This window comes from Arvicola amphibius, chromosome 7 (genome assembly GCF_903992535.2).
Source record: "Arvicola amphibius chromosome 7, mArvAmp1.2, whole genome shotgun sequence".
NCBI classification, from domain to species: Eukaryota; Metazoa; Chordata; class Mammalia; order Rodentia; family Cricetidae; genus Arvicola; species Arvicola amphibius.
The window spans coordinates 11167939-11296478 of record NC_052053.1 but is presented as its reverse complement, the minus strand read 5'-3'; the positions used below and the strand labels follow the sequence as shown (position 1 = coordinate 11296478).

Genomic DNA, 128540 nt, shown 5'->3' with positions numbered 1-128540 from the left:
CTTTTCTCATGATTTTTGCTGTTTTGATTTGATTTTTAAAAATCCATAATTAACATCTATTAACATTTTTGGATTCCACTAGAAGCGCCGTGATACGCGGGTAAAGGGAAAACAACAACAAAGAAAGACAAGCAAATAAGACTAACGTTAGGTCAGAGCGCGCGCGGCTAGGGTGGTTGTGAGGTGTAATTACTCTCTGAGCACAGCAACGCCAGACCGACTGGTTTTTCTCCTTTAATGGGCTAAGCTGGTCGAAATTGTGGACAACAGTCGTTAAACGTGAATAAAGCCGTTTAATTATTACATTCGGTGAGCATTTAGGGTACTAGACGGGACCACTGAAGGTGCTTCACACTGGCTAGTCCATCATTGCTGGTGGCGGGGGTGGGGGTTATGCTGTGAAAACCTTCATGTCAAAAGACTTACACCACCCCAACCCCCGGTGATCATTACCCTTTAGCACCAGACCATTTCCTTCCAGCCATCTTGTTTTTGTTTTTGATTTTAACACGGTCTTATTAGTAGCCCACACTCCTGATTCGCCTGTCTCTACCTCCTAAATGGCTAAAATCACAAGGGTGCCTATCATGCTAGGTCTGCCATTAGACAGTTTGATCATTCTTGTATGTAAACAGTGCACGTGGGTGGGTGTGGGCACGCACATGTCACAATGTATGTATGTATGTGTGTAGAAGCCAGCTTTCAGGACACCGTTCTGGGTGTCTCCTAGTTGCCAGGCTCTCTAGGTAAGTTCCTTTTATCCTCTGTTTGGATGAGACGGGTCTCCATAGGTTCATAATTTAAATACTTAGTCCCCAGTTGGTTTAGATGTTGGTGAAGGCCTGAGAGGTGTGGCCTTGACGGAGGAGGTGTGTTACTGGGGTTAGGTGCCAAGGTTTCAAAAGCCCGTGCCATTCCCAGTCTGTGGCTCACGGTTGTTGTTTTAACATATAAGCTCTTGAAGCCGGGCGGCGGTGGCGCACGCCTTTAATCCCTGCGCTTAGGAGGGAGAGGCAGGTGGATCTCTGAGTTCAAGGCCAGCCTGGTCTACAGGAGCTAGTTCCAGGACAGGCTCCAAAGCTACACAAAGAAACCAAACAAACAAAAACAACAAAATTTTAACATATAAGTTCTCAGCTACTGCTTCAGAAACGTACTTGCCTGACTGCTGCCATGCTCCCTGTTACAATGGACTCACCCTCTGAAACTGTGGGCAAGCCTCCAATTAAATGCTCTCTTTTATAAGTTGCCTTAGTCGTGGTGTCTCTTCACAGCAATGGAAAAGGAACCAAGACACCCTCTCAACCATCTCACCACCCTAATATCACTTTTAAGGTGGCTGTTTTAGAGACAATATCACCCACCCAATGAGTCAGCACACGGGGGCTGTGTGCAGCGTGGGCAGTGGCTATGACACAGAGTGAGGTTATCATGGCGGTTTGGTTTCATGTTATTTTAGATATCTTCTAGATCGGAATGTTGTTTTAAAGATGCAAGGCAAGGGCAAAACCCAAAGGACAGTGACTCTGAAACCCGACTGTGTGATGCCCTTGAAGCTTGCCCCTTGAGTTCTGAGTCCCAGGTGACTCCTGTCATCTGCATTTGACAAGCTCTTCAGTGCTCCTGGGGCAGGGAGGGCTTCTGATCTAGCACCGTGAAAGCTGCAGAGCTAGGCCAGGGCGGTGAGGCCAACCATGTGAGCATGACCCAACATGGCTCAACCCAGCTTCATAGTGCTCTGTCGTCCTCAGGATGCCTTGTTTCAGAGCAGTGGCGGACCCTGCTTAGTTCTGGGGTTACAGGCTTGCTCCATAAACTCCCTGAGGCATCGGTATGTGTAATACAGACCCTTACTTCTTCAGCTGCTCTGACCATTAATGTTCTGATTATTGAAACAGTACTCTGTCAGTAATATTTGCCAGATAAGTTAGGACAATTACAATAAAAAGTGCCACGAAACAGTATGACTGGAAAAGGTTGTAGCACTGCAATGACCCCTCCTCCCTTGTAGTATTGGGGACTGAACTTAGGGTTTGGTATATATAGCGAAGCAAGCTCTCTACTGCTGAGCCACATCTCAGGCCTTTTATGAATATTTTTTTTAAAAAGTTTAAGACAGGGTGCTGCTAAATTACCCAGGCAGGCCTTGCTTCAGCCTCCCACACAGCAGGGCTCAGCGCAACACCTGGCCTGGGTCCCTTTTACTCAGTACAAGTGCTGTGAGATTTGCCAGAATACAACTGTAAACCCAGCACTTCGAGAGGAGGGTCATGAGTTCCAGGTCAGTGTGGGCTACCTAACTAGTCCTAGTCTCAAATATGCCAGCCAACCAACAGAACACCAGGAAACCCGATTGACTTGCAACCTCTCTATGTTGTTAGCTCTGTGCAAAATGGGGACAAGTTTCTTCCCCCTGCCTGGGTTCAGTGAGGTAATGTATGGGGAAAGCCTTTGAAACCGATGGCATCGTCTCAATCTTTTCAGACATGAGCCTGTCTTTTTGCTGTAACCTTGCTTTCCCTCTGAATGTGTGTGGGGTTGTATGATTGAAGCGGAGTCTGTTCTAAACTTTTATGGAAAGTGATTCCTATTATTTGGTATTTGACTGAGCCATTTCGTTTTCTAACTCCAAGGAGAACAGAAGATAAATTCGGCGCCACAAATGTGCCCCACAAGTACTGGATAGTCAAAACGAAGAGAGGTACACAAGAGAAGTTAACTCTTCACATTACACTTTGACTCGACCATGGAGAGTTCCAGAAATCTGAGACCACTGAAGGAAACAATAGCTACATTTTAGCAGCGTCTCTGAGGCCACTTTGAAATGGTTCGGTCTCTGCCAGCTGGAAGCTGAAGGCACAGGTGTAAATGTTCCTCTTAAAACCTCAAGGCACGCGTCATAGCCACTTGTGAGAGTTAAGAATGGAAGAGGGGCTAGAAGTTAGATCACATAGAGGAACAGCCGCCAGGCAAGCACATTAGCCCTGCCTGCATTCCCAGTACCCAGGCCAGTCTGGGCTATGTATCAATACCTGGAGGGGGAGGAAGGAGGAGGAGAAAGAGGATGAGGATGGGGAGGAGGGTGATGATGATGGAGGAGGAGGAGACAAAGGTAGAGGAGGTAGCAGTGTGTCCCAGGTGTCACCTATCTTTATGGAATAGCAGGATTTTTGCATTTGAATCCGGAATCCACAAGAAGCAACTGTCTTGAGGCAAATTTGGGCTATGATTTCTCTCTCCTTTAAAAAAAAAAAGAAAAAAATTTTTTTTGTTGATCCTGTTTGTGTGTGTGGGGGGGGTGTATGGGTGTGGGGGGTGGGTGGATGTTCAGTTGGGCCTATGAGTGCCATTGCAGAGGTCAGGGTTGGAGGTTGGGTGTCTTCCTTTATCGCTTTTTATCTTATAGTTTTGAGACAGGTTCTCTTCTTGAACCAGAAGCTCGCTAGTTCAGCTAGCTAGTAGACCAACAAGCTCTCAGGATTCACCTGTCTCTGGGGTTACAGGCCTGCACAGCTGTTTATGTGGATGCTGGGGATTTGAACTCAGGTCCTCATGCTGGTACAAGTGCTTTGAATCACTGAGATGTGTCTCCTGGCCTGGATTTTTCTATGTGTAAAGAGTCAAAGACTAGCAATAATACATACAATAACAATATGCAAAGAACCTAGTTCAAGCTTACAGCACATAGTAGATGATAAGTAGTGTGATAACACGGAAAATTAGCACAACATGCAAGTATTATTACGTAGGTAAATAAACTAGGCAGAGTTTTGGTGGTATATCATTGCCTTTACTACAGTGCTCAGTGTTCCCTGCTTCCTGACCTCATTTGGAGACTTCTCAGGCCTTTGTTCCAAGAGTAAACCATTAAGGAGCAAGCATAAGAGAAAACAGCATAAGAGAAAACAGCCCTTTCGTGAACACAGCCAACCAAACAGCCCTGTGCTGATGGTGAAGAATGTTCCACACCAGCGGTTGAGTGGGGTAGTGCCTACTGGCTGAAGTTTTGTTGGCTGTTCACTTGATACTAAGACCGATACAAGACTGTAGAATACTCGCCTTCTTACTCCCAAGGTCTAAGGAATCATTCTTTACCAGTGTGGGAGGATGTGAACGAGCGGGGAGGCACATAAAAAAGCTTCTTGAAGCTCTTGGGTCTTCCCATAGGGCCTGCTGCTGCTTGGTTCTGGGTCTGTCAGAAGCTGACACCATCTTGTTGCATGACTTCTAACTTACTTAGGAAAGACTGTAAACAGGAAGTGGGGGAGGAGCTCCTGGCTTAAGCACACTGACATCTATGATGTCTATTCCAGGTGTACAGCAGGCTCTAGGCTCAAAATTTAGGCCAGCGTTCCTCAACCTGTGGGTCAAGACCCCTTTAGAAGTCAAATGACCCTTTCTCAGGGGTCACATTCAAATATCTTACATATCAGATCTCTACAGTATGATTCATAACAGTAGCAAAATTACAGTCATGAAGTTACAGTGAAAATAACTTTATGGTTGGGGGATCATCACAACACGAGGAACTGTATTGAAAGGTCACAGCATTAGGAAGGCTGAGAACCATTGCTTTAAGCTAAGAACATCCAGGTTGTTTGCCAGACACCTCACAGGTCAAATGTACTTCCCTAGAGAAGTCACGTTGTGGGGCTTTTGATCCCAAATCGGTGTGGGAAGCTCAGAAAGCAAATTACCTGTGTTTCTGGGGGTAAGGAGGGGACAAACCGCTGCTGTCTCCCATCTGCCAGCCTCCTCATCACTCTGGGAAACTGGTAACTTAGGAAAGTCATTAGGACATTCTCTTTGGCTGAGTTCTGCACCAGAAGCTAAGGGGAACGATAACTCAGTGACTGACCTGGGTCTCACCAGGCTCAAAACCTAAAATACCTATAAAACGTAGATATCAAAGTCCTGGCCAGGCTTGGTGATGCACACCTTTAATCCCAGGCAGGAGCAGGTGGATCTCTGTGAGCATGAGGCGGGGCTGGAGGACATAGTGAGGTTCTCAAAACAAACAACAGTGAGAACCCAAACATTAAAACCTTCCTTAGTTAGTGGACTCCTCTTGCCGTACGTGTGTATGTGGGGTCCTCAAAGCTTGAGTTTAGTTAGCTGTGAGAAAAAACGCACCTGTGCACTAACAGAAGTGATATTTTAAGAGAAAGGGCTCTGTGTTGTGATGCTGAGGGGTAGGACATTTCTAAACACTCACCAGCAAAAGAACCACAGCCATATGTTAAATATAAGTCCCTAGCTAGACATGGAGTAGTAGGTGTTCCAAGTGGGGCAGAGCAAGGCTGCGAGGATGATGGGAAAGGGTTACTGTACGTGAACGGGTAACATTATAAATCCAGAAAGCCAGAATTTACTTTTCAAATGAATCGAAACAACCCTTGTCCACACCAATTGGCCATCAAAAATCTTACTAAATGCTTTCTTTTTTCCTCCCAGTTTTCCCATAGGTTAAAAATTAAAGAGAAAATTGATGTAATTTACCCATTGAAATGACAGGAACAAAGGAACCAAATACATGACTTAATGGGGCGGGTCAATGGGCCTTGAAGTGTTTACTATTGTAGAAGCCCCCTGCTGGCTGGGTGAAGTCACGCCATCCATGGTGGCCTCCTCCCTGGCACTCTGAGGTCACTCCACTAATAGGCGTGGTGGGCCGCTCTTTTGTTGAACTAGTACACACCAAGTGTTCACCGAAGCAACTTCAGTTTAACACGTGATGTCAGTTTTGAAATGGGTTTTAATTCTAACCTTTCTGGAATTAAATTTCATCAGACTTCTTGGTGTGGCGGATTCTTTCCCTGCTATAGGTGACGTTTGCTGCAGGACCAGCAAATGATCTAGAATTGACTGTTACTGCGCAACAAGTGCCTGTTGTGTTGACTGATGTTTGTGTCTGCATTGTTGTCAACATTGTACAGTGGAGGAACACAGAGTTTAAATGACCCACCTGAGGGCTCACAGGGCATACGGTTGAGTCAGGATCCAATTGTGCATGTGCACGTGCCTTGTGCGTGGGTGCGTGCGTGTGCACGTTTGCGCGTGCGTGTAAGCATGCTGACCTCTTCATCGGCTTTCCTTGGCAACAAATGTGAGGCTATGGACCAGTGTAAGGGCAGGGAAGATTTTCATCACCCCACGGTGTGTCTGTGTGTCCGCAGCATGCCATCTAATGGACATTAAATTGCCCATCGGAGAGGTGACCGAATGACGTCTGAGTGGGAACGCCACATGGCCCAGTGAGGCAGCCTCAGTGGCTACCTGCTGTGCCATGGAAGCCTGTCGTCACTTTCCACTGTGACGTATCCCACTGGAGGAGACACTGAGTTTTATGGCTGCCCTAATCTAGAAGGTTCTTTCTGGCTCTGACTTTCTGTGACTTCAGATTGAACCCAACGGACTGTTAACACGATAGTGATGGTTGATATTGTCTGCAGAACCCGGATCACCTAGGAGACAAGCCTCAGGGAATGACTGTCAAGTTTCTAGAGTCTTTTAATTAATGTGTGTGTGTGAGGTGCACCCTAGCTGTGGGCACCGCTATTCCATGGTCTCGGGTTCCCAGCCTGAATAGAAAGGAGCGAGCCAGCTGGGCACCAGTACTGATTCTCTCCCCTTCCGGATTGCAGAGGCACCGTGACCAGCCTGCAGTCATGCTTCCCCTGACGTGATGACCCATAGCCTCAAACTGTGAGTCCAGAGCGTGTGCTCCCGGTGGGAGTTACTTCTCTGCTAGTGTTGGTTTCGTCTACAGTCTCGGCAGTAAATCCTCCTCTGGCTGATGGCAGTCCAGTAACTTCGGGTCGCCGCGGAAGTGCTTGCTGCCTACTCCACACTGCCAGTGGAGACCTCGTTGCTCTGGTAAGTCCGTGCTGAGTGCTTCACTTCGTCTGACACACGTTAATAGACAGTTCCTCACTTTGTTCCTATAGCACGGAGTTAGAGCAACGACTTCAAAAAAAGATGAGGCCGGGTCTTCCCATGTGTTCAACTGCTGGGCTGTGCTGAGAAGCCTGCACGCAAGGCACACGTGCATGGCAGATAATTCAGGAAGCTCTCCGGTTCCTAAGCTCCCGTGGCGTTCCCAGATCTGTTTGTGTCCATGTTAGCCTGTGTCTCCCTCTTCAACGGCTTCCAGTACCCATGTTACAGGCTGACGACAATGCAGTCTCGGGAAAAACAAACACGACGGGATCTTGAGGTGTGAGTAATGAGTGTTTACTTACTGAAGAGGATCTTTCTTGAGTTTGTCTCCACCACAGTATAAAGCAGGAGGCAGACATTCACCTTTTTGTTTATATTTACACAGGTAAGAAAGCCACAAATTGACACCGTATCATTCTGCGTTTTATTTATTGTCTGGCTAACTTACAAAGATGCAGGTGTCTAGGGTAGAGTCTACCCTACCCAATTACCCTGCAGACACAGAGACTCAAGTGTGTCTGTTTACACAGTGCACTGGTATGAAAAATTCCTTTATAGCCCCTGCCCATAAACAGGGAAAATTAATTTCATACCCAAAATTTGAGGATACTTTAATAACCACCCTGTTTCTGCTATTACAACAACAAAATTGCTATTACAAGTTAAAATATAAAGGCCTAATAGTTTTTACAAATATGCAAATAACCCACTACTTAGACATAAAAAGTCGATTCCTTTCAGATCACAGAGTAAGGCACCATTGGGTTAAATGTTTTCTCAGCTCTCAGTAAATAAAATGCATAGTGCAGGAGACACTGAACACTGAATTTTAATACTGCAATATATTTCCATTTAAAATGATTTACGAATGTTAAAATACTGTATCGCATCTTGAATACACATAACTTGAAATATTATGGAAAAAACATATACGTAAGCTTTGATTTTAGGGAAGAAAATAGTCATGTTTTATGATCTGCCACAGGTTAGGCTAAGCACAGAACTTCTCCAGAGTTCTAAAGAAGGATGGAGGTGTATTACTGAAACAATCTTTGAAAAATACATTCTAAAACTTCATTATGAATGGCAACTTTGAGCTGTGACCCTACTTCTAATTTAGAAATGTACCCGAAAAACTGAGACATACTAGGACCTGCCCGATTTTCACTACCCCTTAAAAAAATTCAGACCCATGTTTTCCTGCCAAGCAGCGCAAGGAAGGAGCGATTCTATTTTTAGCAGAGTGGGTCACTTAGAGTCTATCAAAAAGATGTTTAGTGTAGTGAACATCAGCTCAAAGAATTTGAAATACATTATGAAACTGTTAGAAATAAAAAATGTCAAGCTTGTTATTTCTTCATTCTCATGGAATACAGACAAATGGCAGAGGAGGGGGGAGACTCTAAAGTACTAACTAGTTCAGGGCTTTGGAAGGAAAGTTACAAAAATACAATATATTCAAACCAGTCACTTCATAATTTATTAGACATTTCATCTATCAGAACTTCTAAGTTCTGCTTCCACATAAATGAAACAATTATTCTATAAATAGGAATGTCTTTCCACTTTTTCTTTGGATTGATTTCTTTCTTTTTTGTTAGCATCTCCCAGCAACATGTGAGCAATAATACACTGGACCCGAAATCCAAAGTTCAGGTAGATGCACACATGTGGTGTGCGCTTTAACAGACAATGGTAATATTAAACATAACTATATAAAACATCAAAATGGAAATCTTTTCCAACTCTATAGCTAGATTTAAAAGTCCCAGTAAAATCTTGTAAACACATTATATATACATAAAAAAGGCAAGTCTGGTCCTTTCTGTGGTCCTGTAGTGGAACTTAATTGCATAGATCCAGAACAAGGGATGCTCCCAAGACACTCAAAACCAGTCCTTTCCAGTTACTACTGGTAAGATCCTTAATCCACTTGACCCTTGTGGGTTTTGTAGAGCTATACCCATCATCTCAAATCTGTCCTCTTCTCCCATAATTCTGGTTTTATACCTCCTCTGCCTTCCTGGCCTTTCTTGCTTGGCCCTGAGGAAGGAATTTGCTCTGAGGTGGAGGACTAAAGGCCACAAGGAGATCTGCAAGACAATGGACCATCTGACCAGTGAGCACAGTAGCCGGCTGGTCCTGAGCTGGGAAACGCCCACCAACTTTCAGTTTCTTTGCTTTATTCCATGCGACTGTAAACTGTACTAGATCAACTTCTGATAGAGATACTCTGAAGAATACCTGTACATACATATTAAGGAAAAAGGCAAAATAAGGGACCAAAATTCAAGGTCTCAACTGTCTGCCAAACACGGTACTGAGTTCTGACTCTGTCTTGAGGCATCTCTTGAATTGCTAAATCTCACTTTGCCTTTTTAGACAGGAGGGTTCTGTACTCACTCCTCTCTTCCAGATCCAGACGGTCTGACAGTATGGTGTATAGGCACATGTGGCTACTGGATACCCGAAACCTGGTGATGTGTTTGTCCTAAGTACAGAACAATCGCTGGAGTGTCAAGGCTTAGTACCAAAAATGTTAATATCTCATTAATAATTTCTATACAGGTCGAGGTGATATTTCAGATGCACAGAGTTAAGTAAAATGGGATTCTTTTCACCTGTTTCTTTTTACCTTTATAAAACATGGCTGCTGGTCATTTTAAGATTGGGTATGGGGCTCACAGTATGTTTCTGTTGGACAGCTCTGCCCTGGAGCCTACCTCAGACGGCCAAAGATTGGATATCCTGCAACCACAGGGCTTTATTTACGTGAGGCCTGCTCAGCAACTTGCTAGGGCGGGCGGTCTGTGGTTCAAGGAAACAGACTGAAGGCCGCGTGAGCGAGAAAGGCATGGACAAAACCATCTCTCAGGGAATTTAACAACTACAGCCTGTAGCAAACAAGCGGTGAACGTCTGACTCTGTGGGGCTGACAGCTAGGATACCATTCATCTCTGCCTACTTGCAACAAAAGCTTATCGATCCCAGCAGCCAGTCGCGGCAGGATGCAGCTGACGCAAGCAATAGCTCAAGAATATATATACAACACAAACAGCTAGGTGCTCCTTTCCTGGTCCCCTCCCCCCCCCCCAACCAAACACACATAACCCCACCTCAGCTTCTGTTCTCCCCACCTTCCATCTCTGAGAGGGACAAAGGAAGGGGAGGGGTGTGCATTCAAACAGCAACAACACAAGCAGCTTTGGAGCTTGGGTAGAGAAGAGCAGGCAGAGATCACCTCGGGATGGGAGGAAGGGGTGGGGCGCCCCTTTCTCTTCGGTTGGATCCACCTTGATAAAAACAAAAACAAAAACAAAAACAGATGAAATATACTTTTGGTTAGAAGCTTGTGTTTACCGTGGAGACTCCGAGACGGTTGTAAATGGGTGTGGTGACTGAGTACCTCCTCACAGTGATGTGAGAATAGATGTGTTTCTTTTCATCATGTAGTGTGTATGGATTAAAGATTTAGAAAATACAGATGAACAAAAAGTTCACACCTGCTTGTTCCCCAGGTCAACATTATGTGTGTTTTTTTCCATTTAGACACAGTTGCCTTTTTTTTCCCTCAGAAACAGGATCCTAACTTAGGATCCTAGAATGTTTTTCAAAGCTAATACTCATGAAAATATAATTATTGCTGGTACACTGAACTGTATTGTATAGACTGTCCTATAGGTCAGTCTCTGGGGGGGTAGGCTAATGGATTTAGGATAGTTGTAGCTCACTGTGGCTTCTTACATTTCCATAAAGATCAGTGGTGTTGAGCAGTTTTTCATATTGCTTACCAGCCATTCACATATCTTCTTTAAAAATATCTACTGAAGTGTTGAATCTATTTTTAACTTTTAAAGAATATTTTACACTTATTTATTGTATATATAGGGGGTATGAGTGTTCCACACCATGTTCAGAGGACAACTTATGGGAGTTCTCTCCTCCCACCACATGGCTCCCAGGGATTGAGGTCAGGCTTGCAGCGCAAGGGCCTTTACCCAGTAAGCAGTCTCGCCAGCCCAGTTTGGTTTGAGTCCTTATAAATTCTGCATATGAATCTCTCGTGAGATATGATTACCAAATATTTCCTGTGTTTCCCTTTTCGCTGGATTACTGTGTCCGTTTTAAAGCCAAGAAAGTCCACTTGTGGGTCATCATTGCACGGGGACCAGGTTTAAAATCCACTCATGTGCAAAAATGTTCATTCACCTCCCATGCATATCGGAGGATCTAACAGGCACGGTGCATGGAGCTAGATGCTCCAGGGCTTTGGGCAGGTCTACCAGAGGGACATGTCATTTGTGCATGTCTGCCTGGACCCTGGACCCTGTACCCAGGGACTTTAGGATAGAGCATGTGCAAGGAACACACGGCAGTCCATTCTTGCCTCTTCCTTTTGCTATTCCAACTAATTTTTTTAGGTTTATTTATTTATTATGTATACAGTATTCTGCCCTTATGTGTGCTTGCAGGCCAGAAGAGGGCACCAGATCTCATTAGAGATGGTTGTGAGCCACCATGTGGTTGTTGGGAATCAAACTCAGGACCTCTGGAAGAGCAGTCAGTGATCTTAACCTCTGAGCCATCTCTCCAGCCCCCTAAATCTTTTCTTGAGAAATCATCTGCACAAAGACTTATCTGGATGTAAGTCAGCCATCAGTCATGCCACCTGTCACATGATACACCACAAGTGGCCAGTGAGATAAGAGGGGGCCCTGTACGAGGCCGCAACAAGGGACCATTCAGAGTGTGCCCTGACTTTGTCTGAGAGGCTGAGGCAGCTGGAGGAGCAGAATAAAACGTGTTATCTGCTAGAATTTTTTCATTAGATAATTTGCTATTAAAAATTGTTGTAAATGGAGCCAGGCATGGTGGCTTTAATCCCAGCACTCGGGAGGCAGGGGCAGGCAGATCTCTGTGAGTTCGAGGCCAGCCTGGTCTACAGAGTGAGTTCCAGAACAGCCAGGGTTGTTACACAGATAAACCCTGTCTCAAAAAACAAACAAAAAATTTGTTTTAAGTACATTCTATTAATATTGAATGCAAATCTGTAAAATTGGGGGTGGCAATAAAATTACCAATTTAAAAACTATTTTAGATGCCTACTGTCTTTCAGGGTCTGTGTCACTCAAGAAATCTGTAATGAGGTGCAGGCCATTGTTCTGCTCAAATCTCACACTGGAGTCACAGAGAAAGGAGGACGGGGAAGGGATATGTTCAGCTCTAACACTGAAATATAGAGAGCATGGGACAGTGGCTCTGTTACTGATTTAAATTCTACTCAGGTTGCTTATGAGAAATGGGGGAAGTACAGAATTTAAACAAACAACTCCTTCAGTGAAGTCATTATAGTTCCCTTAACTATGCCCTGTTGATGAACACAAACCCACACTCACACACACTCATTCACAAAACAGCCAAAGGCATCTGTCCCACGTGAAGGCATATTTTTATCCGAAGCTTCAACCACCAACACGATAGCTTCCTTATACTTATAACTCTGGGCATGCGCTGCCTACAAATGCAGTATTCCAACTAAATGGAATTTCTAGGATTAGAGTTTTTTTTTCCTTTCAAGTAACAATATTTTGTTTATTTCTGGCATTTGTTCTTGGGAAATTCCCAATATTTCCTAACTCTTTGAACTCTGAGGCACAAACCAAATGTTCGATTTGTTTCATTTATCCACACTAAAAGCTGCTGGCAGGGCCCTGCACTGTAACCAAGGCCCTGGCTCCTCCTTTGACCCGGCACTGCAGTTTTTGGTTCCTCCTGAAGTCAGCGGCTCTGCTTCCAATCAGCCTTACTTTCTGCTGATATTAAGCTGCTCAAAGGCTGGGGTCTCACCGACCAACATCTACGGGGGAGCTGTGTGCTGAGAGAGGCATAGCGGGCTCTGAAAATCTAGGAGGGGCTCTGGGTACCTATGGGTGGCGTGTTCTCCGCTGACTTAGGCCTCTGTGAGCTTCAACCTCATCAGAGCTACTTCTGCATAGCTCATGTTAATTTTTGTTTCGTCCTGTGTGGGTACTGTTGTGCAATTCCAACGTGTCTACTTTACCTTTTTGCTTTCAAAAAAAGAAAAGGATGATGCATTATGGCAGACATAGTGAGCCATGGGAAACAATTCAAATGTGCAATTCTGGCAAATTCCTGTATGCAGACTTAACGGACTCCCGTGGAATAAAATCCATGTGATAACATAGGGGCGTGTTTACTCAGCAGTGTTATGTGAAAACCGACCACGAAAAATGGTCTATAGTCATTACAACTGTGTAAAAGGTCAGAATTAGATGGATAACAACAGGGAAAAAGAAAATATCTATTCTGTGAGATTATAGATAGTCAACATCTTCATATGCTATCCCACAAAACATTTAAAAGATCAAGGCAGTATTTTAATTTATATGACATTTCTAGAAGAAACAGAAGATGAATTGTCCTTTGCTGTTCTCAGGAGGTCAAAATGGGGGCGATTACCCAAAGAAGCAAAAGAATACAACTCAACACTGATACAGCAGAGGTGTTCTGAGATGGTAATGTCACTTCAGAGTCATTTCTCATTCTGGGTGTATCTGAGAGGCTACCAGAGTGCAGACAGCTCCAAACGGGGCTTTCTGTGCCACCCCAGGCAAGAGACCCAGCACTCCCGCACGACTCAGGCAGAAGCCAGGCTCTCACAGCCTGAGCCTGCACAAGGCCCTAGCAGAGATACTTACTCCGGCTTTCATTTCTGGCCAGTTTGCTGGGGTACGTCTTGGTTGTTGGTACATACGGCTCTGGAGGTGGCAAATCAGAAATCGGATGGAAGTAGAATCTGCTTTCCCACTCATCTGGGGGAGAAACAAACAATCTCAGCGTAAAACACCTGCTAGGAAGACTCGGGGAAGGAAGACAAGGAGACAGACTGCTCAGAAAGCAGCTCCAGTTTCATGCCTGGAGCACACAGAGAAGCGGACAGTGTGACCAGGGTGCCCCGCTCCCTCGCTGATCCTGGCCTGCAAAGCAAGGGAAAATGATTCGAACCGCAGAGATTGCGAATGCAGGTATCTCTCAGGAGCTGGGGCTAAGACCCAGGGCATTTTCTTCCCACCACCGGATCCAGAAATAACTGGTACATTTTAAAAGAAAGTTCCATCTTATTTTTATTTTATGTGTATGGGTGTTTTGGCTGCATGCATGTCTGTGTATCGTGCCTAGTGCCTGCGAGGGCGAGAGGGCATTGGGTCACCTAGAACTGGAGTTTCACATGGTTTTGAGTCACCTGTGGGGTCTGGAAATCAAACCCAGGTCCTCTGGAAGAACAACTTGAGTCTAACTAGTAACACAGCCGAGGGAAGCAACCTAATAACCGTGGGCCACTCTTCCTTACAGCCAACTGTTTAGAAAAGTGGGGCATAGGATGGTAATTTACAAACAAGAAAGAAACATTACAAAATCTCCAGGTGAATTACATTGGCATCTCTGATAAGTGAGCCACACTGAAACTCACACAAAGAACAAACTAGAAAACAAATGAGCTGTCTTTTTGGAAAGTGAAACAGAAAGACTCTCTCTCAACAGGTCACAGGGAGGCCCACTGCGCTAGCTAGCGGGAACCAGGTGCAGGTCACAGGGAGGCTCACTGTGCTAGCTAGCGGGAACCAGGTATCAGCTGGGTGCAGTGTGGATACCAACGTTAAAACAAGAAAATCACTTCAAAGAAGCAAACACCACACACCTTCACAAGATGAGTCTTGGAAGCCATTCCGAACTGATGTTGCCGGTGGGGGTGGGGGCGGTGCCCCAGCACCAGGCCTGTCAGGAGGGAGAGGAGGCCTGGGCCCGCTTCTGGGACTGTCCACTCCACTCCTGGATGGCAACTGAGGGGTGGCAGGCAGGGCCCGAGGGGCGCTTCCATTTCTGCTTACCGGAGGTGGCGGTGGGAGGGGGCCTGGAGCAGAAGACGAGACATTTACTGAAGCACGGTCTTATATCCACATTGTACGGCTTCAAGTTAACCACTGAGGCGGAAGAAAACCGGTGAGACGGAAAAGAGGTAATAATCTGTTTATATCGATAACTGTACCGTTTAAGAAGCATTTATCCTTTTAAAGGGGGCTTTGAACTAAGCACTGTGACACCATAAAAAGGATTTTTAAAAAGGAGTAAGATTGTTATAAAATTAGTTGAGGTCTTTAGAAGAACTAAGTTTTTTTAAAATAAAAAAATTATTCGTATGTGTGTATGCGCCATGGCACACCTATGGAGATCAGAGGGCATCCAAAGCTTTGCTTTTGACTTAAGCATTTTTTGGGACATGAGGCCCCCAGTCTTGCCATACCTGATCTGCCTGGTGGATCCCTCACTGGAGGAGGGGGCCTCTCGTTGGGTGGGGGAGGGAGAGGCCCGGAGCGTCCAGGTGAAGGCAAGGGAGGCGCAGAGGATGAAAGGGACAGGTTCCGCTGTGGCAGCCTCGGGATCTCATCGTTGGAAGACGGAGGCAAGGGAGGAGGGCCGGGCCGGCTGGGCGGTGGCGGAGGAGGTGGTGCCTGTGACCCGGACCCAGGCCGCGGGGTGGAAGGCACTGGAGGTTTGCTGATCTGTGAGGGAGGAGGTGGGACTACTTCTCTGTGGATGGAGGGCCTGTTGCCCACAGGAGGAGGTGGTGGAGGAGGCTTGTCATCCAAGGCTCGGCCTGGGGTGGGGGGCAGAGGGGGCCTGGAGAACGGAGAGGAAGAGCTCGAGGGGTTCTGGCGTACAGAGCCGGCTCCAAAAGCACCTCGGTTTCCGGGAAAGGGGGGCCTGGGGGCTCCTGGCCCTGTCGGGGATCCCCGGTTGTGCAGATTTGACTGAATGGGTCTTGGTGTATTTGGTACCGGAGGGGGAAGGCTATCGGGTTTGGAGCCCACGTCAGGCCTCATGGGAGGCATTCGGTTCCTGGGCGGCTCTGGGGGACCACTCCTGTGGCCTGGTGGGGGTGTGGGGAACCGCCCCGGGCCACCTGGGGGCGAAAAGGGCTTGGCAGATGTGGCTCTTCCTCCTGGTGGCAAAATTGGTGGTCGGCTTCCCCCAGAATCTAAAGGACAAGAAAACAGATACCAGGTCGAAAAGTGAGGAGCCCTAAATAAGCCAGAGGGCGAGGATGCGTGTGGCCCCTTTCCCACAGAGCTACTGATGATCAGTAACCTACTAGCTATAGAAACAAACTATTTGATGTTTGAGGGGGTCTCCTGGAGGCAGAGACATATAGCTCTGCTTATCTTCCAGGTACAGGCTTTACAGCCGGCCTCACCAAAGGATGCATTAAAGCATCTGCTGTGGGAGTTCCAAGGTCTCTATGAGAGCACGGGAACAAGAAGGCATGGATAACAGATTTGTGCTCATGTTGTCATGGACCCCCAACTGCCTTCTTTATTGCCCTGGGCTTGTACTTCTCAGATTTGAAAAATAATTCAGCCATCTTAGGTGAGTGAATGTAGTTACTCCCAAGTAAGTCTCTCTGTGTGAGGATTTACCTAGTCCCTGTATGCTTTATCTGTGTATCACATTTACAGTGAGTGCCCTTGGAGGCCAGAAGAGGGTGTTAGATCCTCTGGAGTTGGAGTTGTCCTGCTATGCAGGTGCTGAGACACAAACCCAGGTTCTCTGGAAGAGCAGCCAGTGCTCTTAACCCCTGAGCTGTCTCTCCAGCCCCCTCCCCCGCACCAAGGTAGCTCTTGAAAAAAAAAAAAAAACTGTTACCAAGGAAACATCTTTCACTTCAAGTGTGAATTAATTAATTAATGGACAAACATCTATTGTACACCCATTTTTTCTAGATGTTAGAAATAGCTGGGTAAGCAAAACAAAAAGTTCTCTCCTGTATTTTATAATTTTATGGGGACACAAAGGATACGCTGGAAAAAAGGGATTTTCTAACAGTTATTAGCACCAACAAGAATCTGACAAATCAAGAGTTCCCAAAGAGGCCAGGCCTGATGGGGCTGAAGACAGTGCTGGGCTCCTCTTGGGCAGAGATCTAACAGGAAGTGGTCAGCTTTGGGAAGCTGTGGCAGAGCACAATTGAGGTAGGGAGCTAGTAGGGACAGAGGCTCTGACATGGACAGAAGCTTCAGACTCCAAACAGAAGCCTGGGTGCCACGGCAGAGGGGGACTGAACCCACAGGAAATGGAGCCCAACTGGCCAGGTTCCTAAGAGCCTTGTGGTCAGAAGGAGCGAGATTTTTATCCCTACACAAGAAGCACTTAGATAGCTTTATTCAGCGGAGTAACAGGCACCTGAGGTAATTTCTAATTTTGATTTTAGCATTGTAAAAATGTATTTCTCTTGACTAGGTGGCATGATCCTGTGTTACCAGCTTACACTGTGTCTGCCAGATTCACACGGACGCTGTCGCCACACCTATCTGAAAACAGCGGCAGGTTTCCCGGCGCTGACGTCAACGCCTTCTTCATTCTATTTTCTTCCTTTGGTTTAATTTCTTTACCTTTGTTAAAGAACCAAGTGTATGCATCTGACAGCTGCCTAACATCCTTCTGTGTGTTTTAGGAAAATGATCTTACATCTGAACACAAGACTGGCAAGACAGGACCCATAGCCAGCCACCCCCGAGGACCAGCGACTTCAAACTTCAGATGAATGTGAGAAGTTCACACTGTTGGGTGAGATTACCTTCAAACTGGGCGTATAAGGCTCATTTGCAACTGAAGTGAATTCTGTGATGGGCTTGGTTATAGCTTGGCTTCCTCAAGCTAGGCCATCACATGCATGTCAATACTGCGATATCTGAGAATGCTCAGATACTGATGTGTTAAGAATGCGATGTTTCAGGATTTCAGATAAGGGACGCCTTATCTGTCCTCAGAGCACTGGCTTGTAACACCCCATGTCTGCCATGAAAACACCTGCTGCTACTTAGTGGGGCCTGTGGTTATATTTTCGAGGATATTCTCCTTGGTGTGTTTGAAGATGTGTTTGTTATTCCAGACAGCCTGATAGGCTATCTGATAGAGAAAGCTGCACTCCCAGGTTCCTGGTCCCACCCCCCACTTTCCCTTCTCCCGTCTCCCGGCTCCAGCTCACCCTTTAGAAAAGCACAGAGGATGGGCTACCCTGGGGATTCTGTCCAAATATTTCACAACAGGACTGCCTGGTCCTGACTGATGGAGGGGAGAAGCCGGGCAGAGTCCCACATAAAACAGGGTGACATCTTAAACAATATAATTTTTTTAAAGGGCAGAGCCTCAGGCAGGTCTTCCAAGCCTCCGAACTGCCATATCGCCCCTGGTTCTGAGCATCAGAGAAAGAATTCTAGATACCATTATCCCTGTTGGCGGTGGACCTCAGCTTCGGCATTCCAGCCTGGAATAGTCCTCCCAGTCCGGGGGGTCCACCCCCTCCAAAATTTCCACCGCCACCACCGCCGCCTCCTCCACCACCACTGCCACCTCCACCGCCTCCACCATAGCCACCGCCACCGCTGGCACCGCCTCCTTTTGGTTCTGCAGAAGAAGAAAATACACATGAGAAAACGCAGGGGTATCTAGCAGTCCTAGCTTCAGGACAGCCTAGCACAGCGAGGAAGCAGCAGACTGACGCCGGTAGCCGAGGGATGGCTTCTTACTCAGCTAAGGGATCTTCAGGGGCTGCCTTACCCCCAGAACAGAAGGGATTGCGTCCAGAGGTAGAAGAAACAGAGCTGGTGGTGAGGCTCATTGGGTATCATATTAGTTAGTATCTACTTGCTTTACAGCCCAACATTTAGCAAGTAAAATAATCTTCAACGAGACTCTTAAGGGAAGAGGAGGGGGAAGCTAAACAAAAGAAAACACATCGTGATACACACTGTGTAATCTTGTGCTTGGAGGCCAAGGCAAGAGAAATTGAGTTCTAGGCCGGATTAGTTTATATAGTGAGGACCAGGCTAGCCTGGGCTACACAGACTGTCTTAAAACAAACAAACAAAACGGGAATATAAAACAAAACAGCAGAAACAATAGGATGATAAGAAATCAAATGGGAGAATACAAGAAAAGTCACTAAACAAAGAGAAAACACAAAATAGCTAATGTTTCCTTGGAATGTCCATTACTGCCATGTATTTTTCTCAGCATTTTTTTTCATCTTTATGTTTTCCTTAAAAATTATCAACTCTGGGACAGTGAGGTGGGTCTGTGGGAAATGGTACATGGTACCCAAGCCTGACAGTCTGAGTTCAATCCTTGGGACCCACATGGTGAAAGGAGAACATGACCTGAGTTTGATCCACCCATGTCAGGACAAGACAGGAGACGACAGAGCTGTCCTCTCTGACTTCCATAGGAGCGCTGCATCACCTGCCTGCCTGTGCACACACTCCACAGACACACACACACACATGTACACACTACACAGCCACACATGCACACAACCTCACAGCCACACACACACACACACACACACACACACACACAAAATCTCACCAAAAATACGTTTATAAAAGTGAAAATTGCCAGGTAATAGTGGCATACGCCTTTAATCCCAGCATTTGAGAGGCAGAGGCAGGTGGATCTTAGTGAGTTCAAGGCCAGTCTGGTCTACAAAGCAAGTTCCAGGACAGCCAGAACTATTACACAGAGAAACCCTGTCTCGAAAAATAAAAAAAAATAAAACATAATTAAAAAAAGAGAAAAGTAGGAAAAAAGGAAAGGGCTGCATGGTATTTCAGAACATGAATGCACTATTTGTCTAACTACCTATTTAACCAATGGCCTTCAGGCTGATTTAAGCATTTCTTTTTTTTTTTTTTTTTTTTTTTTTTTTTTGGTTTTTTTCGAGACAGGGTTTCCCTGTAGTTTCTAGAGCCTGTCCTGGAACTAGCTCTTGTAGACCAGGCTGGCCTCGAACTCAGAGATCCGCCTGCCTCTGCCTCCCGAGTTAAGCATTTCTTTTAATATAGAGCCCAAGTGTAAGCTTCAACAATTTAAAATTCTTTGCAAACTAATAAGATTTTGTTTTATTTTGTATTTATTTGCAAAAAAACAGTGAAAGACTTTTGAAATAGGAAACAAGCAAACAGGAAGAAGAAGAGGAGGAGGAGGAGGCGACCTGTCCACCCTGTCCGGCTTCCGGGTTGTTTCCTACACCACAGAGTCATAACTAGAGCAGTGCTGATTAGATTGGTCTACAGAAACACGAATCGCCGCACTGGGCTGACTGCAGCTGCTCACCCACTCAGGCCGCAAGCTCCCTCATTCATTGTGCCTGCACGCATGGCACTCTGCAGCTCCTTTGAGCTGATGACAGACGGTTAATTAATGAGCTAAATAAAAAATTCTGGCACATTCATTTTATATCTCTGAGAGACATATGCTTTTTTTTTTCTTTTTTTTTTTTTTTTTTTGGTTTTTCAAGACAGGGTTTCTCTGCAGCTTTTTTAGAGCCTGTCCTGGACCTAGCACTTGTAGACCAGGCTGGCCTCGAACTCACAGAGATCCGCCTGCCTCTGCCTCCCGAGTGCTGGGATTAAAGGCGTGCGCCACCACCGCCCGGCTTGACATATGCTTTTTAAAAATTCAATTTTTTAGTAACTTATGTATGTATGTGTGTGTTTGAGGTTAACTACCACCAAGTGCCCTATTTCCCCCACCTGTACCTTGTCTGGCAGAAGCATCACACGGCTGAGACCTATACATTCCTTCGCAGTAACCCACACATAGGCAATATTTACATTTTACACTTGGAAACAAAGCAAAATTTGCTATTTATTTATGTCTTTAGATTGGTGGGGTTGCAATTGTGTGAGTGTGTGTGTGTGTGTGTGTTGAGACAGAGTCTCACCGTGTAGCTGTTCTGAACTTGCTAACGTAAACTGCTGGATCTCACAAACATCCACCTGCCTCTGCCTTTTGAGTGGTGGGATCAAGGCATGCACCGTCACGCTGGGCTAAAGGTTTGCAGTTTGTATGATATAGATGGGTTACACAGGCTTCTTAGTCGAGTTCCTCCAAAGACGTACAGTGCACACGCACACGTGTGCACATATGCCTAAAAATTTTAAAAAGGGCATTTTCCTATTATTTCCTACTTAGTTATTATGGGCACCAAGAAATTTCATTTGATTTAGCTACTCTGCTATATATTTTAATTAAAAATTACAAAAAAATGGATGACCTTCATTTTCTAGTAGACACAGTCTTCAAATAATAACGGTCTCCCCCTTTCTAAGAGCTGCGTCCCTTCTTTCTGTTTTACGTAAATAATTACTTTGATGGCTGAACCTCCTAAACAATGTGGATTATCAATGTTGCTATGGTAACCATGCTCTGATTTTAATGAGACCACCCCTGGTCTGAAGCTAAATATTAACTATTAGGTTTCCAGAGGTTTTTTTTTGTTGTTGTTTGTTTTAAATATTTACTGACTAAAAGGTTCCTTCTAGATTGGGTTTAAAGACTTAGAATATAGAATCTTCTCTAATACCTATTTAGCATTTACTGAGTTGATTATATGGTTTTTATTATTTGATATGAAGAACAGATTTTAAATCTAGTACCAAAAAATGGGATTATCTTTGGTCTTGATGAATTATTCTTACTAGTTTTTTTTCTTTTCTTTCTTTCTTTCTTTTTTTTTTTTTTTTTTTGCTTAGTGTTTTCTTATTCATGGTAAGTGGTGCGTGCCAGTTTTTTATTTCTGGAACTCCTGTGTCGACCGTTTGGGTGGCTGTCCTGTGCCTGATAGAACATTCACATGGTCTCTGACCTCTCCCCAGGAGAAGCCTCCCGTTGTACCCTGGTGGAGGGCTAAGAATGTCATACAGGGTTAGCAGGTAACTCAGTGGGAGAGTGCTTACCTAACATGCTCTTGGCTATGACTTCCATCCCCACGACAAAATGAAAACAGGGAAAGGAAACAGAGTATTCACAAGAATATCTGGAGACATTGCCACAGAGCCTCTGGGAAACAGGATCACTGCGGGAAACCACCAGCCTGCAGACTTCTGGTGTGGGCAGGTCTTTGCTACATGTTGCTATCAGCATGACAACAGTTTCACCGCACCTACTAGAGAGCTCCCTGTGGCTTCCCACTAGGGAACGACTCTCGCAGAATTTGAGTTAGCCGTTTCTCACTCATAAAAACCACTTGATTCCATAATTTCTTCAGAGAGAAAATAATCTTAGGCAGTTTAAATCTATTTCATTGTTTATGCAGGCTTCCTGAGTAAAGTTTGGTAAATTCACGCTTTCTTAGGAAATTCCTTTCTTCAGGATTTTAGAATGAGCTGAGCAGCATGAAGCACACCTGCAATCCCGGCACTCACAGACGAACTATCTGGAGCTAGCTCAGCATGTGACTTCATTACCCTAGCCTTACCTTTAGAAAATGCTTCAAGTCTCTTTATTGACTTTCTGAGACTTTATTCATTCATGTGCTTTTCTAAGTTAGTCATTAGCTCTCCATCTTTCCTCTGCTAAAGGCATAATCCAATAATGAACTGGCAAGGACTACTTTACCTAGCAGGCTAAACCCAATGACAGCAACAATTTCTAGAGTGTTTGTTTTAGAATGAAGTTTAAAATTTTACTAACTTTAACTACCAATACCATAACATTGTCCTTGCCATTCAAGTATTATTCATTGCTGAATAATACGTCACACATACACACAGGATAGTTTTACATGGTATTGTAAATTGAAAGTGTGTTGTACTATAAGACACATCCAGTCTTTGTCTACCTGAGCTCCGCCCATCATTCATATAGGGAACTTCTATGGTTTGGGTACCATTTATACATATATCGCTCAAGGCTCACGTGTGAGAAACCTAGTCCTCAGTGTGTTCATAAGAGAGGCAGTGTGACTTTCAGGAAATAGGGGCTGATGGGAAATAACTAGGCCATTGTGGGTGTGGGGCGGGGCTCAGAAGGAACTAATATGGTTTCATAGGACTCTAGCTCGTTCTGAAAGGGTTTATTATAAAACAGCAAGACTGGCTGTTCCCCTTCCTGGTTTTCTGTCTTGCTACATGGTCTGCCTTATGCCTGTACTTCTGCCATCGCTGTAATAACACCGTCCCCACGAGGTCCTCATCAGAGCTACGCGAAGGCCAATATCGTACTCTCAAACCTCTAAAGTCTAAGTTCAATCAGTTTCTTTTCCTTCTAATGTCCTTGGTATCAGGCATTTGTTACAGTAACAGAAAGTGGACTGACAGGGAAAAAGTGAAACTGAGAATCGCTGGCTGGCTCCAGGCCATTTAGTATAAGCAGCAGGACAGGGGTGACTTAAAAGCTCTCGTGCATAAGCACTTTGAGATAGCGCCCAGGGAGGTTTGGCATGCAAATGAATACAAAGCCATGGATGAATTTTGCTATTTGCGAAGAGCCTGGAGAGCAGTATAGGTATTCAGTTACGTGCAGGGACAACGAAGGCATACATTGGGATATAGCTTCTGCTGTCAGACGTACACCGCTCAGAACCACTCACTGAGCTGGAGGGGGGAAAGCGAACCTTTGTCCTGTACCCTGGAAGACACGGACCTTGAAGACCAGGAAGAGCTTCTGTTAGGGGTCAGGAATAGGCCCAGACTGTCCAGTTTCCTTCAGAGGAGACGAGAAACTCACATCTACTCTTCAGGGCTCCAGACTCTTAGAGGAGAGAGCGGATGTCATCTGTCCTAGATAGATGGCTGTTGGCCAGAGCTTCCCAGATAGAACTGTGTTGGGCTCCCAGAAAGAAACACTGTGGGGCGTGCATCTTAGTCAAGTGCTGGAAACCCACAGTGCCTTTCTGAGCCCTGTGTAGTCTCACAGTGCCTTACAACACAGCCCTGCTCAAAGCCTTCACCTTCCTCATTGCCATTTTCCTCTCTCTCTCTTCTGACTCCCCTTCCACCCACTTCCTCCTCGACCAGTTAGGTCCCTTCCCCTGTGATGCCCTACCGACCACTAACCCTCCCAAAGCCTGCATCCTTATTCACCTGTCTGCAAAGCTGCACTTGGTGACGGCCAGGTCAGTCCGTTTCCTCGAGTCTAAATGAGATCTGAGGCTACGACAAATCCTGGTGGTATTTTAAGGACAGCGTTGAGACCTGAATCCATTCAGGACTGGTTTTCACTCGATCATAAACACCAATGAGGAGGCTTACATCGTGCGAACTTGCTTGCTTATATCGACCCTGTTTGACTGCAGAAGGCTTCTTGGGCTCAGATGCACAGATAAGCAAAGCTGTGATCTCACTTCCTCTCTCCACCCTCCCGGTAACCACGTCTTTCTCTACAGTTGTACTTTGCAGACAACAGAGAACTGTACAAGCCTTATCTCATTTGAAGCTCACAAGAGACTCATGTGGTAGCCAGGTATCATCTCTGCTTTACAAATGAAGACATTAAGGTTGGAAGTTGTGCCCTGAATCCTGATTTGAAGGCCAGGTCATCTGTGAGGCCAGGAGCAACGGGTTAATCTCCAGAAAGCGCTATGAATAATTCAGAGAATCGCTGCTGTGTGTTTCTTGGACAAAGAATTATTATGCTGGCTTCCTGGAGCATTAAAGGGGGCTCAGGCCAAAGCTGTGGCTACAGTGACTAACACAGACTTGTCTTTTGCTAGCTTTGCAGCTGTTGTTAATATGAAGGGGCTGGGGAGGGGGAAGGAAGGCTTGGTGAGACGCGGCGTTAAGTCAACCGTTAGGCTGTAAACCACTTAGGGCTGTGGGAAGGAGTTTTTACTTACTGTCCAATATGGGCGCACTTCTGTCATTGGTGACTGTCTTCTTGAGTTTCTTCCCTTTGCTGATGTCAGAGAGAAGAGCATTCCTCCCAGCCTGCTCTGACTTATTCAAGGTGGGCTTCTCGGTATTGGCCTGAAAGGTAAACCACAGAGACGCATCTGTCAGGATCCCCTATGGCCACCAATCCACCTCCTCCTTTCTCCTGGATCTTGTTTTAAGTTCTGTGTTGGTATCCCTGACTGGCGTCTATTCAATCTCCCGCCTCAGTCTCTGGAGCTCGGATGACAGGTGAGCCACCCACACCTGGCTTCGAACTTTAATCCTTTAGGTCTAACATTCATGATTTTAAAATTCTCCTCATGCAAACTGTGCTATTTATTTAATATTTTCATTAAATTCACTCACTATATTTTTTCTGTACTGTTTTTTAATGAACACTTTCTTTTAAATTAAATCACTGGCTTTTAAATCAGCCCTGGCTTTGATGTGCCAATCATAAATTTTTAGAGCACATATTAAAATAAATGTATCAGCATTAAAATTCTAAAACTTAACCCATGTGCCAATTAATAATGATAGGCAACTCACATTTTGGGAGAAATACGGATAAACTAATCCTGCCATATTAGCCAGCTAAGAGTGTTTTCTAAGTAATCCATACAAGGGCTGCTTAAAATTTCATGGGCTGACATCCTTATAAAAAGAAAAATAAATTATGATAAAAACAAATTGGTTAAAAGGATACACAAATCCTACCTTAGAATAAAGTGAACTTCCATCAAATATAAATATTTCTAAATGCTTAAACACAATTTCTGTCCTTGTGCCCTAAGCGACTCTCTCAGGAAACTGGGGGACCAATTGTTAGTGGGCTGGAGTCTCAGAATAATTATATAAATGTGTCTCATAGGAACCTGGGGCAAGGGACTTTTTTCCCCAAACCTCAGTTTCCCTCCCCATATAAAAAATAAAGGGATCGGTCATCAGTGTGTGGCTCCCAAGCAGCAAAGGCTCACATGAAAGAGGGGGCTTTGGGATGAAGTGTATCCTGGAGTCTTCCTGAAAGAGGACGCACTGAATGAGGACAGGCTCATCAAAGGGCCAAGAGTCTGGTGACGACATTCCTTCGGGAAGTAACCATCTAGATACAAGGACGGGTTTAAGTGGGGTATGAGAGTGTGGGAAAGGTGGTGGTGGTGGGGATAACACCAGTCCAGAACAGAGAGTGAAGAAGGGGAGAAGGCAGAGAAGAAGAAAGGGGTGAGCCTGGAAGACATAGGGCACATCGCAGAGAGACCCCACTCAGGATCAGCCAACCTAGGAGTGACTAGCTAGGCATCGAGCTCATTTCTATGGAAGACACTGTGTACTGCTTCAGAGCCGTCCTGAAAAGCCTTATTCTAAGCCATCACATTTGCCTTGATGGACCTGGTAGAGGAAATCTAACAATCCGCACTCCGGGCTCCCAGCCTGCATCCCAGGAGACCTCGATCAAACACACCCTTTGTGTTGTCTGGCTTCGAGCGGTCTCAACTTCAGTAATGACGGGGCCCTGGCAAAACCTTCTATAGCAGGCCTATGCCAGAATGCCAGTGTGCTTCCGACACAACTCCACGCGAGGGTTTGACTTTGTTTGGTCATCTTTACACACAGAGCGAAGGGAGAAAGCCACTGTGTTAGCATACTCCATAAATGACCCTGGGTCTTGGGAGGTGAAGACAGGAGCTGCAGACCAGCCTGGACTATGGAGCAAGACCTTTTCTAAGAAGCTTCACCCCCCTCTCCCCCAAGAGAAAGTGAGCAGAGAAAGAGACTTACGAGAGCAAATGTTGGAGGCGGTGGCGGTGCTGGCGGGGGAGGGACAGGCATCTTGGACAGTTAAAATTTCAGCAGTCTTGTGGATAAATCTGTGAAAACAAAACCCATCGGTGTGTCAGATCATCCGATAATGTCTGTCCGAACCTCCCCACTCTTCTATGGCAGCGACACAGGCCACCTTTGAGAAGGGGATGGGACCAGACCCTCCCTCATTGCTCAGGTAGGACTGGTGGGAGCAGATGTTTGAAAGGGGATGCCGGGCAACCGAGAGTCATACCCAGTACCAATGCTGCACAATTCTGTCCCGCACACACTGTGGGCCACAGCAGTACAGGGAGGTGGCTGTGAGCCTGTGCCTGCAGGAGCAGTAAGATTTTTTCTGGAATCTACTGGGAATGAGTCCCAGTCTGGTCACACACATTTCAAGTAGTACCTCCTCTTCCTCGCTCTCCCACCTTCCAGTTCCCCTCGATTCAGGGCCAGTGTTTTAGTAAGATCCCTAGATGGCTGCCGGGTGGTGGTGCACACCTTTAATCCCAGCACTCGGGAGGCAGAGGCAGGTGGATCTCTGTGAGTGTGAGGTCAGCCTGGTCTACAGAGTGAGTTCCAGGACAGGCAGGGCTAAACAGAGAAACCCTGTCTTGAAATATAAAAACCAAAAAGTCCTAGATGAGTCAAAAGCATTAAGATTTAAGAATCTTTATTACACAGTTTGAGCTTTAAGCCAGTAAGCAGCCTAGGACACTAGCCACCTAGACAACACATGCCCAAATTCTAAACACAGGAACCATTTGCCTTTATTCTCAATGACCTCTCCCAACAGCAGAAAACAATTTCTTGGAGCTTAAATATTAATTTAGCTCTCAACCACTAAAAAGTTGATGTGGAAAATTTACGCCTTAAAACAAGCCCTCCATTAAAATACTGTAGGACAGCTTGCTTCCTGTGAACAGTGTTGCGAGATTCCTCACACCTGCTTCGAAACAGGAGCGAAGACATCTGGGACTCATTCCCTTGGAACTATGGAATGGAACTTAGCCCAGCGTGGTGGGGCACCCCTGCAATCCAAGTACTTAGGCGGCAGAAGCAGGAGAACTACGGCTGGTTTGAAGCCTACACAGTGAGTCTGGTCTACACAGTGAGGCCCCCCACCCCCACCCTGGGGGGCGTGGCGGCGAGTGTATTTTCCGGGTTATTTACTCGGTTACTAACCTTCAACAACACTGCAAGCTAGCTCAGCTGCACTCATCCTATAACCAGGAATTCCAAGAACTAGAAAAACTTGAGTCTCTCACGGAAAATCCGTGAAAACAAATTCAAGTTTGTTCACTAGAATCACGTCCCTCTAGTCTCTGCTCTCCCATTGGGCTACTCCGCCCTACTCTCTGCTCTTCCACTGGGCTACACTGCCCCGCTCCCTGCTCTTCCATTGGGCAACATTGCCCTGCTCCTTGATCTCCAACTGGGCTACACTGCCCTGCTCCCTGCTCTCCCACTAGGCGACACCGCCCTGCTCACCTGTCATTTTAAGCAGTTTTTGGTGAAGCTTGCTTGTTACGTAGGCTGGAATCCTTTGAAGATGTCCTAGATTAGGGACATCCCTGCCACTCCAGATGAACTATCCCCGCGCTCACCCAGCGCAAAAGGCTGCCTCGCACCCTTGAGCTGAGTAGCTTCTAAACACAGTCTGGACCCTTCCAGGCAGAGCCTTAGGGGAAGCGTTTTTATTTTATTTTATTTTATTTTATTTTATTTATTTATTTATTTATTTTTTTGGTTTTTCGAGACAGGGTTTCTCTGTGGCTTTGGAGCCTGTCCTGGAACTAGCTCTTGTAGACCAGGCTGGTCTCGAACTCACAAAGATCCGCCTGCCTCTGCCTCCCGAGTGCTGGGATTAAAGGCGTGCGCCACCACCGCCCGGCTGGGGAAGCGTTTTTAAAATTCCAGGAATCCCAGACGCCAGTCTTGGCCCATCACTCACCACGTGGATCAGGGAACACCAATTTTGAGTCTCCCCACACTGGGCTCACTGCCAGGCCCACACCTTGGCGGTCTTCTTACTAGGCTAAGGACTCCACCAGGTCTCCCCAGTCATATAAAGTAAGGTTCTCACTACATACATGCAGGGAAGGTGCAGGGATCGCGTAAGCATTGGTTTGGAATGGCTCACAGTACACCTAGTGTTCTATGAGGCTTCGAAGGTTGCGCCTCTCAGAGGGGCTTGCTAGCTGTTAACTGCTGGGACTTGTTTTTATGACTGCCTGGGACTTCCTGGAGTAATTAAAACCCCGAAGCCTTGAAAACTAGGGCTCTCCAGAGTAGCCTACATCAGTCAGAGTGGGCCTTCCTGGAAGATCCTGGCACCAGGGCACAGACCCTAACAGACCAGACATTCCTGCCTGGATCGTCACACCCACGGGGTCCACAGACGGAATCAGGAGCTTGGGAACTTGGGTGACCAAAGCAAAGGGACTATTTTAAAAGTACAACGCTATGGCTCAATACTCCATTAGACGTCACACCCTGATCCTAGAGCACTTGGGTATCTCACAGCTGGGACCCAAGTGCAGGGCTGGTGATGAAGAATTGCTAGCCCACTCCCTGTTCTAGAGGCTCAACCACCCTTTGCCCCAGGAAGCTGGCACCTTCTTTAACAGGCTAGGAAGACAGAATTATCCCTGAACATGAGATGACCAATTTTGGGGACTGAGAGAATTTGCTAGTCATTTAAATAAGCTGCTTCTTCGCCTAAAACTAATTCAGAATTCAATTTGTAGTTGACTCTATGAGACCCATACCACTGAGTAATCCGAAGAGAGGATTTCCAATAAACCCACCGGGAAGACCTCAGAAGGGGCTTTCTAAGCCTGGGGGTGGGGACGGGGTTCCATTTGAGCAGACCGGAAGTGGCTTTATCCAGTTATATTTTAGTTTTTTTCTTTGTTTTTGCTTTTGTTTAAACTGCTGTGGGCTGTTTGAAAACTCAGAGCACCTTGCTCTGTAAACATTGTCAGAAGTGGCCCCTAAACGCTATGCTGCACAAAACGGAAGAGAGGAAAGTAGCCTTTTTCCACCAAAGGGCTCAAATAGTTGGGTGCTTTGTGTGCCCTGTGTGTGGGAGGATGGGGGAGGGTATCAAAGAAACCACGCGACAGACCCAAAGGGCCAACTGCTCTCTTGCCCTCGGTATTTTTATATTCTTTCCATAATTTCCATTCAAGTCCAACAACAGTCTATATATAGCGCCCTTAATTTATTTTCATGATTGCTTGCGTACTCCTGGCTCCCTTCCAACTTCGTTTTGTTATTTTCTCCCCCTGAACGTGGAAAATAACAGGCAACACAGAAATACACCAAGAGTTATTTGTCCTCAGAAAAAAAAGCATCCAGTAATAATTAACTTTTAGATTAAAAGGGAGCTGGGGTAAAGAACACCCAGAAATTGTTCTTATGTTGATGTACATCCTCCTAGCTTATAAATGTATGTATGTACGTATGTATGTATGTATGTATGTATGTATATGTGTGTGTATGTATGTATGTATGCTTGGGCACCTATCCACACCTCTCTCAGGCTGGGGAAATGTGTTTCTCTCTCTCTCTCTCTCTCTCTCACATACACACACACATTTGAACAAGATATTGATATAAGAAGTTTTAGAATACATATAACTCAATAATGTTTAAATAAGTCAAAGTTCTTACATTCACATTGTTATTACGACCATAAAAATAAATAAATGCAAGGGCATTCATCCCAGAAGCTGAGGATCTACTCAACGGCACATAAACTTATTTAGTAATATGAAATTGCTGCTAAAAATCATACTTTTTTTTTTCAAAAGCTTGGAGTTTTGATATTCCGACTGGAAAAATTCTTCTTGATTTTATTCTTTAGAGACTCTGCAATGCAAACCGAGTTGGATGTCTTTAAGACTAAAAACCATTAAACTAATTAAGTTGAATTGGGCTTTGCTCTTCAACTTCCGGGAACACTGATGCTCACAGCAAACCACAGCCATCCTGTTTCTTTAACACAATTTTTTCACAGGTGCAGTTGCCTGTAGTTTCTATTTTATGACACCAGTTGCTAGGCAACATTTGCTCTCACCCCCACCCCTCCAGGCATCCTCTATGGCCATTTTGGAGACCCTAGCAGAAAGGCTTGTTGCTTTTACTGTTAGTTACTTCAGCTCCCCTGCTCAGGTCCCTGCTCAGGGTAAGGAGGAAGTCCAAACATGAGAGACAAGCGGAACACAGAAGGCCAACAGCCAAACCCAGTGTCCAGGCAGTGGTGGTTTGTCCCCAGTTGTGTCCAGTGTGTGGAACCCACACAGGCCACACCCAGAATCCTCCATGTCCCAAAATGCACTTGTTCTTCGCTCAGTTGCTCATTTGAAACAACAGCTTCAGTGACTTCCAGGGCTGTTTTCTTTCTCACGGTGTCAGGTTGTGCCTAGGGCACTCAGAAGGCTCAAAGCTAACCCAGACACTTCAGTCAGAGTTCTAGATGAAGAGGTGGTTAGGCTGAGGCTGGAGGTGGTAGAAGGGCACCTGTGGGCAAGTGGCTTCGAAAGCACTCTCCAGCACAACATGGAGCGCACGGAGACTGACCTGGGATACAGACTCACAGGTCACTTCAATAGTGACCACAGGAGAAACAGAGGCGACCGTGAAGAGTACATCTTAACCCACTATCTTACATCATCAAAAATGAACAGAAGCTATAGCATCCCAGGCCCTACTAGAAGGAAGACCACGAAGGTTAGCTGTGACTCAGCTCTCTGGCTTAGCTTAAGGGCCAGGAATCCTTTATTTTATGAGTAGCAGTGAGACCAATTTCCTTCCTACTATCTCCCTTCCTTTACTAGTCCCTTCTTTAAGCTGAAGTTTCCCTAAATCCTTAGCCCCATATTTAGTATTCCCAAAAGGATTAATCTCTGCCTTCAACCTGCAGTGCACACACACACACACACACACACACACACACACACACAGACACGCTCACATGTGCACACACACATGTGCATGCACACACACACCACTCAGGTCAACATACCCAATGCATTTATTTCATCCCATCTCAAGTATAGCCTTGTAACATGCGCTGAAACGCCACCAGATTTATTTCTAAAAAGGTCAAAATACTTAAAAAGAAAAATATTTTACTTGTGATTAATAATTTGAAGCGTATTTAATGTTTCTATGATAATTAAAACAAAACATGTTGTAACCCCTGATTCTCAGGACTAGAGAAAGACCTGGAAACCAATTGAACAACTCATCATGTGAGCTCCTGGCTGTGCAGGTGAAAAATGCTCTTGGTATTCAGAAAATGTTCTCTATACTCAGTAGTTAGCTGGCCTGCCTGAGTCCAGCTTCCATTGTGGGCGGACGGAATGGTGTCTACTTAGCTAGGGTTAGTTATGACTTAAATGAGGCAGGGCTTAATAAGCATTAGCCATTTGTTAAAGTTAGAAAATAATAATTTTAAAAAAGAAAAAGTAAAGGACAAATCACACACTAAGTGATGAGTGAGTGTGAAAGCTTGGCTCGCCGTGCACGCCCATGTGCACACCCACACCACCACTGGATCAAAAAGGACCCATGCATAAGGCCATCTTAGGGGGCTGGAGAGGTGGCTCGGTGGCTAAGAGGTCTTTCTGCTCTTCCACGGGACCTGAGTTCAGTTCCCAGCACCCATATCACGGCTGCTTGTAACCCCAGTTCTGGGGGATCTTACACTCTCTTCCCTCAGCAGACACCTGCACACACATGATGCACATAAACTCACAAAGACATCCATGAGCACACACAGGAACACATACACAAATAAAAGCAAATAAAAACAGCATATTTTATATTTCCCAGAAAAATATCCTTATTGAGGCATTTCTTATTCTAGTTTTTGTTTCAGTTTTACTTTCTAAACCTTAAGGTCAGAAAGTACAGACATATTTATGGCAGTCCAAAGTAAATGTACTTTCCAATATGAGACATAGGCATAAAAAAACCTGATAAGAAAAAAAAAAAACAAACCAGAAGCAACCCTTAAGGAATAAATGTATCTGAATTTAAAGAGAAACTTTACCCTTCCAACAGAGGTTTAGAGAAACTTCTAACACAAACGATGTCTGGACCGTAGTAGCTTGCCCGGGTCTGGGGGTTCTGGATTACAGGCCAGAGCTAGCATTTGACTTCCTCTCTAGAGGGAAACTGCTGCTGGCCTCAGGAACAGGCTTCTCCACAGTCCTTCCACAATTGTGTTCCCCTCTACAATTTAAATGGAGGCACTGCAGAGCTGTGCACGAGCACCCACAGACAAACCTTGCAGAAAAGCACCAAAAAAGCTGCCTGTGGTTTCAGACAAATCACTTAATCTCTTTAGACCTATAAAAAAAAAAAGAGTCTGACTAGATCAGAATCGACAAAATGCCATGAGGCTAAGGGAACGCTGAGAGGCCCCAAGACAGGGTAAGACCCACTCTGGTGAACCAAGGCCATAAACCTTCCCTAGCTCCTCCCCCACCCACCCCCAGCCCCCACTCTCCCAGTCAGTCTGCCTGTAGCCCTCTCCTTTCTGAACTAGAATTCATTTACTTCTCCATCTCTGCACAACAACTACATATTAAAACTTGCAAAAACACTGCGCCCATTGACTAAAGTTGTATTCGCCCTCCTTAGTTTTAAAAGTGTCAGTCTCTATTTCCACGAGGGAAACAGGAACATAAATTGCTTTTCCAAACACAGCCTGGAGAATTCATCTTGATGGAAAACATTGCCTTACCTCTGCGCCATGGGTCTCTGTGTGCACAGCTTTGACATTCAGAGTTACATTCGACAGTGAACATAATTTAATATTAACCATATTAAAAGTAATCATGACAAATGGTCCTGAATCTGTTCTGGTGTGGATTGGATTACTCTAAAAGACCAAGTAAACTCTTCCTAACCAGCTGCCTGAGCCTGGACCACCACACACCTGCAGCAGCCCGACAGCATCAGCCTCAGCAAGCAGAGCTCCGTGCCTCGCTTTGAAACCGACAGGGACTACTCATGCTTTGGAAAATCCTCTGGCCTGGTCGAACTGAAGACTCTGCGGCCGCTCTATGGGCCTGACGGGACTGCACACGGCAGAGATATGTTAGCTGACGCAAGCCCCCATTTCAGGGGAAAATGGGAAAGAATTTAATGAGGACCCAAATTTGTCCAATGGTCAGAAAAAAGTCTACAAAGAATATCACCTCCACCTTGGCTCAGAACAAGTTACAAGGCAGTCACAGTCACCACAGCAGGTGGCAGGAATAAATCACATGGTTTTCTACAGAACAATTAAACTTCTTTATCTCAACATACTATGGCCCATTAAACACCGTTTAGTTCTTCCCTTTGCTGATAAGGAAAGAAATTTAGTTTGAACACAAATATTTTCTTACCGTTAAAAAGGAAGGCATGACCAGGGACTCAGGCAGAGAGAGCAAGCAAGACATGAACCAGAACAGAAAACTGTTCCTCAGAATGGCATCATCTTCTAACACAAGCGAGGGGTTGTTGCTGGGCAGCCATTTTGGACAAGCTCTGGCCTCCTGTTCAGGGTGACACACTGAGTCAGGCAGGCAGGCTTCTGTGGTATTCACTTCCTGCCTGATTAATTTCTCGTTTGTTCCTTCCTCCTTTGCTATAGAAAAAGAAACTAGATTGCTTTTACTTAAGAGGCAAAGAAAAAAAAAACCCAAATTAAAAAGTTTCTTCTTCCTCCAGGATAGAATGTAACTACTTGATGCGGTAAGTGGGTCTCTGTACCTCTCTCCCAGTTAACAGCTCTTTTTCCCCTCGATGACACCACTACAAAAATAATTGCTCCTGGAACTTGAGATTCCTTCAAAAGAATTCGATTTGAAAGCACAACTCTCAATTCTGACTATTTTCATCTAGCAATATTGAGAAGAGTCACTCAAGAAATAAAAGCCCTCGACTGGGAATTAGTCTAAGTGAGCCTTCCTCATTTGCGGAACGTTCAAGTGTGTGGGGAGAAAGCCAGGCTGCAGGTGAGGCGTGCAGGTTGGGTGCATCACAGCAAGCAAGCCTGGAAATGCCACTAGGGTCTAAGTCGGGATAAAAGACAGGCGGGGCAAGCTGCTGGCCTACAGCTTCCTGGACCCCAAAGCTCTGTTTCCCTTCTCCATACTCACGGGGCAACAATCAACTCTTCAGGAAGATATCTGACAAAAGGACCCAGAAACTGAGAGCAGATGAGGGATTTAGATTTCTTCTGAGGTGGGTGGCCAGAGGGGACGGCTTGATATTCACAGCCATTGGGTGGTGTACTGAGTAGCATAAAATATTCAGACATTTCTCTTGGCACATCTGAGCAGCTCGTATTCGTTTCTGCAGCACACACCACATGGCTGAGAAAGCGCTTCAGTCGCAAGGATGAACAAACAGTGGCATGTTTCAGAAATGTCATTGTGAACCCTGCATGTGGGTGTGTCCAAAGACGGCAAGTGACCTGCCATCCCCTGGTGGGTGCCTGGTAAAAAAAAAACAAAAATCACAGGGGCAGTTTCAGTGGAGTCTGGTGGGAAGAGAGGCCTGGAAGATGCAGTGGGACCAGGGAATGTTAAATTTCCTCCGGGGCTTGGGATAGCTCCACCTCAGCACCAGAAACCCCCATATTGAGGAGCGCTGGGCAGGTGAGCTCTCAGTCTGAAAGGCAGTAAATTCAGATGCCCTGAGATCTGAGCTGAATCAAATAAGCAGCACACGATGTTAGGCCATGGGCACAATTCCTCGAGGTGGACATCGAAGAGTCAACGACTAAGGTCCTTTCCTTAGCCTGGAGCTCTCTGAAGGTCTGCAGGACCTCCTTCTCACCTAAAGCAAGCGGTGTTCAAACAGGGATATTAGGCACAAGGCCAGAAAGAGGCAGAGGCTTGCAGCCAGCATCCACCTCATCTGGAAACCCTTGGGGCAACAGAAAACGCTATCAACTCAAAACTTCAATGCTTGAGTGAAATCTTTGAGGAAGTCTAACTATAGCTGGGTCTAAAACAAGAACATGGGCGGTGAGATGATTTGTCCACGTAGTTATGGAGATATTTTGAAAGTTCACTGTATTCGGTACCCCAACACACACACACACACACACACAGGGCAGGGGGAGAGAGAGAGTCTATTCGGCACGCACACTTTTCATGGTTATCCTACTCATTAGTGAAAGCTAATCAGAGGCTGCATGTCACTTAGAAGGCGGGAGCTCCCAAGAACTCCAGGGAAGAGCTACATAGATAGCATCTGGGTCTATTTCGTCTTTAAAGGGATCTGTGAATGCAGTCTACGCTGGCTATACTTAAGGTGTGTATTATGTAAGACAGGATGTGAACCAGATAATACTCCTCTGCTTAACCCCGCCCCAACGGCTTCTCATTCATGCACAAACACCTTGCTTTAGGCCAGACCACCAAGGTCCATAAGATCTGCCTTTGCTAGCTGTCGTCATCAGGCTGGCTCTGAATTTGCTGTAATCTTGTCTCTGCCCTCAACCCACATGGTGCTGGAATTTCAGGTGTGCTCACAGCCCGGCTCAAACCCTCTTGCTAATTTACTACCACTCCCCCCAGCCCTTTCTGTTCCTTAACTGTACCAGGTTCATTTGCATCTTGGGGCTTTATACTTCAGAGTCCTCTCACATGGGCCTTCCTCTCCTGGGTCCTTCTCATTGTTTAGATGTCAGTAAAAATGCCCAGGTCCCATCTCTGTGCGCTCTTGCTTCTCTCTGTGTCTCCAGAAGAGGGTTTCTCTGTGTAATAACTCTAGCTGACCTGGAACTCACTCTGTAGACCAGGCTGGCCTCGAACTTACAGAGATCCACTTGCGCTGCCGCCACCACCCGGCTTGCTCCTTTTCTTTGCAGAGTGTACGTCATCACTTGATATTGTATCTGTCTGTATAGCTCTCCTCACCACAACCCAAGCTCCAGTGAGAGCCGGGAGCCTGTCTGTCTGGTTTTCTGCTCTCTCCTCAGCATCTAATACAGTTTCCAGGGCCTGGCAGGTGCTCAATAAATAGTGGATTTGAGTATCTTGTTAATTCCACCATGACACCACGTTCTTTTGCATGCCACAGATAGCTTCAGCTGTCAACTTGACATAAGCCCAGAGTCACCTGGGAAGAGGGAAGCTTCACTGAAGAACCACCTTGATGAGAACGGCCTGTGACCATGTCTTCCGGAATTTTCATAACCGCTACGCGAGATAGCAGAGCTCACTCAACTGCATGCAGGTAGTACCATCCCTGAGCAGGCAGGCCTAGGCTGTATAAGAAAGCAGGCTGAGCTAGCCAGTAAGCAGTGTTCTCCATGATCTCTGCTTCAGTTCCTGCCTCCAGGTTCCTGTTTGAGCTCCTGCCCTGGCTTCCCTTAATGATGAGCTCATTATAACCTGTGAGTTGAACTAAGCCCTCTTCCCCGCAAGCTATTTTTGGCCGGTGTTTTATCACGACAACAGAAAGCAAATGAAAACAGAACTTAGTAGCCGCGGTTCCTCCTGAAACAATAAATAACAAGCGCCTAAGATGAGCTCTCAGCTTTGCTGGGGAACACTGTGAAGGGGGTGTTTACCACAGAACCTTCCATGTTAATCGACTCTCGATATTCATTTACGGAAATGAAAAGCCAACGCCAGACAGAAAACTAAGAAACAACAGCAAAGGTCTAGCCAATCTTAGAAAAGCAGTAAAGAGTTATAACCGCCAACCCCGTGTCACCCCGAATCAAGACCTATGAAGCCACTGCCACAATGACAGGCATAAAACATTCCGCTTTTAATAATTCGGGTCTGTCATGTTGTGTTTCCACGACCACCCCCCAAGTGTAGTGTGTGCACCCTGTCAGTGCGAGGCTGTTTCGAATCCTGCATCCCCTCAATCCCAAAGTGCCTCCCTCTATGCCAGAAATGACCCTTCCATACCAGAGACACTGCCAGGCTAGACGTGTGCATCTACTGAAGAGGAATCCACGTGGGGATGCATGTTATTCAGAGGAGATTGGTCTGACTTGCAAAAGGACCTGGGGTTCAATTCCTAATACTGCTCTCCCCCAAAATGTTAAATATGAAAGTCTCCCGACTTAAAGGAACAGAAATAAGAAAGGAAACATATTCCTTTGCCCGAATAGTTATCAGCAGAGTTAGATGAAGGGCTGATCACTCAGAACTGATCTGAGAAAAAAAAAATCCAAAGCCATATTCTGAGTAATCCATGCCCCGTAGATATGAACTGGCCTAATCCCTTGAGGAAAAATTTGCAATTTCCACTGTGTTGTGGAAACGTAGCCAAGCCTCTTGTTTTATTTTCAAAACAAGGGCTTGCTAGACAGCCCTTTGCCTGCTGTGCCTTAGCAGCCTGGGGGTTACGGGTCCCCCTACATCCCTTGCCCTTTCCTTCGTCTCTGGAGAGCCTCCTCCTCCTCTCCTCTCAGGTCGAGGCAATTCTCAGCCCACTGCCTATATAGATATCTGCACCAAGCATGGACAGCACTGTGGTGCCCAGCGGCCCAGACTCTGGCACACACTTAGCTGGACAGATTTCTTTTCGCTGATGGCCTACTATGTAATCTGCCCAAGGAGACGGGAGGAGACTGGGCGTGACCTGTGGGGGTCACCTGTGAGGGTGTAGGGGTGGGACCTACTGCATCTGTCCTTTGGACACACTGGGCATTAAGCTAAACGCAGCAGGGAATTGGGGTGGCGAAAAGCAAGTACGATGCCCTTCTCTGAGGGGTGAGCTGTGCTTGCACACTGGCCCATTTAGCCAGGTTTGTTTACGTTATACTTTGAGTAAGCCAGGGCAGGCATTGTAAGTGACTGGTGCTAGCTGTGAGTTCTGAATGTGACCCTTATATTTGCAATTAGATGGTCTAAGGTTGGGGAAAGGCTGCTACTGTCTCTCCCGGGATAGAAGGTGGTAATCTTTGGAGTGTATGCTAGTTATGATGTCTCCTATTAATCCATGATTGACTTGTTCAATCATAGTACACAACAGAAAATACTTAGAATGTTGGGATACCCTACAGGATGAGACAGAAAAGAGAAGCCCTGGTAACTAGTAGAGGAAACCAGAGCTTTGTAAACAAAGCCCCCTGCCTTTTGCTTGTGATCTGCAGCTCAGTGGGTGAGAACCAAATCTAAAGCCCTGCAAGGTAGAAAACTCCAATGCTCCTTACTAATCTGACTCCCATAAAGCAGTGGCAGAGGCAAAGCTGGATCAGGAGACACGTCTGGAATGTGCTAGAAATTGATTCCTTGCTGTCTCTGCAAAGCCCGTCTGTTACTTCTCCAAGAAAGGGGACAGCTGCTTTCACCTTTGTTTTGGGATTCAAGAAGCTGATTATCCTATGAGGAGTTTGGATCTGGCAGCTTTAAAACAGGGCCAACTGGGGTCTTTTTGAAACTGTGTCTGGGGTAAACTTTCATTTTGTTACTCTTTTTTTAAAAAAGTATTTATTTATTTATTTAGTATACAATGTATACTAAATAATACTAATGTATACTAAATAATATACTGTGTGATGCCTGCAGGCCAGAAAAGGGCACCAGACCTCATTACAGATGGTTGGGAGCCACCATGTGGTTGCTGGGAATTGAACTCAGGACCTTTGGAAGAACAGGCAATGCTCTTAACCACTGAGCCATCTCTCCAGACCCCTCCCCCTTTTTTTTAAATGTGCATTAGTGTTTTGCCTGCATGTATGTCTGTATGAGGGTGTCAGATTCCCTCAAACTGGAGTTACAGACAGTTGTGAGCTGCCATGTGGGTGCTAGGAACTGAACCCAGGTCCTCTGGAAGAACAGCCAGTGCTCTTAACGCTGAGCTGTCTCTCCAGGCCCTGCCCATTACTCTTGAACTGTTCAGCATCCTCTCTCCCTTTATAACTAGAGTAAGGAGTTCAGACTTGGGGACAGATCACGGCTCCTGTCGGGCTAACTCTACCCTGACTCCAGGGGTAACCAGCAGCCTGCTCCACTGCTGCTCCCTGGTGCAGTGTCAGGCTCAGAGATGAACTACTTCTGAATCAAGGAGGTTCAGTGAGAGGTCTTCCATAACACGGAGCTGGGACTGGCTGCACTGAAGCACATTATAACCATGGGTGAGGGTAGTGGGTTTAAGAAGGAAGCTAATTCAAAAAGAGCTGGAGGGAATCCTGAGGCTTAAAGGGCACAGAGATTAAAAGCAATATGTGGGCTTCCAACAATAAAAGACAAAGAAACCCTAAGGAACACAAAGTAGTTGGATTTGAATATTGATTGGCTACTTAATGATATGAAAACAGCCCTGATTTTAGATTAGACACTATTGCAATTGTTATAGTTTACAAAGAACCCTTAAACTTTAGAGATTCACACTAAAATATTTGTGAATGAAATGCTTTGTCTGGATTAGTGTCAAAGTAATAAGGAGATGAGGTTAAGTGGATCTGGGTTCAAATGAGACCAAAGTGGTCCTGAGATGATGGTTCTTAAAACAGAGAGAGGAACACACACCATCGCTTTGTGACTGCCACTGTCTGTCTACTCTCCAGCATCTGAAATGTTTCCATAAAGTGAAGTTAAGAAAAACAAGCAAACGAAAAGGAAAAAGGCCTGTGGCTCATTCCCTTCTTCACCCACTAGAGGCTGTGTGGTGTGTGTGTTTGTGAGTGTGTGTGTGTGTGTGTGTGTGTGTGTGTGTGTAGGGTGGGGAAGGGGGTTGCTCCATTGGTTAGCAACCTGCCCTGATGAGTTAAGGAAAAGTTAGTTCACCTGTCTCAAGCTGATCTCTTGGCTTTTGGATAAAACAGCACACTGAGTTCTTCTCCATAATAGTTGAGAATCTAGGTAGCTCTTCCTAGGAAGGGAGTAAAGCCCCTAGGTCTGAGACTTCAGCAACAGTGGCAATAAAAGAATTTAAATAAAAATCCTAACAAACAAACACCCCAAGAAGCAAGAAGAAACAGGCAAGAGGCTGAGGAGACGTTTAGCTAACACAGAAGGCACAGGCCTGAGGGGTAGGGCCCAGCATCTCACTGTCTTGATCTCTGCCAAGGACCATCAACACACACTCATCCACATCATTCCTGGGACAGTCTTAGCTCACCTAGACCCAACTCTGGGTTATAGCTATAAATCCCCAAGTAGAGTTTATTGTGTTAGGAGGCATTTTTAAAATCAGGGCATTGGCTGGGCATTCTTGAGCATGTGGCCAATAGCATCAAAAATCTTTGTCTTTTCCTTTCTGGAGTCGTAACCTTAATAATCTCAGTATTGATGATGAATCCCCAGCCTCAGAGAGATGCTATGGTACACAGTTATAGTTTGGAAACTCCAAAGAAATCCATGGGCTCAAAAACCTTAGGGTCCTTTCATTTACAGCAAGTGAAATCTAAGTGCCTTCTATGTGTGAGGCTGCGAGGGCCCTCCCTCCCCTCCCCTCTATGTCTCGTTGACCCACCCTCCCCTGCTTCTACGTCTGAGGCTGTGGGGGTGGGGTGGGAAGTCACCCTCCCCTTCCAGCCCTCTGCAGCCAGCCCTGCTTCTCCTGCACCCTTCCAGCATCACGGCTCTGTGTTCTTCCTCTTCCGAGCCTGCTGAGTTCTCTCCTAAGGATGTCCCTCCCTTGGCTGTCCACTTCACTCAGAGCAGGCATTGTTTGGACATGATCTGCTTTCCCCTCTGCAGTGGTGGCTGCCACTGAGGGCAGAGGCTCTGTCTTGTCTAGGGCTGTCTCTCCGGCTACTTGGAACAATACTTGACACATCACAGAACTTGAAAAACACACGAAAAGAGACTGGGGAACTCGTAGCTCCAGGTTAGACTATTGCTGCCCTTATTTCTTTGTAGGAAAAAAATGCTCTTTGTATATGGAAAGACCATGCATGTGCCCTCTGAAAGCCCTGTCTTGCTTTCAGTAATTTCATTAAGCTGAAAATTTTCCAGTTGGGTCACCAACTTCCAGAACAAATGTCTCCAGGGGAAAACCCATACAAAACATAGAGAGTGGTTTCTTACAGCCCAGGGGGAGCTGTTGGAAAGTCCCCTTCTACACCCTGCCATGTATACTTTCTGCACATATACTGGGAGCTGCTACTGACATATGGCTAAACACACATATCTTCTGGTGGCCTGCTGATGGGTTGGAGCTCAAATAAGGCCTATACCGTTATTTCTAGAGTGGAGACAATGGCTGTCTGGGTTCTTCTCCAGCCTCCTCTGTAGCCAGGGTTACTCCAGATGCCTGCTCTTGCAAGACAGAGCCATAAGGACACAGAAAACGTCCCTGGAATCCCCGGGGACAAGGGTAGCTACAGCTCTGTACTTGGGGCCTGACGTCAGCTCTCTAATCTCTGCAGGAGTAGCTCAGTGACCCGAGATGCCCCTTGGATCCCTCTGACTTCACATGGGCCAGGCCTGGGGGGTGGTGCTGCCTGAGAGAGGCCCACTCAGCTGCTCTGTGAAGACAGGAAACGGGGACCTCTGTTGGTCCAATAGTGAGTGGCTCTTCTGGGATTCACCGTATGAAACCATCCCATTCGGCACAGATCTGTCCCCTTCAAAGGGTCTATTGGATACTAATGCAGATGAAAACAAAAACAAAAACAAAAACTGCTTAGAATTATCTGATCCTGGCCCTTATATATGAAAATTTATATGAAAATGCAAAGTAATTACAGATGTTTCTTTTTACAACATGGTTACCTCCTCATAAACTCACTGGAAGGTGAAAATTCTGTAGGCATATAGTAAGTTACAGTTATGTAAAAGCAACAATGTATGGCTTCAGATAACAGGTACATACTGTGTGTCTCAAAAAGTAGAGGAAGGATTTGAGAGTTTTCCCATAAAGAAATGATAATGTTTGAGGAGAGATTTTTTGGGGGGTGGGAGTATCTTTTTATGGTTGTTGTTATTTTGTAGTTTTGTTTTTTGAGACAGGGTCTCTCTGTGTAGCCTTGGTTGTCCTGGAACTCACTCTGTAGACCAGGCTGGCCTCGAACTCAAAGATCCACCTGCCTCTGCCTCCTGAGTGCTGGGATCAAAGGCGTGCACCACCACACCTGGCTTAGGAGGAGAGACATGTTTAACATGACAAATATTACATGGCACATAGAGATATGAACACATCGCTACTATGTATGCATTCATGTTTCCTGTATCAGTTAGAAAATAGACTTTAATGAAAGAGCTGTAAGGGCTTCAAATACATGTAACCCACTAATATATGTGACCCACTAATACATGTGACCCACTAATACATGCGATCCACTAATACATGCAACCCACTAATACATGCGACCCACTAATACATGCAACTCACTAATACATGTGACCCACTAATACATGCAACCCACTAAGCATCCTAGTGTGGCAACTCAATCTGCTGAAGCTCATCCCTGTTTCCCCTCACCATTCAGAGATGTCAGAGGCTCAGGGCCACTGTACAGTGTCACACCCAGGGGACCAGCAGTCAATGCACAGGAGATACTAATGCAGGATGCTTCTGCACCGCCACAGAGTTAAAAACCCAGACGGTGAACTGCCAGAAGTCCAGAAACATCCACCCGAACATGGCTGTCCTCATGGTTTGACTTCCCAGAAATTGAAATAGTTCATCAGTGCTCCAATTGAGAAAGAAATGGAAACGTTGTCAGAATAAAAAAGGAATCATTGTGTCAGCCCCAATGGCCAAAGATAAATAAAATAAAATAAAAAGCAAATAAAGTCAGGATGTTATAAAGGAAGGTCTGAAAACACAGTCGCCTGATAGCGGCCTTCACGCACGTGTCGGTCAGAACTGCAGCTTGCACAGTGGTCACAGCGACCTTGTAGAAGTCCCTCCTCCCTCCTCCCACCACCAAGGACATTTGCCCAGCAACTGTCACCTTGACTTAAGCCACTCTTGCTATCAAACACGGTGACCGGAATATTGTCTCAAAATGTCTGATGTTGATCCGCATTGTGCCTTCGAAGGCTCCCCTTTACCCCAAGCCCTTTGAACACACCCAGTTTACTGTCGTACTTGAAATCCCCCTGCAGTGTTCTGCTATTCCAAATAAATAGCAGGATTTTTTTTTTAAAAGAATCTGTCCTTAAAAAAAAAAACAAAACAAAAAAAAAAAAAAAACAAAGATTGATTCGAGGCCAGCCTGGTCTACATGAGCTAGTTCCAGGACAGGCTCCAAAGCTACACAGAGAACCCTGTGTCGAAAGACTTAAAACAAACAAACAAACAAAAAAAGATTGAGGAGATGGGTAGTGGTGGCGCACGCCTTTAATCCCAGCACTCGGGAGGCAGAAGCACGTGGATCTCTGTGAGTTCGAGGCCAGCCTGGTCTACAGAGTGAGTGAGTTCTAGGACAGCCAAGGTTATTACACAGAGAAACCCTGTCTCCAAAAACAAAAAAACAAAACAAAACAAACAAAAACCAGTTCACTGAAAATGGTGAAGGGCGGCTGGTAAGGGTGGGCACCGGGTGAGGCCGATATGAGAGCCACGGCTTTGGTGCCTCTCCTCACACCGCTGTGGAAGTGAAGCAGCTGGCAACCACCGCAGCTGTTCACTGCAGAGGGGAGATTTCACACTCTGCCCCTGTGTGTCACAGGGTCCTTGTGTCTCTCTCCGCCTGCTTCTGAGCATATTTTGCTTTTTTTCGGTGGCCTGCCAAACAGAGCTTGTTCTACCCAGATGACCCCAGATTCCCTCCAAGAACCTCCCTTCCCCTCTGGCTGCTCTGAATTCTCCAAATGACTGACCAGGAAAACTTGAAAAAAGTCCTCCCAGTTTGTCTGCCATGGGGTCAGTACCCGACAGGCTACCAAAAAGACACCAGAAAATGCTTCTTGCTTCCACGCGTGTATGAAAAGGTCAGAAAAGACGCAACAGGGTGATCGACTCCACCGTTTTCCGCAGGGTCCTCCGCCCCACGACTGACCAAATGACTCCTTCTCCTGCACCACAGAAGCTGTCCAACCCAAGTCTTGGACCATTTAATCTGTTTCGGGTCCATTCCTACAGGATGACCAGTTGTGTACAAAGGAGCTCCATGGCTACATTTAAATATTGACTGCTTTGAGGACAACAAACTACCAAGCGGTATAAAAACCACACGGCTAATATTTTGTGGGCTATCTCCAGGAAGAGAGATGAACAGCATACAGAAGAAAAAAAAAACAACTTAAAGGCCTTCTTTCCTCTCCAACATCACTCAATAAAACAAGCAAACAGACAAGCCAGATAAAATGCAACAAATACAATCCGGGCCCTACTCTTGGCTTCTGAGTTGTCATTTACATCCTGGTAAGGCATATATGGTTGTCTGGGTGCTATGGCCAAAGTAGGTGTGACAGAGTATCCCAATGTCGCTTCTCCCTCTGTCCACAACAAGACCCAGTGCCCGATGGCGGCTTCTCTCAGCGTCCATAGCTTCCTCTTTCCTGATAAGCCACTGCAACCTTGAGGCCCTGGCCACCCTGCTTTTCCCCCTGGTCCTGACCGTGCATTTGCTTCCTCTGCTTTCTCTATGCACACAGTGTTGTTGGTTTGTAGACACAGAAGTGCTGCATGCCCTGTGACATGATGTTTTCATCTGCCCCTCCCCCCACGTCTCTAACTATCCCATAAATTGGGGAGCAATGCGGTGAGGGGGCCTACACACAGTCTGCATTCAACAAATGCACAGCATTGACCACAGACCCCCTACTGCTTTCGATGCAAGGATGGTTAAACTGAATCTCCACCTACAAGGAGCCAGCATTCACACCCGGGCTGATGGTGGGGCGGGATGTCTGGATGAATTCAGAGTTCTGCTCATCTCAGCTTAGCTTTTGCAGAGAAATCCTACTTCCCCAGATCGCTCCCTGAGGGGCACAGCACTCCCGCCTCTGTCAGTCATTTCTATTTGAGTGTAGGTACGGGCTGTGAATTCTCACTTTGGCATTTCTTATACTTGAGACAAACATACTTGCCGACATACTGCCGGACCAGTCCACAGAGGTCTGCTTCCTACTGCTACGGAACTAAAGCTTCAATTGCTAGCCCTTGAAGGAAAGATCAGAGGTAATGGGGAGGAGGAAGAGTTCATGCCCCTTGTGTGCTCCTGAGGCTGGGCCTCTGCCCTCTCTCCTAAGCTAGCACTAAATGTTCCTTTGATCCCTTCAGAATCCTTCCAACACCTGCACTCGTGATTCCTCTCCCTTGGAGAAGAACCTCACCGAGGTGTCAGAAGGAAATCAAATTGTTGTCCTTTAGTTCATATTATTATTTTAAAATCTTTTTAAAGAGTTATTTATTGAGTCCTTTATTGTAAATGGTGTGTGTGTGTGTGTGTGTGTGTGTGTGTGTGTGTGAGTCTGAGTGTGTGCATATGAGGACAGTATAGAAACAGGAGACTGCTTGGGAGGTCCAGGAACTGGAGTTGCAGGCAGTTACGAGCTTCACAATGTGGGTGCTGGGAACCAAACCCAGGTCCTCTGCAAGAGCAAATGCTCTTAACCACCAAGCCACCTCTCCGGTCCCATAGCTTTTTTATTTAAGTGAGGGTTGAGCTAGCAAGAATTTGCCATCAAATTGATGACCCGAGTTTGAGCCCTGGGAGTACATGGGAGAAGGAAAGAACTATTTCTGCAAGCTGTCCTCTGACCTCTACACTCACACAATAAATAAATAGATAGGCAAATTAGAAAGACTTTTAAAGAGAACGGAGCATCTTGGGTAGTGGTTCTCAACCCATGGGCTGCAACTCCTTTGGGGGGGGGCAGTGTCATCCGACCCTTCCACAGGGGCTGCAAATCAGATCTCCTGCCTATCAGATATTTATATTATGGTTCATAACAGTGGCAAAATTATAGTTATGAAGTAGCAATGAAAACACTTTTCTGGTTGGGGGGGTCACTGCAGCATGAGGAACTGTATTAGAGGGTTACAGCGTTAGGAAGGTGGAGAACCACTGCTTAGTCAGTGAAGCGCTTACCTTGCAATTATGAGGACCTGAAATCAATCCTAGAATCCACATTAAAACAAAACAAAACCAAACCACCCTGGCCAGCATGGTCCGTAGTGGCTGAGGAGCACAGCCAAGGTCCTCTGATCGCCACGCCCATGCCCAAATGCTCAGGAGTGCACACACCCTCGCACACACACAACGGGAGGGAAGCTACCAATCCAATGATGATAATCTGAGATAAGGAAAATACATGGTTGAAGAGAGACATCACACTCTCTGGGGTTAATGTTTGTTTCTCTCACTTTTGTATAGTGTTTTTTTCTTATTAAAAAGCCATATAAAGATGTCTGACAATGGTGGTACACACCTTTAATCCCAGCACACAGGCAGAGGCAGAAGGATCTGAGTTCAAGGCTAGCCTGCTCTACAGAGCAAGTTTCAGGACAGCCAGGGCTACACAGAGAAACACTGTCTTGAAAAAAACAAGAAAAACAAACAAAACAAAGCAAAAAGGCATATATAGAAAAGTTTAGAAAATATAAACAATTTTCAAAGCAATTCATTAGTATTCATTTGAGAAATCTGTTAATATCTTGAAATGTCCTTTCAACCTTTCCTTCAATCCCTGTATGTATGTATGTACGTATGTATGTATGTACGTATATATGTATGTACGTATGTATGTACGTATGTATGTATGTATGTATGCACGTGTGCATGTACATATGTATTTTGCAAGAATGGGGCAATAGGAACAAAGCTCAGGGTTCCCACATGCTAGTCAAGTGTTCCACCATTGTTCTCTACTTCTGCCTCTGTGTATTTAAAATGCGATCAGATTTAAGTGTGTATCTTTCCTTCCTTGTTTCACAATATTATTTTCTTAATACAGTTTTAAATATTGAACGTTTCCATTTATAGTTGCTCTATTATCTATGTTTTTTTTATTTCTTAGACATTCCAATTATATCCAAGTTCATTATGAAATCTTCTGCAATGTGGCTAGAGAGATGAGTGAGGGACCTGAGTTGAGACCCCAGAAGCCATGAGAAGCTGGGTGTGTGGCGTGTGCATGAAATCCCACGGCTCCTGGGGAGGGATGGGAGGTGAGCAGAAGAGCCCTGCATGCTCACAGACCAGCTAGTCTGGAGTGTGCAATGACGAGAGAGCAGTTAGGCTGGCATGTGCAACGATGAGAGACCAGCTAGTCTGGCATGTGCAACAAAGAGAGACCAGCTAGTCTGGCGTGTGCAGTGACTAGAGACCAGCTAGGCTGGCGTGTGCAGTGACTAGAGACCAGCTAGGCTGGCGTGTGCAGTGACTAGAGACCAGCTAGGCTGGCGTGTGCAACAACGAGAGACCAGCTAGTCTGGCGTGTACAACAACAAGAGACCAGCTAGTCTGGTGTGTGCAACAACGAGAGACCAGCTAGGCTGGTGTGTGCAATGGCGAGAGACCCTGGCTCAAAGAAGGCAGGACAAAACAGACACCCAAGGCTGTCCTCTGATCTCCATGTGTGCCATTACACACACATATTCAAGTTCATACACATACACATGAATCATACACACACACATGACTCATACACACATTCAAAACACTACCGTAATTAAGTATATTTGTATCTAAATGTTTCTAGCCTAGCACTGATTTCAGATTCTGTCCATAGGATACGTTTATATAGTATAATGACTATAAAACTGTTTTTGTTTCATCTGTTTTGATTTTTAGTGAGCATACTTCCCCAGTGTCTATAACATTTATTTTCAATATGTGTTATTTTTCTAATCTTTGCCAATTAATTAGATGAAAACTTGTGCATATGAGCTACATTAATTTTACTTCTGATTATGAGTGAGAATGACAATGTCTGGCCATTTGTCATCTTCTCTTTCATTATTACAATTTTTCTATTAAATATTATCTGAATTTTTTTTTAATTACAGGATTAACCTTTTCTGTATTTCCTTCTATCCAAACCAAAGTACAACCCAACACATCATGTCTCCTTTCCCCGCTCAGTGTAAAGGGGGGATCAATTCCAGGGTCTCACACATGCTAGCCAAGCGCTCTCACACGGAGCTACATCAGTCTTCAAAACAAAACGAAATATTTAGCCCCTGGGCTTGGTGGGCAGTGACCATGCCTAGGAGCTAATAAATCGAACCACCTAGATTTTGCAACCGTGGTTACATTTTGATGACATCTGTGAGAATGGTCTCTGCCAGGCTGGAAAGAGGGTGTAGGATTTCTAGGCACAGGGCCCCGCAGCGCTTCCTGTCTCGGAGACAGAGGCAGGAATACCTGGGTTTACACTCCACAGGCGCAGCCATGAAACTCGCATTATGACCCGAGTCACCTCACTCTGTCCTTCACAAGACCAAGGCTCCCAGAGACTATGGAGTAGTTTAGGCTGAGAGCCTCTATCTTCACTACCTTCAGTCGCCATTGGAAAACTACTTAAGAGAAAGGAAAATGGATTTTGATTTTTTGTTAGGATTGCAAAGGTGTCGATCAAAACCCCTTTCTGAGCATGGGTCATTCAAAGCTGCTCTAACGATCTGTGTCGCGGCGGTGACCAGGCTGGAATGACCACCTGCAGCCTCCTCTCTGCCTGATTCTGACCAAGCCACACCTGAGATGAAGGTGGATGTTCTTAGCCTCTCCCTATTGGGCCGAGATGACGTTCAATTGGTCTAAATCAGATAAGCAGAGGCTCTGGGACACATTAAACATTAGCGTTAGCCATGAGCACCTATCACATCATTAAGAGAACTGAGCCTCTCAAGGAATGACGCTTGGTAAAGGAGGAATCATGGGCAGGCTGGAGAGAGCGACCCTGAGAGATGAGGCAGGTTAAAGGGTAATACGGAGAGACAACACAATGGAGAATTGGGTCTGCTTGATATTTGAAAAGATGTTCATTACTGGTCATGCAGTCTACTTACGCCTGGTTCTCAAATGCCATCATCTCCACTTCAGAAATCTGGCATTGATCCATTCGGCCTGTGCCCGCCCCATCCTCATCCTTTAGCCCAAGAGCGCCCAACAAGCCTCCTAGACGTACAGTTTCCTAGAGGTAGAGATGAACTAGACACTGGCAAACTGGTTCACGCTCACTTTCTTGTATGTCACCTGAAGAGAGTTGTTACCAACCAATAGGAAAGCTATGCAGTTCGGGAGATGAAAGGAGAGTCGCTTGTCCCAGAATTACAACAAACACGACCTTTCTTGGATCCACTAGAAAAGGACTAACGGCCGTTCGGGATAGTCACATCCCACCTGAGACTGGGACACGCTTGCTTTCCGGGATGTTTTAGTCTAGAGCTGAAAGGTAAACAAAGGAACAGTAATTGTCCGTGGATGCTTCCAGACGTGGGCACAAAACTGACTAGCGAGAAGAGGCCTCGTGGGAAATAACACCACTAGCCTACTAATATGCCCAAGTTCAGTCACTACCAGATGATGGCACCCTGACTGGAAAGACACCGGTGCCAAGAGCTGAATAAAGCCGCAGTAAAATGGGACACCTCACAGAAATACCTCATGCAGCCAACTCTCACTGACAGGGCATTCATGGAAAGCCACCTGTGAAGATCAGTGTGAAATCTTACTCTGTACACAGAACTTCCTATTCATCCACATTTACTCTTCCCAGAAACCAAATACCTTGAGGAGGTTTCCCCTCTTCTCCGTCCTTGATACAGGATCCCTCCATTAGCCCATGATGCCCCCACCACTACACACTGCCTCCTGATATAAGATCTTGCATAATCCACACTAATATGTCCTTGAACTCCTGGCAATTCTTTGGCCTCAGCTTCCCTCAGTGTTAAGATCACATGTGTGTACCTCCATGGCCTCCTATCCATTTTCCGGTACTGGAGATCAAACTCAGGTCTCGAGTGCTAGGTAGGCACTCTGCCCCTGGGGCACACCCCTCGCCGGAGGCTCAGTTCTGAAACCGCTCTCCTGCCCGCTGTACTTCCCCCCAACAGCTAATGGTACAAAGGTTGAAGCAAAGCTTCCTCCCATTGCTTCCTCTATCCCACTATTTTGAAAACGTAGAGGGCTATTTCTCAGAAATAAGCAAAGACAGGGATATCTCAGAAGAAGCTGCAGCCTGAACAACATCGCAGGCAGTGGAGACCAGCGGGATGCCTGACTCTGTTCTACTCACAGCTGCTGGCTACCGGCACCGTGGGGCGTGTAAAGACAGCCTTCGAAAGACCCAATATCATAGCAGCACCGTTAAAACATGCTCAAAGACAAAAAGGGAAATGTACGGTTTATTTCTTGAGAAGAGACTTATGCCTTGTATCACTTACTAGAACCAAATGTTTGTAAAAACAAAGACATTATAAAAAAAAAATCAAGTCCATCAATGAAAAGAGAGGACCAAGTCAGAACTAATTTGTTAGTAAGGACAACTCCTCTGCCTCCTAATAAACAGGCTATTTGATGGGAATCAATTCAATTGTAGCACGTAAGTCTGATGCTACACCCGTCATCACAAACAATATGCTGATACTTTTTAAGCTTCTAGTTCTGTTGTCCTTAGTGAAAGCAAAAAAGAACTTAGAGGATCAGAATTTACTCTTAAGAAGGTCACAACCTTATGGGAAAGGGTGGTTTTGTAAAACATGTTAGCAAAGCATTGCTTATGTTGGCATTCCAATGTTTCAAAATATTAAAGTCTTTCACTGTTAAAAATATTTTAAAGCATAATAAAAGGAAAGCTAAGGATAATTTCACTCAAACTTATTTTCTGTCTTCCTTCCTTCCTTCCTTCTTTCCTTCCTTCCTTCCTTCCCTCCTTCCCTCTCCCCCTCCCCCTCCCCCCTGCCCCTCTCTCTCTCTTTCTGAGACAGGGTCTCACTCTGTACCCAGAGGCTGGCCTCAAACTCATAGCCATCCTTCTGTTTTGGGATGGATTACACATGTGAGCTACCATGCCCACTTTCAATTTCTAAAGTGTATCAGGACCAGAGAACTTGGAATTAAAGATTTAGTAGAAGTTCATACAGAAAGCACTGCATGAACTTCTCAAGCCACCAGGCAGAGGTCATGCAAGAACACAACCCTATCTAAACTGCCGTGTGTCTCATTCTAAGGCCTCAGCAGCTTTTCCCGGTGACCTCAGGCTCACTCAGCCATCTTATTTCCAAAAATTAATGAACAAATTATGCTCATGAATTCATCTCAAACATGATACACACGGCAGAGTAGTCCTGCGCTCTCTGTCACCAGCGTGCAGAGCTGGCAGGGAAATCTCCCTTTACAAAACTTGTTCAAAGCAATGACTAGGGAGGAAGTGGTGTGCTGATACTACGAAAAAGACGCCCTCCAACACAAAGATAGCTCAAAAGCATCTGTGTATGGCTCAAAGGAAATAAACAGCTCAGCTAGTTTCAACCCAGAATAAACCCCAGAGACCAGTTTACCTTGGCCTTGGCTACACACAGGCAGAAAGTGGAAGGGCCCAGCTTAGGCAGCCATTTTGGTCTGTGTCAAAACAGCAAGGTTGTCCGCCCTGAGGCTGGGATGCAGTGAAAGATACATCTACCCAGTGTGGCTTCAGAAACAACCCACATGTGTCTGAGAGGGTTCCCCACCTTAAGAGACACGTGGGCTCCCTGCCACCTTGCTCCCCGGGGAGGCAGGAGGGAAGGCAACTTTGACACCCTTCCTCAGGCAACTACTAGATTGGAAGCTCGTGCTGAGCACAACAGCCTCCTGTTGCAGAGACCTCTCCACAGGGTCTTCTTGTTGTGTACGTTACCTGCAGAACTTAGAGAGGAGAAAGAATCCTAAAAGCACATCATCAAAATGCCACCTTGAAAATAGTCAACACTGGATTTCCAATTTCTGTTCATTAAAAACAATCCTTAGCTGGACCTAGCGGCACATGCCTTTAATCACAGCACCTGGGAGGCAAAGCACTCCAGAGCTCTTGAGTTTGGGGCAGCCTGCTTTATACTGACAGTTCCAGGCCAGCTGGGGCTATGTAGTGAGACTTCGTCAATAAGAAAAAGAAAGAAGAGGAGGAGGAGGAAGAAGAAGAGGAAGGAGAGGAGGAGGAGGAAAAGGAAGAAGAGGAAGAAGGAGGAGGAAGAAGAGGAGGAGGAGGAGAAGGAAGAGGAGGAGGAGGTTGTTAAATTAAAATTTAAAATCGTGAGGTGAACACATCGGTAATAGAGATTGAAGCTTTAATCTAGTTTTGGGAAGCAGCGTTTTCTGTAAAAGCAGTTATTTTTCTAAGAAAAAAGGTGTCCCCCACCAAAATTTGAAAAAGCACTTGCTGTTTTTTTCAGATAGCTGTTACTTGAGATGAGCCTTGTCAACTGCTTTTTAAATTCTGCTTTTAACATGGGTTTTATGTTGCTCTTTTAAAGTATTTATTCCAAATGGAGTTAAGGGTACCCAAATGATTTTTCAGTTTTGGTCATTCAAGAAAATTGACCTAACAGCTGATGGACCATTCATTTCCCTTTGTCCCCCGGGAATGGGAGGAGAAAACAGGAAAGGAAGATTAAGTTTAATATTTTGTGCCATCGACTTTCAACAGGGTAGTGAGGTTTTTAGTTAAAAAAAAAACATTCAGGGCCCCGATCACATGTGGGGGCAATCATAACAGTTTAAACAGCAGGGAATGGCTACAACATTCCAACTGGACACAGGAAGCAGAGGGCGTTGGATCCTCAAACGCCTGCTCATGGTGGACTCACGGAGGCTGCCCCAAGCCTGGCACCATCTGCATCTGTCTGTCTAGGTGGTAGACCACTCTGCTGTCCTCTGCGGCAGGTAAAATCCAGCATAGCGCTCTGGAGAGAACACTGAGCACTAAGGGCTAGAGAGTGGACTTCGTTCAGTCTTTCCACGCTATCCTCAGGCCAGGAAAAAATACCGAGCCAGAGGCATCTGGAAAAGACAGATGGCCCAGAGGAACAAAGAGCTCTCCAAGCCTGAAAGCACCAGCCTGCCTACACGTCCACCTGCCTGTCCTCAGCTGTGGACGCTTGAGCCACTGGCACCGGAGGACCAGTGACTTAGGTCAGGCCTGGCTCGCAAACTCGTGTGGTCTAACTTCATGACGAATACGTTTCTGGTGACTCGGAAGACTCAGAATAGTGGAAGTCTGAGGTTCTTCCGCAATGTGAGAAACAGATGTGCCGTCTGTGGTATATTCCCCGTGCGGAGTTACTGCCCCTCGACAGGCTTCCATACCGCACACCATGCTTCCTCGGCAGCTCTCTTAGCAGGCAGAAGAGGCGGCTGCAAGGTGAGCTGAGGCAGAGGTGGAAAGGGCACGGCCTACAAAGGCCAAGTTCAGCAAATGCCTTTGAGGTTTTCTTTTATTTCCACAGTTCTGAGTCACATAGCTTCCTCTGTGGATTTTAACAATAACTAATGAGTCTCAGAAAATGAATCCGTATTCATGGGGAGAATGCTAAAGTTCATCTTGTTCCTTCTCCATGGTTTTCTGTCCTTTAAAAACGTTTTTCACAGTTTCCAAGACTATTCAGAATTGAAGTTCTACATTCGTAAGAGCTTCCTTGATGCCTTCATTCCCCTTGTGAGAGCAACTGCCTCTGGGTCTACTCCAGCCCTAGCCAACTGGACAAGAGCAGCCCCTGGACCAGGGTGGTCACACTCAGGCTAGGGTGCACACTGGGAGGTGGTCTGGCCTGGAAGGAGAAAGAAGGAACCCCTAGGCACCTCTAGTCCCTCAGGAATGAACTGGGAATGATGGAGTTTGGACAGAGGGGAGGCCAGAGGGAAGACAGCAGGGAGTCAGTACGCGGGAGAGGACAGCATCTGTCTTGCAGTGGTGTAGGCACCCGGAGGACTTTTTAGGTACCCACCTGCAGCCGAGTCCTCAAACAGTCCTGCTGACTAAGAAGAACAGCAGTTCCTGCCAGTTTGTGCCAGTCCCTGCCGCATGTTAAGGGACTAGGAGTTTTCGAGCCATCAACCCTTACCTCACAACATGAAGGTGGGGGTGATGGAATCCAAAGAACATAGCAAGAAGCTGAATTTACATGATGGTTCAAGAGTCCCTGCTTCAACCCAGTAAGCACTTCCCTTAACGCCTGTCCTGGATTTCCCGTCTCCTTTACTGCCCATTCTTACAAGAAAACCCCTCAATAAAAAAAGTCTGCCCCAGAGATGCTTCGCTTTCCTCTGTTTCCAGGTTCTCCCTATTCTGTATTTTATTTATATATACATACTTACTAATTCAGGAACCATGTCGTGCTTCCTATGTGCTAGGAGCTGTGAGGACCTTTGGAAATGATGAAATGCCTAAGTCCTGTTCTGGCTGTCACAAAGCTTTGCACTGAGTTGGGAACACTTGGCCCACACAGCTGTTCCAGGGGATGTACACACATGCAGCTTGTACACTCTCAGGAAACATTCCCAGGGCTTGACGAGCGCTGCATGCTGCAGCCCAGCTTTGCAAACGTTTGCTTTGCATAACTGTGTACTCTATCTTGAGCTCACTGAATTGATCATCTCTAAAAGGGACTTCTTAAAATTCACATAAAAGGCTGGGCCTTTGGCTCAGTGGTAGAGCACTCACCTAGTAGATAGAGGTGAGGCTCTAGGTCCAAACCCTGGCATTGCGATTTGCAGAAACAGAAAACAAAAAGCCTTGCCAAACAGGAGCAGATATGGTGGAGAAGGCTTTGTTGGAGGCCTTTCTTGCTAGGATGTGGGGTGTGAGGTTAAGGGCTGGCAGACTAGATTAGTTCTGAAAACGGACACACCTGAAGATGGTTCTGCAGGGTCCCACGGGCATTTAAGAGACATGCTGAGTCCTGGCGAGGTGTCCTGAGGTGAGACACACAGCCACTTCTTCGTTCCACTAGCCTATTAGGGCATCTAATCCTGGATTCCTAGCACCCTAAACAGTGACTGCGGGGGTGGAGAGGTCTGTAGCTCTTGCAAGCCAGTGTTGCCAGACTCCAGGCATCACATCCTCCCATCTTTCCGCCTCCACAGAGCACTTAGGATAATGCCTTTGATGCGCCTCTCATACTTCTTGTTTTCTGTCCCAAATTATATCTACTCTGTCAAATGATGAACATAATAAAATTTTAAAAGACACATTACTTACAGTGCTGATGGGAAGCAATGAACACACACACACACACACACACACATATACACACACACACATATATACATACATACACACATACACATATATACACACACACACACATACACATATACACACACACACATATACATACATACACACATATACACACACACATATATACATACATACACACACACACACACACACACATATTCGAGAGACAGGGAAGCCCAGTCTAACCCTGAACTTACTATCTAGCCCAGGCTGGCCTTGAATTCCCGATCTTCTCACTTCTTCTACCTTCCAAATACTGTGATTAGAGCCATTAGGTACCACACACATTGCTAACTTTTGAGAGTATTTTCCTCTAGTTTCGTACGTCTCAAAGATTTTAACATTATGATTATCCTGTATGTAGTTCTAAAGTATCTCTTGACATGAAAGCTTTCTTGGTTTTGTTATTTTTTTAAAAAAATATATTTCTTTTTATTGTATGTGTATGAATGTTTTGCCTGCATGTGTATACATGCACCACATATATGTAGTACCCATGGAGGCCAGAAGAGGAAGTTAGAAGCCCTAGAAGTGGAGTTACAGGCAGTTGTAAGGCAGATGCTGGGAACCAACTCGGGTCCTCTGCAAGAGCAGCCAGTGCTCTTAACCACCTAGCCATCCCTCCGGCCCCACCTCTGTTATTCTTTCTTACCACCTAGATGGTCCTAAAAAATGGGGTTTTTGCCAGGCAGTAGTGATGCACGCTTTTAATTCCAGCACTCGGGAGGCAGAGGCAGCTTGGTCTAAAGAGTTCCATGACAGGTTCTAAAGCGGCACAGAGAAGTCCTGTCTCAAACTCTGCCTCTCCCCCAATGATGTTTAAATGACGGCACAATCTTTTGTTTAACATTCTCCTTTTGTCGTTCTCTTAGTTCTTTTTACTTTATAATTTATGCTGATGCTAATGTGCTCCTGTAGTCTGGCATTCAAACCCATGAGTCTGTGGGGGCCGTCCCTACTCAAGCCATCATAATGTACATGTTTTTTTTTTTTTTAAATTTGTTTTGGCTTTTTTGAGACAGGGTCTTACACAGCTAAGGATGAACTCATGATTCTCCTGTTTCCACTGCCTAGGTTACAGAAGATTACATGTATCTATGGGCCACCACACTCAGCCTTGAATTTCATATGGCACTATGTTTTTTTCCCTAAGGTACATTCTAATTAAAAAAAAATTTTTTTAAAAAAAGAGAATTGCTTTCCATAGTTCTCAAAAATCATCTTGAAACCATCAACAGGGAGATGAAGACACATAGCCCAGGGGAGAGAAGGGGAGGCCGCTCGGGCAGATGCAGGGCTCTGAGGGGCGCACACCCCGATTCACACTCTCCCACATGGAGCCGTGGACACTGCTACCTACTGCTTGTTGCTCAGACTAGCATTTGCTCTGGTTGTCCAGCACTGGTTCCCACCAGCTGCTCGACACTTCAAAGTCCTGCCTGCAAGGAAATTACCATCTTCGTGTTCATCTTTCCGAGTTTTCCGAGCTGGTAAGTTCGGGAACTCAGCTTTTAACTATAAATCTCACGCGGCACAAAGAAGGTGTAGCACCTGCAGACGCCCTCCTAATATCTCGTCTTGTTAGCTGACTGATTTTCAATTTGATGTCTCCGTAAGTCCTAAAGAACTAAGAAATTTCAACGACGGGGTTTCATGGCATCAAAACGGTTTAAGATCAATTAGTTATATATGAGTAATGTGTTTCCGTATGCATTAGACCTAGCAGACAGTCTATTATATTCTACACTTCAAGGTAGAAATGGGCATAAGCAGTATAGAGAAATGTCTCCAATTATAATATGCATCAATTGATCTGCTGTTGTGTAATACCCTGGAACTGAGCCCTTAAACCACAACCATCACATTTTATCACAGTGGCCGTGGGCCAAGAATCTCACGCAGCCTAACATGTGCCTCTGGCTGAATCTCTATCAACGGCTGCAGCCAAGGCATCAGCCTCGGCTGCAATCTCATCTGAAGGTTTGACTGAGGGAGAAACTGCTCCAAGCTTACACCCGCATCGAGATTCAGCCTCTGCCACCCAACTCCCCCTCCCCCAGCCGTTGACAACATGCCTCTCTTGGTTCGGTGGCATTTAGTTCTCTCTATAGGGCAGTTCATGACATTGTGGTTGGCTTTCTTCAGAGTGAGCGAGAGCCCCAAGTTGGAAGCGGAAGTCTCTTTGTAACTTGGTCTCAGAAGGCCACCCCATCCCCTCGGCTGTACTTCCTTCACCAAAGTGAGTCACGAAATCGATTCCACACAGGCAGGGCAGCTACACCAGCCAGCACTTGCTAGATCACAGACTGTGAGTCTGAACGAGGGGTTTTACATAAGGGTGTGGACTCCAAGGGCTTTGGATCACTGGACACTGTCTTATATGTAGCCTGCTCCCCGATGACATAAAACATCTACAGTTTCTGTAGGAGGTGCTGTCACAAGGGCCCCTGATTCTATCACAGTTTGCTGGCCATATTCACAGTCAAAGGAAATGCAGAATTTCTCCTAACAGCTAGTAAAGACAGAAAAGTACTACTTTCTTTTCTCATTCTTTGTATTTTTTCTCTACGTCTATGAGTGTTGTGCTTCATGTATGTCTGTGTACCACACGCATGCCTGGTGCACATGGAAGACAGAGACATTGGAGTCCCTTAAACTGGAGTTAGAGACAGTTGTGAGCCACCATTTTGGGGGTTGGGAATCAAACCCAGGTCCTCTGCAAGTAGGAAGTGCCCTTAACCAAGGTGCCATCTCTCGGGTCTCAGAAGCACTGTTTCTCTATCCAGCTTCGAGAGTTCAGGTTGAAAGTCACTTTATCTTTCGTCATCTACAAGTCAGCGGGGCGCTTGGTGATGGGCGCGAAGACTGCTCACACATCCTTGGGCTCCACCATCTGGTTTTATTAATAAGTGCTGGTGAGAGATCGTTTTAAAAAGTGTGGTTTGTTGTCCACTCAGAAACATATCCAACTTTGAAAACGACCCTTGTAGCCGAGAAAGGAGAATGTCTGGCCCCAGTGAGCACTGCTGGAGTCCCAGCTTGCAGGGAAACCTTCCCTGCTCAGGCAGGTGGTCACCCGTGAGTTCTATGAACAACCAAACCCTGGTGTGAATCTTTCTAATGAAAAGCAGAAAACAAGTAGAGGTGGAGAGCAATGTTTTCCCGCAGAATAGGAATCTTTTAGAAACTGGGGTCTCTGGAAACAGGACTCTAAATTACGCCTGGGGCGGGGAAGCCCTGGCCTATGTTACCTTCACAGTCCTGACAGCTATGGCCACTCTCCTAGTGAGTGTGGTCTAGCCTGGTCTGCTATTGAAGAGGCAGTGCACAGACCCGGTCACCTAGGGATACAACTGCTGATTTCAGTTTTGCCACCCTGGATCCTAGTGGAAATTTCTCAGCGCTTTGATCACAGCCAATGCTTCGTTTTCGTTTTCTCAGGGCGGGACAGAGGCTACATACAGCACATTTCATAACTGGACTGTGTCTAGTGTTGGCACTCGGTCCCAGAGCAGAGCCTGGCACTGATTTTTCAGCTGTGGATTTGTAGCAGTCTCCGGGACTCTGTGGCTTGCTCGGCTGCAGAAGGGGAGGACAATTCACAAACTGGGTTTGAAAAAGCAACCTGGTTGTTTAATACCGAGAGTTTCTGCGTCAGGACAAACAAGAACAAAGACCAACAATAATGACAAACGCTACTCCTCCCAATGTCCCCTTGGGAGGCTGCGAGGAGGGGAGGGAGTCCGGCTCTCCTCCCAGAGTCCTGCTCCGAGGACAGAGCCTCTGGGTCCAGGACTTCTTCCAAGGCTTGCAGGCCTCTCACTCAACTCTCTCTGGGGCATTTGCCTGACAGCAACCCCATTTCCAGGCATATTCGGGGGTCACAGACTGCTGGCAAACATCAGCTAAAGGCTTTTGTGGAGGAGAGGACGGGTGTTCTGTGGGTCGGTCGGAGCAGCCCGGTTTTAGCCCAAAGGTAACTAACATTGCACCCAAGGTGCCCATCGCTGTTTGGGCAAAGGACAAGGAAAACAAGTTACTCATGGATTGTCCCACCCAAGAGCAGCTATGGAAATGTGTGGGTTCCACGTTACTGTCATGACGACCCTTCTGCACATGCAAACTTACAAAATCCGTTGGTTTTTTTTAGGGGGGGGGTGTGCGAGACAGGGTTTCTCTGAAGTTTTGGAGTTTGGAGCCTGTCCTGGAACTAGTTCTTATAAACCAGGCTGGCCTCGAACTCACAGAGATCCGCCTGCCTCTGCCTTCCAAATGCTGGGATTAAAGGCGTGCGCCACCACCGCCCAGCACAAAATGCTTTTTGAATACTGAAATGCACCTTTTTTTTTTTTTTTTTTTTACTTTATGCTTCTGGGAAGTGGCTGGGAGGGAGCTCTGGACACACAGAAGGGGAATGCTGGCAAGTCACTTCCTCCCTGAGGCAGTTTTCACCTCCCTAAACAAGACTCACCTGCCTCTTCTGCAGGCTGAAGGCATAAACAGGATTTACAGACAAACTTGACAAATGTCCTTCTGGTAATTTGAGAGTTACAGTAAGAATTTAGACTTGGTCTGTTCGGTGAATAAACACCAGTATCATTGCGGAGTACTAACCGAGGGCTAATTTTAGATAGTTGGGTTTTGTCCATACAAGCTGGTTTTGTTGGTTTGTTTGTTGAGACAAGGTCTGCCTGTGTAGATAAACTAGCTTCAAACCCACATTCTTGCTGGCAACACCTCCCAAGTGCTAGGATTGTTGGTACCCACAACCTCACTGGGCTTCACACAAGCCGCTTAAAAAGCAAAGACGGAAAAGCAGTTTGAGACGTAAAAATGTACGTTAACTGTTTTGCATAAACTTAGAATTTATCCATGCGAACCCAGATCTTCCCAGATGATGAAATATAAGTCCTTTTCCATAGAAACATAACTTAAGATTACTTCCTTAAAATTTGTGGGACGGCACAATGTCTGTGATAAATGCACAGCCCATCGCCTTTAATATAACATTTATATAAATGTTAAAGCTGTGGCCATCTAACTTTTTTTCTATTGTTTCCACATCAGCAAAGGAAGACTGGACTTGATGGGTCATTGCTTTTGCCAGTTTTGTTTGGAAAAAAAAAAAACCTTTGAAATTGAAACTTTTGTTTCAATTGGCAATTAAGTAGTAAAACCTGAACTCATGATGCTTCCCTTATTCTATAAACGCTCTGCCTTCATTTCCTTTCGATGGCATTTCCATTTTTCATGTGCTTTGGTCAAAATTCTAGTAATCCTTGACTCTTCTCTCCGTCATATTATTCAGCCCAACCGTTAATCTTACTGGATTTTTGTTTTAGATTTTATTTTTAATTATGTACATGTGTGTGGGTGTGCGCACGTGAGCGCAATGTCTAAGGAGGCCAGAAGAGGGCTTTAGGCTCCCCATAGTTACCGGCAGCTGTGAGTCACATGACATGGGTGCTGGGAGCGGAACTCCTGTGCTCTTGGCTGACCGGTTTCTCCAGCTGCTCTTCCTGTTTCTGCCTTCAAAATGCCCAGTGGGTACACCTCCTGGCTTCTACTGCTGCCACGGACACTCTGGCCTGTGGCACCTTCCGCACCTTCCCCTCTCACCAGTAGAGAACTTGGGATTCTTAACCAGGTCTCTCTCTTACTCTTGCATTCCTGCCGTCTCCCAATAGTACAGTAAAGTCAGACACTTCCTTCCACTGCCCAAGTTCTCTAAAGTTATTTCCCACTCTGAACGAAAGACAGAGTCCCTGCCGGCTTACGGGACCTCCAGCACTTTGCTTCCAACACCCACTTTCTCATCTCTTCTGCCTGAGTTGCACTGGCTCCTGGTTATTACCTGAACATGCCAGGCCTCTCTGCCCTATCGTTTTTCCCATGGCAACTTCCTCTTACTCCTTCCAAGTCTGCACCATCTTCTTGTGACCATCCTCCTCATCAGCCCACCTGAATTCACAAACCTACCGCTGTGCCTCTTTCCTCCCTGGTCCTGTTTACTCCCTAGCCATTATGACTCTCTAGCCTGCTAAGAGTGTACACTATGAAAACTGGGTATGGTGATGCCTGCCTGTAATCCCCATACAAGGAAAGTATGGGATTGAGGCTGGGAGAGAGTGAGTTCGAGGCCAGCCTGAGCTACAGAGTGATCCTGTTTCAAAAACAATGAAAAATCATGTAGCATTTCTTAGTTATATTGCTTATGGTTCACAGCCTTCAACTAGAATACAGGGAAGATGATCTGATCTTCCCTGATAAATGTTTCTGAATTAAGAGGAAATGCCAAAAAGGGAAGGAAGGGGGAGGGGAAGGAAAGAAAAAGCATGCAGAAAGCAAAGGTAACTATGCAATAAAATTCAGGATCTAAACGGGTCTGTGAGTTCAACCGGTGGAACTGCATGTGTCCTGTTTTATAATTCTTGGGGGGAGGGGGAGATGGCCCAGAGATAAAGAGCTTATTCCACAAGCTCCAGAACCTTAGTTCAAGCGTCCAGAACCCACTTTTAAAAGCCTGGCAGTTCGTGCCTGTGATCTTAGTGCTCCAAAGGCTGAGACAGGACCATCCTTGGGGCTTGCTGGCCAGCCAGTCTACCAGAATCAGTGCTGGAGAACTGCGGGAAACTCAACACTGACTCTGATTTATTTTATGTGATAGCTTTTTTTGTTTGTTTTCTTTGCCTGCACGTATGTTTGTACACCGTGTGTGTGTGCCTGTTACTCATGGAGGTTAATCGAGGCTCCCAGGGACTGGAGTTATAGATAGACAGTTGTGAGCCGTGTAGATGCTGGTATGGAACCTGGGTCCTCTGGAAGAGCAGCCATCTCTTACCTACTGGGCCACCTCTCCAGCCGGCTTAGAGATGGGACAATGACACTGAGGAGAGGCTTCTGTTTGCCCAGGAAAGACCCTGTTTTTTTCTTTGTTTGTTTTTTATTTTTCTTTTTCGAGACAGGGTTTCTCTGTAGCTTTGGTGCCTGTCCTGGAACTAGCTCTTGTAGCCCAGGCTGGCTTCAAACTCACAGAGATCCGCCTGCCTCTGCCTCCCGAGTGCTGGGATTAAAGGTGTGCGCCACCGCCGCTCAGCTTGAAAGACCCTGTTGTTGTGTGGCTGTGTTGATAAAACACTCACTTTTGGGCTTTCCTCTACGGCTCCTGACGTAGGCAGGCCCGGGAGCTAAGGTTCTCTTTCCCCAGGAGGATCACAAAACATCAAATCTTCCTCTGTTTTTGAGAAGGCCGCAAAGGAATTCTTTGACTACCCCTTCCAAGTGGTCAGAAGACCCTCCTCATTCCAGAGGGGTTTCCTGCCCCATGCCCTGGAGGGAGGAATGTTGCTTAGAGAGGCCAGAAAAGCCGAACACACAGGTTTCCCTGGTCAGTCTATAGCATTATCTATGAAGGGAAGCTTCTACCAACCCAATAGGACCGGGCTAGGTCCTGTCTCCTGCGATTCTGCGAGCTTCTCTGGCAAATTAATCAAACCTAAGGAAGGGTTGCAGCAACACCAATTGGCAGCCAGTGAGTCAGAATCAGGGGTGGTGATGCTTGCAACCCACATCTAAAGTAGAGAGGTGGGAAGTGGAACAGTCTTGGGAACTGGGCTGTCTGCTGTCTCTAGGTGGATCGTGCAAGAACTAAGCAGGATTAGTGGACATCGGCTGATGTCCGCTGCAGCAGTGCTGGCTCGTTTACGAGTTGGGAAATGTTCTCATGCTTTCTAGGGTCGGAGAGGTGATCTGCTGCTGTGTGTGGAAGGAGAAGCTTGAGTCCAGATGGGAGCTGGTTTAGAGGTAGGTTAACACTTTCAAGCTCAGCCCTCACTGAAGAGGTCCTAAAGTCTCCCCTTTGTCTGGAAGCCAGACGGCGTAGACTCAGAATGGCTGACCCTCCTTAACATGCACAAGGACCTGCTAGGCATATGAGAATGTACAGTGCAGTCCACCCACCATGCCTGCTGTCCAGACAATGAAGCTCACTACAGGTTTCTGAAGGTGGACCCACAGCCTGGGAATCAACGCTAAGGATGGCTGGCTCTCCTAAGGGCTGCTTCATCCAGGCCATTCGGAGCCCTGATACCCAACCATACTTTCCAACAGATTTCATCCATACTTTTTGATCCACATCTGTATCTACAAGATTCGACCTATTTTCCTGTCCTATCCTGGGCCCATTACTAACTGTGCCTCTTCTCTACTTCTGGAGGACCGGGTTATTGTACACAGGCTTTGTATGGGTGAATGGATACATTTCTGCCTACAAAATCACAATTGTACTGATGTCTCCCGGGAGGATTTATAAGGAAGCAGCAGTAAGCAGAGGTTACTTTGGCAAACCTTTAACTTCCTAATCTACCCCTGATTAGGCATGAGGCAAGACTCTAGATAATACATAGGTACTTGTAACCAGACCCCAAGTTCTTGGGGCACCTCGACATTGTTCCTTGTATAGTGATCAGGGCTGGGATCAGGGGCCTTGCCCTAGGCCTATGACTAAGGAGCTGTTCTGACCTCCAATAAGTCACTGACCTTTCTGGGTCTTTGTCTCCAAATTTTAAAATGAGGGGAGGGAGCCTACTAAAGCCTCTTCTTTTTTTAAAAAAAACAAACTAGGAAACAAACAAAAAACACCAAAACAACAACAACAGCAACAAAACCCACAAAGATTCTATTCGCCACCTTAAGTTTCAAATGACAAGAGCATCTGCAAGCCCCTTTCCTAAACTTTCTCCAAAGTTCCTGGCACTAAGGAAGGGAAAACATTTTTTCAATAACTCGACATTTATGTCTTTTTTTTAAAGATTTATTTATTTATTATGTATACAATATTCTTTCTGCATGTATGCCTGAAGGCTAGAAGAGGGCACCAGACCTCATTACAGATGGTTGTGAGCCACCATGTGGTTGCTGGGAATTGAACTCAGGACCTTTGGAAGAGCAGGCAATGCTCTTAACCACTGAGCCATCTCTCCAGCCCCCGACATTTATGTCTTTTATGGCAAATTACCTCGGGCCTTTTCAAGTCTTTTACCGCTATTTCCTTATAAACCCTTAAAAGAAGAATAAAATCAATAAACTATTCATCCTTCCTAATTCATTTTATACTAATTAATTTTCCTAAATTATTTCCCTTGGGTGCAGCCTCTCCAACCTTTTCATGCTGGTAGCTATGCTCACCGGTGTTGCTGTGTTCCCTTTTCACAAGGAAGTTTGTTACATGCTCTGGCCTGAACGGCCACACGAGAAAATACACAATTCACACATAAACATTCTGACTTGAGCCTTCAGAAGGTGACAGGCATGCAGAGGCGGAGGAGAAGAAAGAAATGGAGAGGAAGAGATGGAGAGAAGGTGGGGAGGGAAGATTTCTGAGATGTGGTTGGATCAATCAATGCCTTAATTCCGTGATGGACTTCTAAAAGGATGGCATTATTGGAAGGTAGTGGGAAGTAAGGATGGGGCCTACTTAGAGGTAGCAGGTCACTAAGACTGTGACTTTGAAAGGCATACTTTATTCCTGGCCCCTTCCTGTCTCTTTCTTTGCTCCCTGGCTATCAAGAGGTGGATATCTTTCCTCTGCTGTTCTCTTACTCCATGGTGGTCCTGTTGTGCCATGAGCATAGGAGCCAGCCAGCCATAGGTTGAAACTTCTGCACCTGTGAGCCAAACAGATGATTCCTCCGTGATATAACTCGCACCAGAGATGTTGTCACAGTGTCTTGCTCACCCACTAACTAACCAACTAATGCAGGCTGCTGCTAAATACATACTGTAATGCGGGGATGAACACAAGCATGGAGGGACCGAAGTCACTGCAGACAGCATCCAAGCAGGCCCCAGGACAACTGTCTAGTGAGTGAGTTGCTCACAGAGCAGCAACTTTCGTTAGCACGAAGCAGTCACAGGTAAGGGAGCAGCCGCCCAATCTGTGAACACTGATCCACAGTGCTTCTCCCATAGCACAAAGGATTCTGGGGAGAAGACACACTGTGTGTGTGCCAGGGTCCGGGGAGAAAGGAAGATGGTGAGCCCCACTCCCTTTCTATGCGCCTGCCTCATAAAACTCACCATTTTTCTCTCCAGCTTTCAGTGGAGAAGTCATCCCTGCCCACTCTTCACCTTCAAGCTGACTCAGTGTTTAAGTTGCAGAGATGCCTGACTAAAGATCACTGTGCCTTCCCACCACCTCCTCCTGGATTCCCCTCTCCTCCAGACCCTACCATGCCGGGGGGCAGGAAGACGTATAAAGAGAATGCTTCGTGAACCTTTTCTGGCATCTCAAACACAAGGGAAGCAGAAAGCTGGAAAAGAGACCAAGAGATGCCTACGGAGAGAAGAAGAAATGGAAACAGCTTTTGGAACGACGCATACACAAAAAAAGACATCGGGCCCATCTGGAAAACATTAAACAAAATTAAAAGGCCCTTTCTACTATGAACATCAGATTAGCATAATACAAAGCTCCCTGAATAGCAAAGCTCTCTGACAAACTTTACAGGAGCAAAACAGAACCAAAGAAAGTGCTCCTTCGAGGGATGCCCAGCCGCCGCTAGCTACAAGTCTCTTCCTGGTGCTCTGGGGCAGCACCATCTAACAGGAGGGCCACCCATGAGGCCCCCACTCCACTGTCTCCATCTGGCGTTTGTGCCAAAGGCTCCAGTGGCACAGCAGTCCAATCTGCTCTGTCCCGCGCGCTGAAATCATGCCCTACCTCTGTCAGCACTGGGGAATGGTTTTAGGGAAACAGCGAGGCTCAGACCTCAGCTCAGTGAACCCTCCCTCAGCATCAGCTTCCTCTCCACCTCTTGCTCAACACGATAGTAAAAAAATGAAAAGCACGCTGCAATCCGAGTACAGAACCAACAGTTGAGTTTAACTTTCATCCCTGCCCTCCTGCCCTGCTTATTCTGCATTGCTGGAATGTAAACAGCACGAGCCCACTAACCTATCACCCCCGGTTTCTCAGTACGGACACGTTAGAATGCTCGAGCTAGACCCAAGAAAAAGAGGAAACAAGAAACTGATCCCCGTCCCCTCTCATTATTGCCGTTTGTTCGTTGTATTTTAGACAAGGTCGCTTACAGCTTGGGACTGGATTAAGGACCTGATGTAACCAAAGGTGACCTTAAAGTCCTGATTCTCCTGCCTCCACCTCCCAAATGCTGAGAGCACAGGCGTGCGCACGGCCACACCCAGATTATATGGTGCTGCAATTAAAACCCAACCTAGGGTTTTGTGCACATACTTAACCTACTGAGCCCCGGCCCCAACCCCAACCCCAGCCCCAGCCCCAGCGAGAGCAAAGCCACCCCCCTGCCTAACTCAGTTGTTCTAATGCTTTGCCATTCGAGTGGTGACCTCCTTCCTCCTGACTCAGACTTGGGACATTTTTCTTGCTCGTTACAGGTCTGGAAGCAGCCAGTCACTGCGTCAGAATTTCTGTTGACTTTGCTCTTCCTGCAAGTGTCCCCTTGGCGGCCATACGATGATCAGTTCCAGGCTGGTTGGATGCTCTTGAGAACGCCACACACAACCCTTCACCCCCGTTCTGACATCGTGCTAGACTCACCCAATCTTCTCTACCATCTGAAGCACAAGAGAGCGGACAGACGGCTCTGGTCAGACAGACGGCCCTGGTCAGCACCAAGCCTCCCTGGCAGCCTCTCCAAACCCGTTCAAGCAGCCTCTTAGGCCAGGTTGTGCTGCTTCTTGAACTGAGGACTTCCCCATCCACACTGCCCTACCCCCTTCTCTACCCACAGCTCGTGTTAGTAAGGAAAGGAAGGAAGGAGGAGGAGGAGGAGGAAGAGGAGGAAGAGGAGGAGGGAGAGAGACAGAGAGGAAGGGAGGGAGGGAGGGAGGGAGGGAGGGAAAAAGAGAGAGAGAGAGAGAGAGAGAGAGAGAGAGAGAGAGAGAGAGAGAGAGAGAGAGAGAGAGAGAGAATGCTCAGGAAAAAAATGTATGGGCCAGAAGAGTAATTCTGTCATGAAATGCAAGTCAAAAGCTAGATTTTATGAGATGAAAGTCCACAAAACAAGACGCTTTTGCACATAGCCTTGAAACACATTTTTTACCCACGGCATTTCTGTCTTCTCTAACACCCCACATGTCTGCAAACACAAGTTGATCGGTCCTGTTTCAGATTTGGGCTAATACGTAAGAAAGAGAAGAGGCTTAGCTACATTCCATGAAATAACTTATTTCACGAACATCTGAAGTTTGTTCTTTTTAAAGGCACAGAAGTTCTAAACAAGGAAGCCAGAGATTCCGAGAATTTCATTCTCACCACAGTGGCTCAATGTTTGTTCCTCTAACAACGTGTGGTTACCAGCCTTGCACAGACTCTCACATTCAAAGCCAGGGCAGTTTCTTTTCACTAGAGACGCAGAGTCGGCTCAGGGGAAGAAGGGAGTCAGCCGGTGGGTATTTTAGAGCCATCGCGGAGGGTCTGTTAGAGAGAAAAAGGCACTAACCTGTGTTGCTCTAATCCGCTGGGGGAAGGAGAAGCGACTGAGCTCTGTTGTCCTCAGCTGTCTTCTGGCCAGCTTCCTGTGAGGCTGCATGTGACATTGTACTTCCTCACTGTACCTTCTTCTGCTCGCCTCTCTGCTCAGAGGCATGTGATACGATCGGCCAGCTGCCGGTTCACACAGGGTGGCCCTGCGCCTATAGAAAGGGCCGTCTCCTAGGAGTAATTCCCTGGCTTCTTTTGGGTGTTCACCTTACAGGCACTCAGGTGGACAGGAGCTAAGGCTGGGGGGTGGACTCCATGATATCAGACAGGGAAGCAGGGAGAGAGTCCACGGCCCCAGGCTCTCTGGTCTACAGTTGGGGTTCCGTAACTGAGAAAGGACAGACCCATAGGAAAGCCTGGAGTCTGGGCATTCTCCTGCAGCTGGGTTCCTGATAGTGATGTCCATCCTGGAGATGTCTAAGGAAGGGCTTTGGTTGTGCTGTTCCCAAGGTGTCTCCACACTGTCCTCTAGGGGAGGCACTAGCACCAGCAGAACAGAACCAGGGCTTGGCTCTCACCTCTGGGTGCTGCTGCCACCACAGCCACCCAGCCTGAACCTCTGGGAGTCTCAAGTCCACTCATCCCATTTTAGTAGTGTTGTTAGGCACTGAACCCCAATTCTTGGGTTAGAAAACAAAGCTACTGTGCTCTCAGCCTCCATGGACTAAGTAACTCTGATTCTGGCCTGGCAGGAAAGAAGAGGGGGTGACCTGGCTATGTCCCTCTCTGCCCTAGACAGGGGAGAAGGCTGACAGAGCCATTTCTGATTTTCCCGTCTGGCTATCCTCTTTCCTCGGATAATCTCAGGAGGGCCCGAACACACAAGAACTTGTGGATGTAGGAAGTGGTGTGTGGAAGTAAAACTATGTCCCAGGGCAGCAGGATTAGCCTCCAATTTGTTCAACCTGACACTTGAAAAACCAAAAACGGTTTCTTTTTGGCCACCCCAGCACAATTCTCTTTTCCAAAATTCTATAAAAGAGATTTTTGTTTCTGGATTCCAGCAAGGTAACTGTAGACAAGTGTCAAGCGTTGAAACTATTTCCCATGTAATTCCTCAGTGTGGTTTCCATATGAGCCCCACAGTAAGACCAGCCTTGAGTGAGAGCTGTGGACAATGGGCAGGCTCCAGAATCTCATCACACGCTTGTAGCTCTGGCTTTGGAAACACAGTAACCATCCTCCCATTCTGAAGGCTAATGGGATTGGCCATCCGGTATATCTGGATTAGCAGGGGGGCCAAGATGGCTGTTCCCATTACATCCACGATGTTAGCTTTACAATATGAACAATGGCAATTCTTCCCCATCTTGGAATTAGACATTGCAAAGAACTTTGTGGTTGTAAAACAGTAAGGGCCCTATGGGAAGGCGTGGGGCATTCAGATGTCTTACATTCTGAGTTTAGCTTCTAGCGGGGCTTTCTGTCAAGCAGGTCTGTATGTTCTCATGCGTTGTGGTGTGTGGGGTCATTAAAGATCTTCATACACCTAGCCTGGCTTCTCTGTGTGGATGCTTCTTCTGTTTTTAAAACTTAAATTTAAAAATTTGAAGACTTATTTTAAAATTTTTAAGGTTTATTTTTTCCATTTGCATGTGTGAGGTGCATATGGATGTGTGCCCACATGCACATGGGGTTCCAAGGTTGATGCTGGGAATCATTCTCAACAGCTCTTCCACCCCGTTCATCAAGGAAGGGTCTTTCAATCAGGCCCCGTGCCTGCGCTTCCCCCATTCATCAAGGAAGGGTCTCTCAATCAGGCCCAGGACTTGCCAATATGACTAATCTTGTTGGCCAGATGGCTCTGAGGATTCCCTTTGGAGGCTGAAACTAAAGTGGACACCATGTCCAACAAGCATTTACATGGGCTCTGGACCCAAACCCCTGTCTTCATGTTTGTGTGGTAAAGGCTTTAACTACTGAGCTATCTCCCCAACCATGCAATCTTTTCTTCTTTTAGAGCAGTTGAAAAGCTACAGATAATTTGAGATAGTACAGAGATCCCATATGGTCCACAACCCGTCACCTCTATCACCAACATTCTGCATGTTAATAAGATATGTAAGTAACAATTAGTAAGCTGATATTGGAACATTAACTTAAGTCCATAGCTGATATTTTCTGGAACAGAAAAAATATACTAAAGGCTAAGAAATTATCTTACATTTGACAGTGTCTTGCAGGCAAGGAAAACAGTGGTCAATTAACTCTTGTTTGGGCTAAAGAATATCATTTAACTATCTTCTCTCCATCTCTCTCTCTCTCTCTCTCTTTTGGTTTTTTGAGACAGGGTTTCTCTGTAGCTTTGGAGCCTGTCCTGCCACCAGGCTGGCCTTGAACTCACAGAGACTCATCTGCCTCTGCTTTCTGAGTGATGGGATTAAAGGCATGCGCCACCACTGCCCGGCCAACTCTCTCCTCTTATTTTCTCCAAACTGAACAGATATTTTGATTAAAGTAGTTAGGTATGCAGTGTCTACAGAGTTTTTAGCGCAGAGATTTTAACTGCTACTAGATACAGTCCAACTTTACCTCAAACCACAAAGTCAAACTGAGTCTGAACACAGAAGTGGGAGAATTAAATCCTTCCCGGGGTTTGCTTTCTGACTTTAGTGATTGCTTCTTCACTCCGTGCCTGAGGAGCTGGTGGTGCTGCCACGGGGTTGGAGAAATCCAGCCTGGTCGATGAGAAGCACATGCCCCACGGTAGGCTGACGGGGTGGGGGTAAGGGCCCTTGCTTCTGCTTCCCCACTCAGGGCGGCAGGCAAGGGCAGACTGGCCGAGCCCACTGTTCCTTTCTCCATGGCCAGAACCTCTCCCTCTGTTTTGGGAGCATCATGCCTTTTCTTTACAGAGTGAGGATTAACCAAATCCCTCGCCACTGCCATAGTTCACAAAGGGTCACGGACTAAACCTTTTCATCAAGGGCAGAACCTGGACGGACACCATAACCACAGCTCTTTGTTTCAACCCATGTAAAAGGTGCTGGAGCAGTAATGGTCCCCAGTCATCTCACCAGCATCCAGAGGGGCGAGAAGAGATGCTGCTACCCTGGCTGTTGTCGTCAGTCATTTACCAGACCCTCACCACTTACCCAGAGCTACACAACGTGATATCCGCTGCTAACTCCAGTTAGAAAGGCTACTGTCTCACAAACAAACAAACAAGCAACGAATGCTGGCCGAGGATGCAAAGAAAAGGAACTTTCATAATGTAAATTAGTGCAACCGTTGTGCAAAACACTTTGAGCTTCCTCCAAAAACTAAAAGTAAGACTCCAGGGAGAGCCAGCATTCCCATTACTGTAGAAAGGGATCAGTACGCTGAGGGGATGCCTATCCTTCCCCGGTCATCTCAGGTCAGCCCACAAGAGTCAACCAGACTGTCCACCCTTAGAAGGCAATGTAGAATGCTATGTATACGCCACTGTTCAGTCACAGAAAAGAAGGAAGTCTCGTCATTTGCCGCAGTGTACACAGAGAATATAATGTTAACTAAAATAAGGCAGGCACCGGAGGGAGGGATGAGTACCACACATTCCCACCTGTAAAAGAGCTGACCTTGAGGTATAGAAACAGAACAGTGCTTACAAAGGCTGGGAAGGGTGATAGAAGAGTGTGTTTAGGGAGGGAAGAGACACCACGACCACAGTAACTCTTATAAAGGAAAACATTTAACTGGGGCTGGCTGGCAGTTTCAGACAGTTAGTCCCTTATCATCAGGGCAAGTGGCATGCAGGCAGACAGTGCTGGAGAAGGAGCTAAGAGCGTTCTACTTCTTGATCCACAGGCAGCAGGGAAAGAATTGTGTACTGAGCATAGCTCGAGCTTATCTGAGACCTCAAAGCCAGCCCCAAAGGTGACACCCTTCCTCCAGCAAGGCCACACCTCCTCCAGCAAGGCCACACCTCCTCCAACAAGGCCACACCTTGCAACAGTGTCACTCCTATAGGCCAAGCATTCAAACACCAGTCTGTGGGGGTCATACCTATTAAAAACACCACATTCTACTTCCTGTCCACCATAGGCTTGTAGCCATAACATAATGCAAAATGTATTTAGTTCAATTTCAAAAGTCCCCATAGTCTATCACAGTCTCAACAATGTTTAAAAGTCCAAAGTTTAAATCCTCTTCTGAGATTCATACACTCTCTTAATTGTAATCAAAATAAAAAAAACCAGATTACATATTTCCAACATATAATAGCACAGGATATACATGACCAAAATGGAGGAAAGGGAGCATAGTGAGGAAATACTGGACCAAAGCAAGATCAAAACCCAGCTGGACAGATGCCAAACTCAGCATCTCTGTGTCTGAGATAAAATGCTCTTCAGATCTTCAACTCCTGTCAGCTTCGTTGACTGCAGCACACTTCTTTCTCTTGGTTCCACTCCCTGTTAGCAGTTTCCTCAGCAGAGACCCACAGTTCTGCATTCTCCAACATCTTGGGGTCTCCAAGGCAATCCAAGCTTTACCTTCATAGCTTCATGCAATGGCCTCTCTGGGCCTCCATGCAGAGACACCCCTAACACATGCCTGTCCTCAGAAGCTTTCTTTAGTCTACGAGGCAAATTCTATAACCCTTTCTTGAATCCTTGACTCTAAAGTCAGAACCAAAAGGCTAAAGCTGCCAAGTTCTGCTGCTTGCTGGGGCTGGAACACGATCCCCTTGTTCAATTCCATATTCATTAACTTTCTGATTTCAACAGTTTCCTTCACTGTCTAACCTGGGCTGTCCTGGAACTTGCTCTATGGACCAGGCTGGCCTTGAACTCAGAGATCTGCAGGCCCCAGCTCCTGAGTGCTGGGATTAAGGCGTGTACCACCACACCTGGACCTAAACTAGTCCTTAATTCCGTTTTACAAGTTGGAAGTTTAGCTGGGTGGGATCTTGCTCTGAGGTCTCTATTCACTTCATTCCATTTAATGTTAGGTTTTCCTTTAATCTGTTTAGCTCCTTGAACACAGGATTTAGCTCTATTTGACTTCCTGGTACCCCCCTTTTCCCCTCAAATTGTACATTTTGTATTTTTCTTTGCTCAGCTTGCTCCTTTTCATTATAAACCTTAATTAGAGTTAACACTAATAACCACACAACAATGTCTATACTAGGCTCTTTTGAGATTTCTTCTGCCAATGGAATTAATTCAAATCTCCTCACTTTAGCCTCAGGCAGACTCTCTGGACAGGAGCAAAAAGCAGTCAGTCTTTTTACTAAAATATCACAAGAATGATCTCTAGACAATATACGAAATCGCCTCTGAAACCCCTTGAGCCAGGCACGCACAGTTCAAACCACCCTCAGCACCACTGTCTTCCATGCTCCTACTAGTATGCCCCATTAAACAGTGCTTAAAGCATCCCACTGCTCTCCAAACTCAAAGTACCAAACTTCAAATTCCTCCCAAAGAAAATGTAGTCAGGCTTATCATAGCAATACACCAGTCCTTGGTACCAACTTCTGTCAAAGAGGGAGAGGGAGAAAGAAGATGACCAATAGATACAAGGATGTCTCGGATGGAAGGAACACGTTTAAATGTCCTTTAGCATGATTAGACATGGTGGCAAGCAATTAGTTGTATATTTTTAAAGCAGAGAGCAGTGGAGAGAATTTTTTCAAACATAAAGAAAGGAGGATGTGTGGTAGGTATACCAGTTATTTTGTATCTTCACGTTATATACAAATGTTAAACTATTAGACTATAGTAATAAATACATTGAATTTCCTGTGTCATAAGAAAAATATATTTCAAGCTCACTCACACACAAATATCCACAAAGTTTCAATACTTTTCTGTTGCTACATGTGGTCAACTCATCTAGTTTTCTTTCATTTTTGGTCAACTAGACAAAAGTTTTTAATCTAGTATTCATTTAATCATTTTCTACAAATAATTTGTTTCTATTTGGTTAAGTCAATATTGTCACTTAAAGACTCTCTTGTATATTTTTTGTTTATTGAACCAATTCTGAAAGGAGTTTGCTAAATTATTATAGTGATACTTTGTTTATTTTAAGAAATAAAGCTTGCCTGAAGACCAGAGTACACAGCTAAGCCACCAGGGGCCAGGGAGTGGTGGTACACACCTTTAATGTCAGGACGCGGGAGAGATAGGCAGATGGATCTCTGTTAGTTTAAGGCTGCCCTGGGCTACACAAGATTGAATCTGTCTAAAAGAGAAACGGAGCTCACACACAGGTGATCCCAGCACTTGGGATCCCATGCCTTTAATCCCAGCACTAAGGAGGTGGAGACAGGAGTGATATGGATGGCAGGAGAGAGGAATATAAGGTGGGAGAGACAGGAGCTCAGGACAGTCTGAGGCTTGGTGGAGACATGGAGTCTGGAGATGCCGTCTGAGGACAGGGATGGCCCCTCAGTCTGAGCATTGGTAAAGGTAAAAGAGCTCTCTAGTGGCTGGTCTTCAGTAGTATATCTGACCTCAGGTTTTATTTATTAAGACCAACTAGAATTCATGCTACAAACTATGAAAGTTTATTTGTATTGTTCCATATTTCATCTGTATTATTTTATTTGCACTAGCAAATGTTGTTACCTAATTAGATGATAAGACATCCACATTAAGGTTCACTATGGATAAGTCTTCTCCTGGGATTTACACTCTCATTCTTCTGTGACTTTGTCCAAGGCTTTTACATTTCATTTTAATATTGGTATTTTTAGTCCCGATTTTGTATTGTTAGATAGCAGCTATCAGCTACTGCCTGGTCTTCATCCTCTCTATGTAAATCAGTTGACATACAATCCTGAAGACAGCATACAGCCAGAGAGCTTCTGTCTTTCCAGTGCTAGGAGCTGAACGCAGGGTCATTCATGGTAGCCAAGAGCTCTCCTGCTGAGCTACGTCCCGAGATTACCTTTCTAATGTATCTGAGAACCAGTGGTTTTATTAGAAGAACCTAATCTACCCACATTTGTTTCTTTTACTCTGACACTTTAGTATATGCACTGTTAAATCTCCTTTTTAGTTTTTCCCCCCTTTCTTAACTTCTGCTGACTGGCCGTGCTTTTCATTATTATAATATTCTCTGACCTTGACTGTGAATATGTGCTTTCAATTTTAATGGTTTAGAAGTCCTCCCTATACTTCTATCTAGATAGCAAATACACGCGACCTTTCTGGGTGAATGTCAGAGCACTGCCAGCTGAGTCCCGGAACGGTGAAGTCACTGTTTATGGAAATGAAAGGACAGCTTCGTGTCAGTAACAATAATGGCAGAGCAAAGGGTGACATTGCACAGACATCGGGAACGGTTCCCTCTGAGGGGACAGGGATGAAACAGTCTGACTATGAAGCCCAGACCGGCCTCAAATTTGTAACCCTCCTACCTCAGGTTTCCGGGTGTTGGGATCCCAGGAAAACCGCTACACCAGGCTCTAGAAATGAACCTAGAAGAGCGGACTGCAAAGCCTCCACTCGCTCCCTGCCTTCCTGTATGGAGGTGGACTATACACCTCTCACCAGCAATGTGGGTGAGCATGAGGCAGAGAGGCAGCCAGGAACCCAAAGCTGGGACACAGCCAAGAACATCCTCGGGAAAATCTCTGCAAACTTTAGGCTCTGAGACCCACAGGCACTAGGAAAATCTGCAGATCTGTCTGCAGGAGGGAGGCTGCCCAAGGTGTTTCTACCTCACTACTAGTACCAGCTAAGGCATCTGCTCTAGAGCAAGACAGGTTCACAGGAATGTTAGCACACGTCAAGGAATTCAGCTGAGAAAATAACACGAGACCAGCGAGAGGCTAGAAGTTGGAGCTGCCTGACAGTTAGCTAAGAAGGTACAGCTGTAAAGTCTCTTTTCCGAAAGAGGGATGTCTGTCATTATTTAAGCATTAGTCTGGCTAGGGGTGGACCGGAAGAAATTCTGGCCATAAAATGCATGTGTTGGACCAGGCAGTGGTGGCGCATGCCTTTAATCCCAGCACTCGGGAGGCAGAGGCAGGAGGATCTCTGTGAGTTTGAGGCCAGCCTGGTCTACAAGAGCTAGTTCCAGTATAGGCCCCAAAGCTACAGAGAAACCCTGTCTGGGGGGAAAAATGCAAGTGTTGGTTGTGTAGGGTTTTTTTTGGGGGGGGAGGGTTGCGTTTTACATTTACACCATGTGCATCTGAATGACAGCTAACACTTAAATTCCATACTTAATTTTTCAGAGACTGGAGTCATGGTGAAGAGGGAAGAGGGACAGAGGGCTAGAAACAACTTAAATGCCTTTCAGTGACTGTCCACGGGCCAGAAACTCCGGCTAGGACCACAAAGAAGTGTAGCATGCCTGCTAAGGGTATTTTTGCTTCCACACAATCAAATCCTTTAATCATCCCCACGCTGCAAACGGAGAGAGCAACCTTCCAAGAATTAAAGGGATTTCCCCAGACTGGTAAAGAAGTGATGGAGCTGGGATTTGGTACCAAAGTGTCCAACGACATCCAGTATCATTTCCAGTGTGTATGTGAGCTGTCCCCTCGTTGTGCAGTCTCCGGGAGAAAGGAGCCCGGAGCCGATGCCCTCTGCCGGGGGCTGTGGAAGAGGCTGAGCACTGTGTAGCACTTGACGGTCAGGGCTCCACAGAGTAAGCCGGCTTGTCCAGACAGACCACAGAGCAGCGCTTCTCTCCAAAATGCTGAGGGGATTTTTGAAGTATTGCATCACACAAGGGCTTCCCCCTTAGTACTCATGCAAAAACACCCACTCGCACCGTATCTGTGAGCCCTTGGAACAGTTAAAGGGAAGTTAAAAGGTCAACAAAGTTCTCTCGATGGCACACTGTTCATGTTTTTGCATGTAATAAAGTTGGAATTATCAAGACTTGGACTACATGCCCTCAAAATCAGAGCCCTCCCTAGCGTGGTCACTCTTTGGTATACCACACAGCCTGATGCCATACACCAGGTTGGCTTTTGTTCAACATAACGGAACTGAATTACAAATAACCAAGCCATTCATTCATCTTTATTGTTAATCAAGACACAGAAAGGAAATGGCAAATTCCTTTGTTCCTAAAAAGACTGGCGAGGGACATGGAGAAGCCCTGGCTGCGCGAGTCTGCTCCAGACGGGGTTGTGGAGCTGAAAAGAAACACCTACCCCCACCCCTAACCCAGATGCTATCTCCAACGGCAGCCACCAGCCAATGAAACCCTAGTTTCCTCCAAGGGAGTCTCACTGGGGAAACAAACCACTCCTAAGGGCAGGCTGCATGCCCAGCACTGGACGGCCAACAGGAAATGAACTCAATGGCATCTTTGCTGGTTCGTTGTCTTACAATGCCATATTGGGTTTTTCTTTCCTTTCTTTCTTTTTTAAAAAAGTTTACCTTGCCGGGCGGTGGTGGCGCACGCCTTTAATCCCAGCACTCGGGAGGCAGAGGCAGGCAGATCTCTGAGTTCGAGGCCAGCCTGGTCTACAAGAGCTAGTTCCAGGACAGGCTCCAAAGCTACAGAGAAACCCTGTCTCGAAAAACCAAAAAAAAAAAAAAAAAAAAAAAAAGTTTACCTTATTTTTAGATTTTTATTATATTAAAAATGACCTTACAAGTCCTTTGCATATACATCATGGCTTCCAGTTGAGTGTTTTTACAGGGTTCCTGAGCGTGCGGATAAGCTGGTCTCTTTCTCTTGTGCCACTCTTGGGCTCTTTTCTTTCTGCGTGTTTGCTTTGTCCTATTCTGGTGTGTTGATTTTTGTTCCTATTATATTACACTATATTTTATTTTATTTATCCCTTAGAAGCCTGTTTGTTTGCTGATGAGGGACAGAAAGAAGGTGGGTCTGGATGGGAGGGAAAGCTGGGAGGAGCGGGGGGACAACTATGATCAGGATACATAGATGAGAAAAAAAACTATTTTCAATAAAGAAAACAAAAAAACCCGAATGGTAAAATAACATTTAGAAAGTCCCTATTATAAAAGTGAGTTGTGTAAATATGAGTGTTTTCAAGATGATAGTTATGCAATGCAGAATATTTCAGGAATAAAAACCATCCTTAGTCACTAAAGAAAAAAAAGCCCGGCCGGGCGGTGGTGGCGCACGCCTTTAATCCCAGCACTCGGGAGGCAGAGGCAGGCGGATCTCTGTGAGTTCGAGACCAGCCTGGTCTACAAGAGCTAGTTCCAGGACAGGCTCCAAAGCCACAGAGAAACCCTGTCTCGAAAAACCAAAAAAAAAAAAAAAGAAAAAGAAAAAAGCCCTGCTGCCATCCGGGATGAGGTTAAGCGAAGAGCCCTCATAAACACAGAATTCCTGAAGTAGCCACGAAGGTGTTGAGAACCATGATGCCTGGATTCGTGTGCTGCTCCATGTGTGTTGGAGTGTGCATACAAGGTGGACCTTGCGTCAGCTGTCCTCTTCCGCTGCCCCAGCTGGGACCAGCACTCACAGATTTCGTCAGCCTGGTTGGCTAGCAAGCCTCAGAAACCCTCCCCCTAGCTCCGCTTGGATTCCACCTGTCTTGTAGGATTACAGAAACTCCACACTAAGCTTTTAATTTGGGTTCTGGGGATCAAACTCAGATCCTCAGGCTTTTGTGGCGGGCACTTCAGACCGCTCCGTTCCTTTCAGGGAGTCTGGTGAAGAGACTGGCACAGGGACACAAACATTTCACAGGTGCGCCAAGGACGCTGGGCAAGATGGAGAACGATAGGGTGCCCTTGCCATGCGGATGGGTAGCTTTCAGAATTTGTGCTTCTCCCACGCTGAACATGGTCCCAGGAGAACATCTCGTTGTTTGAACAACCCTCCTTCTTGGGCTCCTCTATCCCTCTCCTTCACAACAACGAGAATGCAGAGTAAGACAGAACTGGTAAACAAGTTCCCGTCATATCACAACTGAAGGATTCTGAAGTCAGAATGCCCGGATTCAAACAGACCTGCTACTTACTAGGTGCGGTGAGTTAGTTCATTCTTTCGGGACACGTTTACAAGGATGAGATCTGATGCAACATTCAAAGGCCTTAATTAACAAGTGCAATGCAAGTGGATGCTGACACTCTTGATAGGCATGGACTTCCATTCTTGGGGAGTTCTAAATTAGCAAGAGAGACAACCAGTCAAGCAAAGAACTTCATTTCAGGGGTGTTCTGAACGCAGAAAAGAACGGGAATTTGGGATTAGGGTAAATGAGGTTAAGTTTAGATCATTCTAGAAAGTCACAGCCAGCCAGGAAGTAGGATCAGAGCTCCACGAGGCTGCCCTGAGCCTGCAGGTAGTATCAGAGCAGTTTTGTTCCCAGATTTGGAACTATTTGCATTGGACTAGAAACCAGGAAGAAAATGGTACATGAATTACAACATCTCCATGATAAACGAACATAATACGCATCACTGCTACTGAGTAGCCAGGTAGCTGGGAGAAATAAAACCAGGCTTAGGATCAGCCCTGCGTGCTGGGAGGGAACGGGGATGAGCCATGTGCACTGGGGGGATGAGCCATGTGTGCTGGGGAGGAATGGGAATGAGCCATGTGTGTTGGGGAGGAATGGGAATGAGCCATGTGCACTGGGGGGATGAGCCATGTGCACTGGGGAGGATGAGCCATGTGTGCTGGGGAGGAATGGGAATGAGCCATGTGTGTTGGGGAGGAATGGGGATGAGCCATGTATGTTAGGGAGGAACAGGGATGAGCCATGTGTGCTAGGGGGGTGGGGATGGGCATCTGTACTGAACTTTGGAGAAGTGTTTACATGTTATAAGCCTAAGACTCTTTTGGAAAAGCCTGGATTAAAGAGATATGCTCTTTAAGGCCTCTGGCACTGGTAACCATAGGAAACCTGGTCATGTGAAGCCTCAGATTTATTCAGGTTATAATTAGAGTGTGGGTCATATCCAGCTGAGCAGTATCAAACCCAACCTGGTGTGTTTATCATATTTTTCCCCTGGACTCTGATTTTGATTTTGAAGCGGCTGCAGACAGCCTAAATTACATGTTCTGCAAAGGAAATAAGTGTACAAAATACAAACATCCGTCAAGAGTTTATTAATTAGTAACAGCCATAATGAAAGAGAAACACTATATTATCAGCATTTATTATTATATTTTTGCTTTCAATCAGCTTTTGGAAATAAAGTTGGTATTCCGGGTGATGCCTAAAATTTACTAAATTACTGTTGTATACCTCAATGACATACTTAGGTACTACATGCAATGTTAATACCCATCAATTAACTTCGAAGGACAAATTTACATACAGAAATAACCAGCCATCTTTGTCTAACAACATGAGGTGTGTTTGTTGAAATATGTCTCCTGAACAGTTGTACAGGGATGCATTTTCACATCGGGTACCACGGAGCGTCAACCACAGTGGCAAAAGAGGTTGAAGAGGAGTTTGTGGCATGGTGTACTGAGCTGATCACGTTTTGTTTTTATTAATTTTTAAAAACATACTTAGTACTGTGTGCGCATGCACGTTGTGGGGATCCGTTCAGCCAATAGCTTTGGGGGTACTGGCCCTTAGGTTGTGGTCTGAAGTGCTAGGTATCGGACTGATGAGTGAGGTGGGGAGGGTGGAGAAGAAGCTGCTAGTACTCTTGGGAGGTCAGAGCAGAAGCAAGCTTGTGCTGTTGCTCACGTCTCCCCGAGGCAGAGCGGCAGGACCTGGCAGCTTCCACCTGGTCTGGTATTTATTATATGCATGATGGGAGAAAAGCATTTGGTCCCAGGACACACGTGTGGACGTGGGGGACACCATTTGGTCACAGGGCACGCGTGTGGACGTCGGGGGTGCCTCTGTAGAGTCTGCTCTCTCCTTTCTTCCACCTTTGTGTGGGTTCCAGGCAGGGAACTGAAGTCACTAGGCTTCCGTGGCAAGTGCCTTTACCGACTAAGCCACCTCCCTCTTTGGTACCAGTTCTTAATAAACTCGACTTCTCTGATTGCTGGGAAATTACTACTATAACTTATAATAGCTATCAAGCTTGATTATATTTCGAGTAAATAGATTTTATAGGTGTGAAACTCTCCTAGCAAGAAAAAATATAGATGGAGGAGAAAAGACTTTATTTGCAAGTACAGTGTGCTATAGAATATACATGATACTCACTCAAGCAACGCTTTTAAAAACCACCTAGCCTGATTAAAAGTACATAGTAAATATTACAAAGCAGACATTACCGCCATCCTGGATTGTCATGATGACAGACTGCCATTGGGTTATCAAAAAAAAAAAAAAAAAAAAAAAGACAACCAACCAAACGGGAACCTGCGACCCTTCTGTGGCCTGAGATGAGGGTTATTACACTTGGCATTTGTGTAGTTTGCACGGCAACATATTTGTTACCTGCATGCAACTCTTCCTGCCAGGGAAAGAAAGTGTTGACAGAGTGACGGTCATTTCATGCACCATCCTATACCACAGGTACACTCTTAGAGCGACCAGAAACCAGGCATGACTCTACAGTCCCCTTCTGGGGACTCTTGGTGTGTCAGCCATGCCATCCTGGGTGTAATTCCAGTTTTCAAAGATATCTCGGAGACCACAAACAACAACGATTGATAGCTCATCTGTGTAAACACAAACACGTGAATAAGACTTTCAACATCAAGACAGCAAAAGCTTTCGAGCTGAGGGAGACCCCGCCCTAGGTTTATCCAGTTCTTAAGATGGCAAGGGTTCAGCCAAAAATAGGCTCCTGAGAAGCAAACTCACCAATGGAGAACCAGACTTCCTTTGTCATGCACTTAGGAGGCCTTCGCCATCCCAGGGCCATGTACCAGACAACGAGGGACCACCCCTACAGCTTGCAGTCCTCCAGCCTAATTCAGACCAACCAGCCTGAATGGCCTACCCTGTCCTGACTTGCCCTTTCTGCAGAAACCCTGATAATGTATCTGGTCTAAATAGTTTTTCTCTGAGAGAGCAATTCTGCCTCCCAGTCACCCTGCTTCCCTTCACAGGCCGTGCTGGGCCGTAAGACACGCCTCCTTTTTTCTAGGACCCATGAGCACAGTCGATTCTGTCATCTCCGCTTGGGGCCAGAGCTGACTTAGCAGTCAGGATGTTAAACAGACTGAACATCAGTCATGGAAACGGTGCTCAAGAGTAACTGAACAGCTGTTTCTACCGCCGCAGGGACTGTGAACCTTAACCTCACTGAACGCGTGGAACCAGAAGCCTGCCTCCGCGCGTGCCTCTTCCTGTCCCAGCTCAGTGATAAGCACCCTTCCTTTGGGCAGCCCCTCCCAATTCAGTTCCCTTCAGTTAGGTGGCTGAGAGGACTCCTAGCCCTCCTGGGGTTACTGCAGGAGAGGATTCTACCTCCCGCAGTGATCTCGGCCCTGGCTCGGGTCAGTTTCTTCCTTCTGGACCCTCCCAAGCAGGATCACGATCACAGGCCTAAATTCCATCATGGCACCAGTATAGGCCACAGTCCATCTCCAAGCAGACACATTTCCTCCCAGGAGGGAGGGAGGTGGCTGAGATCTTTGAAATGAAAGATTCCTGTCTTCCAGTATTGGGGAACAGAGGCACCACTCATTCTCAGGACCCACAGACCTACCTCAATGTACACAACACACTTCAAAGGGAAAACGCTGATTCGGAATCTGGGGCAGCCTTCCTAACCCTCACCTTTTGAGCGTCCCAGTGTGTGACAGCATTTCCTAGACCTGCTCTCTCACGTCTGCCATGACTGCTCCTTCCAAGAATAACGGAGATGCTTGCGCCGTTCAGTTTTCTCTTTACTATTAAGTAGTGTATTTCCTGGCAATATTTTTAATAGAGGGGTATTTCAAAACCAGACACTGAGCCTGTACTCTCTCAGAACTGAGCTTGGAATACCTGTGGGCTCTCCCCAGAGGGATGGGCAGTGAGGAGCTGTAGGATGGTTACGCCAGGAGAACCTGGGTGATTGCCACAGCCTGGACGGGACCAACCAAAGCCTGCAGAGACTGCCCCGCAGACTGACGTCATATATGCGCTATGCCAGACACAGGCTCACAACTGCTTGCAGGGCTAATAAGGCAACGAACAGAAGCAACAAAAAGATTTTAGGCCACTGGGAATTAGGAGATGCAATCACGTCCTCTGTGATCGGCCACACTCTATCTTCCAAATTTCTGGCTCAATTACCCGTTCATAAACAACACCACTCATGTAGTTCCAAAAGGAAGGACGGACACTGTTCCTCCAGCTCAGGTGGTTCCAGGGCATCTGCCCTATGGGGTCAGACTATTTGACGATGCTCCTACTATCAAACTATCAGCCTTGCCTCTTAACCCCAAATAATTATTACGTGAAATGTTTACAGATACTAACACATATTATCATTTTTAAATGTGCCTTTTTGTGCGTTTGTCCAATTTATCACCACTAAGGAAACCATCCCTGCTTTAGAAGCGATGACGCCGAGCTACCGATAATAAAGATCAGAAGCACATCCTTCCAGGCAAGCCAGAGACTTGCAGGAGACTTGGACTTGTCATCTTGTATGTGAGGTCCAGCCCCAAGCTGTCTATTAACTCATCAGTTAGACGTTGATTCGCTTTGTGCTGTTATCCCAGGTATCCAGGGTGCCAGACATCTTTTAGGGTTCATCGTGGTCCCCAGGTTTCAGTTCACAGCCCACTTCTTTGAGCCTGTGGCAATGTCACATCACAGCAGGAGACTGCAGTGGGTCTATGGGACTCACCCTAAGAACAGGAATCCTCACAATTCCGGCCCAAGAGCCTCCCGCCAGGCCCCACATCTCAATGGAACACTATTGAGGACCAAGCCTTTAACGCGTGGAACTTCGGAGACATTTAAGAACCAAAGCACACGAATGAACGAGATCACTATGGCCCTGTTTACCTTTCAGGGGAAAACAGAAACTAGCAGTTGTATGGCACAAACGGGACCAGCGATTTTCACATGATGACCTCACAAATACAATGTGTTATGCGGCAACGACCAAGCTATAGATAGAGTCAGGCAAGATTGCTGGCTGGCGGCTCTGGGTACCTACTATCATGTGATAAATGACCCTAAAACGAGCAGCATGAAAAACCACTACTATTTCACTGTCCTTGTGGGCCCTGCACATCGTCAGGAATCCAGAAACCGTACGGTGGAGGCAGCCACACTGTTTCAGAACATCTGTGGTCTCCTCGGGGTTCACCGGCTGCACTGCAGGCTAGTAACACCAAGACTGGAGACTCGATTTCCAAGACAGACTCTTTGTTTACATACACATTGCCAGCACAGTGGCCTAGGAAGGCTGGGATGGGCGCTGCCAAGACTGTCGAGCAGAGTATATGCAAGGGCCCTTTCGGCTTCACCTATACCTCTTCATTTATTTGTTTGTTTGGTTTTGATGCCTGGATCAAATCCAGGGTCATACTAAGAAAATATCCTATACTGAGCTACAGCATGTATCATCCTTCATCCTTAGCTGGATCTCTCTCTCTGTCTCTCTTTCTCTGTCTCTCTCTGTGTGTCTGTCTCTCTCTGTCTCTCTCTCTGTCTCTCTATCTCTCTCTATCTATCTATCTATCTATCTATCTATCTATCTATCTATCTATCTATCTATCTATCTATCTATCTCTATCTATCTCTAGCTCTCTCTCGGTCAAAACCTGACTTTATAGCCCAGGCTGGCCTAGAATGTGTGGCAACCCTCCTGCCTCAGCTTCCCTCACGCTAGGTTACGACTGTACACCACCATGCCAAGGTGGGCTTCTCAGATGTTTGTTCAAGGAATTGTCTGGTGAACAAGGCTGAAGTACAGCCTTTTATGACTCAGCCTCAGAGATCACGGGGGTTACTTCTGTCACACAATCAGTAAAAAAAGTCACAGACGTCTCCAGTCAGTGATATATTTACTGGCACATTTTAAAACACTTTGAACTTGAACTTCGGTTGATAAACTTGACTATTTGTAGAAAACCAGCCACGACTATCTATAATTATATTTCTAATTAGCCAGTTTCTGCATTAGAAGGGGTCACAATCCCAAAGGTTTACATTGGTGTTAGGTAAATGTTAATTTGGAATAACAATGAAGGAAACAGCTCATCTTTGAACCTTTAATTTTACTAAAATTTATCAGTTGGGCAACCTTTCTTTCCTTCCTTCCTTCCTTCCTTCCTTCCTTCCTTCCTTCCTTCCTTCCTTCCTTTCTTTTTCCGAAACAGAGTTTCTCTGTGTAGTACTGGCTGTCCTGGAACTTGCTCTATACACCAGGCTGGCCTCAAACTCAAGAGACACAGAGATCCACCTGCCTCTGCCTCTGTTGGGATGACAGGTGTGTGCCACCACTGCCCGGCTCATCATTTCTTCTGATGCACCCATCAGAAGCTCCAAAGTTACATTAGAGCATCTCAGAATCTAGCAAATGGGAAGTTAGTCAGCTTGCAGACCAATAACTCGGACTCAAGCAGCAAACTCAAGTTCCTCCCAGAGCTAAGCTAGCTGTTTGGTCTGTTTGCATTCCTCTGGTTGCTGCTTCCCCTCCTGATTCTGGGGGCTGAACCAGAGCTTTTCAGTTGCTAAACAAGGGCTCCACTATTAAGCTGTACCCCAGTCCTCCTTGCCATCCTCCCTGAGACTCTAACATCATCGGCTAATTCGATATTAAACACCCACTGAGAAGCTCCTCTTTCCCAGGCTCTGGAGGTGACATTTGCACCCGAGACAGTACTCAGTCTTTTGGGGGAGGGTATTTCTAGGCCTCTTTTACAGATAAGGGAACTGAGCTGATGACAGATCTAATTAACTGATAAAGGTGCCAAAACCAATACATGGCAGAGTGGAGTTCACAAGCAGATACATTTGGCCTTGATGATAATGCATCTTGTTTAACAGGATGCTTCTGATAAACGAGACTCCTCTAAAGCTGGATAGAAGGGGGCATGCCTTGATGGGAATTCTCTGGGTCAGAAATGGTCATGTCCCTGAAGTAGGGACTATGCAGGAGACAGACCCTTATGTGGGAATCATGTAAGGTTAAGGCTGTACAGATACTGTCCTGCTGACCTCCGACACTGTCCCTGGTTACCTGGGAAGAGATCTTGAACCTTCCGAAAGTTGGGCAGTGCATGTACCACTGATCATGTGATGGAGGCCTCTTCGCCAGCAAGATGCTTCTCACACACTTACAGAGAAAGCACAAAGACATTGGGCTCCATGCTCGACCGCCTTTCCTGGCAGACCCCATGTGACTCCCTCCTTAATAAATCTTTGGAAAAGCTCCCTTTAATAAAACCTTGCTCTATTTCCTTGAAGAGAAAATTCAGAGTTCTCATACATTACATGTATGACAGACGATTTTTAATCGTTTAAATAATTTATTCTCTGTTGTTTAATGCTTTATGCCATTCCTCCATGCATAATTTATTATGCCATTTATGTTTATTAAAAATTGATCACAGGACAGGCTTCCTCTCCATCCTCTGAGGCCACAGATATTTCTCTGCAGACCACTTGGGAGCAGACAACACAGCATTCCACTCGACCCCTCCTTAATTCATGTTAACTGTTTGCGTGTCCTTCCTTCCAGAGATCCTCCTGGGTTACAAAAGGTCGAGGTCTTAGGTAACTGCTCATCTCTTTATACAGCAGTGACCTCATCTAGAGGCCCATTCCCTACCACCGAGGCTTCTGGAAAAAAAAGGGGGGTACACTATTTTACTTTTCTAATGTTCAGAACCTGACACAAAACGGAGCTATAAGAGAACAAGATTCTAGGGTCTTCCAGGCAGAGCCATAGCTTCTGGAATCACCTCTTTCTCTCTGCCTTTTCCAGGCTGCTGCTCTTCTCCCCCCCCCCCCCCCCTTCATTTTTCTTTATTACTTCTTTGGTTGTGAGTTAACGTTGGCCTTTTTTTTCTTCTTCTCTGTTTTCAGTTTCTCCCCAAACCATCCCATCTTGGAACTTCTCCAGTCTGTGACCTGAGCTTGCCCCTGCTACCCATCAATCCCAATCCTTGGACTTCCTCCCCAGTGCCTCAGCCTGCCACCCTGGACACTGTGGCTCAGACCGGACCGTCCCACATGTCTCTAAGGGAGGGCCGCAGAAAAGCAGGCAGGACATGGATGAGAGAGGTGTGAACGCTGAGCAGAGGCCAGGCAGCACCAAAGGCGCTCATGATCTATCAGTCTGACCAAAGTCTTCGCGACATCTGATTTCATATGTCCAAGACGGCGCCCGTTGGTACAGCCTTGCCGCCCTGGGGTCCAGTCTGTCTCGCTTCCAGTGTTTCCATCACAGACTCTTCAAGCCGAAAGCACAGAGGCCAGCCTGTCTCCTCACCCTCACTTCACAGCCAGTCCTAGGCAAACGTGTGGAGGCCACCCCCTCTTACCTTTTGAACAGACCCCCTGAACTTTAAGCCATGGTAACACCCTTTGGCCAGGCCTTCTGCAACAGTCTCTGGGTGCCTGCAACAGTCTCTGGGTGCCTGCAACAGTCTCTGGGTGTCTGCAACAGTCTCTGGGTGTCTGCAGCAGTCTCTGGGTGTCTGCAACAGTCTCTGGGTGTCTGCAACAGTCTCTGGGTGTCTGCAACAGTCTCTGGGTGTCTGCAACAGTCTCTGGGTGTCTTCGGAACCACGCCCTCCGTCCTCAGTCCGCCACCGTCAAGATGTGATCTGTCCACCTTTTCCCTTTGTGACTGAGATCAACTCCGGTGGTTTTGTCTGGAGGTTGTTTTGGTCAGATTCTGTTTTTTTTTTTTTTAATAACGTGTGTTCTTTCACAATTTTATACATGTATATAATGCATTCTGATTACTCTTTTACCCCTGCCATTTCCTCTTCTTCCCTATAAATCCCTTCCCCATGTTCGTGACTTTTGTGTCCTGCTGAGCTCGACACAAACTATTTGTGTGACCATGGGTTTGAAATAATCCACTGGAGCCTGGTGAGTATCCAACGGGCATGCAGCTGGGTATTGTGCCCGCCTCTCTCCAAGACTGTTGTTGTCAACAGTCCACAGTAAGTAGTAGGGCTCTACTCCTCCCTTGATCCTTCGCTGACTCTGGGCTAGCTAGACTTGTGTAGACCCAGTCCCAGTAAGCACAGCTGCTGTGAGTTCATGATTGACAGGTGTGGTGATACCTTGTTTGTACAGATAAAGCTTGCCTGAAGATCAGAGGGCAGAGCGAGCCACTAGCTAACTACTGAGGTCTGGAAGTCCAGCCAAATTCAGTCCTGGAATTTGCTCTATAGACCAGCCTGGCCTCGAACTCACAGAGATCTGCCTGCCTCTGCCTCCCGAGTACTGGGATTAAAGGCGTGAGTCACCACTGCCCGGCCCAGGATTTTATCATTAAGACCTATTATAACTTGTGGTACATATGGCACCTATTCTTATCACCAACTATTTAAGATAATAAGAAAATGCAGGCTAGCAATTAGTCACCTATTACAATCAAACTTGTAGTCATTATTAGGTATGTTTTCAAGATCAAACAGAGATATATTTTAAACAGACAGGTCATCTTCAAACACTTCAGAGATCTACAAAATATGGCACTTAAGATATTTTAATAACATAGGTTCTTTTCTTTCTTTATGACAATGAGACATGTCTGCTCCTGACAGCACCAATCTACTTCAGAAAAGATGTTAGGCATCAAAGAAATTCCACATAGAGTTTAATTTTTTTGTGTCAAATGTTAGCCACTGGACAAGAAAGTGTCCTTGTCTTGACTGCCGACAGTATGATGCACAAAAGCAAGGAATGCCAGTCTTTGCCAAGACAAGGCAATACAATCCTTCAGAATATCCTCCTTCAAAGAAAAGTCTGTCAGATATGCTAGGCCTGTAGGCTGAAGATGGATGCCCCAACATTGCAGAGGAACTGTGGGTGACTGTCCAGGCAGTCAGCTGTTCCTGTCATTTCTCACATTTTTTGGAAGTTGGGTACTTGCACTTCCTGCTTACTCAGTTAGTATTATTTCCTTCTCTGGTCTCTGATGGAGTTAAAGATTAGATAGGTATAGTTTTCCTTGTTACCAGATTCAGAAGAGAAATTCACTAAAGAAATGTAAAGTAGGGCTGGAGAGATGGCTCAGTGGTTAGAGCACTGCCTGCTCTTCCAAAGGTCCTGAGTTCAATTCCCAGCAACCACATGGTGGCTCACAACCATCTGTAATGGGGTCTGGTGCCCTCTTCTGGCATGCAGGCATACATGGAGGCAGAATGTTGTATACATAATAAATAAATTTTTAAAAAAGTAAATTTTAAAAAAGAAGAAGAAGAAATGTAAAGTATATAAGGTTGAGAGACATAAAAAGACAGTTTGGGAAATACAAGTTAGATTAGAAAGTGAATTAGGTACAACCTTTTGGACTCACCAAGACAGGATAAATATGAAATATTTTCTCTGAATTTGTCAATTGTTAACGGCCTAGACATTGTTAATATATTTATTGCCTGTATATGTTTCATATAGCTATTGTACTTATTGTAAATAGTTTTTCTTATGTTAGTTATAGCTTTCTTTTTTAATTTTTTAATTTTTAGACAGATGGGGAACAATTTGAATGAAAAATGTCCCCATGAGACCATGTATTTGACCGCACGATCCCTGACTGATGGTGCTGGGTGAGCCGGTTACAGAGCCTTTAGGGGATGAAGCCTTGCTGGAGGAATGACTGTCACTGTGGGCAGGACTCGAGGCTTATAGCCTTACCCTGCTTCCTACTTCTCTCTCTCTGCTTTCTGTGTTCAACAAAGATGTGATCTCTTAGCTTCCTGCTGCTGAGCCTGCCTGCTGCCATGTCATGCCCCCCACCCCCGCATCATTACAGACCATTCCCTTGGAACTGGAAGCCAGGTAAGCTCTGGCCATGATATTGAACACAATGGATGACGAAACTAATACACACACATATTATGCAAATATATATATATATATATATTATTAACTCCACACATAAAAGGGAATAAGAAATTATTACACAGGATGAATTTATGTGACAAGCCAAAGTTTTTAAGTAACTTTTAAATGAAATAGCAGATTCAAAAAAAAAATAGCCAAGTTGGCAAGATAGCTCAGTGGGCGAACAGCTTGTCACCAAGCCTGGCACCCTGAGTCCATCCTGGAAGCCAACTAGTGAGTGGGAAGGAAAGAGCCACTGACTCACAAAGTGTTCTCTGACCCCCACACACTGTGACATGCCTGTGTCTTCTCTCTCTCTCTCTCTCTCTCTCTCTCTCTCTCTCTCTCTCTCTCTCTCTCTCTCCCTCTCCCTCCTTCCCTCCCTGCCTCCCTCCCTCCCTTTCCCCTCTCTGAAGAGCTGTATTTTTAATAAAGAAAATAGGAACAGAATTGAAAGGATATAGAGGAACTGGTCCCATCAATGTCTACAACGTTTTCCCTCTGATGTTCTCTTTGGTTTTAAGACATTTTCCAACGAAAAGATTTTCCTCCCTCCCCCTCTTATTTTAAAAAGAGATTCCAGACCTGGCATTAACATTAAGGAGTCCAACCAAGAATGTTAGAGAACACTATAAAACGGAAGCTGCTTAAATTCCTAGGGTTGAGCATCCCTGCTGTAGAGCTCAGGAGGGACAAAGACACTAAGGAGACTCTGGGCTTAGCTGCCTGGACTAAATGTTCAGTTCTGTGTGAAAAATCTACCATCCCCCAATGAAGACACCGGGCAGCTCTTCCACACACAGCCTTGTGACGTGTCCATGGGCTAGCAGTGACCCAGTGTTTTTAACCCACACATCCAAACAGTTACAGACATGCAAATATATCCGAATGCTCTTGGAGACAGTTAATACACACCACAACACAATCTAGGGTATTCAGAGTCCTTTCGAAACCCCAAATATTAGGCACATACATTAGCATGGTTGTCCGCTATGACGAGAAAGATGGCTACGATTGCCCTGACTTGGTGGAGCTCAGATTCCTCCCCTGACTTGGCAGAACTCTGATTCCTCCTCCTCACGGATGGTCCTTCAGAAAGAGGAACTGTTGTTTAAGAACCTGGCCTAAGCCAGGCAGTGGTGCCACACACCTTAAATCCCAGCACTCAGGAGGCAGAGGCAGGCGGATCTCTGTGAGTTTGAGGCCAGCCTGCTCTACAGAGCGAGTTCCAGGACAGACTCCAAAGCTACACAAAGAAACTCTGTCTCAAAAAAAAAGCAAAAAAGAAAAAAGAAAAAGAAAAAAGAAGAACCTTTGATCTTTAAAAAACAATCAAAACCAAAATGCCAACAACTATTTTAATACTTTATAATGAACTAAAGGCATGGATTTTTTTTTAATAAATAAACTCTTGTAGGTAAAATTATCAATTTTTTTTAGAATTTATCATGTTTTCTTTGAATTAACATGTCTTGTATGTTGGAGACTTTGAGTGAGGAAGTGGATTTAGGGAGGATCTGACAGTGTGAATGCTGCATGCAGAGAAAGAGAAAGATCCATTCCGGGGTCTGTCAACCTCCAGGTCCTGAGTGGAGGACCATGACCTCAAGGATAAACACCCACGTCCTGTCCACTGCTGAGGCTGGGCATGCACGCCTACCACACACGGCCAAGAGCAAACACAAGTGTTAAAAACTGGAAGTACCGCTCGGGAGACAGAGGCAGGCAGGTCTCTGAGTGTGAGGCCAGCCTGGTCTATAGAGTGAGTTCTAGGACATCCAGTGCTACACAGTGAAACCCTGTCTCTGAAAATAAGATTTAAAAGATGGAAGTCCAGGGGCTGCAGAGAGGGCTTTCCATGGAGGCATGAGAACCCAGGTTCAGAGCCCTAGCGTCCACATAATAATGGGGCAGGTGGGATGGCAGGTGGGATGGATGGGTACCTAGGGCTTCCTGGCCAGCAAGCTTCACAGAGCTGGTGAGTCCCAGGTTCAAACAGTGTCTCAAAAATACAATAGCATTTTCACCTTGTATTAGAGAAAAGCTTGGCATAGGAGAAGCGGGGTTTGCAATAGAAGAAATGCTGGGGATTATGTTGACCACTCCAAGAGGGAAATGGGGGCAATGGGCTTGGTGTGCAGTAGGAATGAGCACCCGATGACCACTAGGTTGTGCCTTCTTCTCACGGGGATTTTATTTAGTGCGTATTGAATAAGTGTTACCTGGGTGGGTGGACAAATGACCAAGGCTGGCAGGCGGGTCTGACGGCGGTCTGACACAGCAGGCGTGTATCCGAGTGTGGAGCTCCCATCAGAACTAGGCAGTGGTGGGCCCGAAGCGTGAGTGACTGATTAAAACATAAACCAGACCCCGTCACCCCACTGACCGTTCCAATTAGAGTTCAGGCCTCAGCTCTGTCCATGCCCACATCTCTGACTTGGCCGTGCACCCCCCTCCGCCAAGCCCATACTCCCTCTTTCTTTTTCTGCGATGTGTCCAGCTTGTTCTCACCTCAGGAACCTTGCATTTGGAACTCTGCCTGACACACACCTCCCCAGACATGTACCGTGTGTCTGCTCCCTGACCACGCCTATCTCAAATCCTTAATTGCATCTTTAGATGGAGTTTCTTGAATCCCAAACAGCATCTCCACCATTCTCTAACCAATCATCTGGTCAGCTTATCACTACCTTAATTTACCTAAATTACGCATTCTCTGGCTTGCTCTTCTTTCTCCCTTGTAGAATGTAAGCAAGCTTCATGGTAAGTGACCCACAAATGCCTGCTGAACAAATACAGGCAACAAAAGGAGGCTGTAGACAGGTAAGGAGGTGCAAAGTGGCTGGAAAGCCGGATCCAGCTCTATGGGTTAGTGCATGTGGGTCCCGTCTGGGTCACTGTGGCTGTCTCAAGCCACGCCGTCAAAGGACAAATGGGCTGAGACGCTGGGGAAATGTGTCACATGACCTTCTTACACCCCAAGTAACCTTCCACATCAGTGGCAGTGTGTGTGTGTGGTGTGTGTGTGACCTTCAACTCTGTCTCCTGGATGGTACTTTAGCTGGAAACCTTAGGAAGACAGGAAGCCAAAACACAGGCTCTCTGCTCAGCAGAAACAGAGACTCTCAACAACACTACAGATGTAGGCCTCTCTCACGTTCTTCTCATCCTGGTTCTATAGAGTGAGGAAATCCACACATCCTGAACCTTGGCTAATTCTGAGTGTCTTGAGGTAAGGATCAGACATATAAGGTTCTGATGGACCGTGTGATTTCCAGCCCAGACTCGGCAAGCTCACTGTAAACACACTCCCTCTGAAGGGAATAGTAGGGCGCTCGGGCCAGAAAGTTCTGCACCACAGACCCAGAAACAAAACAAATGAAGAATGTGTTCCCTGCTAAGATTTGGCATTCATCAGCCCACTGTCTTGATTTTGTGAGATTTTTTTCCAGAAAGGATTTGGGAGAAATACTTATTATTATGAGAACATTAATTCAATACCTTTAATGACTAAACATGCATATATTCTAATCTGCTCAGATTCGTCTTTAGGAAAACTCTCTACTTAACAAAATTAGCCTTAAACCCCCCCATCAGTGGGGGCTGGGTAGTGGAGGAGGCAGGGGAAGTAGAAGAGTCTGGGTAAGCAGGGCTCCTTCAGTGATCTCTGGAATTAGGGTCAAAGTCGAGAGGTGGGAGAAAAAAGCAGTCCTCAGAACCGTTTACGGGGGCCAGGGCAACAGACAAGGCTAGAGAAAGCCCCTCTCCTGAGCCGAATTAGGAGCTGATTGTACGCATTTGTGGGGCCAACACTGACAGCCCCAAGGAGCTCGGAAGGACATGCGCTAGCAAAGGGTTTGCTTGGCAGAGGAAATTAAACAATTTCCCCTCCCAACTTCACAGAGAACAGCGCAGAAGTCCCTCCACAGCCCCCATTTTTTCGTAGATCAGAGAGAAAGATTATAATAAACAGTGGGAACAGAACTCAGGAATGTGAGGTCCCCTTAGTCCACCAGTCTCGGCCCTCTAGGGACTAGCTGTAAGCTACAAATTCATTTTGTTTATTAAGGCCTTACTGTGAAATATGCCAAGCCCTGCCCTGCCTGGGCACGGAAAAGCAGAACTTAGGAGTGATTCCACACGGCAAAGTCACTGTGGTAGAAAACACGGGAAAGGGCACAGCGGGTTTTCTCTGTTTCCCCTCACCACCACGCTCCTCTGCTTTGGTGAGTGCAGCCGCGCCATGGCCTCGGCTAATCTAGAAATTGCTTCCATGTGCAGGCACAGGAAAGAATGTCCTCACTGGCTGCCTGGAAAGGAAACTCTGGGCAGCCACTCCTTCCTGCCAGAAAACGCTTCTCAGGCCAGAGAGAGCCACAGGCATCTGAGCTGAGATCACACACATCTCCAGCCTCCCCCGTTTATGGGTGAGGAAACTGAGGCCGGGCCAAAGAGACAGGAGAAGAACTGGAGAAAGAATCTGAAAATGCCTCCTTCATGTGTGCGCTCTCTCTCTCTCCTCTCTCTCTCTCTCTCTCTCTCTCTCTCTCTCTCTCTCTCTCTCTCTCTCTCTCTCTCTCTCTCTCTCTCTCTCTCTCGGATGTAGCTAACCGGGTCTGACATACTACGTCTCATGTTATAGGCAGCATTTAAGTGGGATAATGAGCAGAACTTACTTATGCAGGGGTGCTATAGAGGGGAGGAGAGGGTGCCAAGGATGGCTCTCCACTCTGTGTGAGACCGTACCAGGGTCTCCACTGTCCTTGACTCTTCAGCCTCAATGCCCCATTAGTGCTAGAGTGGTCCTACACCCAGAACAAAGACACCAAGAAAATCAGTACCCCCTTTTCCACAGAAACCTACCATCTATAAATCAGGTTGACTGAGCGTGAGTCAGATCATCCAGAATGCTGACCGTGGAGGGGAAGCTTAGTCCAGGCTCAAAAGAACAGCACTGGAGGTCAGGATGTGAGGACCAACTCCCACCCTGCCTACAGGCATGACCGTACACACGCACACGAAAAAGAACGTTACCTAATTCATACTAATTTCCCAATGGCTAGCACATCACACATCTGCCCCACACCCAATTCATTCCAGACTACCCTCGGTGTTTTCAAGGTTTGCCATACAGAGGACCTGAAGCCCAGGTGAGTCTGGGCAGTCCTGTTACATAACCCGATCTTTTCCACCCTGTTCTCTACTACATTGATCAAATGTGTCAAAGGGCCCTTTGGATAACACTTCATTGGCAATAGTGCTATCTATAATTAGAATTAGTACTACCTTAGTTGAAAGTATCTGTTTTTCTTTTCTCTGTGTGGTATGTGTGAGGTGTGTGTGTGTGGGGGGGGGTGTTGAACCCAAGGTCTCACACACTTAGGGCAGGCACTGAGACACATCCCCAGCACATCAAAGCCATGCAATGAACACCTCATGCCTACATAAGAAACACAGAATCGGAGATATAACACAGCCTGGATCCTATAACATGCTCCTTCCTAGGGGACTCATAGCAAAGCATCATTTAAGCTTCTATTTCACTATTAACTTACACTATTTTCAGATATAACGCTATGGCAACCATCACACACCCATGAGACTATAGGCAACTGTGAATTGTGAACGGTTTCCATGTCCTTTTTGCATGGGCAAACCAAGCTCAGACAAACAAATGTTTCCTGTCCAAAGAGAATGAGGGTCCGCGTGTTCTCACTCCATCAGCTGTAATTTCCACTCCCTCCCATAGTGCTCCATCACCGCCTCCTCCCCAGCCCTCAGGACTGCAAGGGAGGCAAACCTCGTCCAGTACCACACAGTCTGTGCCACTAGGTCCTGCAGAACTCTGAGGAAACTTCCCTGAGACTGGTTTACACCTGCCTGACAAATGCTTGTTCAAACTGGCATTTCTCACACAGCAAGCCGCTGCCCATTCCCTGATGGATTCCAACCAGCTTTTCCTTGTCTTTTCTATTACTAGGTCAGAGGCCAACTCCAGAGAGTTGGTTCTCTCCTTCCGCCTTCATGTGCGTTCCTAGGGTTGTACCCAGGTCACCAGGCTCAGTGCCAAGCACCTTTATCTTGCTGGCCCCAGCTTTTCTCATGCTTAAGAACAGGCTAGAACTTAAAGACACATACCTGCTTCCAAGCCTGATGACCTCAGTCAAGTCAGTAAAACAATAGAGAAATAAAAACCAGCCAGAATAGAAAATGTATATTTGGAATTGTTTCATGAAACTTTTGGTTTTTTGTTTGTTTTCGTCTGTCCGTCCGTCCATCCGTCCATCCACCTACCTACCCACCCATACATCCGTCTATCCACCTATCTCTGCATTCACCCACCCATCTATCCATCCGGTCCTTTCTCTGTGTGTAAATCTTTATTTGTCTTTTATGGCCCTGAAACCATTCCAGTCCTGGACCCCACTAGGGCTGGGGAATTGCTGGTTGTCAGGGTACATACACCATCTGCAGCTTTTCCCCTTAGATCCCCATAGTTAATTTTTCCCTCGCAGGCTGTAGCGCCTTAGCTAGACCTTGAAGGAATCTAAAGAGCTGTACCTCAAAAGATCTTGAATACTCTATCCATCCATCCACCCACCACCCGTCCATCCATCCATCCATCCATCCATCCATCCATCCATCCACCTGTCCGTCCGTCTGTCCGTCCATCCACCCACCCATCCGTCCACCCATCCACCCATCCATCCATCCATCCATCCATCCATTCACCTGCTGTCCATCCATCCACCCACCCATCCGTCCACCCACCCACCCTTCTGTCCATCCACCCACCCACCCACCCATCTGTCCATCCATCCACCCACCCACCCGTCCATCCATCCATCCGTCCATCCATCCGTCCGTCCACCCACCAGTCCATCCGTCCGTCCACCTACTAGTCCGTCCGTCCATCCACCCACCCACCCACCCTTCTGTCCACCCACCCACCCACCCACCCATCCATCCATCCATCCATCCATTTGTCCACCCACCCATCCACCATTCACCTATCATATACCCAGCTTCAATGGAAAATGTATCTTTTACTCTGGACCACAGCCAAAGTGGGTTTCAAAGCACTGGCTCAGATAGTTTCTTTACACGCTAACTGTGCTTACAGCGGATCCTATTTTCAGATGCCGCCCCACTATCCCCTTCATGTTTATAATTTATTTTGGTGTAGGCAAGGGCCCCTACTCTGAGCATGCTCCATTTGCACTTTTTCTTGCTTAAACTTACAGATTCCTTTTTGTTTGGTTGGTTTTGGGTGGTTTTATGGTTTGTTTTTTGGAGACAGGGTCTTACTATGCAGTCCTGGCTTTCCTGGAGCTCACAGGGAACAGCCTGCCTCTGCCTCCAGAGTGCTGGGATAAAAAGCATGCACCACCTCTCCTGGTTCCACTTACAGATTCTTACATTAGTAATAACTAAAAAAAAAATGACTCTGGGAAGAATTGAAGTAACCTCACATCTGTTTCCTTGCCCCCTAGAATCTACACAGTGCAAACTCCCTTGGTCATAGAGCTCAAATTAGGGCTGTGTTTATTCCTAAAGTTGTTCTGCTGTGGGCCCTTCTGATTTACCTCATGGGAAAAAAAAAAGGAGGAAGTTCCTGGGCCATCTTATGCAATAAGATCAGCGACAGCCCACTCTGCTCTCTGGTTCCTCTAAGCAAGAAAGCCATTACCGATTTTGAGGGAGTTCACCGATTTATGCTTGGACTAGGGCAGGAAAAGATGGAGCTTGTTTAGTTACAAGGCCCAGGCAGCCTTCTTCCGGACTGTTTGAAAGAAAGGTGAAAGCCACTCTCGGCAACATCCAGTTCTAAGACAGTACTTCACATGCCCAGAGGCCTGGCTTCCCAGGAGGCCAGCTGACTGCGCACAGTGACAGTCTCAGGAGCAGGACTCAAAGTGGCATTGTGATCAAAGACAAGGCAGGCAGAAAACACGGACCTCAGAAACTTCTAAATCAGAATCCTAGCTCCACCTCTAGTTTCTTAATTTTAGGATGGTCTGAGTCATACCAGAGAAACAGAGAGACTGGGGAAAGACCTCTCAGTCTACACAGTGCTTGCAACACAAGCCTAAGGACCCACATTACAACCCTAGAAACCACATCCAAGGCCAGGTGTGAACCAGTGCTTCCAATCCCAGTGCCAGAGAGGGGGAGACAGGAAGCATGCTGAGGCTCGCAGCCTGGCCAGCCTAGCCAAACTAGCAAGCCCAAGGTCTTGTCTCAAAAGGCAAGGTGGACAGATGCACAGTTGAACTCTGGCCTCGGCAAACATACACACATGTACAGCCTTCCACACATACATCAGAAGGAGGGAAGGGAAGGAGGGAGGGAGGGATGGAAGGAGAGAGGGAGGAAAGGAGGGAGGGAGGGAGGGATGGAAAGAGAGAGGGAGGGAGGGATGGAAAGAGAGAGGGAGGGAGGGATGGAAAGAGAGAGGGAGGGAGGGAGGGAGGAGGGAGGGGAGAAGGGAAGGAGGAAGGGAAGTAGGGAAGAAGGGAGGGAGGAAAGGTAGGCAGGGAGATGCTCAAATTCTATTGCCCTCTGCTGCAGAACAATGACTGACCCACTGACGTGAAGCTGGACCCCACATCAGATAGGGTGAAAAGAGGGCGTGACTATACTCGGCCTGCTCTTGAAGCGCTTTGTTTTGTTTTTGTCTTTTCCTGGGACTGAAAGGATAACCAGGAGGTCTTCCGGCCCAGGAATCCCTGGGGCAGCCGACAGTGTTACAGGCCCGATGGGAAGGAAGGGACTATTTCTCATCCGGTTTACGAAGCACAGTGCTCTGCAGCTGTTACGGAGAATTCCTTCCACATCTCCTCTCTGGCCTTGCCCTTTCAGTTCCCCCAGATGCTCTTCCTGTGGAGAGAACTGCGCAGAATCAGGGCTGAAAGGGGCCCCGGCCAGGGAAACCTCACAGCTCCCTCAACCCCAGCCTAGTGCCTGGGACTGGGTTGAGGACCTCCTGCTCAGAGGTGCACCCTAAGACCACCCCCCCCCCATGCCCTGAAGATCCCAAAGCCATTGTTCTACAGGCACAAGGATGTTTTATAGCCATCTTGTTGGCCTGGGCAAATAAAGGCTATCATGGTCCTGACTGGTACTGGTGGGGTTTAAACCTGGTGGGGAGACCTCCCTAGGCTGCCTGAGCCTCCTCTAGGAAAGGCTTCAAGCTCCATTCTGGAGCCTGGCAAGAACCCAACGTTCCTGGCCTCTCCAGTCCCAAGGCCGGTAGGCCCACAGCTGGCTGAGTCCAAGCCCTGAGCAGCTGGGCTTGAGATGCAGTTCTCTCTGCAGGAAGGAAGAGACCATTTCCCTCTCCTGTCCCAGCCCCATCACTGAACTCCGCTGTGAATTGAGCCAACTTAACCATCACCTCCTAAACAACTAACTGGGCCAGGGGGAGCTGGAGACGGGTCTGCACTCTCCTCCTAGGATGGTCCAGAGCAAGCTGTGTCATGTGGACTCACGGCTCAGCTGCCACTTGACGCCACTGCCCTCCCTGTTTCTTGCTATTTATCCTGGATGTGATGGGTTTTCCTACATTCATCTTTGAGAACCTGATAACCACGCTCCTGCCCAGTGAAAAACAGACTATGACTCTCCTGCAGCTTAATAAGAAATTCATTTGTGGTATACTAAACAAACTCAGGCAGTGAGGGAAGACTGAATTAGTATTTAGCAGGATCGTGTTCTTGTCTGAACTCTGTAACCAACGGGACCCTGGCCTGATCTGGGACACCTGACTTCTCATGTGTTTTCTTCACCTGCCAAATGACAGAATAATTAATCTCTGAACAGATTTCCATCACTAGCACCTTAGAACAGTTTTCACTTGAACACTGTACGAGAGGTCTTAGACAGATCTTCCGATGCTCCCCAAAGACTTTCTTCCCGACCAGGGACTGCCGCAGCTTTGGGGGTGCTCAGGATGTGTGTCTGTGACAGATGCTAACACAGCAGAGCACAGTTAATGTTGGACCCAAACCACACCAACAACGAGCTGAGGGATCAGTAGTTGGTTCCCAAATTGTCCAGCTCCTATTTGTACGGTGAGTTGGTGGCCCTAACCCAGAAGTCTGCAGGAAAACAGAAGGGCAGAAAGCCCAGGTCACAGCCTCAGGACACCATGCCAGTGTTCAGCTGGCTGCCTGAGGAAACATGGGCCACCTTCTAGCTTGAAGATCAGTTTCCTGAAGAGACAAGAAGGAGAGCTTCATAGCTCAGACTGGATGAAGAGCACCTGACCCAAACTGAATCTCACCCCTACCGAGTTTGTTAAGTGACACCAGGCAAATGGAGTAACCTCAAATTCCCCACCCAGAAATGGGGGCTCTACCAGTGGCTGCCCCGTGAGTGGCTGTGTGGCTCCAGCAAGTTTATTCAGAGGACGCAAAACACTGTTGTTGGGCTGGCATGATGCTATCAGAGAAAGGCATTCACAACCTGAGTTCAGTCCCCAGGACTCATATGGTAGCAGGGGAGAGCGTCCGTCCCAAGAGCTGCCCTTTGACCTCCACCTGCACACCATGCCCTGCACGAGCTCACACATATACACACAAAATAAAAATTTTAGAATGCAAAAAATAAGAATATTATTGTTACTGTATTATCATTATTTCTCCAAAAATGGTTATTGGAAATCTAAATAGGAATAATTCACCCCAATTTCTAAGACCATGGCAGAGTACAAGCGAGAAATACCCAGATCAAGAAGAAATTAGGAGATGGCCAACTCTTTGTTATTGACGAAATAAGTACAACTTTGGTATATGGAGTTTAGCCGTGCACTGATATCCAATATAACTGGGAGGTGTCGATTCCTTGGCCTGTTTAATTGGCATCAAGTTACTAAGATTTCAATGTCCCAGGTTCTAATTGTTAATAAGGCATTAAGAGCAGGTCAAGCCAAAACAACTGCTCTAGAACACACCATTTCACCCAGCTAGTAGCCTGAGCACGTCCTATGTGCACTGAAGTTGTGATTCTGCACCATCTGGCATCTCGTCATCCAGAGGCGAGACAGGTACTCGACAGACTGTGCAAGAAACTAAGGCATGCGCCACGCTGAAAGGCAATGGGAATGTTTGGATGGAGGACACGCAGGCTAAAACTTGAGGATGACGGGGAGCTTGCAAGGTGAGGAGGAAGAAGGAGTCCTCTACACAAAGAACGGGGCTGGGCAGTCAGGAGATGGTAGTCTATTACGTCTCCTTCGAAGCCACAGCTTAGTCTGGTCACCAGTTCTAGGCACTGCCCTCCCCAGCAACCTGTCACAAGGGCTTCCCACCCCTACTGAGGAAGACTGGGTTGCTGCTCTTCTCCCCCTGCCTTCCCGCTGAGCCTCTCCTGGAAGCTCAGAAGGGCCTGGCTTCTAGCTTTCTTTCATTGCTTAGACTCTGCACCTTCCCCATCCCCAGGAACCTGCAGGGTTTTCCTCTCCACCTCTGTTACTAGGACCAGGGATGGGAGGGAGACGAAGCTACTGGGACTCCACTCCACTCTCGGGCATCTGGTTTTATAGGGAAACCAAACGTCAGTGTGCAGAGACGGAACTTTCCCATGCACAGCTGGAAGCTCTGTCCCGCCAGCACCAATCTTGAGATTTCAAGAGCAGTGCTCAGTTCCTACGGGCTGAGACAGTCTGAGATTCAGGATATAGTCAGATAGGCAGACATCCAGGATAGTCTGAGCTGGGTGATGTCCCTTGGACTGTAGTAAAAACTGCAAACAAGAGACTCAACCAGCAAAGGCTACAGTCACCAGCCAACAGCAGGTCCAAACTCTCAATGGTGCTGCCCTGAGTGGGTGTTCCTATCCACTCTCAGGAATCGCCACCATCATGGCAAACCCCCCTCCACGGCTCACACAGTTGTGTGCATGTGGGGTCTGGTCTGGGCAGCACAAACCACTCATCAGGAAGCAACGACCTTTGTAGTGCCTGTGAAGAACACAGACAGAAAGAGATGCAGCAATACATGGACGTGTCCCAGGAAGACGAGAATGGGAGTTTCCTAGTTAGAGCTGAAGTGCTTTTTAAAGTGATACATCTATGTGTGGGGGTGCACACACACACGGTGTGGAAGATGGCTTCAGGCTGTCTGTGTGCAAACAAATGGTAGGTAACAAAGGATGTGTGCATGCATAATGAGTATGATTTTGATTTTTACTCTATGTAACAAAACCTGCCCTGCATCTAAGTCAAGTCTCATCTACACTAGTAATATTAAAAGGCAGTATTGTGGGCCATAATGGTGCACACCTTTAATCCCAGCATTTGCGAGGCAGAGGCAGGAGAATTTCTGTGAGTTCAAAGCCAAGCCTGGTCTACATAGGAAGTTCCAGGCCAGCCAGGGTTACTTACTGAGACCCTATCTCAAAAGTAAGTAATATTATAGCATATAGTATACAACAATGTTATGTAAATGTTATGTAAAAGCCTCCTTGTCATAGGAAGATCATTGTTTCAGCTAATGCCTTTTCTTCAGCAAGTACACACTGAGTGTCAATGAATATTTCTTTTTTTTTTTTTTTTTTTTTTTTTTGGTTTTTCGAGACAAGGTCTCCCTGTAGTTTCTAGAGCCTGTCCTGGAACTAGCTTTTGTAGACCAGGCTGGCCTCGAACTCAGAGATCCACCTGCCTCTGCCTCCCGAGTGCTGAGATTAAAGGCATGCGCCACCACCGCCTGGCAATGAATATAGAAGAAAATCTACCTTGATCTTTACCTGTTACAGATATACTATCCTAGCTCAGCGAGAAACGTGGTAGCATTGCTTCTTTCCCTTAGTTATTACTTATCAGCAACGACAACAAGAGGTCATACCAAAAACCCCATGAGCTCATCAGCTCTCTGGCTGACAGTTTCCAGAACCGACCGTGCTGCTAAGAAGGTCCTCATTCAGGACAATTCCTGAGTGGTCTGTCCCACTAGAAAGACTTCAACTTTTATCTTCCTACAGATTTCCTAACCTCTCCTTCTGCACAGTGAGTATCACTGTCAAGTTCATCGACTCTCACACAACAAAGTGGGGAGAGTTTGTGCTCCCCCTCACTGCCCTGTTCGCTTCATCGCCACCTTTGACAAAGGGGTGTCCTAATCTGAGGATGGCATACATCTCTGGAATCTATACCGTCTCTGAGGATCGGAGGGAGTAAGGGACCAAAGCAGAGGACAGTGGGAAAAGAGAAATCTGCCTTTAGGTATCAGCTCCAAAGACCCACGACAGCTAGCAGAGTGCACAGAATGTGGCCCTATGCCTATCCCTCCAAACAGTCAGGGTTAATGGGGACTCTGGAATGGGAGGACGGGAGGCCTGAGGATGAGGGATTCACACTGAGGATCTCTACCTCTACAGTCGTCACGGAGGACCCTGCCCTTGCAAGGCCACATACCTACCCGCCCCCACTACCCAGAGTTCTCAGCGTGGTCTGGAGAGCGAGTGCCTGATTGGCTCTGGGGTGTAACCAACCTTGGGAGTCGCTACGTTGGATTTTAGCCAGCGAGTTGTACTGGAGAGACCTTTCTACCCACATTCTCTTGCTATAGAACACTGTTCAAACACTGACACATGCAAAACCTTACGTTTTCTTCACCACAATAGGACTTTAGCCTCAGGGTTCGCAGGAATCGGACGCTGCATGCCTGACATGGCCCAGCTCTCTGCAGGCAGACAAGTCAGTCTACCTGGTCTATGGCGTTGTCTATCATGAGACCCCGGACGCGCTTCAATCCTGGGAGTTTGCCAGAATGGACAGACTTCTCTTTGTGGACGCTGTCGAGGACAATTCAGCCTTACTCCAGGGACTCAGCCCTTACAGAAGAGTCTGTATTTTAAACAAGATGTCCCTTTATGGATCTTCCTAGCGTTTTGAGCAGTAATTCACATTAAAGATACAGTACCATTTTACTATGGTGTCTATCAAGGACCTAAAGAACTTCCTAACTTTTAACTCCAACTCCTGCTGCCGCCCGGATGAATCCCCCGACCCCCATCTGTGTCAGGTCAGTTACAAAATGCTTTTATTCTGGACTACACAGTGTTAGCCTGACCTGCTCAAACACCAAAAACCTTACTGATAGATTTATTCTGTTCATATAAACGACCGCAGCTGTACAGCTGTTTCTGATTAGCCAGTGTACTGCTGGAGTTATAGACAAATAATCTTATAACGAACTCAGCAAGTACAAGGACAGGGGAAGCGAATCTAGTCTCACCTCCCAAGAAAATCAGCGGGAACAGGGAGGGTGGGGGCTTTCAGTAGCAATCCAGGTTTCGATCCCTATCTACCATGATACACTTTCTCCTTGTATGTAATTTCTGCTGAGTGTACAACGAATGTTCTCAAGGAACTTTGGTCTTCAGAACTTGGATTCAAGAAGGAGAGCTGATTAGTTCCGTAGGTAAAACTTCTCATGTATTCCCAACTTTGTATTTGTTAAGTTTCTGCTTTTCCCATTAAAACATTTCTATTTCCCGGGATGATGTCTTAAATAGCACATGTTTAGAAGGAGAAATCAGGATTGAAAGGTCTCTGTTTACTTTATCATGAATAGAAATTAAGTGTTTTGTTTTAGAGAAATTAAGTTCTGTGAACCTAGGCACAACTTTTTCTTCTCTAGTTCTAAAAGACAAACACATACACGTTTAGAAATTTAAGAAAAAGGTGGGGCATGAGTAATTCAAATGAGTGGTCTCTTTTTTTTTTTTTTAAAGGCAGAGATACTGACAAGGGCTCTCAGAGGACCCACTTGAAACAAATCGGGAAAATAAGATTAGAAAGTTTGCATTTCTAAAATGAATCCTGTGGCAAGGATGTGGGGAAGCATATACTCAAATCCTGTCTGCTATTGAGACTGAACTCCTACAACTTTTGGAGATCAATCCCACTTCAGGGACCAGCACACAGAAAAAAGCTCCCGTGTATTAGCATGTTCAAACACACACATGCAGAAAAGCTCCCGTGTATTAACATGTTCAAACACACACGTCCAGAAAAGCTCCCATGTAATAGCATGTTCAAACACTCACGTGCAGAAAAGCTCCTGTGTATTATATAGCATGTTCAAACACACACATACAAAACATATTTTCAGGAGAATATCAAGCAATGTGAATGGGGAAATAAGCTACAGAATATTAACCATCTGTGTTATGATTGGGTTTTTATCTAGAGAGAATGTCTATGAAATTCCATTTTTAATACTAGAAGCTATTTATGAAAATGTGCTTATCAACAGTTATGGAAGCAAGAAAAAAAGCATCAGCCATATTGATTATCTTTAGGAATGAGAATTTGAAAAAGAGGAGAAAATCTGCTTTTTTATACATATTTCTTTTTGTCTTTTTAACCGTTATGTATCTGTGAGATGTACAGGTCGGGAGGGGGGGACAGAAGAAGGCATCTATTCTCAGTTTCATTTTTGGGACAGGTTTCTCAGTGAGCCTGAAGCTCACTGTTGACTAGGCCGGTGGGCCAGTGAGCTCCCGGGATCTGCCGTCTCCACCAGGCAACGCTAGGGATACACGGCCATACCTGGCTTTCAAGCGGGTGCTGGGGATTCAACCTCAGGTCCCTGTGCGCCACACAGCCATCTCTTCGGCTAGTAGGCCCACAATAATTTTGTGACATCGACAAATTAAAACCCTTATTTTTAAAAAGTGACGGAGCCACATGTTCGGCTAAGATGACAGACAACAGCACAAACGCTGAAGGCCTCGCCTGTCGGTGAATAAGACTTCTCCCAAGCTCCAACGGAAAACTGCATTGCTTTATCAGAGCAAATGGAGGTGATCAATTAATGATTTCTGTGCAGACAAGATTTTTATGGTTACAATAAGACCATAGCACTATACTCAGAGCTCTTTAATCATGCAAGAGCATTTTCCTCTGATTCTAGCTCCTCTCTTCAAGACAGATTAAGGAGAGAGAAGACTGTCCTGTCTAAAAAATGACCTTCTAACCCTCAAGCCTTTTACGCTCACAGAAGACCCATATACCCTCAACCTAATTTTTTTTTTGATTTGTCTCAGGCGAAATGTGAATTTTGAAAATAAGCAATGCTGGAAAGGACAGTGTGAGAGTTTACTATAAGAACCCAGCATTGTTTAAAACTGCCACTCTAGGTTTTCTCTTTGGCAGTGTACGCATGGCAGTCAGATCCTAGCTGTAACGGGCACAGAAAGGTTTTACCTTCTTTAAAGGGTCTTCAACTATTTTGCCGTTTTCTAGGTTCTCAGAACTATAATCAGGAACGCTGGCACATCTGAAAGCTTGTCTCAATACTCCTCAGCTTGCTGTGAGATCCGGAGGCTGGTTTATTCTTTTCTTTCTTCTCCCCACTCTGGCCCTTCCTGGAAGTCACACCCTTGGCCTGCCTAATGCCGTGAACCAGGGCTGCTGATGGCCTGTGGCCTGTTTAAGAGTGGGCTGCTTCCTTTCTCCTCCATCCAGGGCTGATATGACTGTCTCCATTATTCACCTACCCATCCCCACAACACATGACTATTGTGGTCCAGACACGGCTCTCACTGTTTACATTCTCAGAGAGCAAATAGCTAGCGCATGTGTTTGCTAGAGACCATCAGTGTTCTCTGCAATGTGAAGCTATTCTGCTGGGGGAGGGGAACCCAAGGTCTCCGGAGCAGTATTTGATGCTAATGTAACACCTCAACATTGCATCACTCCGAGTCGGTCTGCTCTCGCGGACCCTTGCTGGCGCAATCTCTTGTGCAGATCAACAAGAAAATGTTTGGGATGTCTCAGAAAGGGGCTGAGGTCATTGGAAATACAGGTTGAACAAGAAATTCAGCCAGCTGCCCATTGGTCCGTGTAGGGTCAAGAGTGAATGATGGCATGTATACCGCCACGGAGCAAACAGCTGGCTGTGTGGTGTCTTAAGCAAAAGCTACAGGCGACAGTGACAGTCAGTGAGCTGCTGGTCGCTGACTAGCGTGGACACTGAGTGATTGCAATAGGGAACAAACTTAACACATCCCAACTTCAGGATGCTACCCAAAGAGGGCAGTGAGCGTGTAAGAGGAAGGACGGGCATGAACCGGGAGAGAAGACAGACGGGCTGGACATATTTAAAGTGACGAGCTTTGCTTAGACTTTGCTAGAGACTATAAACATTTTAAGGCACACAGACTTATTTAAAGCAACATGTATTGCCTGTGTAAAGAAAATTAAAAATATGTAAAAATCAACTCAGACTTTAAGTTATGATTGACTGCACTAGCCCAGGAAACTGGATCTCATCTTCCCGTCTCACGGACCACTTCCTTCCCGCTACAGACACCATCCCCCTGACAGAACTGGTTGTGGCCCAAAGGGGTCAGTGGCAGGGGAGACTGGTGTCCTTCAACCTCTCTCTCAGGCTTGTGTCTCTCAGCCACGGCTGAGCCTTCACACTCCGGTGAAGAGACATAAGGCATCACCAAGGGGTCCTGGGCTCAGTCCTTGCCTCCCAAGCACAAGCATGAGGCAGGTGGCTCACAGAAAGTGGGTGGAGAAAGGAAGTGAAAGAAAAGGCTCTCAGCGAATGGAAGGGGACCTGGAAATGGGGGCCTCCCCGAAAAGGCTGTCTGGGGGTTTTTATACATGGAAAAACAAAACGAGAAGAAGTTCTGATTGACTTAACGATGAGCCCACCAGGCTGGACAGAGCTCTCGATTGGGTCTAGGGTCTGTCTGCTCCCTTTTCCCCTTTTCAGGAGTCAGCACAAATGGGAGGAAGCAGGCTGACCTTGTTCCCCAAAATAACTTGTATTCCTGGGCTTTCTTATCCTAAGCTTGTAGTGGGGTCCCCAGGCCTGGGTCTTAACTGCTGGATGCTCCCTTTTCCCCTTTTCAGGAGTCAGCACAAATGGGAGGAAGCAGGCTGACCTTGTTCCCCAAAATAACTTGTATTCCTGGGCTTTCTTATCCTAAGCTTGTAGTGGGGTCCCCAGGCCTGGGTCTTTAACTGCTGGATGCTCCCGCAGGGTGCTCCTGGCTGTTGGCCTGTGTCACCTCAAGGGCATAATCCCATGATTAGTGGGGGCTTTGTCCCTATGTAGATCATTTGGGTCTACCCACCCGCCGTCTCTAGCAGCATCAGAGCAGAGAACACCACCTCTTAGGTTCTCAGAGAGTGATCACCTTTCCTGCAAGAATACAAATCCTCCGCGTTATCAGAACGAGTTCCTTTTTTGGCATATATAAAGATACTCTACGGTGAAGGTCATCTGTGGTGATGAATAAGAATGTCACTTTATCCAGATCAGGCATGGTCAAAGTCCAGCTGAAATGTGTTTCCCCGCATCTGAAAACCAGAGTTTTCTGCAAACAAGGATATGTTTTGACTCCACATGAAAGTCATTCGCCTCAACCCTGACTGGCAGGGTGAGAAACCCACTTAATGGCCATTAGTCAACAAAGTAGCATTTCGGGGGAGTAAATATAAAAACGGATGTTTCTCAAAAGTGGTTGCTCTGAAGATCCTGCAGTCTAATGGGGGAGAAAGACAAAATGGCTACAATACAGGACAGAGCGGGAATCAAGCCTGGGGAGGCCCAAGTCAACAGTGGCAGGAGCTGACTGAAAAGAACAAAGCCAGCAGGGAGCATCCCAGTGTGCAGGAACGAGCTCTTAGACCGGCAACCATGCTTACCACTGTAGTATGCAGGAATGAGCTCTTAGACCAGGAGCCATGCTCACCACGGGTACTGAAGAGACATGTGCGGAACGATACCTCCCACTTAAGCTCTGCTCTTACGGGATAGCAGCAAAGTCTATCATCTCTGTCTTCATACAGATTTGTGACCAATCTGAAAAGTCTGGAGAACTCATCATGCAAATGCAGAGAAGGCCAGGGAAGGTGACGAGAACGCGGTCGGATGGGAATGGGAAGTAGTTTAGGTGAAGCCCAGAATCAGAGAGTGCTGTAGAATAACACTAGGGACAGGCTAGGAGTTAAAGAAGGTGCAAGGCCTGGGAGAAGACGGCCCAGGTCTGACTGCTAACCCTGCCACTGGCTATACAGCTTAACCTCAGGTTCCACTTAAACAAAAATCTCCCATGGTTGCATGAATACGAAATGAACCAGCTAAAAGGCACGTGAGTGGCAACGGTAGAGGAAGGGGGAGGGAAGGAAGAAGGGATAAAGGAAGTGCGGGGGGGGGGGGGGAGGCTGAAGAGATGGCTCAGCACCTATGCTGAGCCGCAACCATCTGTAACTCCAGTTCCGTGGGATCCAACCTGCTCTTGGGCCTCCAAAAACAGCTTCATTCGTGTGGTACACAGCCATACATTTCTCCAGTCCCTGGATTATTTCATTAGAAGATTTGAAGAGTTTCGCTCACTTAAATTAATATAGTTGATCTTAACTGCAACTCAATGATAGAGTCCTGCCTAGCGTGTCCAAAGCCCTGTGTTCAAATCTCAGCGCCACAAAAAAAAAGCAAAGTTTAAACTGGTAGAACTGAGAGATAAAAGGGAATCAAAAGAAGAAATGAGTTGTACTAAAAAACAAAAGACTTATTCAAAGAGGAAAAATACATTTATAGTGAACAACATTAAACATTATAGTGACACAGTGTTAGGCGAATCACAGCGAGCAAAGCTACAATACAAAAATTGTAAATCGTTACATCTCCTGTTAATTTCACCTGTGTTCTTTGAGTAGCAAAGCTTACTGCTCTTTTCTCAGTAACAATGAGCAGACTCTGTTACAAGAAACAACAGCATTCTGACCACTGGGCCTGGGTTCTATACCTGAGATCAAAGCTGTTTGGCCTGAGGCAGGCAGTCTAGTACACTGGTTATTCTCAGCTCCCGGAGGCTACCATGTGTCTACTATAACATGAGAGCCAACATTTCCTGGTGCCAAAGGGCTAAGAAAATGATGCATGCTGTCTTTGCATTCCCTGTCCTTACCCTGTCCTCAAAACTTCAGCAGAGAAGACTCCACGGGGCGCACAGATACGGCAGCACCTAAACACCAAGATTATTCTCCTCCTTAGGGCTACATGGTAGATAGGAAACAGGTGATAGACCCTGGAGAGCCAAGAGATTGTTAATGTGTTAATTTATGCAAAGAGCAGCTCCTATATGCAGGCTATTTTGTGGTGTATACACTAATACTGACCATAATAATGTTAATGATAACAGCCCACAAACACTGACAGCACCATTGGATACAACGTGTTAAGTAGACCAGGCACGGGGCCACACCTGAGCCTCATAGCAATCCTCCGGGTAGAGACTGTTGCTCTCATTTTAGGGGTAAAGAGAAAAAGACCTGGTTAGACAGGATACTTAGCAGACACAAGATTGAGTAGACTTTTTGGTTCATGCAATAACCCCACGGGAATTGTACTTGGCACACACTGCATCACCTAGGGGCTCACAAAAACTGAAACCTCTAAGGCTAAAGGCTCATCTCATGCACAAAATTCCAGTACCCAAGAGGCAGAAGGAGGAAGACAGCCCCAGGTTCAAGGCTAGTCTGGTCTACATTGCAGGTTCTAGGCCAGCCACAGTTACCTATCATAAACAAATCACAAAACAAACCTTCCACCCCTCACTCCACACTCACAGAATTAGGCCTTTGTGAGCTTCTAGTCACACATGGCCAAAGACCAGACTACGCCATACTAATTCACACCTTAGCAGATAATACTGCTTAACTAACTGAAGGGATTCTCAGAGTTTTTATTATTCAAAAGTATACATGAGTCAGAGTTAGTGATCTCAACCTGACTGTAATTCCCACGGGGTGAAGAGCAACTACATTTGCTAGGGCTGGGCAGTACAATGAGGCTCCATGAGGAAGTCCTTTGTCCCAGGGAAGTGAAACCAGGAGTGTTTCTCAACGGAAGCGGGCACGGTGGGACAGCATATGAATGTGCCTATTAATCTTTCCATGGAAAGCACACAGAAAATGATAAGTAATTGCTAAGGGAACAAACCCAGGATGGACAGAGTCCCACCAGCTGGAAGTAATTTCTCTCCTTGCCATCCCTGAGTGTGTGTTCTCTACCCTTCTCCACCTTACCACGTTAGCCTTGCAGTCAAACTTTCAAAACAAGGTTGTCTATGCTGATGGGAAGCACCCGGGTGCAAGCCCTTCTGTGCTAAGCTCTTCTCTACCATAGAGAGCAAGACTAAATCTTCCAGCAGAGAGACCCTCAGTGTTCAAAAAGCATCCTGCTTGATTCCAATGGCATCTGTGGGGTCCGTGGCCTAACTACATGGGCTGCTGGAAACCAGCTGCAGAGGGCCCTCTGTATGGAAATCATTAGAACTCTGGTCGACTCCATTGGAGGACAGGAGGCCCCTGGAAGGCCACAGCTCTGGGAGACAGATTCCCAGGTTCTTAGAAATGAAGGGGTTACAGCAACAGACAAAAAACGCTCTCGTGAACCTTTATTCTTTCAGCTTCATTGTGGAACGTGAACATCTTTAAAATGACAGCTCTAGTTTGACACACACTTAGATAGCAAAGACAGTGACAGACACCAAATCACCCTGCAGTTCACTTTTGAGCCTGTGTCTTGGTGTTCCACAATGCTTAGTGACTGAGCTACCCGTGTGTCGAATTGTTTTGCGCTGTTTCACACCCCACTATCCTACTAGGGCAGGATCCTCATGCCCTGTTATTTAACAACTGTCAAGATTATCAATCCATTCATTTCTGAATGAGGCTCGGGTCACGTGGAAAACCTAAGGGCTTTGGGAAGTAGCTAAGCACACAGTGGAAAATGTGTGAAGTGAGCAAACGGCTCCAGCTGGAAATACCTTCATTCTCCCGGAAGGTCCTGGAATTCCATCTTGCGTTCAAATCTAAAAGCGCTCATGAGATTCCCAGGGAGGAAAGCTATGGCAGGGGTTGGGTAGTACCAGGGAAGACGGCAGTGCTGCTGAGCTGCTGCAAGAACATTTGCAAAGCCTTGTCTGACACTCACAGACGCTGTACAATCTATTCAGGGCAACACCCCTATGTCTGAGAGACCCAACCTTGGGATGACAACTGGCAGGTGAGTGGGGTGAAGGGCAGTGCCCCCAGCACTAAGATAAGCACTGAGATAAGGGCTGATGGGATTGTTGATGCAAGGTTTTCTCTAAGAAGTCAAAAGGTGATCTACAAACTGAAACAGAAAATGTCTTTAGGCTATCTATCCATTATTGAAATAAGCATTTTCGAGGAGGCAAAAATCTATCAATGACTCCAAAAGAAACTGCAGTCATCAAATTGTGTGGAAAGTATTAAAAGAAAACCTACCCAGGCTGCACACACGTCCACCGTCCCTGTGGGTCCCCGAGGCTACCTGCAGCCCAGAACAGGATTGGAGAGACGTGAAGAGCAAGGAAAGATCCAAGACAGACTAGCAGTTTTCAAAGGAAGCCCAAACCTGCTCACTGGAGAGAACCTGAGGGGCTAGGAGCCCATAACCCAGGCTGAATATTCCTTGGAGATTAAGCAGGACCTAGTCAAACCAGGTTCCACATAGACACACCTTTTGTTACTCTGAGTTCAAAGTCTAGCCACAAACTGAGGATCTGGGTCATCCCTATTGGATTTCCCTTACACTAGCAAGTTTAACAGTTCTTTCTTTTAAAAGGAAAGCATGCCAAAGTAGGGGGTGCGAGAATGAAGGGAAGCTGTCCCAGACTTGGGGAGAGGCCCTGGGCGCAAAGCCCTGACCCGAGCTGGCCGCTCTTCCAGGAGCAGACACAGGCACCTAGGGCGTGCACAGACTCGGGGTCCGGATGCCTGGCAGCATTGAGGGGGAAGTCAAGTTCTGCGATCCACACACCACAAAGTTACCCGCCCTCGGCGGAGCTTGGGGCTGCAGATGCGGCGTCCGGGCATCGCGGGGAGACCGCGGTGAGATCCGATTCCGACCGCGGACAGCCCCGGGTCCCTGCAGCCCAGCAGCGCTCAGCGGGGAGCGCAGCGTCCAATGCCCTGGTCGGCTGCTGCCCCTTCCTCCCGCGCGGGCGGTACCGCGGGCCCAAGCTGGGATCGCGGCCCCGACATCCCGCCCGTGCACCCCCCAACTCCGTGGACCCCTCGTCCTGCATGGCGGGGCGCGGCTTCCCTTACCGCGCGGCGGCTCCGGGCGGCTCCTCTGTCCCGCGGCGCGCGGGGCATTTTTTTTTCTGGCAAACTTTCTGGGTCCTCAGGGCTGAGCCGGGGAGGGCAGGAAAAGCGCTCCGCGCCGGGAGGCTGCGACCATCCGGGAACTTCGCCGAGATGTGAGCCCTCCCCCTCGGCCCGCGTCCTCCCCCTACGGCCCCCGCCACACGCGGACGCCCAGGCCGCCGCTGGCCCTTCGCCCTTCGCCCTCGCCGCGCCCTGCCCGCCGAGGCCGGCGGGACCGCAGCCCGGGCTGGGCTCGCCCCGGGGCGGAGACCGAGGGGTCCGGACCCGCGTGCGCCCAGGAGCCGGACCTGGAAGGGGTAGCCTACCGAGGGCGCTGTCCCTGGCGACTTGTCAGGCCTCCGGGTGGGGTCCTCTCATCGCCCCCTCCCCATCTCCTCTCCGCTCCCAAACCAGAGGACCCGCTTTGAGAAACTTAAAAGTTCCAAGTCACTTCAAAGTTGGATCTTAAAATGGAGCGGAGCCCACTGAGGCCCAAGGGCCACGCGTGCCCCATTCCCCACCCACTTGGAGAGCACTGCTCTTCCCATGTTAAGATGCCAATCAGTTGGGATTCTCGGAGTCGTTTTTGTTTGTTTGTTGTTGTGGTTTTTGCCGCCTACTTCTGAAAACATGGAAAAAGTAAGCGCGAGTGTGTAGAGAAAACCCAGTCCCTTCCACATGACTCTCGCCAGTTCCCAACACCATCACCATCCGTCCTCAAAGCAAGTGAACACTAGGATGACACTTTAGAAGATGGCACACAGAGGCAGAGGCAGGCGAATCCCTGAGTTCGAGGCCAGCCTGATCTACAAGAGCTAGTTTCCAGGCTCCAAAGCTACAGAGAAACGCTGTCTCTGGGGGAGGGGGGGGGGAACAAGAAGGTGCATTTGAAAAGATAAATGATGGTCTGTATAATAACAATACAATATAAAAACCATACTGTAAAAATACCAAGACGATGTAGCTCCCTGAGTAAAGGCGGCAAAGCTTTGAGAAGGTCCGCTTCAGAATTTGGCGTCAAGAATTTGTCTTCAGCGTTTCTGTGGCTGCACCGTTTCCATGTGTGCGCGTTCTGACTTTGACATGCTTCTGACAGATGTGATAACCATGGAAAGACAATGGCATAGGCCAACGCTCCTACTCTCCTATTGGCTATTTTGTAGGGAGGGGTCCCTAAACGCACTCATCTTGTTTTGTTGCTGTTTTAGGTCTCATGGTGATCTCCAGGCTGGGAACAAGCTCCCACGGTTAGCTGTATTCATTTACAGGTAGTTCTACATTTGCCTTTTATTTATGTATCGCTTTAGTGCATATAGGTATTTTGCCTACGAATATGTCTGTGCTTCGTGTGCATGCCTGGCGCCACATAGGCCATAAGAAGGCGTGAGATCTCTTGAGAATGGAGTTACAGACTGTTGGGAGCCACCAAGTTGATGCTGGGAATCCAGCTAGTGGCCTCTGTAAGAGCAGCAGGTGCTCTTAACCACCGAGTCGCTTCTTCAGCTCTGGTCCCCATTCTTGTGGCTGAGTTTGGATCTTTCCATGTGGTAGCAGTATGTGGTTGCCAACAACACAGGGAATCCATGAGGAGGGTGAATAAGCTGTTTTCTGCCGTGTGCAGTCGCTAAGCAGTGCTAGTGACTGGTAGGTAAATTAAGTACACAGTACCTAATATAGTAGATGGTAGTCTCAAAACATGGAAAGGGCCAGAAAAGGGGGCTCACCTGCCTTGCTGGATTCTCCCAGGAACCTTGTGAAATGGGCATCTGTCTCTATTTTACACACAGGAACGGTACCCCAGGGAACTTGGCTGACCTGCGTGTGAATTTAGGTTATTATAACACCAATATCTTTGCTTCGACCACCATGCTGGAAGTCTTTTGACTTCATCTGTTCCACCTCTGAGTCACTACTGGCACAAATGACCTGACTTAAGATCCCTTAATGCCAAGCAACAAAGGAAAAGTGTGTTGTTACGTGCATTAGTAAAGAATTGCTGGTATCCAAGCAGATCTGGCTAAATCTCCGTGCAAGCCTGGGTCGTGTCTCCTGGGTTGATGCAGGAAGGATGTGAACTGAGCACTGTGCCAGGCCAGGGGATGCTGCAGAGAATCAGGAAGTGCTGGGGAGGACAGTGTCTGCAGGCTGCTTTGTACCACATGGATGCTCAGCATATTTAATAGATATAGTCAAAGCTGGAAGGGGTATGCTCCTGAGAACTAGTTATTTTTCTTGCTGACACTACACCTTATTTTAAAAAAAACTACCTGTAGACAGAGTTGAATATGGCAATATTTAAACCTCTAGGAGAGCAAAATCAGCAAATATTTTCACTCTACTTTTTTCTTTCTTTCCTAAAAAATATGTACTTGTTCTAAACAGTTTGAACACTTGACAAACATAAAACACAGAAAGTGAAAGTCACCTACAATGCCATCTAGAGATAACAGTGATTTGTGATTTCCCGTGTTTTTTTCTGTGGACTTTTATTGCTTTTTAAATCACACATAGGCATAAAGGTGTAACTCAATGGTAGAGTTCTTGTCTAGGATACACAAGGCCCTGGGCTTGATCCCCCCAATACACACACACACACACACACACACACACAAAGAGGCACACACATGCATGCACACACATGCATGCACACACACATGCACTCACTGAATAAGCAGTTACTGAAGGCCAGGTGAATAGAATCATGCTGTACATTTCCTGGCGAATAATCTATCGTATTGATTTTCTGCTTCTATGTGGAATTGTCGTAAACTTATCAGCTTAAAGCCACATCCATTTTTTAGTTCAGGGCCTTCAGTAAGTCAGCATGGTGTGCCTGGGGTCTCTATTCAAAGGCCAAGTTCTTAGCGAGAGGTACTGGAGGGAATCTGCTTCGAGGCAACTCAGGCCACTGGTAGAATTAAGTTCCCTACTGAGATCTGGCTGAGGCCTGGTTTCCTTCTGAGCTGTCAGCTTCGAGGTTGCTGTCTGCACTTGGAGGCCAGCATGGTCTACATGACCGGTCTTCATCTTCACAGCCAAGAACAGAGACTCTCCTTGTGCAAACTCTGCATTTCTCGCATGTTTGCCAGGATAAGCCCACTGAAGGCGATTCCCCTGTCTTAAACTCGATGTTAATCACATCTGTGAAATCCTTTCACAGCGGCATCCAGATGAGGGCCAGTTTGAAAAACGAGTGGAAACGCTAGGGATGGATGGAACTCTCACAAGGTATGAAAGTTTGCCTTCCCATCCCCCAAGTCTCAGCAAATCTACTGCATCATCTTTTTAAAGCTACCCAGTTTTCACTGTTTTATGAACCACAACCCAGCCAAATGGCCTAGTAGTGGACATTTATATTGCTTTTCATTGGCTTCCCACTTCATACACAGCATCATTCATAATTTAAGTGCTTGTGTACCTGTGAAGTTCTCTAACTAGTAATCTAATCTAATCTAATGACATTAATACCATAACTTACAGAAACAACTTCCACAAGGCAATGGGGATTTCAAGTCTTTTTGGTTTTCAAATATTTTTGGTGCATTTTATTTACTTATTTGTGCGTGTGAAAGGAAGTGTGTGTGTGTGTGTGTGTGTGTGTGTGCCATGCCCTGTAAGTGTAGGTCAGAAGACAATCTGCAGGATCAGCTCTCTCCTTCAATGATGTGGGTCTTGGGGATTGAACTCAGGTTGTCAGGCTTGGTGACAAACATCTTCACCTGCTGAGACAACTTCCTGCTAAAGATTTGTACCTTTGAATAGATTCTGATGCTGACCTTGTTAGTCCACTTGTTCAAATCAAGAAGTGTGTGTGTGACTAGCAGAGTACACCTCTGGTACATTTTCAAAAACAGTTCTATTACAGCAGTAGAGGTGAGATTGGAACAGAAATAAGAAATAAGACTGGAGGACTGAAGAGGTGGCTCGGTGCTTAAGAGCACTTTCTGCTCTTCCAGAGGACCCACACACAAAACCCAGGACCAACATGGTGGCTCACAACCATCTGTAATTCCAGTCTCAGGGGATCCAGTGCCCTAGTCTGGCCTCCTGGTACATTGCATACATGCATGCCAAATGCCCATATGCATAAAATAAAAATGAATAAATCTTTAGAAATAAAACTGAAAAACTTGTAGTTTGCTCAGAAAAGGGGCACATTTAAAGCTGTCAGTAGGCAGGCATGGTTGTCAAAGAGATTAGAACAACCAAAAAGAAGCCACAGACCTTGAACCGGTATAAAAGGTCCTGTGTCCTGCACAAGTTGCACCTGGAAATCTGACTGGGGCAGCAGGAGACTGAAGAAGGAATAGACATACAGACACACACGGAAGAGCAGACATACACACAAATGGAAGAGCAGACATACAGACACACATGTGGAACAGCAGACACATATGGAAGAATAGGCATACAGACACACATATGGAAGAGCAGACATACAGACACACATATGGAAGAGCAGACATACAGACACACATGTGGAACAGCAGACATACAGACACACATATGGAAGAGCAGACATACAGACACACATATGGAAGAGCAGACATACAGACACACATATGGAAGAGCAGACATACAGACACACATATGGAAGAGCAGACATACAGACACACATATGGAAGAGCTGGGGTTGGGAGGTTGGGTGGGTTGCATGCTCTGATGGAGCCACACTGACTATGCAACAACCTGGAGCCTCAGCAAGTTTATTTTATGCAACATGGAAGGAGGAGTCAGCTGGTCTCAGGGTCTCTCTAGGGAAGCAGTCGGGGTTCAGTCATCAGGAAGAAGCCGCTGTAGTCGGTTTTTGCACACGCTGGTGTACAGTTCACGAACTACTATTCCTCTGGCCTCACCTGAGGAAGGCTTTGGCACGCCCATGGATCCGAGGCATTGGAGTCCTTGACATGGCTGTGGCCATGCCAATCGATACATGCTCACTCATAACACTTTGCACATCCACTCAAGAGTCCCTCAGCTTCCCGCAGGAAGAAAGACTCTTTGGGGACATCTCAGAAATTGGTCAGACACATTATAGGGTCAAGTACTAAAACAGTAAACTCATTTGGAAGACTTTCCTTGAGAACAGAGCTTCTGAACCGTTCCTCTTGCCCAGAGCTATAATCGGAGGCTGTCCATTCGTTCCCGGCTGCCCAAACCCAAAATAATCACACAGAAAGAAACTATATTATTTGCAATACTGTTTGGCCAATAGCTCAAGCATATTTCTAGCTAGCTCTTATATTCTAAACTAACTCATCTCCATTAATCTGTGCATCAAGTCATGGTCTACTGGCAAGTTCCAATGGGCTCCACTGGGGACATCTGTCTCCTGCGGCAGCTACATGGCTTCTCTCTACTCTGCCATCTTTCTCCCAGCATTCAGTTTAGTTTTTCTGCCTAGCTCTATTCTGCCCTGTCATAGGCACAAGCAACTTCTATATTGACCAGTGGTCTTCACAGCATACAGAGGGGAATCCCACATCACAGAGCTGCCTAGGAAATTGTTAACCTAGGAATAGTTAGCTCAGCCATCCAAGGACTCAGAGGCTTCCCTGTGGTTCAGGGGAGCTCAGTTACATTCCTGGCAGGAAGGACACCTTGGCACTGTGCACATGATGCTGATTTTATGGTCATTCAGAAGGCAAGAGTAATGGGATCATAGAGACTTTCACCCAGATTTCAGAGGAAGGAGAAGCCAGACAGTGTGTAGGAGGCTCAGGAAGTGGGCAGGCAGCCCCCCAGGAGGGAATGCATAAAACTGAAGATGCAGTGGAGACTCCAGGAAGCCAGAGATGCCAGAACCATGGGACATATGGGGAAGCGCTGCCAGCACGGAGAAGAACCAGCTTCAGTCAGGCCACGTGGGCTGCAAATGGCAGAACCAAAGGGTGGGGCTGCCCAAGCCTGCAGGAGCTCACACCCCACCACCTGTGGTGCCGGACCGACATGATGCCCCCTCTGTGCCTGTGGGTCAGGGGTTTACTGTTTGTTTGTTTGTTTGAATCTCACAGGAACCTTTGAAGTTGAAATTTGAGCAGTCTTAGAACTGTTAAGACTTCGGGGACCCTTGGAGATGGACTAACTGCATCACAATATGAACATGAACCCTTTGGGGTCCGAAGGCAGAATGCCCTGGTTTGAATGTGCAATGCCCTCTATAAGTTCAGGGACTGACTGATTCCTTACAGCTGCCTGGCTTTTAGGGCAGTGTCCGCATCTGAGGATTATGGACTAATCAGTGGTTACTCCCTTGGTAGGCTCAGAACATGATGACATTATTAGCAGATCATAAAAATTTGGAGTCAGGGCCTACTTGGAGAAGACAGGTCGGTGGTGTGTGTGTTCAATGGCTGACTCTTATCCTGTCCCCTTCCTGGGCTCCCTTTCTCTGTCCACCGTGAGGCAAAAACTTGCTCCTCTAAATTGGAGGGGGGGGGGCATTTATGTCACGGCAATGCAAAGTCCCTTTAACATCTCCCAGGTCTAGCATGAATCAGAGCGACTCTTTCCCTAAAAGAGAGTAAGAGTGGACACCAGAGATGGAGACCACAGTCTTTTTTTAAACTTCTCTTTGACGCTCCATCACTGTGTCGTGTTCTGCTTGTTAGACATCCCTAAGGTAGGCTTGATGGCACATGCTTATAATTCCAGCTTCTTCTGGGCTGAGGCAGGAGGATTGTGAATTTAAGACCAGTCCGGGCCGGGCGGTGGTGGCTCACGCCTTTAATCCCAGCACTTGGGAGGCAGAGGCAGGCGGATCTCTGTGAGTTCGAGACCAGCCTGGTCTACAAGAGCTAGCTCCAGGACAGGCTCTAAAGCTGCAGAGAAACCCTGTCTCGAAAAACCAAAAAAAAAAAAAAAAAAAAAAAAAAAAAAAACCAGTCCGGGCAACATAGTGAGGACTTCTGTTTCAAAGTGAGAAAGAAGAGGTCATTCAATCCAGATGGCCTTTAAGGTGAGGGTGGGTCGCAGGGATGCAGGCACGGTATCATCATCATGAAAGCTTCCCTCCAGTTTCCTGTGACCGTGTTTGAGTTAAAATTTGAAAATAATATACATGGTGACGTTTTCTAGTAAGCGCTCATAGTTTATTATTACTATTAGTCGTTGTTTTGCTATTATTAGCATCATTCTATATTGATTGTACCAATTTTCATGCTTGACTTAGGATCATAATTAAGAACAAAAGAATGGCATTTAAAAGGAAGCTTTTGTTTGCATGGTGATGCAGGGAGTTTTCTAGCAAGAAGCAGAAATCTGCCTAGACAAGGTAACATAAAAAGTTATTAAAAAGGGATAACAGAGATGCTTAGGAAAGGAGCTGGGGGGCTGGTCCATGCTCCAGAGTAGAAACAGCAGGGACCTGCTGCTATTCCTAGGCCTGAAAGGGAGGCCATTAGCCAGAATTGGGGGTGGGGAAGTGTCTTAAAGAGAGACCTCCCGCATGTGACAGTCAGCTAAAGAGTGACACAGGGCCAGAATGACCCAGCGAGTTTGGGATTAATATCTACTGACCTTGAGGACAAGGGAACCATGATACTGCCCATGTGGCTCAGGTTTTCTTAACTAGGGCAAGGGGAGAATGGAGTCTGTGGCTTACAGGGGCAGATGGAAGCTGTCTCGCTGGACAGCGCACCTGTTCACTGAGAGAGCATTTCCTAGGAATTTGAGGCATGGTCCCGTCATATGAAGGAGAAAGAGAAGCTTCTGGGTTTCCAGAGCAGTGGTCATGAAAGGGTGGTGTCGAGAGAACAATACAGGGCTTTTGATGTCGTCATTTGCTTAGGTAACCCCTACACACAAGACCTGACCTTTAGGTCAGTGAGGACCTGAGGGTGTAGCTCAGTGGTACAGCTCCTGCCTAGCACACATGATCCCAGCACTGCCAAACACATCAGATAAACAAAACATAGCACAAGCTCATAGCTGGCAGACTGGTCCGGAGAAGGTTCCTCCGTAATCTCACGTGGGCTTTGTTTTATTTTAGCTAGGGAACTTACGTAATGATGCAAAAGGCTTTTGTTTTGCTCATACCTTCTTACACAACTGATGGCCGACTGATGTGGCTTGACCCTAAGGCTCCCTAGTGATGAGCCCATGCATCCTGCTGAAGGCTGGACAGACCAACGGACAGTCAAAAGCACAACGTATTCTGAAGGCTGGACAGACCCACGGACAGTCAAAGGCATAAAATATCCAGACATCATCCTCCAGATGAGGCAGCTCTCTGAGAGATGGTGAGAAGCAGCACCAACTGAGATTCAGAGAGCAGTAAAATCTTACTATGGTGACAGAGAAAATGGGTGGGGGTACCCTTCCTGGTGCCTATATTCATGGGGAGCTCCTGTGGAAATCTCAGTTTTCTCAATCCATATCCTGTTTCATGCATGTATGTAACATATTACAGTCATATCCATCCCCATTGGGTGTCTCCTCTCCCACTCGTGGTGAGACCTTTCTTCCACACAAGTGTCCTCCAACACATCTCCTTTCCTTTCCTTGTGACCCACTGAATTTAATTACGATTGCTTGCATAGTCTTGGGGAGGGGTTACTGACTGGCAGATGGGCAGCTAACCAGGGGCTGTACCACTGAAGAAAATGTCTCCCTCATCTTAGGGCTTTGGAATAATTAGTTCCATATTTTAAGATTGTAGAAGTACAGAACACTGCAAAGGTCAAAGAGGGTTAAATTTATTTAAATTATTTGTTATGGCGATTGACATTTATTATTAATAATGTATTTATTTTATATTTATAACTATTTTGCCTGCATGTATGTATGTGAATTACATGCATGCCTGGTGCTTTCAGAAGTCAGAAAAAGATCTCAGATTCCCTGAAACTGGAGCTACAGATGGTTGCGAGCCACTGTATGGGTGCTGAGAACTGACCCTGGGCCCTCTGCAAGAGTAGCCAGTGCTCTGAGCCATCTCTCCAGCCCCTTCATTTTTTTTTTAAATGTGAGGGTGCTGTTAAAGCAAGGGTATTCTGGATGACGAGGGAGCTGGAGAGATGGCTCAGTAGTTAAGAACACTGGCTGCTCTCCTGGAGGCTCGGGGTTTGACTCCCAGCACCCCTATGGCAGGTCAAACTATCTGTAACTCCAATCCTAGGGGATCCAACGCCCTCCTCTGGCCTATGTAAGCACTGCATGCATATGGTAAACAGACATGCGTGTAAAAAAAATAAAATGTCTACATTTTTAAGGTAAATATTTAAAGAGGTGAGAACATTATCCCCAGAGCACTGTGAAGAATTAGGAATGAAAGGAAATCAGGACAAGGTGGACATAAAATAGACATCAAAGGAAGACTACAGTTAATGCTTGCTTAAATGAACTAACTCATCCCCAGGAAGGCCTAGGACAGACATCTTGACAGATCTCTTGCTAGGGACATAGAAAGGGTAACAAAATTTTAGTCCATAACTGAAGAAACATCAGAAAAATGCTATTTAAAATTTGCAGATTCCGCTGGGCAGTTAGAAAGCAGAGCAGGCAGATCTGAGTTCAAGCTCATCCTGGTCTGCAAAGTGAGTTCCAGGAGAGCCAGAGCCACACAGAAAAACCCTGTCTCAGGGGGAAAAAATTGCAGATTCCGATGTGCAGTGCACAATGCCTGTCTGTGCTACTACCATACAGTTCGTGAGCTTCAGGCAAAGGGCTGGAGGTTGAAACATGCAAAGAACACAGACAGAGAGACAGGGACCTCTAGTCACTGGTAAGAAGCCCTCTCTTCAATAGCACAGTGGAGGCTCATATACCCAACAGTCAGGTGGGCCAACAGGTGAAAACCTTATCCTCTGATCCTCAAGGCCAAGGCAACACGTGCTCGTGAAGCAGAGCTGGTAAACAACTTTGACACAGCCTTTAGTAACTCAAATCAGAAGGAAAGTAAAGATCTCTAGCAGGGAAGAGCAGCTGGAAGCCAGGACTCCAAATGGTCCCAACACCAATGTATGTGCAAGTCGTTGGCGCCCACAGGAGACACAAACACATTTCTCTGCCTTGCTGCCCAGTGTTTACGGTCCACGGACAGAACGCCGCCTCTCATCTACTCATTTCTTACGTTCGTTTTCTTGTCTCCGTTTCAGGGCTGGTTTCTTAGCAGCTCTGTCAGTTCAGGGAAGGCTCTAAAAGGTTGTTCTGCATTCCTTTATGATACGATCAGTCACGTGTGGCCTGTGGAGAAACAGAAGAGGCTCGGGGGACCAGTTTTACACTCACAGTTCCCAGAGATGAGAGGAAACACCTGCCATGCAGGGCTGCATGGACAGGCACAGCGCCGACAGGACGCAGAGCAGGCAGGACTGACAGGAGGACCCTGGTTGGGGCTTTTATTGGGGCTTCCATGGGCAAAGGAAGTGAGCAATTTAGAAGTTGCTAGTCTGAATTATTTTAGATGACTTCAAGCCATAGGAGTGCTCTCGGGTTGCCTGGAATCTGGCCCTGCGGTGGTGAAGGCGAAAGAATTTTGCCTCTGGAGGTACGGCAGATAGAAGAAATCTAGCTCTAGGCTGTTCAGTCTGTGTTTCACAGTCTTGCTCCTGTCCCAGCTCTTGCTAGCTCTAGGAATCAGAGCAGTTCCCTAACAAAGCAGTCTGTGTACAAACCAAATGGAGCCAGGAAGTGTAAGCAGGAGCTGTCCTCAGAGAGTAGCTAAGAGTTTGGAAGAAAGCATCCTTGGGCCTCGAGGCACCACTCTCTGGACTCCGAAGGAGGATGTAGAGGAAATATTTGGGTACCATCTGATTCCTCCCTCTCACACTCCAAATGAAGAAACTGAGGCCAGTGGATGTGACAGTGTGTCCCTACTGTCTTGGATACCTGGGAGGCTGAGACAGGGGGATTTCTAGAACCTAGGAATGTGAGGGCAGCCTGCACAACACGCAACCTGCAAAGCTACCTGAAAAGAAGGCAAAGCGAAGGAGGTGAGCAAGGGTGAGCAGTGGGGAGAGTATGGAGAAGAGAAGGAACCCACATACAATGCTGCTTGTGGTGGCATGGGCACAGCACTGGGGAGCGAGACAGGCAGGTCCCCGGGGTTCGCTGGCCATCCAGCCTTGCCTGCTCAACAAACTCCTGACCACCAGGAGACCCTTCCTCAAAACCCAGGGTGGATGGATCATGAGGAGCACTTGAGCTGTGTCTCCTGGCCACACAACCATGCACACACAGACATATGCGCAAAAACACACAAAATTTAAGTATTAGAATATCCAACTATGAATAATAAATTAATAAAAATAGAATCTATGAAGTGAGACTAGTTATGAAAATCTAGATTTCACGAATGTTCTTGTCTGTTTTAAATGCTAAACCTAAAAGTTTTATGAACTGAAAATGTACTGATGCTTTTTTTTTACTTAACTTTTTCTTTCTTTTTTGGACTTCAGTTGGACTTTATTTGACACAAAATATAATTCGACTACAGAAGCAGTGAACTGCAAAGACAAAGGAGAAGAAAAATCATGTTTTTATCTACTTTATGATTAACAGGAAGGCAAGCCACTAAATAACAAACAGGTAAACTTGATGGGAAGGTCCTTTGCTCATGCCCAGACTTTTGGAATTCCCACTCTCTGCTGTGCAATGGTCATGCCTGCTGTGTTTCAAGCCTGCAAGAGATGCAGCAGAACTGAAAAGCATGGTTACATGTGTTATGCCCAAGTTTCTGGTTCCCAAATGAATTCACAGAGCCAAATTTCCAACACAAATTACATGAGGGTTTTTAATATACAAACTCAAGTTTGGACCAGCACCTTTCCACCACCCCAGCATGGTGGCTGCAGAAAATGTGCCAGGGAGCCCTGGGAGGACAGAACTTTTAAAGGGCTAACACCAAAATCAGGGGAGTTCATGTCCTGTTGTCTTGGGATAGGGTAAGGTAGTTTCTGAATCCATTGGTCAGTTTTGGGGCATGAAAACCTAACACAGGGCCATTAATAACTGACAAGGTATCGTCAGGGACAGCATGCCTCCTAGGAACATCTGGACCTTGTTATATTATATGGCCCTGTTCCCTAGCTCCGTAATTGGCTGTTTTCAGGGTATTAGTTAAAATTCTGCTATCACAGCACATTTTTGGAGCTGAGATCAGCCCCTTCTTTAAAATGGAGTTTGTAATGTCAGATCTTCACCCATGTAACAGTCCACCCTTTGGAAGCAACCTGACATCCATTGTGTGGTTCCCGCAGATGGCACAGATATTGTGAACCACATTATCCCAGGCCCGCAGGGTTACTGCAATGCGCATTTTCACTTCAAAGTGGGTCTTGCCCACCCTGCTGCTGGTGCTGCTGAGAGTATCCTTGCCCTCTCTGCCGCCATTTTAGAAACACACTGACGATATTTCTTTTTCAAGATGACAGATGTTCTCATCTTTTTCTTCTTCTTTTTGGTTTTTCAAGACAGGGTTTCTCTGTGTAGCCCTGGCTCTCCTGGAACTTGCTCTGTAGACAAGGCTGAACTTAAACTCAGAGAGAGATCTGTCTGCCTCTGCCTCCCAAGTGCTGAGATTAAAGGCATTCACCACCACTACCTGGCTCATCTTTTGTTACATTTTATTTGTGTTATGTGCACATATGTGCATGCCATGGCCTGAATGCTATGGGGTGTGTGTGTGTGCGTGCGCGTGTGCATGTGTAGGTCAGAGGGCAACTTGAAGCCATTCTCTCCGTTACTTTGTGGGTCCTAGGTAACAAAACTTGGGTCTTCAAGCTTGGGGGCAGGTGCCTTTATTGGCTGAGCAATCTCACCGGCCCTGACGCGCTCTCCTGTGTGATGTAAACAGCCATCACCAGTGAGTCATCTGGTGCTACCTAAAATATTCAATAGTTTGAAAAAGGAAAAGTTCCTTCATCTGCCCCTTTAATGTGACATTTTAACAATGAAAGAAAATTGGCCTTTGAAAATAAATTTGAAGTATAAAAATATTTTTTTAATCAGGCACCTAAAAATGCTTCCACTTTTATTCTATGGTCCTGTCAAAAAGTTTACAATCTATAAAAATCATTATGTCCCAGCACTCGGGAGGCAGAGGCAGGCGGATCTCTGTGAGTTCGAGACCAGCCTGGTCTACAAGAGCTAGCTCCAGGACAGGCTCTAAAGCTGCAGAGAAACCCTGTCTCGAAAAACCAAAAAAAAAAAAAAAAATCATTATGTCTGGACACTTAAACACTCAGAGGAGGTCCTGGGGAGGTGGCCCAATGGTTACAAGCATTTGCTCCTCTTCCAGAGGTGTTGTCTTAACTTTGGCACAGTGGCTGTGCCTTAATCTACTGCTATTTCAGCCAGAAATTGAGACTCTGCAGTTACTGGCCTGCTGCTCTGGTAGCCGCCTGGCCGCTCAGGCCACAGCCTGGTGGGAATTCTATTCTCACAGGCACTGGCTCTGTCACTGCTGCTAAAGGTAGTTTTAACTAAATTTTTATTGTTCTTTTTATGAATAAGTCTCGAGATTCAAAGGCTGGGGTGAAAACCTGCTAGCTCAGAGAGCAACTAGCTAATATTTGCTCCTTGGTTTCTGTCTCTCAAAGTGAGCTTCCTTTCATTCCATCAACCAAAAAAGTCACACCATTCCAAATTCCTCCCAACTACCTCCAATGTGTCTGCTAACTCTTACGGGTGCCCTCTGATGCTCTGTGATTACTTTCTGCCAACTAGTTGCTAACTCAACCTCTGACCCTAGGTTAATTTTATTTAATTTACACAAACGTGTGATCAAATACCCACCAACACAGAGAACCCTAGTACAGTTCCTAGCATCCACATGGTGGTTCAGAACCCTCTGTGACTCCAGTCCCAGGGGATCTGATACCCTTTCCGTAGGCACTGAACACACATGGTGCACTTACATATACACAGGCAAAACACACATACACATAAAATAAAAATAAATTAAGGTTGTTTTTTTTAAACTCAGAAGAATGGATCTGTTTAGTTGTCTTCCAGAATAATTTAGAAGAGAGAATTGTCTGAACTCTTTGTTAAAAAAAACAAAAGCAGTGTGGGTGGTAGGTAGTTCATGTGAAGCCTGGGTATGATGCCCAGCATAGTCCCCCATGTATTTAGATACTATATATAGATATAGATACATAGATAGATATATTGATAATACATCAGATTCTAGTAAGCGTATAAGAACAAATGATGGATTTCACTGAAGAGAAAAGCTTACCTACCAAATTTCAACAAAGCCCCTGTGGATCCCTGTGGAGGGTACTGAAAATGTAGTTTCCCAAGGTTTGTGGGTGCTTGAGTACCTTCTAGAAAAAAAAGTTCATCCTAGCAATAGTGGAGAGGGTGCCTGAACTGGCCCTTCTCCTGTAATCAGATTGATGGCTACCTTAATTGTCATCATCGAACCTACATCCAGTAACTGATGGAAGCAGATTCAGAGATCCACAGCTAAGCACTAGACTAAGCTCCCGGCGTCCAGCTGGAGAGAGGAAGGAGTGATAATATGAGCAAAGGGGTCAAGATCATGATGGGGGACCCACAGACAGCTGACCCGAGCTAGTGGGAGCTCACTGACTCTGGACTGGCAGCTAAAGAACCTGCATAGGTCCGAACTAGGCCCTCTGAATGTGGGTGACAATTCTGTGGCTTGGGCTGTCTGTGGGGCCACTGGCAGTGGGACCAGAATTTAGCTCCAGTGCATAAAGTGGCTTTTGGGAGTGCATTCCCTATGAAGGATTCCCTTACACAGCCACAATACAGGGGGGAGGGGCTTGGTCCTGCCTCAACTTGATATGCCAGACTTTGTAGACTCCCCATGGAAGGCCTTACCCTTTCTGAGGAGTAGATGGGGGTTGGGTGGGGGCAAGGTGTTGGGGAGCAGGGCAGGGTGGGGGTGGGGGTCTGTGGATGGTATGTAAAATAAAAAAAAAACTTTTAAATAAGAAAAATCATTTAAAAAAAGAAAAGAAAGGGGGTCCATAGAGCAGCAATCATTCAAGGACTGAGAAACTTGGCCGCAGGGGAGGATCTAAAAGGCCTGCACTTCATGACCTGGTTGAGTGCAAGTGGGCCTGAGAAGCAGATGTGGAGCCCAACACAGGAACGGGGAGGGAGTTGTCAGCAAGCCAAGGGTGGCCTGTCACACTGCCCAGCACCAGGCGGGCAGAGGCAGGAGGGGTGCCACCAGCTAGAGAACAGTCTGAGGGACATTATGAGAAATGGGGTAGCCTGGGGCTGTCTAAGAATAGAGAAGGGAGTGAGGAGAGATCGGGAGATGGCAGGGAAGGGCAGTATGAAGACGGGGGATTCAGGGCGGAGGAGAAGAAATAATAACTAATTATTAAATGAGACATGGGATGCTATGCTGATTGGGAAGGCCAGCAAAGCTTCAAAACGGCTGGGTTCCTCAGTAAGGTTTGTTTTTGAATTCCCCAGTCCACTGTTCACATCGTTGATACCGCTCCGCTCCAGGTCTTGTTTGGCCGCCTTGCTCATTCTCCAAGGA

The 128540-nt window shown here is 46.5% G+C and overlaps 1 protein-coding gene across 5 annotated transcripts; it reads right to left on the bottom strand.

The window, feature by feature from the left end:
• Nucleotides 1–7351: 7351 nt before the first annotated feature.
• Nucleotides 7352–113152, bottom strand: Wipf1 (WAS/WASL interacting protein family member 1). Of its 5 annotated transcripts, none has more exons than XM_038337910.1 (8): nucleotides 113033–113152; nucleotides 26451–26539; nucleotides 24635–24764; nucleotides 18241–18423; nucleotides 15263–15997; nucleotides 14660–14872; nucleotides 13659–13772; nucleotides 7352–10232 (listed from the first exon to the last, which is right to left on the bottom strand). In XM_038337910.1, the coding sequence occupies exons 2-8, from the start codon at nucleotides 26499–26501 to the stop codon at nucleotides 10177–10179; spliced, it is 1482 nt and encodes a 493-aa protein (XP_038193838.1). In that variant the 5' UTR covers nucleotides 26502–26539; nucleotides 113033–113152; the 3' UTR covers nucleotides 7352–10176. The 5 variants fall into 5 exon arrangements, with proteins under 5 accessions (XP_038193838.1, XP_038193837.1, XP_038193840.1 ...); XM_038337909.1 differs by lacking the exon at nucleotides 113033–113152 and adding an exon at nucleotides 68065–68139; XM_038337912.1 differs by lacking the exon at nucleotides 113033–113152 and adding an exon at nucleotides 67161–67310.
• Nucleotides 113153–128540: the final 15388 nt, after the last annotated feature.

Coding starts and splice junctions, on each gene's coding strand:
- Wipf1 (XM_038337910.1), bottom strand. CDS start 26,501: ATGCCTGTCCCTCCCCCGCCAGCACCGCCACCGCCTCCAACATTTGCT. Junction 24,765..26,450: donor CGCCTCCAACATTTGCTCTC/GTAAGTCTCTTT, acceptor TTTACCTTTCAG/GCCAATACCGAGAAGCCCAC. Junction 10,233..13,658: donor GGCCAGAAATGAAAGCCGGA/GTAAGTATCTCT, acceptor GTTTTTATCAAG/GTGGATCCAACCGAAGAGAA.